The sequence below is a fragment of the Anopheles marshallii genome, chromosome X (assembly GCF_943734725.1).
Source record: "Anopheles marshallii chromosome X, idAnoMarsDA_429_01, whole genome shotgun sequence".
Lineage (NCBI taxonomy): Eukaryota > Metazoa > Arthropoda > Insecta > Diptera > Culicidae > Anopheles > Anopheles marshallii.
In genome coordinates, this window is record NC_071325.1 from 9,385,282 (window position 1) to 9,529,460 (window position 144,179).

At 43.3% G+C, this 144,179-nt stretch overlaps 1 protein-coding gene across 1 annotated transcript; it reads right to left on the reverse strand.

The window, feature by feature from the left end:
• Nucleotides 1-25,477: 25,477 nt before the first annotated feature.
• Nucleotides 25,478-70,596, reverse strand: LOC128711624 (uncharacterized). The gene is made up of 5 exons (XM_053806509.1): nucleotides 70,533-70,596; nucleotides 38,994-39,147; nucleotides 35,902-36,247; nucleotides 33,840-34,146; nucleotides 25,478-25,572 (listed from the first exon to the last, which is right to left on the reverse strand). The coding sequence occupies exons 1-5, from the start codon at nucleotides 70,594-70,596 to the stop codon at nucleotides 25,478-25,480; spliced, it is 966 nt and encodes a 321-aa protein (XP_053662484.1).
• Between the last annotated feature and the right edge of the window lie 73,583 nt (nucleotides 70,597-144,179).

The following is a 144,179-nucleotide window of genomic DNA, read 5'->3' on the forward strand; positions in this document are numbered from 1 at the left end:
TCCGTGTTTGCTCTGCATATGCACCTTGGACCTGGGTGGCTTCGTAGTCTGCCGGGTCCATCTCTTTGTGATTCCGTCGATGACGATGGCGCTGGATGAGTGAGCGTGCGTCTTCGTTTGAAGTGTGCCTGTTTGAAGTTGCCAACCCTTGACGGGACCTTTTATAGCAAACAGGTATGGGCGCTTTGTTGTCGAAACGGAGGCGGGCACGCGTACAACAGGTAGGTCTGATGGCCGCTGCATGTGACACGAGAATTTAGCCAGCATCGCGTAATCGACAAGACGCCAGAAATCGGCTGGAGAACAGTTCCGAAATAACCAGAACTGGCCGATAATGTTGTGTTCAAGTATTAGATAATGAACCTTAAACAATTCTCTCTCACTTTGCCTTACTTTCTTTCTCTCTTTCTTTACGTTTATTGTCATGCCATTTTGTTTTGGGTATTAGCTTGGGTGTTATTTTAGTACAAAATTCTGTGGAGTAATTAATACTAAAATAAAACCTACTGTAGTTGTAGGTTGCAGTAGCTATAGAAATGGCAATAGAACAATAGAACGGTGATTCTCTTGTTACGGTTTTATTAATGCGTGATGTAAAAGAAATAGTTCCACTTACAAATTTATGCAATCCTGCTAAAAAGCGTGCGCGAAAAACAGGATACGTGATGATATGTTTGGCTATGTTTTTATGGTATTTTTTTTCAAACATGTTAGAACGTCCCTTTTGTAAGGCAAATAAGGCGGTGGCATTCTTCTAGATTTTTTATAGAACCTGTGGTAATTAGAACGATAAACCCTGGTGACCGTAAGTGACAACAATAGTGCAAAAGCAAAGTGTAATGAATTTCAATGCGTGATTTAAAAAAACAAAAATTAAAAAACCTACACCAACAACAACATTGCTGGCGCTGGATGGGTGCGAGTGGTTTTTCTGCACACTGAGATAATGAATCAACGCGAGGGCATGCCCCAACAATAGTAAATAGCGGCAAATACTTGGCGTGTAAAGCTAAAATATCAGCATAACCTCTACATTGCATTCTTCTACACATAGCAAAGCACATTGTTTTTCACGCCTTGTTGCACTAGTCTTGCGGGAATCAGCAAAACAAAACAAAAAAATGCCAGAGAAAGTTTAGCATCCCACCACCGCTAGCAGCGCTTGGCGGGTGTAAAAATCGTAAAAAAATGCTCATAAAATAATGGTCGAGAAAACAAAAACGGCAAGGCACCGAACGGGGAGTGCTAAACAAGTATGCTAAACTACACGAACGAAACCGCACAATCAAACGAAGGGAGAAGAAAAATAATCAAAGTTCCGTTGCTTTACACTTCAGGGACATTTTTTTTCTCCCCCCCCCCCCCCCGTGTCGTAGTTGCTTTACCTTCCGTACGCAGCCCAACCCATCGTCGTCGCTACTCAGCTAAGCGCTGTAATTTACATCCGTAAACATATTAACTTACTTTGGTGTGTTATTTAATAAAGGCAACCATTTTGTCGCCGTTATTCATGGTTTGGGGTTGGCTTCGGTGCAAAATTTCCGCGTGGTGCGAGTACGGTAGCAATCGACAATCTAATTTTATATCGCACTGCTGCGGGATTGGGTACCGGTTTGAGCAAAAGGCATTCCTTTTCTGACGCTCGTGTGCCGCGTGGTTGCCTGCTCGAAAGCAATTTTTGCCGCATAACAACCGACTGGAGAATGGTGCGTATTTTTGTTTTTGTTGGATACAGCTTATATTTGATATGCGGCGAATCAATGTGCTGTAAAGAGTGTGTTTTATTGTTTAAAAACAGTGCATACATGTTGCTTCGACAAACTTGGAATTGGATGCAGGAAGAAAAAAAAACGGACGAAGGTTTCACATTTCCGTTATTACAGTGAAATATTGTGACTCAATTCTAAGACTCGAAAAAGGACTTTACGGGTTGGGTTGTCCGGTGTCATTCTCATGACGTGACCAGCCCATCTAAGCTTGGGGAGTCTAACCCACAATACGAGAGTGAGTTCTCCGTACAGTTCACAGAGCTCGTCATTGACGCGGCTCCTCCATCCTCCTTCTGAGTATCTTCCTCCCTTCCGTGCCTATAGTAGTGTTAGTAAAGGGATTAGGAATGATAAGTATTAGTATAAGAAATTTGTGAATATAATTTATTCTAAGTTAGCAATCCGTACTGAGAACATCTCTTTTCTTCAGTTATTGAAGTGGCTAGCCTTTAGAATTATCGGTGTTCTTCTTCATTATCGTTGCATTTGAAGTTTGAATATTGGACTTACAACTTAAATTTAATAATATTTTGTGATAACCCGACGATGACCCGACTACTGATATACGTAACATAACAAAGAAGTGTTAGAAGTGCCACCTGCAGTGTGAACCTTAAAAACACCCAACCTCAAGAGAGCTAGAAGATCAATCTGTCATCGTTATTATATTCTGGATCTTGTCCCTGCTCCATATTTGTGTCTTTTAATTGGTATCTTCTACCGTATTTACCCGAAGGGTGATAAGCTAAAATGCAGTAATTGCAGGGATATTTAGATGTAGAATACCTCCTGCAAGATATTCTACCTAATTGAATACTAACAGGTAGGATTTCGGAACGGAATGTCAACCAGCTCTTTACTGTGTGGCAGATCTTGGAGATGTGTTTGGGCCTGTCTAATCTTTAACTTACCGTAAGAGAGGGCCACCATCGACAGGGAGATGGGATATTTGGAGACCACCTTTTATGAGTCAATCCAAATCTTGACAAACGCTGATGATGTAGACATTATTGGTTTACTGCTCTCTTCCGCAGAAGATGCTTACCAGAGGAATGTGCAGGCGACGGAAAACCTCCGTCTATGCAGAAAGAATTTACTATTTCAACGTCTCTATAGTTACAGTTTGGTTGGTATTTCGGTATTTCTCGTCGGCGAAAAGGTATTTTTGTATCGAATGTATCGCAGCGTAAAAGCAGCTTTTAATCAAGACAAAAGGGTTGGTTAATAATTTTACCAACGAAATGGATGAGCGACGGCAATTTAGAGTACGATGAAATAGGTGGCTGTGTTTTTTTATTCATGATCTTTCAGCTTTACTTTGATTGAGTTATCTTTAGCAGTGTATGAAGCGCATGCGACACAGAGTGACCGAAACATGTAGCTGTAAATTGCGTCTCGCTGAATGCAATGAAAGGACCCATCTGGCGGATGTTTGATTGTTTCTCTGCCCTTAAAAGCCGCGATGCGCTGGGCGCTGGGGATGGGATACAAACCAAAAACAAACAACGAGCTTGAAAAAAGCAAACACTACATGCAGGCGAAATGTGTAGGATATAATTAAAAAAAAAAGAGGGCATGAAAAAGATCTTCCCAATACATCGATTCGGCGCAGCAGGGTTGGGGCGGGGTGGGAGGGAAAAATTGCACGGCGTTACCGGTGGTGTGGCAACGAGCAAAACGGGCAGCGAAGGGCTGAATTGGCGATACAGGCTTAATGAAATTCTCCCGGGGTGCGCTGTTTGCGATTTTTGATTTATTTAATTTGCTTGTTTTGATTGCTACTGATTCGCGCAAACGAAAGCGCACGGTGCGACAGCGTTAAAACGATTATAACGAATGTTGAAGTTAACGCAAAATGTACAAAAATAAATAAATGATATAAAAACAAACTATCACAAACATGCACTCACACACAGGCGCGCGCGCCCGCGCTCGCAAACACAATTTTTCCGCCGGCTTTTGACTGTGCTAACGAGAATGGGGAAAATACATATCACTGACAACGATGTACGGTGAATTTAAATAGTCGGTATGGCAGGTATCTGTCCCTTTGTTTTTTTTTTGTTATTGATTTTGTCAAACACAGCGCAGCGTTTGTAAAGCATCTGTATGTGTTTTATTGGTACACGGTGGATGTGCAAGATGGGGTTAGCGTATATGCCACAACATGCCGCATGAAATTGGCACCGGGAACTTGTTGTTTACAGCGGGGTTTTTTTTTTTAATATGTGCAAAAATATTTCAATTTTGCTAAAATTAATCATGGTTCAATGTCGAAAATTCTGCAAACAGCTGTAAAATGTGTAAAACATAAAATCACATAACACACGCATGGAAAAAGCGGAACAAAAACCCGAAAAAAAACAAATTCAAAACAACGTGTAATAACATTTTTATGAATATTTATGTTTAGAGATGCTTTAAGTACGGAAATATTGCTTCAAAGTCAATGCGGAGAGCTGTACATTTAGGATACTTTCACAACTTCATTTGCTGTCCGGCAGGTGTAAGAATTTCTCCTCCATCTCCCTTATCCGAACCGGCGTGTGTTGATAGATTGAGTGTCTTCTCGTTGACCGTCAATCGATATTCCCAGAGCTTAACGCTGGTGTAGGTCAATGTGGGCTGGCTGGGAAAATGTTACCCCACGCCCGGTGCACCATCATCGGGCATTCACAGCACGTCCGCAGACGAGGTGCTCTGTGAGGTGACAGAAGATCAGAAAGCCATCATTAAACCCGAGTAGCGCCGCATTCAACGTGATCCCACCGCATGATGGGCCCCTTCATAACCGTACCAAGGACCTGGCTGGGGGTAATTTTTTTTCTACCCCTTTTTGTCCGGCTGTAACTGAAACGTGAAGTATCGCACGTGATTACAATACAATACATTCGATTAAATAATCATTTCAACCGTTCACAACGCGGGAGGAAGGCAACACGTGCACCGAGTGCGCTGCGGGATGGACATGTAGTTGTTACAAGCTTGATGAGGTGTACAGTGAGTGTCTTGGACGTTGAGCGAAGAAGGGTGATTTGTTATTGTTTGTGTGAACATCATGTGACTGAAGGATGCGTAACTACCATTGCTTGTGAGTAAATTTTAATTCATAAACTCTTCATCTGTTACGAAATATTTTACTAAATATTGAGCAAAGAATATTTCTTTGAAATTGCAGCTTGAAATCTCACATAATACCATGCGATACCCTTAATTTACGAGTAGGACACCACAGCCTTTCACATAGCACTAGACATGAATTTTAATTTATTGCTCTCACCCGCTTTATGCCATTTGCCGCAATTTTCTTCCCAGCAAATCTACGGAGGTTGGGCAGGATTATCCGTGGGCTTAGATTTTTATTTCCAACTGCTGCACGACGCTTCTCACGACGGTTTAGCCAGCCCGCGGTTTTGGGCGCGAAAAGCCATCGTAGCTACGCATCGCTCCCGAGCCGTAAAACCACGCAACGGAGTACGTGATGCCTAGCGTGGTAAACAAAGCAGTGATAAAACAGTGAGGCGCGGACCCGAAACATTGCTTTTCCAACTGCTATCTGGCATCAGTGTAGTCGTTTCGCTTTGCTGCGGTGCAATTGTTTTTAATCAGCATATGAAGCATTTCGTCGTCTAAACATTCGATCGTTAAACTTGGACGTGTGGTGGATGACATGAGGAGTTGGAAGAAAGCGGTGGTATACATAAAATTTTTGGGCGCTTTTGGGCCCTTTTCACGGTTTGCTCCCTTCGACAGCGGAGCAAAATAATCGAAAACGGATTTTGTTTTGGATGCACTCGTTATTATCTTTTGATTCAAGAGATACTATGACCACTTCCAATAAGATGTCGTAATTGGTAAACTGGTATCAATTTTACTGACTTAGCATACGTTACAAAAGTTCCAGACAATTCTGCGAGCTACCACCAGCTATGTTCGAGAAGAAGTTGCTCTGAAGGGTTTTGCAATCCTTATGTATGTGAGTACAATAGAGGAGTCGCTACAATGACGAACTTTATGAGTAAAACTTAATATTAAACTACAGTGAATTCGACACACCAGACTCCGGTAGGTTGATCATGTCATTAGAATGACAAAGAACAAGGCGTTACAAGGCAATTACAAAAGATAACAAAGGACTCCTCTATTGGAGACTCAACGATCCCAGAGTATCCCACACGATGTTCTTGGTACTAGAGCTATTAGCAGAATGACATTCGACAGCTCAGTAGCTGTTTATGGGGTCATTCAGTTATTACGTTACGCAAAAATTGACAATTTTCGACCCCCTCCCCCCTATTGTAACAAAACGTAACACTGGACGCAACTCCCCTCTGTTAATTACGTAAAATTTGGTATACCCCCCCCCCCCCCCACAATCGTTTATAAAAAAAATTGGAATTTTCTTATTCTTTTTCTTTTTCTATTTTCTTTTTCTTAAAAAATCTTGAAGTTTTCTTAATCCTTTGACAGTTGTGCTATTTTTTTAGTAGTTCTAAAATTGTCACCCAATTATTGAACTTGCTCAAACATAATTCAATGTTGATAAATCAACAACTAGATACGAAAAAAGTATTGAAACTAATAAAAAATTTAAATATTATAAAATAAATTAGTTAATTTTGCATACATAAACTATGAGGCGAAAATCAAAGATTCATCTTATTGTAGGTTACGTATCAAAAAGTTTAACCCCCTCCTCCCCTCCCTCCTACGTAACAAGTCGTAACGCTGGTATTTACCCTCTTCCCCGTCTATCAGCGTTACGTAATAATCGGATGAGCCCTATGGCGTGTTTGATCGACAACGAAATGACTCGTACTCGTCTTAGGTCCGTGACCATTTTTGCAATATTTGAGGTACCTCAGACATCTGCAGAGGGCATAGAACAGATATATGAATAGAAATTCTGGACTGACTGCTCATCAGATCTTACAAGGTTACAAATTTGTGCATGAAACTGTGGAGTTGTACACGGTTGTAGGTCTGATATTTACGAAGTAGTTGAGTGGAATTCTACTTCTTCCAAATTCTAAGATATCTTCGTATATGCCATAAACAGGGGATAGTGTCTACGTGGGTTAAATATTTTACAAATTGCGGCTGGCCTCCCAAGCATACCCTGCACTATGAGGCAACCCCCAGAGAACTCATTATACGCGGTTCAGCTAAAATGGGACTTATTTGTCAAGAGCCCGTCCAGTCAGTCATAAAGGATTGTACAGCTTGAAATGCGTAAAGAATTTGACCAGCTTACGAGCGTCTTCTAAAGGGAAATGCAGGCATAAGGTGCCCCTGCAGGCACCGCCACTGACTGCAGCCTGAAGATAAATTCTTCCAGATCCAGATCGATGTGGAAGAAGCTACCACAGGCACATAAATAAAACAGACCAAAGGGAAAATGGAGGAAGCAAAAAGCTGTGCCTGTTAATGCTTCAATCCAGCGGTGTTAGTTTTCAAGCTGGTTTTGAATCCTTTTATTAAGGTAATGGTTGTTGCGAAGCGGCTAGGTCCGGAAGCGCTGTGTAAAAGTAGCGTTATGGAAGTGCTTTATTCGTCCGAGCATGCATACTTGCCTGGTGGTGCAGCTGAACTTTGGCGGTGCACACCGAGCTCACAAAGGTACCCACGGACGGGGTCGTGTGCATCCTTAACAATGGTCTTCATCTCCCCGGACGGTATCCCGGTGCCGGATCCTGTGGTGCGATTTGTCCTCGATGGGTGTTTTATTTTCACTACCACTTCGGTTTTTCGCCGGTTCTTTACCCAAACCCCGTCACTGTACTCTCGGGTTTTTTTTTGTTGCCTGTACATCCCGTTCCACCGGAAGCTCGGAACACTCGGACACGATGGTTGTAGCACGCTCGGTGCAGTATTTATGCGCGGCTTCTTTGGCAAATTTGATATAAATATTCATGATCGGAAACCCCGTGACATCGTGTACATTATCGTTCGAGCATGGAGTCTCCCTGGGTGGCAGTGCGGTATAGCGATGATGGCCTTGCAGGTGTTGGCGTGGCTATGGCATTGCGAAACCAAACCGGAAGTCGTCCACCACAAGGTCCGCTTTGTGAAGGAACAGCTTCACTGTTGCCATTTACACTGTGCGCACTCAGTACACCAGCGGTGCAAAACCAGCGGGACCAAGTACGCTGAAATGCCTTGCACAGTGGAGGTGGTTGAATACACAAACAAAAAAAGACAAAATGGTTCCACGTTTCGAGCATCGTGCTAAAATAATAAAAAAAAGGTTATACAAAAAAGAACACACGCAGAGCACTGGAAAGCGTCGTAGTATGTCAGCGGTGGAATCGCAAAACCATGTTACCTGATTGCACCCATGTGTCCATTTCCAACTAACTTTTCTCCTGCCTCGCCCAACATATTTTCCTTTTTTTGTTGTCGTTTGTTTTGTTTCCGCTCCGGATTGTGCCTCTGGTACGTCTTCGGTTCATTTCAGCGGAACATGATGTTATGGGTTCTGTTCTCACTTTCATACCGTGCACCAACCCCGTGATCATAATTCTCTACCCAAGATGCTCCCGAGACCGCAGCACTCCCGTTCTCAAACCGGACGGAACACAACGGTACCGGCGCGAAAGGTTAGGTCTCTAGTTGCAAATTAATGTCAAATGAAGGTTGAAAACTGGTCGCCGGACGCTCGTTCACAATAGGTTGGACGCTCCGCTGCTTTCTGAGCGTACCTTTCCTCGCCGGGGCTGCACTAGCCAGCGATGGGGAGCGCCTTTTTTTTTGGGGTGAAAAACAAAATCGCGCACGAAACTAATAAAAATAAGAGCAGAAAATCGAAAACGTTTTGTGCGCTCCGATCAAACTGTTTAGCTGGTGCGGCTGCACTTGGACCATTCGCGGTACGGCTTAGTTGCACTTGTCGTGCGGGCAAATACGGGGGATTTGAACTGTTCCGATGGTTAGCAGCTGTGTTTGGACTGTGGACGATTGGTGCTCTCGGTGTCTCGTTGGTCGTTTTACATTGGAATGGCATTTATGTTTTGGATGTGTTTGCACGCCGTAAAGGATTCTTTTACTGTGTTGACCTCACGATTTCTCGAATGTGCGCAGCATTGTTGGCAAATACTATTTTTTTAAATACGGATATTATAAGAAGAGGTTTTTGGGGAAGGGATTCGGTATTTTACAGCTTTCGCACTATGTTCAAACCACGAATTGAAACAATCGATAGAATTTTCTTGCATTTTTTTATCTTACAATACTCACCCACCGATGCTTCAGATGTTTGCTACTAATGATTCGGACACAGGATAGAGCTCTAATGTCTATAATCTGGAGACGATAAGGATGTTATCGGGCAGCCCGGTAAGGATGTTATCGGGCAGCCCGGTAAGGATGTTATCGGGCAGCCCGGTAAGGATGTTATCGGGCAGCCCGGTAAGGATGTTATCGGGCAGCCCGATAAGGATGTTATCGGGCAGCCCGATAAGGATGTTATCGGGCAGCCCGATAAGGATGTTATCGGGCAGCCCGATAAGGATGTTATCGGGCAGCCCGATTAGACCGCCATCGGGCAGCGTGATTAGACTGCCAGAGGCTTGCAGCTTTTGGAAGCCAAAACACTTGGATGGTATACTATTAATGTAGGTCAAAAGTGATCAACCATACCCTGTAAACGAAGCCATCACGAGCTGTCATTGACAAACACCAAAAGACGGCTGCCTTAGAGAGACATTGCATGTGCAATCTTGTGTAGCTTAGAGAAAGTGACGTTAGAGAGACTTTGCATCTTTGAGGGACATAAAATGTATTGAAAGCGAAGGGACTGTCAAAAATGTTCATATTAAAGCGATTTGAAATCTTATCTCTCAAAGATTACCTTAGAGAAACTTGATTGTATTTAGTGAGGTGAACAAAAAATCATGTTCTTCTTCGTCAAAATCTAGATAAATCCTTAAATATAATTGAAGCTGTCCGTAATGTATCTTATCTTAGTATTGATCTTAGGATAAAAGGCTTAAAACTGCTCATTAAGTACACATTAGTGTCAAGTGATATATCTACAAAATCTACCTTGAAGGATCAGTATCATAGCCTAGTTCAGTGAATAAGTAGTCGAGGAGGTTCATACGGGTAAGACAACAGCTAGTGTACCTATCTGTGCCGGTGAATAATCCTTTGTTGCACTCCTTGATTTTTGAAGTATTGAGAATTCTAACTGATACCGCAAATCTCTCTATCAGGATATAAATTAGTTATAGAATACTTCTCACAATAGAAGAGTCCCTTTCATTAGATAATCTTCGCACTATCAGTGACATCGTATAACATAAAGGAACTATGAACAGGCAGATAGTAAGGGCTTAACTCCGGAAAGTTAAGTTCAATGTTTTTCTTTCCAGTGAAACTTTGAAGACAACTTTTTATGTATAAATACAGTTTCATTTCCACATAAAAGATAAAATCTTCTGCATGTGCACCATATATTTGTACAAACCGCCACCGGTAATCGTCCTTTGGCTTGTTGTTTTAAAAGATTGCCTTTTTTTTTGCATCTTTTGTCAGCAATGCTGCCTTTTTGCCACCCTTGTTGACTTGCATTTAAGTGTTAATTATTTGCACCCTCTAGCTTTCGCTTCACGGTAGCTTTCCGACGTATCCGCAAACCTTTCGATGGACTTTTGCATTATTTCTTCCGGCACCCAGCAAACATCCAGCAGCACTTCGAAGCGAATGAAGCCGCGGAACGCTAACCAACATGGAAAAGGACGTGGTAGTTTTCAGGATGAGGGGGGTCGGAACCAGACGAATATGGGGATGAACCAGATGAAAAATAAAAACGAAATGAAAGAACGGCGAGCGCTGGTAAATACGGTGTCGGAGATAATAAAATTTAGAAAAATTTTCATTAAACTCACATCGGCGCTTTTCCACTGGCGCGACCGCAGCAGTGCATTGCTTCGCCTCTGTTAATATTGTTGCCATTTTGCTTTTTTGTTTTGGTTACCATATCGCTTTGCCTACGAAACGGCCATGTGTGTTAGGCGGAGGGTTGGCTTCTTTTTTTTTTGTCGGGCACAACCAGAGGTCGTTTAAATTGTATGTCGCCCGTGTGTTCATGAGCGAATGCTGCCTGCAATGTGTCTCGAGTTGGGGTTGGCACAAAGTCAAGCTCACTGCCAGCTGCTTCTATCGCGACACTGGATGACATGCACATCTCAACATGCAATAGCGGCTCTTGCAGATTTTTTTTTTCGGGGTGACAATTTGCAAACTGCTGTTCCGTATCCGTACCGCCGTGTTGCGACCGGAAGGTGTATGGTGCCTTTTTTTCGCCCTGCGATTGGAACCATCGGAGGATTAAATGCCTTCTTTCGGCGATCGCGCTACAATTTTCACCCCGTTTCGATAGTGCTGCTGGTGCTGGTGCTTCGCTTTGTCATAGAATTTCGGGAGTGAGATTAATATTTTGTTACAGTACACTTTTTCTACACAACAACCAAAAAAAAGAACAGTCTATTGGATGGCGGAGGAAGTTTGGGGTTTTTGGGTACTAGCCAGTGCACTAACGAGTGTCCGCGGGCACAACTGCTCAGTCACCACTTCGCGTGAAGCCAACGCGGAGAATGTGATGAGCTTCTAATAATCCATTCGAGACCAAACGAACAGCGTTAGATGTGTGGGCCGACCGTTCTGCAGTCACCATGACAAAGTAAGCAACATAAAAACAAATAACAGCAAAAGCAAACTTACCATGCCTGAGGACAAAAAATCACTTGATCGGCTTGGGCTCAACAAGAGCTTAAACAAGCTATGAAAAAAAAGACGAGGCCGAATTTTCACGCATGCCAGGCTGCAACCACACTACGGTGCGTTGTATTGTGTGTTGCCGGAAACCTATTGTAATCCTTTTAAGCGCCAAAAGAGACAGATAAAGTTACTGCCTAGTCGGTGCGATACAGACACTTAAAAAAATAAACACTTTAAAGTTTCTTTCTTGATTCATCCACCATTGCCACCCCCTTCTACCTATTTTGGTGGCTTTGTGCTGTAAAATGTTAGCTACGAAGAAATGATATCTATCCCTTTTCCTTCACAATTTAAATTTATGGTGTTGAAAGCTGCGTTCTTAGAAAAACGGACATCTTCTAAAAGTCCTTGCTTTTGGGGGGTCTCACTGCTTTCCGCACTCCAATCCGTAAGACTTACAGTTTTGTGCTTAGTTTTAAGCTTGCCGTTCGGTTTCACCACCGCGGAATGTAAAGTTCGCAACCCCGGCGACGTGTTGCAATGATCGTGAAAAATCCGTCCCGCCCTCTGCCAGCCGAAAATTTTACGATCGTTCGCTTCCGAGCAGCAAACTGTAGCCGTGTGTCTCCGGTTTCGATGGTGATAAATTTTCCACCCCCCGTTCCTGGCCATTGCTTAGCGTACATTCTAGCCCTATTGTACGGCACACCGCCATTTGGTGGGTGCAAGGTGAGACCGTTTCGATGCCGATCCGTTAGTTCGGCGTGAATAAATTTAAATTTATGTTTGTAAATTACATTATGAATGTTGCATTAAAGCTTTTTTTTTGCTTACCGGCGCAGTTGGGTGCTGCCATCCCTGCGACGGCGAAGATAGCCTCCTTCAAGCGAGTTGCCCATAGTTCCGCCTTCATTTTCCGTCCCTTTTATATCCCTACCGGCACATCAAACCGTTTATTTGGCCACCACCTGTCGGGTTCTATTTGTCACGTGCACGTATTTTTCGCAGCTGTTTCAGCAAGTGTTTGTGTGCTGCTTATCGAGTGCGGGACGTCGTCTAGTATCCTTTCGCATCCGTCGTCATCCTGTCATCGAGGCAAGTGTATGACAGTTGCCGTGTTTCTTAAAATCAGAATTTCGTATCGCAAAGTTGATGTGCGCACGTCATTTAATCAGGTAGTTCTTGGGTTGAAGAGGGATAACGAATTTCAAGTTGGCGTGTGAGGATTATGTGATTTTTTTAACGATGATACGCTCAAAAATTGATATTTTTTTGTTCGTCTTCTTCTTTATCTTCTTCATCTTCCCCTGTTTCTTCTTCTTTTTCTTCTTCTTCCTCTTTTTTATGTGTACAACAACTATGGTTCGAGCATGACTTTTATTTATATATTCTAAACACCTTCAACAGACCTTCAACAAAAAAAGCTTGATTTAAGCGATATCACATTCCATGATATTAGTTGTGGTTTTCGTGGAGTTTGTGAAGGTTGGATTTTTAAACCGTACAGCAGAAGACGATCAATTACTTGGTGTAGTAAATCCTGGAAACATTGGGACCACAATTCTTGGAACTTGAAGTTCTAGTGCTTAGTACATTGAACTTCGAGGATCTCCATGCATCTAGCGGCTCGTCTAAGTCCTGCGTATATTGATCTGCCATATCAGTATGAACATTTTAAAGGATTCTCCGATGTTCTGAGTTAATATTTCTTTATATCCTTCCTGGAAATCCTGGGAACGTTGAGACCATAACTCATCGAATTTGAAGTTCTAATGCTTAGTACACTGAACTTCGAGGATCTCCATGCATCTAGCGGCTTGTCTAAGGCCTGCCATATCAGTATGAACAATTTAAAGGCTTTTTTTTCGATATAGTGGGTTAATATCCTCCGTATCCTTCTTCTAAATTTCTATCTTTAGCTGATGTATCATCTTCCTTGGGTATTGTCTACTAATTTTCAGTTGTTTCAGCGGTACACTTAAAATCAGGCCGTTGGAATTCTCTGCCCTGAACATTGTATTTTGTTTGAAGATCTTGGAGTTTCATAAAATTTGCTTATTGTATAACAACCTGGACCACTGAGCTGCAAGAGTGGACAAAAAGTAAAAGTAACGACAGGCCAAAGTTATATCCGTGATTTAGTTGACCGTCCCGAATTGATTATTCTCGTTGTTTACAGTTGTTGCTAGTACTTTATTTGAATGCATTAAGTGTATGCAGGTTTAACATAGTTTTTAGAGAAGCAGAAAAGAAAAAAAAACGAAATAGGTATGAAAACTGATGCATGAAGCAACCTTGGAATCCCCCAAAAACTGCAAAGAAAATGATAAAATGCCCTGATATCGAAACGACTGCAATCTACATACGAGCAAAGTTTTACAAATCAATATGTCATGAAAAGTCGATTAAAGCAGCAATTTGGCGGCAATTTTCCGCCACCTTTTCGCCACAGCTGGCCATCCAGCCGCGCTCGAAGCGATCGAATAACATAGTTTTGCTTTCCAATTCCTCGCTCTCGCAACACACAAAAAAAAACAAACGGATGCAGTGAAGGATGCAAATCGGCGCGTTCGCTTTTGCACGCTTCGTACCTACAAATCGCTATTATTTTTTTTTGGGGAAACGGAAACCGGTCGAAGGAAAAGTTTTCCATTTGCCATCAGCATGAATCGATTGAGTTGAATGAAGCGGTCGAACGAAAAAAAATGAAACATCCCCCGTTTAGCTGGCAGTTTGTGCAAAACGAAGCATTTTGCTGGATTCATTTTACGTACCGGAAGAGGGAATAAGTAATAATAAAAATAAACAAATAAAACAGAAGGTGGATTTTTGTTTTTCGTGCCCTTTTTCTGCATTTTGCTGCCTCGACGCAGCTGACTTTGAGCGACTTGCGTTGGCTTTGGCGCGGCAGGGCCGAACTTGCTTGACGGGTGAGGGGAAGATTGGGGGAGGTGAGGGAAGGAGGAGAAGTAGACAAAGATGAAAAACCGTAACAGAGTAATTCGAATGTAAATGCTCAACTTGAGACGAATTTCCTTGTACGTGGTATCGAAAAATGGATGGCGGAAAGAGTTGTGTTTTCTTTGTCGTCAGCGAGGGGCGGCACAGCAAGGCAGAGCAGGGCAATATTATGCAGCGAATGGAAACGAAAAATAAAACGAAAAGCATTGACAAACCAGCAACAGTGATGCGTTGAGTGGGCTGAAGACGCAAACAAAACAAAAAAAAAGCCCCCCCGATTCGTAGGAATATGAAATCGAGCCCTGAAATGGGACCGCATCGTGGGCGAAAGGCAAGTCATAAAGCTCGGCTCAAGAGCCGGTGTTTGGTTCAGCGCTTCGAAAACCACCGTTTCAAGTGAGCCCCACTAGCGGCGCAAACTCTTTCCGCATGAAATGGTTTAAGGTGTGCGGCGGGTAAAAAAGTGTGTCAAAAGATTAGCGAAAGAATATGTAAATTTATGTTGTTCTGTTTTGTTTGTTTTCCGTTGTGTATTGCTTCCCCGTTCGGAACTCGAAGTTCTGTGCTAGTGTGGGGCTCAACGTGCAGGCGATTTGATTTCCTTCGGTTCAAGGAGTTCCAGGTTTACTGCAGCCGAAGAACTTATGGGGAAAAAAAGCAACAACAAAAAAAATACAGAAATACTATTTTCCAAAAGAAGAAATCCCAGCCGGCTGTTTGGTTCAACGTTTTCCACCACCCCATATTCTCCCACACGCTCCAGAAATCCTCTGCCCTTATCTCGGTAGGTGTGGAGACAGGGTAAAAGGTCCGTTGTTTCGTTTCCTCTAAGAAGAACTGAGGGTCTAGCATTCTTTTTTCCCCTCTACCATCTGCTTTGTTGAGCAGATGTCCTGGTCTCCGGCTTTTTATCGGCAAGTATTCGTTGTTGCTGTTTCGTTTTTTCAGTGTTGCGCATACTGATGCGATATGGCGAGACACACGTGAAGCTAAACCAGGGCGAAAAATGATAAAGCGCCTAGGTGTTGGCATTGTGTCGGTGGTCTTTCTTATTTGTTTTAAAGTTAACGTTGTTATTGCGTTCAATTTTCGTGTTTTTTTTTATAGCAACACTCAAATGAATGAAAAAATGAAAATTGTTAGAAAATTCTCATATGCACCCGGGTATACGAAAGGTATTGTTTTATTTGAGCGCCAAAGAAGCTCATTTTTTTTGACTGGCAATAAGTAAATGCTCTCGTGATGATTTCTTCCTTTTTTATTTTCCCAGCGACCTGGCGTAACTACATTTTTCATAGCGAGCGGGGAAACGAAATGCTCATTTCCCTATTCATAACCCCGAGTCCGGGTGTTGCAGGTAGAAGACCTGGCCTTCCGTGTGCCAAACCGGCGGGCACTGCACCTCGTACATGTGTGTACAAAAATCGGTTTGCTCCTTCCGTTACGTCTGGATAAACGCAGAGGAGCACATATTTCTCACCAGTAATGGCGAAAGAATGTGGTGTCTTTTATGCCAGTGACCATGAAGTTGATTTTTCATGCCATTCTGGCGTAAAGTGTGCCGAAAACGTGCGAAAGGGTGTGCGATGCGATGGCTTTTTGGTAAGGATTTTGGGGCTTTTTTGTTGTTGGTTGGGTTTGGGCATTGCTGTTACATTTGCTGTTACGGCGCGAACTCGTGCCCTTTGTTATGATTTTATATCCGGGCGAGGACAGCTTCATGCGAACAGTGTAAAGGGAAGGAAATAGCAATTTGATGAGGTGGAACAGATTGAATCAGATGAAGATGGCGATGGCTAAGTTAGGATGACGTTATATGGCAATCAATTGTCATCAACATAATTTAAAAAAAAGTTTGTAGTTAATTTGTTTCCAATGGGAGAAGCGTTTCCGAATTGTGATTTTATTTTGACATTTTGAATGAAAATGATAAAAAAACCCTCCCAATCAATTCTACTATAATCTAACTAAATAAATTTATGTAAATAAATGTGAAGAGTAGTCCCTATGAAAAGCCTTCAACCAGGCAGTTTTATTTCAGTGGTTTTGGAAATGATTGTAACTAGTGTTTGGTAATTTTGATTCATTTTCATAAATCTGAATGAATCTTTAAATTGAATAAATGAATCTGAATCTCTATTTTAAAGACTCCAGAATCCTCAAGATCCATTAATCAAAAAAGTTTTATATATTCATGAATCTTTTGAGAGTCGACTGCTGATTTGCATGACTCCTCTTTAAAGATTCATATGAATGACTTTTCCCAAAGGATTCATGAATCTATTAATCTTTTTTGATTCATGAATCTTTGAGTATTCATGAATCGTTTTTGACGGATCAAAGCAGTTTTAACAAAGGTACCTACGATATATTAAGTTAAAAGGTACAATTAGTGTTGTGCGTAATGAATCTTTTGCGAAGAGTCATTCATATGAATTTCTAATTTACGTTATATTATTACTAGTTATAGTGGAAACTATGTGATTATAAGTTTTATTAATAAAAGATTTTAAATACAAAACAATTAGTATTTTTCAAATACTACTACTCTTCTGTTCCCTACATTTCAAATCAATGCAATTTACTTTAAACGTTAATATTTGCCTGCGGTTTGTAAACGTATTAAAATTTACTTTTATCAGCCACTGTACCGAACGGCCCTCGTAATCGCTGGACAAAGCGCAAAAGCTCAGCGAATTCCACCCGATATGATCGGGTTTGGCATTACCGGCCAAAAGATTATGTTGCAGCAGTTTCTGCTCGCCGCCATTCGAACTTCTCAGCCATTGGTCACGTGCATCTTGGTTTCCGACACACGTGTTTTGGCCGCACAAAATGTACACCATTCGCGCTGTAGTTGCCATCGTGTAAGGAACCGAGCCTGGGGGGGCTGTTTGGGGGTTGTGTGGATTTAATGTTTAATTAATTTTATGTTTTGTTCTCGGGTTGTGTGGGGCTGGGCAAGGATGACCGTGTTACGGGATGTCATAATTACAACGAAAAGTTAATCTAGTTACTTTGGTTCTGGTTTTTGCTTGCAAGAGATGCAGTAATATGGTGTGAAAATTGTGAGGTGTTGTAGCGAATTCTCTCACGTAATAAGCAAGAGTTTTTACCCCGTATAAGAGGTTGAACGGTGCTCAGTTTCCCGAATATTTGTTTCCTCAATAGTCTGTTTGTACAGGATAAAACCGAAAACGTAGCACAGGACATTCATTCCGTTCCGTCAAAGAATGCGAACAATTAAAGTTTTGCGGAAAGCGTTTTGGCTAATTACTTGTTTTCGAATTGGTCTTCCGTTTTATCACGAGATAGACATCAAACAGCATGAATATTAATTCTTGACTGCAGCAAAACAGCCGACGCGTCGTACCGAAGTCTGGTACCCGGTCGTTACCAGCAAACCGCTAACGATGGAATGCGTTGTTTGGCAATTTTCAAAACGGTGTTGAAGGAAGAAGGCAAGAGAGCACAAGACACAAGTCAAACACGGCAATGTATCGGGCGGATGTGGGCAGGAGTGTCCGTTGGCTCGTACCTAAATGATTGCCCTGGCCCGAAAATGAGTTCGATGGAGTGGCTCAATAATGAAGACGGCAGAAAACAAAAACCTCCCCCGAAAAAAAAAAAGAAACACACTTACCTCCAGATCCTTCCGTGCTCTGACACGTTGATGGAAAAGTTTTCCGACTCGATGCGGAACTCAGAGTGTGGCGCATACAAAACAGGTCCCACTGTCTACCAGGCAACGCAGTTGCAGTGACGCTTTTCCATTTCCACCCTCGGCCCGACTCGGGTCCCGATGACGCCAAAAGGGCGAAAGCGCAATAATAATGAGCCAAAATTATTCATCGCCATAAATAATTCTGCTGCGCGACGTCCAAAGTGAGTTGTTTCCTGGGGCCGAGGACCTGTGGTACCACGATCCGCTCGTGTGCATTACTCAACCACCTACACGCTTCTTTCGCTAGTGCTAGTTGCAGAGGGGCAAGCTTGCTAAGATTCTGTTTACTCCACCGATCCGTAGATGCTTGGAGGCTTTCAGTACGCACCACTGGTCTTGTTTCACGTTTTGTGATGGATTTGGCCAAACCGCAGATGTAGTGATGGGTAGGTTGAGTTGCACCTAGCGGGCCGTACACATATGTAGCGTTCACGACCCATTGAAGTTCAGGACTTCGAGTCCAACAAAGAGTATACACGACTCGAAGAACAGGAAGATTCATCAGGAGTTTATCTCACTGATAGGTCAAAGTCGATAATCATATGTTGTTGAACCTACTGTAATCTTCGAATTAAGTAAGCTAGTAGTTGTCTCGCGACTTCAACATAACGAACCCAATGCATACACAGTCGTAAGACCCATCACTACCCCTAAATGACCAGTTGTGGTTGGGAGCGAATCCTGTATAATATAGGAAAGGCGAAAATCAATTCGCAACCGATTGCAAGTCAATGATTGGTAAACAATCGGTGAACGTTTTTGCAGGCGTTTGTAGTTAAGTTATGCTAATGCGATTTATCTGGCAGGTGTTTATTCTACTTCCGTTGGGTTGAAGCAAAAGCTTACGCTTCGTCATGATACAGGGCGACTAAGGTTTTGAGTCATGGTGTGCGAAAGGTATTATAATACTTATACGTTTCTTCTGTTTTTCAGAATGTTTGATGTTTAAATTTTGTGCATGGCTTTCTGGCTGTAAGGGGACATTCAATTATTACGTAACGCAAAAATTGACAGTTTTCGACCCCCTCGCCCCCTATTGTAACAAAACGTAACACTGCACGCAACCCCCCTCTATTAATTACGTTTCATTTCGTAGAACCCTTCCCCCCCCCACCCTCGTTTATAAAAAAATCTTGAAATTTTCTTATTCTTTTTCTTTTTCTATTTTCTTTTTCTTAAAAAATCTTGAAATTTTTGCCCGTTGTGCTTATTATTTCAGTACTCGCTTCTAAAATTGTCACCCATTTATCGGACTTGGATCGAACAATGTTGATAAATCAACAACTAGATATTCAAAATCTTTACATAACCCTATAATTTGAATGTGAATCAAATAAAATGGTGTACTGCTTTGACCCAATACGACAAAACAACTATTGCGCCTTACTCCCCACGCTACAGTGGAACGATTTTGCATCCCGCACTCAAAGGAACATTAGAAATCTGGAGTGTCAATAAAAAATTGCAATTTGATGGGAAAAAATACGGTGAAATAGAATTGATAAGCATCGTGGAACTCAGTGCCATTGTAATTAATGCTGAATTCAAACACGGCGCTACAAGCACCGATCATGATGCTGCACGTTCTAGCTATCGAAAATTGATCATTGTTCCGAGAATGATCGTCCTAACTCTTATATGATATTGAATAATTAACAGACGTATGATAAAAATTGAAATTCTTTGAGTTAGCGGACGATATCCGCAATCGGATGCATCAAAAGGCAATGTTCCTACAATTCTGAATATTATTCTCTGATTTCCACTCTGAGCTGAGTGGACAGCAGACATTATCAATCACAATAAAAAAAAAAACATAAAACACTCTTGATCTTGAAGAGAATCTTGTCCTTTAAATGTCAACAAGTAGATAGACAACATGAATGTTGTATAAAAATCCCTTAAATAAGTTAAATTTTTAAACATAAACTGTGGGGCGTAATCAAAGATGCATCTTATTGTATGTTACGTAAGAAAAAGTTATACCTCCCCTCCCGCTATGTAACAAGTAGTAATGCTGGTACTAACCCCCAGCGTTACGTAATAATTGAATGAGCCCTAATCGATCTCCTATATCCGTTCATCGGCAATTGCATGGAACAGAAGGCAGTTTTACGCGAGGCAAAGATTACTTGAAGCGTTGAGATGCGTACTTCGCCATTTCGACATCATGAATGTATAATAGAAATTACTATGCATGATATAATTACAAATCTATGGTTGATTGGTGTGGAATGGATGCCCAAAGGCAGGAATTGGATATAATATAGCGACGTGAATCCGGCTGCTTCTGTTGCCGGATTCAAACAGTAATGTGCCGTGAGTGGTTATTCAAGCAGGACCTATACCTAACCACCCTTGTTTTGAAGCGATATTATTCTCGAAACCATACCATGAAGCATTGACACATTAGTTTTGAGGCTATCTGGCACAACGATGTTACGATTCATCATCCTGCGGCTAACGCCTGCGACCGCCTCTTGTACCGGCAGTCGTTCACCATCCTGCGCTGCTCATCGTGGGTTGCGTTTGGCAAGCTGTTAAAATTAATCAGTATTTAAAAAACTAATTACCTTAATCAATACAAGCAAAACAAACCCACGGGGAAGGCGGCAGCCGGCTGAAGTTTGTTTTCCATCACCGACACCGCGCCGTGTAGTTTCGCCTTAAGGAAATTCATCCGCATCCGTCGTCGCTGTCGCTTCGGCACCAGCTGGAAACACGTTCACGGCAGCCAAACCCCGCGGATACGACGGATGCGCGGTGCGGGACAATCTGGCTGGCAGAAAATTGCTGGCACAGGTTCGGAATCACATTGCTGCGCGTAAAACGCCGCCCGGAGTACGCCGTGGTTGAACCAATTCGTCTCGAGTTTATTTACATAATAATGAGTGTCACTGAAAGTTGTATAAACATTGCTATCAGCCATTTTTCTTGCGAGGAAATTAAACCAAAAAGAGAAAAGCAGGCGTGAAGCGTAGAGTCAGGATCGAAGCGTCGGGTTTGCACCTTCACCCGACATACATACTGACACATATTGTTCACACCGCCCGGAGCGGTTATCAAGAAGCAAGGCGTCTATCAGTCAGATTTTGGGAACAGAATCTGTGCAGAAGCAGAAGCTGAAGTAGAGTGGAGTGCAGAAGTGTAAGGAGGATGATTTAAAGCCCGATTAAGCGAAGACAAAACGCAGCTTAGAGGCAGCATTGAGTGCTGGAACCCCTGGCCAATCTTTACCTTACCTTCGTCGAAACGGGCAGAAAGCAGTAATCACCGTGACCGGTGATGCTAGGCCGCCCTTTTTCTGCTAGTACAAGGTACAAGTACGTTCCTAAGGTTGACTAATTGAGTACCGGCCGTGAAAATACCCACCCCTCCCCAACACTTCCAATTTTGCACTGGTGAGCGCCGAGGTGAGCAGGTTGATTAATTATCGTGCGGAATAAAGCCATTACTCGGGCGAGACTTGGACGTCTTTGATGCGTTGACTAGGCGGCGCTGGACGGGCTCTGAATCGATGAAGCGCATCGTTGCGGTTGGCAATGTCTGAAGGGAACGTAAATAATTAGCGTCCGGTTTTTGGGCGCCGATCGCACCTCCCGATTTTCCGATGACATCAGAAATTACATGCCGGTGTCGGAGGGATGTCGTATCGCTAGTAGAGCTCTGCTTAATTGGATGCAAGGTGGATGGATATAGGGGAGGGATAATTGAGGAATTTGGTGAGTGTTTACTTAGAAAGGTTGATTAGTCAGCTGAGGGTGCTGATTTTTTACAGCGTTGCCGGAGTCTATTGTATGGACATTCGTCATGGTGTTTATTTATGATTATTTTATGATTGCTATTGTGGTTGGGCAAAAAGGTTGAAAGGGATTTTTGTACCATTATCCACAATTTTCTGGAATTCTACACCTCAGAAACTGCTTGACTAAGATGACTTGATGTTGAAACAATGAAGAAATGTTGCACAGATCAACTTTGTCCAGAGAAGCAACCGACAAGGAACAGGGAACGATGATTGGGAATTCAACGCAATAACACTGGCAGGGTTTGGCAGATCCAGTTTCCGAAGAACCCAGAGCGTGTGGAGTTATTGATGCGAAGGAAATTGTTTCTGCGGCAGATGATAGAAACAAATCTTCAATCAATTGAAGTCATTCCTGAGGATGGGGTTTTGGTTCCACGCACGTTAGCAAACACCATCCAGGTGGGGCAGATCGCTCTAACAGTGGAATGGTTAGTATGTGCGTCCGGTACGAATTATTTCTCAATATTTCGGTCAATATTGACACAATGACATTTGACCATCACTCAAGAATGTTAAAAATTAATTAAGATAAATATTGTTATTTTTTTATTTTATCAGGTGGTAAAATAAATTATACTCACTTTGAATTGGCATTAAATTGTGTGGAATGAATTATTTCTTCCCTTTCATCTACGTTGTATGCAAAAGAAGCATCAGGAGTTTAAGGAGTTCGTACAACTATGAAACTCGTTGTAATAGAAACTCCATTTTGCAACATAGTATACCAATCATTCCATCAATTTCACGCGTTGAAAACGATTGTTTGGTTTGGGAAATTATTTCTTCTCCTTGCAGACGGGCTGCATCTCTTGGCAAAATCGAATCAAATCCCAATGAAAACGTGTCGAATAGTAAGCTCACACGGAAGATGGAAAGGCACACAGTGCGGAAACAGTGATTGTTTAAGCACATTCGGTCGAGCTTCATGGGTTCGGTGCAAAGAAAAGGGTGCATGGTTTATTGTGGGGCAGTTCAACTGACAACTTAATCATCACAGGCACACAAGGTCAGGTAGGTAGGCTCGCATTCCGGCGGTAGTAAGGCGAAGGGGTTTTGATCGAATCCACCTCACCACATCGGTTATTCGGTCAGTTCTAAATCACTCTTGTGTTGGGTTAACTCCCTCCCCCGAGTAGAAATTTTGCCAAGCTTCCGGTACAACCAGCCCATTTGTCCCTCCTCTGTTGATGTACATGGTAGACTTTTTTTTACTGTGTGCGTGTGTGCTCTCCTTACTATAGAGTGGGTGGGCTGGGAGAGTGAGTGAGACATGTGGCAAATACCTCCTCCTTGCGCTGGTTGTGCCCGGCTACAAATGTGGCTAAACGGCAGTACAACGGATTGACGATGCGGTAAATCCATGGTAAAGGTTATGTTTTATGGTATGTTCAATTGCATACCGTTGACCGGTGCCCGACACACAGCTACAGGCGCACGTACAAATGGGCACACGCACCGCAACAACAGTTTGGGCCGCTTGTGCGGATGTGCGGGCAGGGTTGCGCTTTTCGGTGTTTAGGCGAAAGCCAAATCAACGAATCGATTGTGCGAAACCACGGAACACGTACATGCACCTAGTTCCGTTCCGTGTTGTCCAAAGCGAGCAAAGATGTCAAAATCGTGGTCAGACGTATGGTATTTCCCAAAATTTTGCGGATCTCACATCGTGTGCCAACTTCTGGGGGGCTGGGTGTTGGCGTCCAGACACCGTATCCGGTACAAAATGGTGTGATGCATGCAGTGAAGGGGGGGGGGGGGGGGGGTGGAGGGAGTGGGTGGTGTATTGATGAATAGGGACTGATGCTAAAGGAAGGGTTTTGATTTTGGCGATTGATACTGAAGCTGGAAGCATTATACCACTTTACTGCCTTCGGAAAGTTATATATTGATTTGCTTGCATAAAATGAACATGGAATTTAATTGAATGAAATATCTCCATAAAACAATGAAGCAGTCTAAAATCAAATGAAATATATTTTCTATTTTTAAAGTGACCCATTAGGATCATAATATCGTAGTTTTTTGCAATATTTTCCCCCCCAATTTCGTTGGTCATCAATACTGGAAATAAACTACCCATGAAACTCCACCAGCAAAACCCACCCAAGTACAACAAACGCAAAGCAAATCACTTCGGCTCTTTCATGTTTTCATTTTATTTTACTTTGTTTTTTTTGTTGTTGCTGTTCTCGTTTCGTTTTCGAACTGTTCGTTCCTTCTGTTTTTGTTTTGTTGTTGTTTGGTTTGGTTTCATCTGCGCAAATTGTTACATACGTTCCTTCTTATGCAAGTGTGTGATTGTTGCTGTGTATATGTATGTGTGTGTGTGTGTGCGTGATAATGTAATTGCCTTATCTTTGCCATGGGGAAAAAAAAGTTTACTTTATGTTTTACTTTCGCAGCGAATTTACCGCCGCCGCCATTTGCTACTTTCGTGATTTCGTTTTCTGGTTGTGTGCGTGTCTGCTTGATCCCCTTTATAAGGGTGTGTAAATGAATGTTTATTAATTTCCTTTTCGTCGCTGAACTCCAATATTTACAAATCCTTCTTCTAAACTAAGTTTCTTTTTTTTTTCTTGCCGTACCGTTACCATTTTGCGTTCGCCTTCCATTCCCATCCAACCGCCGTTTCAAATGTACGCTTTCATATTTACGGCTTGCCTATTCCTTTTCTGTTCTTCTTTTCATGTTGCAAAAAAAGGGGGTTTTTTGAAATCAGTACACAGAACGTGTTTCATGTTTGCTGCCCAAAACTTTACCCAAAAAGTTGTTTGTTTTGATCGTGGAGACCTTTTCCTTGATGCTACAGCCGTGTGTCTTTCTTTTTTTTATTTTGTTAATGTGTGTATTGGTGGCACGTGATGCTGTTGTTGTGTTTGGCGCAAATATTTCATCATTCTCAGCTTGTGCTTTTGGGGTTCTAAAGGACTGGGCAAAGGGTGGGGTTTAAACCTTTTGGGGAAGCATTCTCCGTATGCATCAATCTGTTGCCATCAATTTTACATTCCATCAATCTGTTCAATTAGTTTGAATGCTTTTCTCGGTAGTTCTACAACCTTGAAGGCCGTCGCCTGTCAGCTCTAGCTGTCTTGACTCTCAACTGCCCGTAGCTGGATAGCCAATTCTAGCGTACGGAGTGTGGTACCGGTCTTATTAGTGGAGAGCTGTGCGCCACTACCAACGAGACTACCAGACCGGACCCATTGATTGGGTTGAAATTTAGCCCAGCGTTAAAAGCTTATTTCGGTGACAAATGGTGGCTAATGCGAGAGCCTTGGCGTGTACTGAAAGTCTTTTCCCCCCCCTTTAGCGGCTAAAACAAAATTGATCTTTTCATTTACTGATACCATTTCAGGAGTGAAGTGATGAACAGCTGGTAAAAAAACGGTGCCGGAATTCGTTAGTACCACCGCTGAAGTTGTGGAGTGGTACGTTCTGTTAAACTGCCTTTTAATTGCTGCTGCACAGCTGAAACCGATAATCGATGATTTGACTTCAGGGTCGGTTGTCTAGTAGGAATCGATGGTCCTGCCCACTGTACCATCGCCAGCTAGCGATGGCAATCGATGTCAGAAGTAGTAGAGTTTGCGCTGTAAAAACATGCAAATAGAAAAATACAAAAGGCTGTGAATTTTTATAGGAGTAAGGTAAATAAATTAAAGAGAATTAGCAACATCAAGTGTTTCCAAGAGCGTTCCATGCCTCGAGAGTATTCCAAATGTCCGTTTCGCTCACTAGCTTCCTGCTTGATGATTTTACACATAAATTACATAAATCAGCGCCGGCTCTTGCGATTGATGGTCGGGAACCACCAAAACATTAACCAAGATCGCCATGTAATCTAACCTCTCGGGTGTGGAGTGTTCATTCACACCCTCCATTAAGGCCCCGCAATTGATTGCCAACCCAGCCCGGTCACTAAGCTGCCTCATCGCGGCGTCAGTTGATCAAATAAACCCAGCAATTCGTGTGTATGGCGAAATAATCCAATATCAATTTATGTTTACCCTCGTTCCACCCAGCTCCCCTCACACACGCACACACACACACACACACGTTCGAAGTTTGCTGTTTTCCACGAAGCACAGGTGCACCGGTGTGCATGATGTGATTCATAATTCAGTGCGAATTTTATTTCCTTTCATTTTTATGCTCCTGATCCTTCGCACCGAATGCCGATGGGAAACGGGCAGCGTTGTGTAATGTTTTCCCAAGCAAATTACCATCCGCGGGTGTCGCGTTGGACGCAGACAAAAGCATCTCCAAGACCCGCTAGCGACAACGAATTCGGCGAAGGACTCGCAACAGTGGGGTGAAAAAATGTTGCTCATAAATGATTGTATAACTGCGTAAAAATCCCACCACCCAGTCCCTTTACAGTATGAATGCAATGCAGTAAAATGAAATGTGTATTTTTGGTGATGGCGTTCTTTTTTGTTCACCTTCTGCGTATGAAGCACACCGACGAATTATGATCAATACATCTCCCATCTACCGGCCAACCGGACGTGCCTACAGTACGGTACGGAGGAAAACAAAACCCCGCTTCCGATCAAATCCATCGGACGATGTCGTAAAATACCTTTTCATCTTGCCATTTTACTCGGTGCCAGCCCCCCCGTGTGTGTGTGCTCGGCTACCGACGAAACGCTTGTGGTGCAATATTGTTTTTTTTTCTTCTTTTACTTTTCTGCAGCTGGATATCCAACGGGTTGCTAAAATCACCGACAAACTAGCGATACACGACGTCACCTAATCCCCGACCGCTTTAGACGGGATTCGGTCTTGTTATCTGCTTTTATGAGCCCCCGCTTGGTACACCGGCTGGGGTGGGGTTTAATGGCTTTAACCTGAATATTTTTCACGAGCATATTGGTCGAAATGGGTAAGGGTTTCTGTAGTAAATCCAAGGGATGGAATTAAATGCAGATGCAACAGCCTTCGGGATGCTATTAGTAGGTGTAGTTCGAATGTAAAATTAATAAGGATTATAAAAAAAATAAAATAAATAAAAAAAAAAACAAAATAAGGATTTCGAACATCTCAACAGAAGTTTTCCAAATTTTCTGTACCATTTTTGCTTCAAGCTGTTAGAATCCTTTTGGAGTGTTGAAAAAAAAATGCTGCGTAGTCAGCATTCTGGTGTAATTTCGGCTTGAATTCAAGCGATGAAGAATTCTTAAACACAAAAGACTTCACTTCACCCAGGAAACATCCTCAGCAAACGTTCAGAGCGATCAAGATTGCTATGGTTGTGTAAACCTCACATCTTACAGATCAATCGAAAAGATTAAAATAGTTTATTCAAAACAAGATGCAGACAGATATGAAGCATTTGGAGTTGACATTTGTTAGCCAAAAAAATAGATTTGACGAGATTTGTTATCTTTGTGAGGTACGAGAAAAAATTCTTCCAGACAACTGGTGAGTCGAACTTCACAGTCGTTTGACTTAAATACTTGATGATTGGATTGGTTAACTACCACCAATGGTATGCGCCAAGGAGATGGGCGAGGTTGTCCACTCTTCAACCTAGCGCTGGAGATGGCCATCCGATACTTGGAGGTGGAAACTTCGGGGACCATCTTCTATAAGTCAATCCAGATCCTGGTATACGCTGATGACTTAGACATCAATGGTTTGCGACTCACCTACGCAGCGGATGCTTACCAAAGGATTGAGCAGGCCGTGAACTTATTCACTCAAAACACCTGCCGCGACGAACGATTCTGAGACTATATAGAACTTATGTAGTTCCATTACTCAAATACGCCTCTGAGCTGAGGAATCTCTCCAAAACTGACGAAACCCTCTTCGCCGCGTTCGAGAGGAAGATGCTCCGGTGGGTTGGTCATGTCAGGAGAATGACACCGGACGACCTAACTCGTAAAGTTCTTTTAGGTCGTCCACATGGACAGAGGAGGCGTGGTAGGCCAAAATTAAGTTGGAGTGATGGCGTTGATGCGTCCGCCAGAAAGTCCGGGGTAATGGATCGACAGACGAAGTCACTCGAGAGGACTCCTGCAGCAGGCCAAGACCGCGAAGCGGTTGTAGCGCTGGATAAGAAAGTAAACAATTTGGTAGATTTGGAAGACGGATATAACTTCAAAGTATTCTCGTAAAGTTCATTTAATTATTGGATATCACAACAGGTTACGTGTAGCTTATGGAATATCTTGTTTTGTGAGTTAAGTATTTCAAGTCACTGTCCTTGCTACACAGAGCCGTAAGCAATGTTTTCAGTTTTTTGTTAAATGTACTCGACTATGCTGTAATTTAGTAAAAAGGCGATATTTTTACTATGATCTCAGTTCCAAAAGGCGTCCAAGAATAAAATCTTGGAAGTTGTAGAGTTAAATAATAAAACAATTAAAGTATAACCATTGCATTCTGGTGATTTGGTGTAAGCCTTACGTATCTTTGTGAAGGTATCGCAATACATAAGAACTAGCAACTAGGATAATATTTTTTAAATCGACCGCTTGATTGAGGAAAAGAAACACCTCAAACGACTCTATAGCAGAATTAACGAATGGGCTCCACATTCCAATATTTTCGGCCGCTCACTCAAACTTCTTATCGTTGGCCTTATCAGGAACCATTCAGTAGTAGCGGACAGCCTTAATTGCGTTTATTTATGATGCTGGACGAGATTGTACCGAAATGGGAACATAAAAGTAACGGGTGACGATTCCATAATTTTGTTTGCATCGTGCGTAGCAGAAAAAAGGAAGATGTTTGTTTGGATGTTGCCTTATCTAACGGCGAATCGTTTCAAATTGGGCCTTTTTTTACAGCTAGTGCTGTTACTCCACCAACAGGAAAAAAAACTGCGTACTGTGAGTGGTGGAACACCCTAGAAGGATTTTCTTTCTGTGATAAATATAAAGAAAAAAACATCCCAATGTAGCATTGTTGGTTGGGAGCGTTGCAAACAACGAGCGCGCAAAGCCCGATACTTCTCTGATGCGAAGGTAACAGGGTATCGACACTTGCAGTTTGTGAGGCGAAGGGGCTGTTAGATGCAAAACATCACTGCTACCCCTGCGACTGTTTCTTTTATCGCAACGAACACAGCACTTCGTCTGCTTACATCCGCATTCGATATTATAAATTTTAAATAAACCCCAATGAGTGTTTGCTTTCGCCTCGCCCGTTGCTGTCCGGCTATAATTCATCCTCCCGGAGTTCACATCCTGCAGCACGATGGGGGTCGGGGGAGGGGGTTATTTTTTTGCGCTCGTTATGTAGACGATGCTTCGGCAAACGCCAACGTTTCGTATAGCTTCTTCCGGTTGAAGGGTTTGGCACGTTTTGAACCGCGCAGCCGGTACCGGTGAGTATCATCACATTGGCGCAAGGAGCGCACCCCCTCCCTTCCAATTTCCATAGTGTCATAACCTTTGTCCGCTTGCCCCAAATCCAACGATTTTTCAACGTGCTCGCTTGCTTCTTATCTGCTCATTGAACGGTTTTATTTGCGTCCTTCATTCGATGTGCAAGGGAGAAAGACCATGTTGGGGTTTTTCTTACTCTTGTCATATTTCGTTACGGTTTGCCCCTTTTGTTTTGCTACCTTTTTTTTATGAGGTATAGAATGGGCTAGAAATTTTCTTCATCGAATATACGAACGAGAAAAAAGTAAAGTCGAGCAAATAAAAATCATGCAAACAAATGCTTCCCCTCCAAACAGCCTCTGGGAGACAACAAATATCGGGATGCAGATTCGGACCGTTCTCATGATGCTTTAAATTGATGGCATTTGGCCCACAGACTGCCCCAATATTCATGCCACCCCACCCTCCCCCGTCCCTCCCTTTCCCTCCCCATACTTTTTTGGTAGCAAAATTTATGTCACTCGATTTCGTAAGGATCAATCCCATCACCGAAACGCCCTTCCCGTGCTGCTACAGACGGAGTCGTGGTGCGGAAAGCAGTGGAAGAATAATGTTGCAATACTTAAGATGCACAAGTATCACCATGCGAAAATGAAACAGTAGGAACCACTCTTGGGGGGGAAAAAAAGGTGGAAGGTATCGAAGATCAAAAGTTTTCCACAAAACGCTCGATAGAAAAATCAAGAAGGAGTAACTTGATTTTATTACTGACTTATAAAATATACGGGGTCCTGCCTTCCTTGCAAAGAAGATTCATCTTTTGCGAGAGAGTACGACAAACAGAGAGAGAGTGTGAAAGGGAGCACACGAAATGCTGGTAAAAATTATATCTCAAGCAAACCGGCTACCGGCGGATACAGATTACACGATTCGGGATTTTCGATTATCTTAACTTTTAGTGCCTAGGCAAGTTATTTTTAGGATTCGTTTGTTATGCGCATCGCAAAACCCCGGATTGATTATTATTCGCTTTCATTAAAGCTAGTGTTTAAAAAAGTTACTTTATGGTTGCCCTCGTCGAAATAAAATCGCGTCACGGGGCTGACCCTCACCATCAGATTTTTTTGTTTGCTCACCAGATTGCGTGTGTGTGTGTTTGTGTGTTTGTGTTTTATTCTTACTTTATGGTTATATTTAACTACAGTGGCTTATCAATTTTATTGTACGCGTGTGTGTGTCCTTTCACGACTGAACAGAAGTGATTTACGGCAAGTTGTTTATTTTCCCTGTGCTTCAGCTCTTACTTGGCTTTGTTTTACGACCACCGTAGCGCAGTTTCCAGTTTGGTTCTTGATTTGAGCTGTGAAAATTGTCTCAAAAGCATAACAATGGCTACGTCGTTAACGTCGGTTTTGCGCACATTGTAGGTCGTTGTGATGGTTTATTTTTTTTATTGGTAACCGTTGCAATATGGCGAGCTATGACTTTGTTATTATTTGAATGATTAAATTTCAATTAAACCAAAACGAATCGATCCTTTACCCAAATTGTAGCTCATTGTCTGAAGGGTCCGCAAACTGCCCACCTTGTTTCGGAAAAGAAATGCTCGACTGAAGCCGCACGTTTTAATACAAACTAATGCCTGGTGCGGGAACATGAAACCCATCGCCGGCAAAACCGTTTTGCGCCTAAAAGCTTTTCGGGGCGAAACGTTGCTGCTAGATGATGTAGTATCGTAAATTTTAATATAAAAGTTAACACGTGATTGATCACCGTTTCCATCCGACCCCCCCCCCCCCCCCTTCCCCACCCGAAACATAAATATGAAACACTGTATCGGATGAGCAATTTATTACGTAACGGCGGAAGGAGGGTCTCTGGAACTGTAACATCGCTGAAATCAATGCCTTCACTTGCCCGGCTGTATCGATAACAATTTCTGCCCATCGAAAAACCAATACGTGCTCGTCTATTCGTTGTTCGGTTTGTGCGTCGACCGTGTGCCTTTTGTTGTGTGAGCGGTTTGAACTATTCTCGGCTCGGAATGTGGTGTTACCGCGTGAAGACAGATTCTTGGTTCCGGATAAGGATGAAGTTTTTTTTGTGCGTAAGGTCGGTTTTTGGGGCTTGGGGTATTGGATATTTTATTTTTCCATACCATCACCAACAGAGACTTCAACAGAATACATCGTAAAGCTTCCCATAAGGAGGATGCTTTACTTTCGAAGGGTGAGCCTCAGGTCTGGGAAGTATTTCGAAGTAATTCTAGAAGTATACTTCTACCCGGCAATGGAAGAAATATGATAGTATGATTAGGGTTGAATCAAAACCACAACCAAACAACTTGAGTTTGTTAAATTTCACGTACGCACGAAGCAACCGGCAGCAAGCTGCAACGTAATGGGATAGAAGAATAAAGAGCTAAGAGTGGCTCGCAATCGAAATCATAGGCGGGTTAAAGCTTCGTCCGTTCCTTCAGAATGCACTTGCTGTTGGAGAAGGAAATGGAAAACTGGACCATTGTTTCCAGCATTGGTGGTCGGCCGTTTGAGTTCTGCCGGAGTGTTCTTTTATGTGCTGTACCTTGGATGCCGATGACTGCAAATAGCCTGATCATAGTTCCATTGTTTTTGATCACAAATAAAGGGATCTGTTACAACTCTCGCCCAGCATGCCGCCGCCCCGCAAGATGCTTGTTACGGTTGCGGGGACGGGGCCGTCCGGTTTCGCACCGAGTCAAAGGGAGAATAAAAATAATGAACTCCAGCTTCCGAGCAAACCTTAATCTTGAATCTGTGCCCGAGCTTGGGCTGCACATCCGCAAAACTTATGCTTCCGTTCGCAGAGATTATACGGTCACGGATGCTGCACGATACACGAAAACACTGCCGTTGCTCGGCCAAAATGCGCCCGAGTACATGGTGGCTGTGTAAGTTAATCTATCGATTCAGGCCACTCTTCAATAGCACTTGACTTTGCCCACACAGACACCCATCAAGGATCGTCTCGCCAGCTGGCTGCGGGATGGGGTTTGCGCCCGATAATAAGCGTCATGGTTGTGTAGTGCGTTCGAAAGCCCTGCTGATTCAGCGTGCAGCGGTGTAAGATAATGGAATGCGCTCCGGAGCCGACCACAGATCCGGTTCGAAACTATTACGCAGCAACCACAAGCGGTTGTGGGAGGGGGGGGGGGGGGGGGGGGGTGGGTGGTAGTTTTTTTTGTTTGTTGTTGTATAAAAGAAATTTTCCCCCAATATTCGGTCGATTGCTACTGACCGTAATTCGAGCATTCTAGTCAATTTTAGCAAACGATAGTTAAACGATGAAAAGGCTGAAAGACGATAGACGGACGAGAAAAAAAAATCCTTCCTACTAACCAAAACCAAAGCTACTACAAGCGGGCATGCGAGTAATTCAAAAGATTTCCCAGCTTAAGAGCACTGTGCAGTTTACAGTAGCTTAAGGAAGGGAAAATCGAGAAGACCATAAGGCGAAACCACCCATTCGGTCGGATGTGGAATGAAAGTGCATGCTTGCCGTGTTGTTTTGTATATTGCTACACAGAGAAAAAGAAAACTGCTAAAGCCATCGTTTCTTCACCAAGATAGGAGATAATAGGTTTCGATGTAATACCGGCCATCGGATGCGCCGTAGAGCGCTTGTTTGTGACGCGTGGTGTGTGCTTTGGAAATAAAGCAGTGCGGGTTATATATATATACAGCAAACTCAAGCAACTCAACTGATTGGCAAAACGATGCAATGTATGCTTCTAACAACCATTGCTAAAGTCATACTTGACATGGATTCTTTGTACGATGTGGACAGGTAAAAGGTACTGTTGTTGGGGTTTTTTTTTTCTCGCTCCATGTTTCAATAAGCTATCGAGTTACATTATTCCATTCGTTTTATAAGAAACCACTCAAGTAGAAGAAAATATCGGTAGGATGTAATTGTTGGTGATGAACGCTAGACCGCGTAGTAGTAGTTTAAGTAGTTAAGCGTTTATTTTTATTTAGAGTAACATTATATAAATTTGTTACTCTTGGATTCTTTTTCAATACTTTTTTGAGTTCTATTTACAGGAAAGATGTGTCAAAGTCACACATCAACTACGGAAACATTGTTTAAATACCAAAACTAATGGTTCGGTAGTTCTAGTATCAAAGGGTTCATGAATCATTGAGAATTCATTACACTTTTTTTTATTCAATCTTTAGAAGAGAGATTCAAATTAATTTATTCAAAAGATTATTTATAATTACTTAATCAATTGATACGATAATTTCAAATTGGATAAGATACAATGGCACTTTAATATTTTTTATCTCTAAAGTACTGCTTCACATGGAGACATTCTCTTGAGAAACACTGGAACTCTCTGCTTACAATAGAAACAAAACATTTCTACAAAACAAATCTCAATAATTGTTTAACCATGTGGGTATCTCCACAAAAAAAAAACAAAAGTGTACACGCTCTAGGGAACTCTTAACGTCAGCCAGTTGCATAATGTAACTTACCGTCATTCAGATTGGAGCTAAGCACAAGCCTCGGTACGATGGTGCTCCGGCCAGCCGCCCGGCTATGGCCACCGAACCCAAACAATGACGAACGGTGGCTGCGCAGCGCCACCACCGCCTTCGCTTCTCGACCGACCGCCGGTATCGCGTCCACCGAGGCCATGCACTTGATATGGATTACGTTGTCTAATTCGCGCTGGACAAGCTTATCTACTGGCACACGCATTTCCAGCGTGCGGTAACGCAGGTAAAAGCCATCGCTCTCGAGCGTTGTCTCCTGCTGCTGCTGTAAGTACTCCATCGGAACCTGCGAATGAAAGCGTCGTGCGTTGAAAGTGAAGATCCAAAACAAAGTAAAAAAAAAAACGACAGTACAAACTGCCACTCGAACGGGGTGGTTGCGTCTCGGGAGAAGGAGCGTACTAATTATGCTGCCACTACACTGCGGTGCGAATGGGTTTGCGGTTTGGTGCCGATCGGAAGTCGGCTGAAATCAATACCTCTCGACTCTGCCAACCGCAATGCATGGTTGAGCAAACCGAACTGGTACCTGGCATTGGCTTTGCGGTTTAGGTTAGACCTTTTCCCAAAAGTAGTGACTCTCCGTTACTGCTATGTGTGATTTGTTGTCATTACAATTTAACCATAAGCAAGTGAGGGAAAAATATTCACGGACACATCCATTTTCTTTCCCTCGTATTAGAGGTAATATTTGGAGCAAATAAATAATGAGTTTTGGAATGGAGTTTATCTGTCTATGTAAGGGTACCTCTACAAAAATCAAGGCACACAATTCTGTAAGCCATCGAGAGGAGGTTGATCGATTCATCTAGCTAGAACTCAAGATGTAATCGATAGCCCTAGACCAGGGGTCTCCAAACTTTTCAGCCCGCGGGCTGCATTGGTTGAAACTATGATGACGGGGGCCACTTACACATAACAGGGTTTTACATTAGATAGGATATGGCGAATCCAATTTACTGAATCGCACGACAGACAAGATAGACACAAAAACTACAAACTTTAATGAATCGCTTAATGCAATCGCTTTAATGCATGCGCAATTTAGTGAATGTCAAGCTGGGCAGCCTGTTTACGTACCGGCGGATTCAAGTGTTGAACCAGAAAATGAAGTTGGAATTGAATCACAAGTATTTATCATCATTAAACCTCATTTTGAATCGATATTTTGCACATGCTTCGTTTGAAAATTTCGTACATTAATTTTGAATATTCTATCTCAACTCTTGAATCCAACAGGTACGTAAACAGCCCAGCCGGATTTTAAATTCACTAAATTGTGCCCGCGACTTCATATCCAGCTTTTGCGATTCAGTAAAATGTACGTGTTTCACTATCAATCTCCCAGGTTTTCTTACAAGCCTACGCGATTCATTAAGTTGCGCTCGTCAGAATCTATCTATTGCCAAACCCTGTATCTTCCGGGTAATTTAGAGCAGATGTTGCGATGCACCGTAACAACCGCAACTGTTACTCGAAAATTCAAACATGTTCAAAAATTGCCCGTATGTGTCTGCTTTTGATCGTATCATGTGGTGTACCATGGCGGAAACAGTCAAAGGTGGAACTACAAAATTGTACTTCAATCCCGGATATAAGTATTACGAGCGGAACCCACATGGGAACACGACCAAACTGGCAAAGATAATCTGTTTCATGTTTCACGCACATTGCATGACTGCTCCGATCAGATAAGTAACAAACGGGATTAAAGAGCGAGTGTGCAAAAATAGGTTTTTAAACGGGCACACCATGTCGCGCTGAGCTTCCGCATTACTTGCAGCTACGCTGCGGCCGACATTCCTGTGCTGGGGCCTGGAAACGGACGTCACGATTGCACACCCCACTTGAACTGCTTCACGCTATCCACTGATTGAAGGATCGATTTTCACACCCCAATGCTGGCTATTGGTGAGTTGAAACACACACACACACCCATGAACATTCCAAACACCCGGAGTGCAGCTCCCGGGGGGGAGTTGCGTGATTTTAATTGTCAGCTTCGCTGTACCTGGGAGCATATTGTAATGGTGCTACTTACTGTGCGACCGTTGATGAACCACAGGAGTCGCGTGGCGAGACTGGACCGATCGGAGGTGCAGTTGGCGGCGATGAGCTCGTTTGGTAAATAGCTCGCACTGAGCCCGCTGATGGTGGGATCGTCCTGCGGTAGCACCTCAACCGTCATGTTGCGCGTCCCGTTCGCCAGCTTAAACTCGGGCGCGTCACCGGATATTTCGCACCGAAACTCGCCACTCGAGGAACGCTGAAGCTCGGTTAACCGGATCGAGCAAAGATACTGGTTGCAGATCGTTGGCCGGTCTGTTGCGATGACGATGCCTTCTACCGGGTAGGTGGTTACCTTTGGAAACAGCATTGGAGCGTACCTGATGGGGAAGGGTGTTTAAGCATCAAGAGTATTGGAATTATTTCTAGTTTGTATTATACCAGTTGGTTGCAATAGTGCAAATATACGTGTATTGTAGCGTTAGTGTAGTGTTACTCTAGAACAGGGGTCTCCGGGCAGTCTGTTTACATACCAGCGGATTCAAGAGTTGAACTACAAAATGAAGTTGGAAAGTAGTCACAAGTATTTATCATTATTAAACCTAATTTTTAATCGATATTTTGCACATCCTTCGTTAAAAAATTTCGTACCATTATTTCTCAACTCTTGAATCCGGCAGGTACGTAAACATCCCGTCCGGATTTGACATTCACTAAATTGTGCCCTGGAAGCACTAAAATTGAAAATTTTCCCGTACGCAAGGACTGACTATCCAGCTGCGGGTAAATAAAGTCACAGAAAGCCAGAAATGGACAGGCCTCTTGAGGTTATTGTGCCGATAAAGAAGAAGAAGAAGAAAAAGAAATTGATCCCGTAACTCCATATCCAGTGTTTGCGATCTAGTAAAGTGTGTTTTGTTTAACTATAAATCTCCTCGTTTATCTTACAAGCTTACGCGATTCATTAAGTTTGGCTCGTCATATTGTATCTGTTAAAGACCCCTGTATCTTGCGAGTAATTTTTACAGATGTAGAGATCTATTTTTTTCATTTTTTAGTATTAAATGCTACTAACTGTTATAGTAATTAATAATTGAACAGTTAAAAAAACAACTTGCTTAAATTAGACAATTTCATTAAAATGGTAACATTAGCAATAGCTTAGCGGAGATTCTCGATAGATGCAGGCTACAATTTCCAGGGTTTAAATATTCCACAAAATCATCGTATGTTCTGAAGGAAACTTTGTAAGTCCTTTTTATTGAAGTCCTACCATAGGAAAAGCTTCTTCGGCAAATCATATAATCTTGAGAGCTGTCAACGTTTATCTCGCTTGTTTGGGGCGCAATCTAGGAGTTCTTGTCATTTAACAAAAGCCCGAGGTTGAGTTTCATCAATATACTTCAAACATTTATCTAGTCTAATCGCTTGTCCTTTTGCTCAGAACTCCAGTCGAAAGTATGAGATTGCTTTGCAATTGACGTTAATAACTTTATGTTTGATCACACTCTACTGTTACTGTTGTCTTTATATGGATTGCTCGGGGTTCTCGTCGTTCTCCAGAAGAGGAAAGATGTAATAAATACCAGATCGGCTATATCCAGAGGAAATGAAATATCTCTCAATGTCTCTAAAGCCTTCCTAAGATTTGAGTATCCTCTCTGCGTTTTAAATATGTCCAATAAAATAAATTCACTTGGTCCAACGATCTTACAACATTAATATTCTACCACGGGAGTGATTATCGGGAATTCCTAGACGACGGTTCAGAAATTTGTATCTTCAAGCCAAAATTGGCCATATTGTTCCAGAAATGCCTATGGGATATTACATCCACAGTTGATCGTTGGTCTTGCAAAACCTTGTCCTGTAATTTCTCCATGATTTCTGCTGTTGATGCGCGCTTCAACTCCAAAGTCTATTTTAGAATTGTTTCAAAATAAGGTGAAGATACCTTGAACACCTTTACCATCTTTACCGTTGAGCGTCAAATGTTACATACTTACTGATATTCTTGAACACCGCCGGAATCATTATGGTTCAAAATATGAAAAATTATATATTTGTCTAGTTCCAGTGGGTTCACAATGAGACATTCGCCAATCATGCAATTGATTGCCATCTCAACAAACTTCCGTCGTTCGTCCGAGACCGTGCGCAATAGGTCCGGTAGGGCTAGATTAAATGGGTCTACGTCTAGCTCGAAGTGTACGAAATGAAGCACGGTCTGAAACGATGTTGTCTCAGTATGTCGCTGTTGGTCCTAGCACCGAAGCAGCGAGTGAATGATTCAATCAGAACCCCGATATCACGTTCATTATCGTTCCGAGTTTCTTTCCCGCCTGTTTGCCATCTGACGTTGACCGACGACGGCACTAACTGTAATGGATACGCGAGGCGAGATCACCACCGAGTGTGCGGTGCGCAGAGAAATGGCAGGTTTTGCACGGTCGGTGAGCAAACTCAATCGGCTCACCGGGCAGAAAAAAGAACAACGACACCGTACCGACCATTTCAGCGTTCAGGTGCAAGCCCCGCCGTCGCTGATCGGATGTTTGTTAGTTGCTGTTGGCGGTGGCAAGGAGTGGGGGGGCTGGGTCGACCGGTAACGGCAAACAGGCACCAGCATGCCACACATCTCGGCAGCAGCGCGCAAAGCAAAGGTCTGGCAAGGCATAAACAAATACCGAGCGCCCAGAAAAACAAGCAAATCCCTGGCTGCAATCTGACACGGTTCGTGAAACGAACTCATTTTGATGATCCATCCCGTTTCCTTTATCTGTTTCTTCCGCATGTAAGGGGCGAGGTTTGTGCTAGATGCCGCATCAGTGCGAAGCTGCCACAAATTGAACCGTCAGCGTTCGGGATACGTTTAAGGGCCGCCGTCCTGATACCGCACCCCCGGGGCGAGCACCGTATGAAAGGCTGTGCGATGAAATTTTATTATTCCCCGTCCCGGCGTACGCCCGGTGCGCTTAACAGTGGCCACACTAGATGCACTATTTTTAACCTTCCGCGCTTGTAAAGTAATGCGGACAAAAAATGCAGATGTGCGGCAAACAGCTTGCAGCGGGAAGAGGGCGTTTGGTCGTCTGGTTGGATTAGTACCGAGCGATGATAACGTACCTGTAAAACTCCTTATTGCCCTTGTACCATTTGACGGAGTTTAATTGGTGGGCGCCCAGATCGTAGCTGCAGGACAGCGTTATCGTATCGCGGTAGTCGACCACCTCCGGGACGTTCATGTTTGTCAATCGCAGCGCTAGCGTCCGGTGCCATTCTGTAAATAGAAGTAGAAATTTCGGACAATGTTAGGACCAAACCGGTTATGCCAACGATTTTTCGATACACATCGATGGAAAGCTGGCATGTTGCAACGAGGGGCGTTTTTTTATTATTGGATGGTAAATGTGCGGAAATCGGAACCGAAGGGTGGTGGGCTACTAAATGAAAATCAAACATTTGCACAATGAATCAAAATGTCCGCTCGCGAAATCAACATTTTCTAGGCCCGGGCCCGAACTGATGAGAAAGGGGTGGAAAGGAGAGGGGGGGGGGGGGGGGGGGGGGCGATGCGATGCGAACTACAAACAAAAAGCCATCACTGCAGGCAAACTTATCATAAGCTTCGCAGGGAATAATCACTGCAAACAGTGTGGCCATTGTTGAGTTACCGCCCGTCCATCATCCACCGTTGTAAAATGCACTGGCGCTGGAAAAAAAAAGGAAATCGATCGGTAGACAGTACATTTTCCACCACCGTAAAACATAACAAAAAAAAAAAACCGATGGTGGATAATATTTTCGGCAGCTGGGCAAGCAAATCCACCGCGCACTGACGGTTTTGCAATTAGTTGGTTTTGCATTAACCGTTGGTGCATTTCATTCCATTGGGCGCTGATATCATTTCGTTCGCACGCTTTGTAGTGCTAGCAAAGCTTCGTTTTGGGTCAAGCAACGAGTCGTTCGAAAAGTATTCAAACCGTGTCAGTCAACATGCCAGTTTGCAATGAAGCAGCTAAAGTGAAAGTTACATTCCTTCGGACGTGCAAACCATTTTGCGCGTGTTCGCACAAATGTACCGAGCGTGAACAACTGGCGTAAGCTTTAATATTGATGCTGCTGGTAACGAAAAACACAACCAACTCCATCGCTTTGCTGGGGCGCTGTAGTTTTCCTCATCAGCAATCGGGATTGTGCATGAAAAAGGGGCAAAAAGAGTGTGCGGGAAAAAAAAAACCCCGTACACTTCCGATATCAATGTTTTACCCCTGTTTCACCCCTCCCCCCTCCCCCTTCCCCAACCCCCCTTAATCAATATTTGCTGCTTGGGAGTTGGAAGCGCCTACCTGCCGTAATGCCAATTCTTTAATGTTCCTCCATTGCAGCGTATGCATATGCGTCAAAGCAAGCTGAGTTTTTTTTTTGTTGCTCTCCCGCTGTGGCTGTCCCCGGCTACACACCGGTGCCGGATTGACTCCGGCCAGTCTAATGCGCTCGCCGGTGTTATGGTTGATCGCATTCAGGGCATGCAATCATTATTATGAGCGTACCGGATCGCCTTCCTTAGCCCGGTACCGTGTGCGGTGAGGGCGTTTCTTTTGAAATTAAACCTGCGCAAAAAAAAACAACAAACAAAATGGCAGCCTGGTAGGCAAAACTACACGAAAAGTGCATCTATTGATTGCGTCCGTGTGTGGGCATCAAAAGGATGTAGATAAAAGTGCCGTCAACCGTTCAGTTGGTACTGCAAAACAAGTGCAACCCGATGAAAAAAAAACGGGCTCGAAAGAGAGAGAGAAAGAGAGAGTAAAAAAAAGAGAGAGAGAGGAAATAATAACAGGAAAATGTTGTCCCCGTACGAGAAGCAGCTGTGCACGATAACGCGGGTAATGATGATGGCGATGGTGATGCTGGAAATCAAACATTGAACGGCAGCGAAGAAAAACCAGGGGGACAGTGCGATGGAGCGAGCATCTCACACATTATCGCAATATTGCTTTACGGTGTCGTCCGCTTGATCCGCGCCGCTTGTTGCAAGCTGGCCGGGCCCGTACGGGCCGTGTTTACTTTTATCTGTTAGCATGATATGGGCCAGTAAAACAGGAACAGGAAGGTGAAGATGAATTGATGGTACTCACGTCGCCCCATCAGCACCCACGAGGTCGTTTATTGCGATTGGCAAAATGATCGTGACTCGCAGTGGGAAAGGTACAACGAATGGGATGATGAAGAGAAAAAGAGAGAGAAAGAGAGAGAGAGAAAATATAACTACACCGTCCCCGGTCCTGTTGGAGGGGTTGAATTCTTTGGGGTGCAATTATAGTAATAAAAAAAATATGAATGTGAATTTTCATGCTCATAATCCTTTAATTCGCTCCGGTGACATAGACCACCTGGAATATACGCAACACAGGGCAAACGCTCACCCATCTGCCATCTGTGCTAAAACTGCATTGTGCTTGAAATGCAAAGGGATTAAACGATGATGCCTGCTTTCCATCACACACTGGTGCTCCGCTGGCGAATTTCGTGCTTTACGGTGGTATTTGCTTTCATCGATTGGAGTGACTTTTTGTTTTTAATTTGCATTAGAGCTGAAAGAGAGTTGTCCAATCGTTTTTTTTCTTTCTAATTGACGTCACGAGCTCGTAGGTCATGCCTGCTATAATTTAGTTTCGCAACGAAACCGGGTACGCTTTGCTTTGGAGGAATTGGCTCGGAGCTCGTACGATGCCCGTCGAGTGACGAGTGAACAGTTTCTGTCGTCGTCCGTAGTTTTTGGAGCAATGTCTTTGATGGTATGATTAATTATTTAACATTTCGTCAGGAATTCTATTGTAGAATGAGCTGTGGATCTTCCCGAGAGTTGTGGAGATGTGTTGGGCTAGATTCGATGAACAACTACGATGCACAACCATTTGCTACTACTTCAATGTTTTTATTTCACGAATTCTTCAAACTACAATGGAGGAGCCGCTATAATGACGAGCTGTTTGAGTTGTACGGCGAACTTACGTTCAAGGCTCCAGTGGACTGGTTACGTCATGAGAATGACACCAGACAACCTTGCCCTTAAAGTCCTTTTAGGTCGTCCACATGGACAGTGGAGGTCTTCTCTTCTTAAAACACCTGTCGCGACGAACGAATCTCGGACAATATAGAACCTTTATAGTTCTAGTACTCACATACGCCTCTGAGACATTGACTTTGTCCAAAACTGTCTCAACCCTCTTAGATGCTCAGAAGGATCTTTGGCCCCGTTTGTGTGGAAGGACAATGGAGGAGTCGCTATGGAGCCATGGAGCTATGGAGGATGGAGGAGAGAGGAGCTCTGTAAGCTGTACGGCGAACTCACTGTCGTACAACGGATTAGACTCTCCTGGCTCCGGTGGGCTGGTCACGTCATGCGAATGACACCGGACGAACCAGCGCGTAAAGTCCATTTAGATCGTCCACATGGACAGAGGAGGCGTGGTAGGCCCAAATTGAGATGGAGTGATGGCGATACGTCCACCGAAAATCCACGAAGCGGTTGTAGCGCATGATAAGTGAGTAAATACTCTTCAAAATAACCACATATCTCGTACCTAATTCAAAGATTACCGCTATATGTCCTGTATTAAAATTGTATTGTAGTTGCTATGATTATAAATAGTGAATCTCCTCAGTTGTCAGCTCCTGAGACTATTCCTCGGTGAATTGTGTCGTGATTAGTTCTGAACAAATTAGTTCTGAATTGATTAGTTCTGAACAAATTTCGGGCGAAAACCATTGCTAAAATGGATTATATTGCATGTTGACAAATATTTTATAGCACAATTTTGATCCTATATTCCTCAACTTTATTCGGCAGCGTCTGCGTCAGTAGAATCCTATCTTCGTTAATCGCATATTCCGAATAACTCCAATATCAGCTCCAAATTTTAACACCTTCAATACTGTAATGATGCTTTACGACACATTCATAAAACACAAATATCATCCGTCGATACCGCGGTGGTAAGATCAGGTGAATGTATAAATATACAACAATGAATTGTACTAATGTATATCAAAATTATGCTTGTCATATTAATTTTATGCCACTGAGCTATTTGCCCTTTTTCTGGCTCTACTTTCTGGATGCTAGGCCTTCCTGCATTTAAAAAAAACGTAAAATTTGCTTCGATGAGCAGAAATATTCATAAGCCCCTACGTTCCTCCTCCCGGTTGGGCAACATTTATCGGAAAGCACGGGCTGCGGCTGAAAAAGTACTCCCTCGATGGCCATTGAGTGACATTTTACGGTGAGATTAGCATCGAGATGGGCCGAACACAATAGAAACGTTTGTGTTTTGTACACGTCTGTGTGGTAGAGTATAGTGTATTAGTGTGTGTCTGTAGCAGGACAACAATGCACATAAATAAGTGCTTACATTGCACCGCTGCATGTTTTCAATTGTGTGTGTTTTTTTTCAACAGTGAATGAGGACGAAGGAGAGATAGTGGGTATAGGGTAAATGAAAGGGGGGAAAACACGGGGAGTATTTTTACCATTTCCTCCAGAATACAGTTTAAAACAGTACCGTTTTAAACAACTGTGTCCGGAATACCGAAATTATTATGGATTGTTCAGAACTATCGCTGCAACTCGTTCATGTCGTTTAAATTTCAAAACACCAGAACACAAAAAAAGGAATGGAGGTTAAAATATTGGAACCAGCCAGACATAGATCGGTGGGCTGTGGTTCACGGTGAGTGCTCCTCCTTTAGCACTAGCAGAATAACACAATTTTGTAGTAGTTTTTTTTTAAATTGCTGTGGTTCTCTGTAAGCACTAGAAATTAATTGCAAAACACATTACCTCACAATTATTAACGATTGCGATGAGATCGATTGCAAAATGGAGGAGAAATGATTTTTTAACTGGTAAAATACTACTTCGTCTACTATGAGCTCTGGATCATCAAGCTGTTGCTACTACCTTGAGTAAAGCCCAGCTTATGACTGTCTATAATTAAATGTACACTCCAAAACTCCTTCTAACTTCACCGTTGCCTGACTTTGGTTGCAACAGTCGCAACAGGGGACCGTTTTAATGTTGAAAACATGCATGGTTTTTTTAGATGACAGAACAACGCAAGCGCCCCTTACTATAGACCTCTAACGATGGTATCAGTCAAGTACGATCCGACTAGTATAAACGCGTTCTGGGAAGAATTTTGACAACCAAACGATGTTTGTTTTGAATCGAACAAATATTTACTACATTTATCGAATTAAATATGCTTTATTTCTTGAAATTAAAATGCAGTAAATATTATTAGAAATCATCGTTTGGCTTTGAAAATCCATCCTAGGACACGATTCTACTACTCGGATCGTACCACACTTCTGTTGTGGTAAACAACGCTGCCATTGTGATATCATCTGCTTGCATTGAAGTGTGTCTGCTGGGGTTGTCTTCTAAGACCGTTGAAATGTCATGTGCTGCACTTGTTGTGATAGGCGCTTGCGTTGTTCTGTCTTCTAAAAAACCCTGTATTGTACAACGATGTCGTAATGCATATCTCAAGCCACCGAATTTATCATTATCCTCTTAATTCTTCAATTACCCAAATGAATTTAAACATTGAAGATTTTCTTCCATATCTTCAAATTCCTGATGTTTCTTGGTGTACTTCCTGGTGGAATTACCGCTGATCGTTCTTCGAACAATTTCTCTGAGAACCCACGCAAAGGAATTGTGGGATTATTGGGTTTGCTTTTATTTCTATACATGCTTCCTACTCTTCATTCTGTTGCCCAAATTGCTGGGCGGGAAAAAAGAATCTCGTCCAAAACTTAAAAACACTAATGCAATACATGCATACCTCGATACACGCCGCAGCAGCAATTTCGTACAGACCCACCTGCCACGGGGAGGGGAAAAACTAGGATGAAATCGGCATGTTTTCCCCAAACCGGTGAACGTTTGCACATGGCGAAGTAAGCGCGGGCTGTAGCTCGAAGGTTTGCAGCAGTCGGTGTATCTTTCTACGGCACGACCCCGGAAATTGCCCACCGCACACACCCGTTTACCGAACGTCGAACCTAATTATGATCTGTTTTTCTTCCATTTCGTGCAACTAGCTGCGTACCAACGCCTGCGGCTTAGTTCTGTGCCTTCGAACCGCGTTCTGCACCGTACTCCTACCGTTCCTGTTGCCCATTTTATGCGCGGTGCTAGCGCAAACAGTTGTGAGTGGAAACGAAGATAGAAGCACGGAAAAAGAAAACGGAAATTGAGGTTATGGAAACATGTTTGCTGCCTGTCTCTGTCTCTGTGTGTGTGTGTGTATGCACATATGTATAGCATGCTGTGTACCTCCACCACGTGGCAGGATTTCTTTCCCTGGCACGTGCACATGGCGGTTCGAATTCCGGCATTGAAAACGTGCTGCTAAACGGTGGAAATTCGTTAACACACAGTGACACTGGAACGTACCGGAAACATTCACGCGAAAAAAGCACACAAGGAATGGGACGATGTTTCCGAGCTGTCATGAGAATAATCCGTGCATGAGCCTAACTCAATGTGAAGCACCGTGATTTCTCTTGTCTTCGATGTGATTCATCATGCAAAAAGGATGGAGTTTTTTTTTTACTTTACAGTTCTTTATGTTCCCCCAAACATTAGTCGTCGTTTCGAGGGGTATGTGAAGTGACTTTTTTATGTTTCTCAAGGTTTGAATGCCACAAAAAAAAGAATCTTCTAACGAAAGGCGCTAGGTGGCGATGAGGGCCGACACCGCCAGACAAATTCTGTGCAGAAATGATATTAAGAATAATTGCTCCCCTAATAGCCCTTAGCGTTTGTTGTTGAGTTTTGCTTTATTTTGTGTGTGTGTGTGTGTGTTTCTTGTTTTTTTTGGCACCGTTGGTTTCCCTTTTGTCCTTCGCTAAACGATCAAACTTTGCACCACATCAAACTGTGCGCATTCATTTAACTGAGCCATTTACAGGGTCTCTAAGTTTTGCGGTTCGGAGATGGTGAAAAAGTTGTTGTGACAGGAGAGGGAGAGAGAGAGAGCGAAAAAAGACGACAAAAAACATCCGATTTGTGCAAAAACACACCCTGGATGGCTGGAACAGAGATGAAGCGACCGCCGATAAAATGTGACAAGATGATCCACAAAACATGGAGCTAAATAATTTTGTTTCCTTAAAGCTGTGCGAGTGCGTAGCGTAACTATGCTTGTAACACTTGCCTGAAGAAAACCCACCAATTATGCTTATGTATAGAATATGCTGATGTTCCTGAATATTTTAATACTTAATTTAAATGAATGTTTTGGTTATTAAATTGAAATCTAACATCACTACACTACTATACTTCCCCAATAAGAACAAACTGATAGAGCCTCAATAAACTGTTAAAGATGGCAAAAAATAAGGCAAAATTGAAAGAAAAATAGGCAGAACCTAAATCATAACTTAATTATTCCATTGCAACATAACAGCTCTGATATTTATATCGTGGCAAATATCAAATCTTTATATCTTTTCATGTGAGACGTTCATGGGGACAACAAAGACGATGATGCTGGAACACATGTCAATGCAGTTTCTAAGCATCCTGAGCGATAAGCATGGCCGCCTTACCCCTAAATCGGATATCTGTATCCAAGGGTGAGTTACAGCGCAGTTGGTGTCGCGTTTGTGTACTTCGGGGTACGAAACAAATCGACACACCGAGCGTCAGACTGTAACTGGTTCCCCTAACGAGCAGGAGAATAAACCAGATAATTGGATGTGAGTAGTGAGTGGCACCACTACGCGCAACATCCCTGCACCTTGATGGCGCTAAATTGACTCTCCGGTATCTTTCGAGCGCGACAGGCAGGGCGACTGCCCGTCGCGAACCGCAACCGTGGCTACCGCACGCGACTACACGCGCGGTGACGCGCGGATACAACATCGCTCCCGTGCATGCGTTGGCATCCTTTTCGGGGTGGATGCATTTAACCGTCGTCTACCGTTAGCAGCTCGTCTGATCTCCTGCAGCACGGTTCCCCGTACTGCCGGGCGTAGTCAGTCGGCTGGCAGTTGGAAAACTTTGCCGTGCGCTAGGATGCACATGAATGCGATACCGAGGCGCTTGTGAATCGTTCTACTAATTTAGCAAAAGATTTAGCACTCGTACGTACCACGCCTATCGCGACGCCGGGCAAGCCCAACTCCCCCCCCATTGGTAGCATGGCGCAAGGTGCCGCCGAAAAGGGGGATTTTCGAATACTTTTAAAGTTGCATCATGGTGCTCGCGGTCGGTTCTTGGGCTGTCATCGTTAATTGGCTTGTCACGTGAGGTCGATCCTTCTTCGTATCCGGTTGACACGACGCTGGCTAGGGATGTGGGTGGGTGGTGACTGGTGCCAGTGGTCCTTGCGACAGGCTAATCAATCAATCCTATAATTAAGGTCTGGAGAAACCGGGACGAAGTCTGCCTTTTTTGTGTTAATTGATGAGTGACTTGGGGAAAGCGTGTCGATCAGACAACCATTGTGACGGTCCGGAGCGACTTATCGTGTTTGTAAAATCGTGAGGTATATAAACTTACTCTATTTTAATATATTGTACATAGTCCGGACTTCCTAAAAACCATGGAGAATTACGCACAAAAACGAGATGTTTGCTATACCCTATCAAGTGAACACTCTTCACTCACCGGCCGTAACGCCCAAGTGCCATCGTGAGAAGATTGACATGAGCGTGTCAAACCGTAAAGAGGAGTGCTTCATGCCTACTGCGTTGAATTGTTCTAGAGATAAGTATCAATCATAACCGGTGCCGGGTACGGCCGGCTCGAACGCAATGAACCCATTATCTTGACAACCTGATCGCTTACTGACGTTCCCTGGTTTGTGGTCGAAAGCTTTCGATTTCTCACTGTCTGCTACGCAAACATTAGCATGATTGCGAGACAAAACCCCCGGTGCGCCGGTGAAGCCGCCTGGCTGCTGGAAAGCCGATGACTTCCATCCCGCCCGCAACATCAATCCAGCCTCTGGAGATGAAACGACTGGGGTGTGAGATAAATTTGAAGAACGTCTCACGGTGCGGTGCCCATTTTCCCGTAACATGCGGGTCAAGTGCAGAGCGACCGTAGTCGGGAGATAAATTGCTGAAATATTTCTGGATTAGGCATTAATTAGTTTTCACAGCTTTCCGACACTTTGCGGTGTGGGGTGGAAAAAACCCGGGCCCCATTCTTTGGGTTGTAAACTAATCTGATAACTGGAAATTTTCAATTTCCGGTTGACTGATTTGCCGTTCGGGCGCGGTGACCGTTTCAGCGGCATGCCTTAACAAATTTGTACCGCCGTTCGGTAATGAGCCAGAAAATGGCTAAGATACATGCCTGTTTGTACTCGTTTCCGTCCTGGATTCATCGATCGTGATTTGACGATGAATTTGATGCATTGAACGGGAACTAGGATTTTCGAATTTTGTTTTTTTATTTTGTGAAGTTTCAATATTCAAACGAAAACTTTGCTGCAAATGTAAGCTGCCGTAAAGCTATACATACTTTTACAATACTAAAGCAACAAGCGTAACTTTCCTCCGCTGTACACCGCACATAAAATTAAGCAACCGGCTAGCGGTGGTGAAAAATGTAAAATATTAATTTTTCACTCTGGATGTGTCCATAACAAGTGTAAAAAGGTGGATGATGAGGTCGCAAAACTCGTAAACGATTTTGCGGAAACCGTGCAAAAGTAGGGCGAGCAATAAAAATAAACGTTATCCGATGATCCGATGAAGCCATTCGCGATATCTAAGGTGAGTTCGTTCGTTGAATTGAAAAAGAAAAAAAAATACCTTAAAGGAAGGCCCGGGGAGGGATGGAATTGTTTATTTTTTTATGCGAAACGTGCTTCCCGGTAGGTTTTTGTGAATTGCGCCGTTGGTCGATGTCTGGCGAAGGATCACCGGATGAGGAATGGCAACACAAAAAAAAAAGGAAATACAACACAAACTCCAAAGCGACACAGCGGCAAGTTTACGAGTCAAACCACTCACAAGCGGCACGGAATCAAATGCAAAGTAGCTGACATGTTAGAAAGGTGGGCGGGCACCACACCTGAACCAGCTGGCAGGGTAAATCTTCAACTTCTTTCCGATGTATCCAAATGCCGGGGCCGAGAGTTATGCGCGCTGGAACGATTTTTTAACAGGCATACCGGGGCGTACAGCAACAGGATAAAGGGCACGCAGGATCTGCTACGTGTTGCTACAGGGTTTGGGCCAGCGCAAAAAAAAAAAAAATAAAATCCATCAATCTGCGAAACCTCACCGGTATTGCAAACCGCCGAAGTGAAAGAAAGCCCGGCCAGTGAAGTGATTTATAAAAATTCATTTCCATCTGTATGCTGCCGTTCCTCAATCGGTCGTGTTTCTTAAAGATTACCCGAAGGGAGAACAGGCGGAAAGCATTACCGGCAACCGGAAGGGGAAATAGTTGATGTCTCTTCAGGTGAAGAAGGAAAAAATAAAACCCCCGGACTGAGTGATTGGGAAAAGGCAAGAAAAAAAGGGCCAACCAGGATACAGGAAATGTAACAGAGTAAAATTTTACGGTATTGTGCAGCAGATACACCTCAGGATTTCTGTCCCGGGGGAAGTTTGGAAAACAGGTTCTGGCTTTTTTTGTTGTTGTACGAGTGATGTTTCAATGCTGACAGGAAGTTGCAACTGTTCCTTCGAATTCTAGGACGACATGTTTATTATTTATTTGATACGAAGGTTGCGCATGACGTCGGAACACGTTTATATGCAATACTTGATTTCTCTTTGTGGATAGCACTCAAAGAGTAACTATACAAATGTATAGCATATAGCATCGCATGGGTTCCCATTGAGGGCGATATATTTCTTCTGATTTCTTCCTGAAGTTCACAGAAATGTAAAGCAGGGCAGCGTTATTGGCAAACGGCCAATAGAACGGGTTCGCCTGTTACATCGCAAAGTAACTGTTACGGCTGGTAGAACCACACCATTTACATTAATAACATGCAGGACAATTGTTGAACGCCCAGCGTGTCGGATGTGTTCCAGCATTTCACTCCACTTGTTTCGAATAAATGCAACATTAACGGACACTGTAGATGAACTCGAGTGTTGTAACTTTGTGGTAAGCGTCCCATTAGACCAGTGATTCGCAACATTTTCTCGTACGCCCAACTGTCCCTAAGGAAGAAATAATGGGCGTAAAGTTTTAAACGTTACACAATTGGGCGAAAGCCCTTCATTCAACTCTGCACTGTATCAGTAGTCGGTTGAACTATCTTTGCCTTTATAATCAAACGAAGTTATTTCTGAATTTCCTGAATTCCTGAAGTTTCATCCAAACGTAAAGAATTGTGTCAGATTCCTCAACTACACGCAAGATGAGGGGACATCATCATCATCTTTAGGACTCCAAGGAACTCTTAGAGATGACGCATAGCATAAGTGCTCATATTTAGTACTGGTACACCAGGACTTCCTCAGCTTCCAGGAGTCCTCAAAGATGTCTAGTAAGTAGGCGCTGGATGAAAATAGTTCAGACAATCCTTCTGCAGGTGTAGCACAGTTTACTCCAAAGAACGTCTCGCTGTACACTAATTGCAACGCATTATTTTAAGAGATGCTTTGCGGGGCAAAACACCAATAGACTAGTATCTTCCGAGGAAATATTTTGATCTACGGTTGAACTTGAAGAGATCTTCATTTTTTTTGCTTAACTTCGTCATAAGTATATCCTAATCAGTCTACGAGAGAATCCATCTCATTTGTGTTGTCGTAAGCTCACAAGTTCCACAGGAATTTAAAGTTGAAGTGGTACCGGAACCGGATTGTCACAAGTTTAAGGAGTCAGAAACGGCATAATAAGAACCCTTTCGGGTTAGTGATATCAACAAGAATATGAAGAAATTTAGTTTTAAGCTCACTCGGTACGGTGGTCGGATCAAACAGGTCAATCTATCGGTTTAGCTCTCGAATGGCTGAGAAGCAGTCCTTGTTACACATACATGCAGGATAAACATTATCCCTTGTTTTATCAATTTTCAAAGAAAACAAATGGCTACGCATGAAGTGCGTTGCGAAAGAGGCAAGGAGCGGCTCTAAACACACTGGAAGAGCATAGTAGCAGCTCACCCATACAGCATAAACACGATAAAAGTCAACCCGAATGAGACGCCAGACGAAAAATAGTCAAAATAAAACCGTCCCAGGCGAAGGTGTGGTGGTGTGTGAAAGTTTTTCCCGAGGAGCTACGTCATCGCCACGTACCTGGCGAGTCGGTGAATGTATCATGCTCTACCGTTCCGGCGCCCTGAACTCACCCGGCTAAAGAGCATTTCACAAGCACAACACATGGCTCGAAGGAGGGAGGAAAAAACCGGCCCGAGAAATGGCTAGTAAGCTGATGCAAGAGAAGTTTGGACCATAATGATGGCAAGCAGCAGGACGACTTTGTTTACGTACGACCGGGCACGGTTGGACCGTTGGCAAAAGGGTGAACACCGATGGGCGAGTGATTATTTTAGGGCTTTTTTGCTCGACTTTTGCGTCGGAGGATTGGTCACATCTCAGCCTCGTGCCGTGGGACGGGTGGCTTAAGTTGGTCTACATCCATCTACCCGGCACGAGTGTGTGCTGGCACGCGTGCCGGTCCTGTTCATGCGTATGTTGCCGTATGGGTGGAGGCGGGGGTGGGCGTCTTGAGCCATCCGGTTCCGGTAGCAAAGTGATGTACAATGGCAAGCGTGAGCGGTGAGTGCCCGTGTAAAGTGTCAAATTGTTGACTTAGCTAAGGACCACCCGGTTTTTCTTTCAAAAACCACCGCCTGCTACGGTGCTTACGGAGAGAGGGAGGGAGGGAGGGGGGGGGAGGAAGAGGGGGGCAGCCTCAAATAAACGAATTGCCACACCGTTTGCTCCTACCCGTGCCCATACGGTTGGGCTAGTAAAGATGTTTGTTTATCTCGCAGAACACAAGCTTTGAAACAAGTGGTAACACTGGTGTGTGAAGGTGTGTTACGAGTGGGTTTTTAACGTAGAGTAGATGTGGGCAAAGATGTCTTTGGTGACATCAGTTTTTCCTTTTTCCTCCCCAGCACACTCGCTCTCACTCCCGCGTAGAAGATTTATCCGTCCCGATATTCTTGGGCAAGTTTTTCTTTTCGATTATCCTTCGGCAGAGAGTAATATTGAAACCTGGTGCGGTGGTCGCATCTCACAACTAACCTCCAAATCGGATGACATCTGCCAAAACGGGTTAAAGTATTATATTTCCACCTCGGTGAATCCAATTTGCGCTTCGGCTCATAAACCGGTGAAGGAAAATTCAACCCTTACCGAAAGAAACGAAACAAAAAAAACACCCTCCAAAACACACTCGTAAGAAATCCTCACCGTTTGGGACGCAGCTGACGATAAAAATTTTGCAATTTAAATTATGCTTTATCAGAAAGGCAAATTTAGCGTTTCTAAACCGGCAACAACGGGGTTCATTTTAAAATCCTTTCGGCAAACGCAAGAAAAAAACTAAACACCATCTTACCGTAATCGAGAAGAATAAAAGGGTGGATGCATGCCGAACATGGGGAAAGAAAATGGGGAAAAGTGCATGGCGCACATGGTGCAGGTGCAAGTTTTACTTGCTTTATTTTACCGTTTTTTTTTTGCTTATATTTAACCTCTTTTATTTATCTTGTGTTCGCTATAAGCCTTTTTGCTTGGCGTTTAATTTGGGAGCGGGCCACACTTGGGGTCTAAGTGGGGGAAAAAAAACCGCCAGAGAAACGGGACGAAAAATAACAAAAAAACGTGCTCTTTTTTCACCGAGCGAGTTTTTCGTTTAGTTAAGCACCTGCACCCACAATCGATCCATTCCAAAGCTGTTAGACGATACACGAATCCCAACGCAGGGTGGATGAGGGTGTGGATGAACAGGAGGCTGCAACAACAATCGATTCATTTAAACAAAAAAAACCCAAACGAGATAAAACAACTGGCACTGAACTGAAGCAATAGCTGATCACCGGGGGAGATGGTGCTGAATGTCGCGGGTTGTTCTAGTGGCCGAGGAAAAACAGACAATGTCGAACGGCGTTCGCACAGGGAAGTTTATTCTGCCCCGGCACAAGAGGCACTTTACAGGTTCGGCTCTTAAGTTCGATTGCTACTCGAGGCACAGCGTAAGCGTGGGTAAGAAAAGGTGGCCTGAAGATGCCGATTGAAGCAACCATTTTCCCGGGCAGGACGTGACAGGGTGGGGGTGGGTAAAAACGAGCGACACGGGGGATCCATTGACGGCACGAAGCGAAACGGTAAGTGGTGTATAAAGTGTTTAAAAGCATTATTGATCTACCAGCACTGGTGGACACGTAGGTGGCGCCGTGATAGGGGAAAAAGGCGGTGGCAAAAGTCAAAAGTTTCAATCTATTTTAATTTGCTACTTCTTAAGGAAGCCGCCTCCCGTCACGGGGTTGGCGAAGCGAACGGGCAAATGCAACCCTTGGGGTGGGTGGCTGTGTGTGTGTGTGTGAGGGTTTAATGCTCACGAATAGAGATGTGGTCGGTATTGAATTTCCGCTCTGCCGGGATCGGGAAATTCCAAGCCACTTGCCAGTAATCGCACTTTCCCAGAGTGCCGGGGCATCTTGAAGGACCTCTTGCAAGGGTTCTACGTGTGGAGTGGTGTCGATTTGGGGCCAGCCGGGTGGCTAGTTTACTGTCCTGATGACTATTTTTATCGAGTGGTTGACCAGGGGAAGAACATTGGAGGCAGGGGGGGGGGGGGGGAGAGGAAGCACCGCATGCAAGTAGCTTAGGTCAGTGCGATGATGAGCAAACAGGAACACGGGGGAAAAACACGCGACATGGTTTTGCGTTTCAGGTTTTGTAAAGCTAACGAGCCATTCTACTTAGGCGTCTGGCGGGTTAGCACGGAGAATCCTTGAGCAGCTTGTGTCATACTCTATCCTATCCGCTTTTCCACAGGCACCACTTGATGCAACCGCCCGTAAGACATCTCAGACGAACGAACACATAATAACAACACTGTGAAGTGCAGATAAAGAGTGCAAACCCAAATGGACTCAACCGAAAACCCGGGCTGCGAACTGCCCGCAAAATGTAGGAAGATGTGCAAAAGTTGTGTGTTTTTTCTTCCTTCCTGTCGAGCATCTTCACGATATCAAAGGCAACTCCTAGCGGTGGTGAGAAAGTAACCCAACTGTACTGTTTTAAGCGTAGACCGAAATAGCGACACTTGGTGGTGAAAGGGACGATGAGGCAATGGGAATTCCTTCATGCAGGGCATGTGATATCTGAGGCATGGGAAATACAGAGGCCTTTTTATTGTTTAATTTCAACATTCTTTCGATCAACGAAACAGTTTTTTAGTTGAAGTTCTGGTGTTTTTTGCACTTGTTTGAGTGGCCTCGATGAAAGAATCGTATTCTCTAGACCAAATCCTTGACGATTACATAACAGCTGATCAAGGAAACCAAAGAATGGCCGAGGTTCGTCTATCGATCCAATTCTTTCCATTCTCCAATTATAATGATTTAAAACTGAATAAAAACTGAAGAATTCCACAGTATTGTCTTTAATCTTGACATTGACAGTATTCCAAGACCAGATGAGGCAGTGCTCAAGGATTTTGACGTTTTCTTAGTTGTATTAAATATGTTCAATGTGTATTGATGAAGGACAATCGACAAGACTGAGTATGAAGTCTTTGTACGTAGGAGATCACGAAGCTAGCGCGTCATGTCCATGAGGTCGACTTCACCTGGGTACAACATGAACCTCGAGTCAACAAGAACGTCCAAATCCTTGACACACAACGACACAAGGTGATGTCCGCGTAGTTGAATATTGTCGGAGTCCGTTTATTTGAAAATTGGAGATTATCTGAAGTATTAGAATAATAAAAAAGTAATGATAGTAGATCGTTTTAAGGAATAATGTCGTGTTGTAGTGGGAGTGGCGTCGATATCTCCAACGATAGGTCGCTGGATTATATCTGATTCGGAACCGTTCCTTGACACCCAGAACAGTGTCTGTTCAGCTTTCAGGATAGACAAAAGTCAAGGGACCCAGAAATGGCAGGTCAAGACCTCCGAAGTTGCCGTTCCACACAAGGCAGATGGTAAGGAAAAAATAATACAAGTACATGACAGCGTTGTAATAAAGTGTTGACCGGGGGGAAGACGTCCAATACACCCTTACACCACTGTTCAGCACGAACGCTATCCCTAGCGTGAAGCGATACAACCCCATCAGTAGAACATAATAGCCTTAAAGTTACGGCGAGTCGAGTCCATAGACTCGGCACGGGTGACTGCATCCGACCGAAACGTGTTAACATACGCTCGAACAAGACCGAACCAAATCGACCGTGGCGGTTATTTTCCTTTTAAGTGTGCGCGGACACCGAACCCTTCCCTTCCTTCCTGCAGTTGCCAATTTCCTGCCAGGAACCTCCGTTCGAACTCGATATCAATCAATCGTATCCTTCACTTCTAATACGCTCCTGGCAAAGGCACTTGAAATTCATCGCTCTCGTACACGTGGCACGCATGCATGCGATCAACAATCAATCATAACTCCAACAAGTCGCCCGACCTACCGTCGGTTACGACTTCCGCATCATTAATTCGCTGCTCGATCCGCCACTTTACTAGTTTTCTTTTTTTATTATTTGTTAGCTATCTTTTGCTCGCCAGCAAAAAAAAAACCCGTTTCCAGGCAAAGAGTACGCCATAGATAGCAGCTCCTTTGTTCGTGTGAATATCCTTTCTTCGGCGGGTTTTGTGGGAAAAAGGGTTTGCTTCCGGATACAACAAAGATGAAATGAGGTAGAATATTGAGCAAACGGATTGTTGGATCGGAGAGGACGGCAACCGTGCCGAAATCAATGAAGCAACAAACTTAAACAACATGTCTTTGTGACCCCGGCTCGTTGCTTAACTGGGATCCCGACTGCTTAACGATGCTCTGGCGCCGGTGCAATACGTGTCCAGCCAGAAACAGAAACAATCCTAAAAATACATCAACAGCGATGTCAATCATCAAGCAGCTGTCCTGATTAGGGTACGCACGGCTACAGCAAAAGAAAGGTTCTGCGGACAAGGAATATAGTTACATCTAGCGGAACAACCTTATCGAGTGGAATTTTCCGTCACTTTCTGTCTATTTTGGCTAGTTAGCGGAGCAAGTGGGACACATTCCAGACATGGTTGGGTCTTCATTTGCGGGAACCGTCTCAGCGATAGGGAAAAGTGCAAACCTTCCTTTCGGGGGTAAAATTGTTCTTGCTTGCTCGCCCAGTGTCTCCATCACCGGCCGAACAAGTGATGGCGATGAGCAAACTTAATTTGAACTTCTTGCATGCCAAAAGCAGGGAGCACGGAATGTTCGGCAGTCCACCCGGCGCGCTCTTGGAATGTTTCTCGGGAATGCACTTCTCGGACGGGGCGGAAATGGAGCGGCAGGGCAAAAATAGTACACCGTCTCAAGGGGGTGGGCGGACGAAGAGTTAAATGATCTGGTGTTCGCGCTGGAACCATCACTATTTCATGTGAGTATGCAGGAAGGCATGGAGCTGGCTTCAAAGGTTTGCGTGAGCGAAGAAGCACACAACGTTCGATTCGCACGTACAAGGGCATCGGAAAATAGGAAAATGGGGCAAACATGCAAAGGAGGAACATTTTCATGATAAGAAACGAAATTAACCAATACCAGCTGAGGCGAAATTCCACCTATGGTAGGTTGGAATGTTTGGTACTTTCGGATCGTGCAGCAGGACACCAAGATTGGGAGGAGTAAAATATCAAAACAAAGCAAAAGAATCATGTTCGATAAGGTATTTCGAACAGCAAACTGCACAACCACACCTTATAAACGCTGAATTTTCTTGCGCGAAAAGAAAGAGATGAAGAGAAAGTAAGAGAACAAAAAAGATAGAGAGAGAAAGAGCCTTTGAGCTTGTTGGGCGGGAGAAGTGTGAAAAGTATGCAACATAAATTCCATATCCGAAAACTTTTCCCATATTTTGTTACGGTTGCTGCTTGATAAAAACCTCCAGGTAACGCTCCTTCTGGACAGGTCATTTTATCCATTGTACACCTGCATACCAACCTCTAATCATGTCTGGCTGTGTGTGCGTTGTGCTGGTGCGATGTTATGCCAACAATGTGTACGACACGGCGAACCACAGAACAACATAGAATCACTGTGTCTGAGGTTTTTGCCAACACCTGCTCCGCAGCAAAAATGCCACCCGCACGTTGCAGGAATCTTCGTGACTGGAGCTAAATTTCGCACGCAAAAAAGTAGCCAACACATTGTTGGGCATGCATGATAACGAACATCCCGCCCTCTGGTGGCAAAAGTTAATAGTTGGGTACGCGAATAACTTGCTGTGTTGGAAGGTGTGCGGTGTTCGTCAGCAATGCCTCGGTATGAAGACTTTTGACGGCAAATTTAACAGTTTGAGCTATTAGCATTTTAAAGTAAAGCTCTGGTATTTTAAAGATGGCAGCCCAAATATTGGTCAAAAATCAATAAAGATTCAACTGAACAGTTAGCATACCGAGCAGTCCTGAAGTGTAATATGAATATAGCCATTTTGTTTTGAAAATATACCGACAGAAACTAATTTGTTTCTAGTAGATCGATAGATCTATCGATCGATAGGTTTTGCATTAAACAAATTCTAGTTGAAATTATATAGCACTCAGAGAAGCCTTTGAGACATGGACTTTGTCGAAAACTGACGAAAGCCCTTTCGCGTTCGAGAGGAAGATGCTCAGAAGGATTTTTGACCCCGTTTGTGTAGAAGGACAATGGAGGAGCCGCTACAATTACGAGCTCAATGAGCTGTAAGACGCACTCACTGCTGTACAGTGGATTAGACTCACCAGGCTTGGGTGGGCTTTTGGGTGGGGTGGGATGAGAATGACACCGGACGACCCAGCCCATGAAGTTTTTTTTTGTCGTCCACATGGACAGAGGAGCCGTGGTAGGCCCAAACTGAGATGGAACCCCCAGAAATTCTGAGGTAATGCAAAATGGATGGATAATGGAGGATTGGAGTAATGGATTGGCAGACGAAGGCGCTCAATTGTGAGCGGTTTAAGGGACTCCAAGACTATAGTTATAACTTGCAACAGCTTACTTGCACTGAGCATAGGCAAGTAATTATTGAATGTCCGAAAATCCTTGAAGAATTTCTTTGTCATAAGATCACTTGTTTTCCATCGTATTTTATTCTTATCGAGTCATTAGTGTTTGTTGTTCCTATTTTTCAATTGTTCGTACATTCCATCATATTGTTTATTCTTTCCCGAATGCTAACTAGTGCCACCTGCCCAACAGCTTATCAGCGCCACGTCCCAACTGCAGCAGATCACGCCTGAGTGCGGATAGTGCTCGAAATAAAAACCAACGAGCCAAGCAAGACGAATGAAATCCCCAAAATTTGCCAACGCGCTATTTGTGCTGGAGATTTTCGTTACGCCCTTCATCTTCTTCTGCCCAGCGTTAAGTGCATTGTGTAGAAATTGGTCGAGATCAGCGACAAAACGCTTCAATCTTCCTGCCCCGGACTGGGATGGTAGTTTTGTTCGCAAGAGTTTGTTTATGTTTTGTATTATTATTTGTTTTTCTACCTGCCGTTTGCGTTTTTGTCGTCGGAACGTTCCGATTTATGCCCAAAGATGCACCCGACCACACACAAGCAAAATGCATGAAACAGCAGTACGCGTGGCAGCATGGCGGGCGGGTTCGCTCGATGGGGGCTGGGGATAATAAAAGACGGCAAGACAGGGGAAAACAACAAACATCATCCCGTGAGCGTGAAAGAGAAACGATGGAAAAGGGCAAAATATTTGGAACGAGTTTTGCTGCAGTGATTTTACGCTCAATTTAGAGAATAAATGATTTTTATCACCCTTTTTCCATGGCATCACCCCTCCCCCAGCATCTTCCTGCGCTTGATCATTATTTAGACAAGTAAAACCATTTGAAGAAGAATTGTCGCTGCTTCGAGGTTATCGACGCTTCTTTGCCGATTTGTTCTTCGCCGTTGCTTGGCAGCGTGGCAGAAAAGCGAGCACCGAAGTACTGACACACATACTGCTTTATGTTTCAGCCTCCGGTGAGGTGCACCGTAAAAGACATGTCCCTCGCAATCCATTCGACATAAATGGCCACAGCCTGCAAAAAGGAAAAGGACCAGAAATGCCACCTAATCCTCTCGCTGTTTGCCAATGGAGTGCCTTTCTTCGGCCGGGGTAGGGTTCGCCCGGTATTTCTAGTCCCTCTGCACTGTTTGTCCTTCGATTGCTTTTATTTTCCCTTTGGTTTGGTCTGTGATTTTCCCGAGGCAGCACTCTTGAAAACCGGTACCAGCCTTTGCTGGGCGGTGGAAATGCTGAAGAAACACGATACGAGGTTCGGGTCCACGCTTTCGACGTTTCTTTTCGGTCGGTGTTTGGGGCGATTTTTTTTTTTTGCTTCGCTCCCCTTTTTCATACCGAGTGAAAAACCTCGACGTGCTGCAATGTTACCGGAGGAAATTAAAGTAACGACAAAGCATACGGCACCGAGCGTATATCTTCCCGGAGGGGGGTTTATGCGATGAGAAACTGCTCATAAAAGTGCCAGTGCCGGTGATGGCTTAGATGCCCTTTTGCCTCTACGCCTGGTGCAGCTTAAAGGATCGGAGCCTCGGGATCTTCACAACAACGATTGCATTTCCTTCATTCTGAAAGCTTTATTGTCGTGGTTGTGGATGTGTTCGTGTTTTGCACCAATTTTGCTCCATGGTGTTCCACGATCGGTAAGACGGTTTCGTCCGCACGGAGGATATCCTCTCCAAGTGTAAGCGAGATTTAAGCATTTTCTTAGGTCAAACTCGTCACCGGTGTGTGTGTGCCTGTGTGCGTTGTACGATGAACTAGAAACAGACAGACGATTTTTGGACGTTTGATCGTTAGTCATAAATCTTCGACGCAAATCTCAGCTGGAACGTAAAGAAAACACTAGCCATTCGGGGGGGCCTGAAAAAAAGAAAACAACACCGGTGGCCCCGAACTTGTTAGCAATGCAAAAAGTGAAGAAAGCACAAATACGAGCAGCGCTGAACCGGCACGGAAGCAAGAGAGGGAAAAAAAAGGACGCTTTGCCTTCACGGGATTACGAGCCTACCCTTCTGCTCGGCAAGGGTAGACTGCTTTTATTTTACTTTTGCTCAAAATAATGTTATTATATCTGGAGGAGATTAGATAGAATTAGGTTGCCCTTTGCGCCATTCCCGGGCCCGGGCTAAGCTACGGCATTAGTTTGTCCACAAAAGATTTCATCGCACGGGTTTTGAGCGTGCAGGGATGCACGGGACAGTCGGAACGCTTCATGGGAGATGTGTGAACACTATCCTCAGATGGTTCGAAAGCAATGATGATTACTGTATGTGTTAATCGTTGCGAATTATTTTAATACGTGCGCAAAATATGTTGATCGTCTGGAGCGAATGTTGAATCCCTTTCATTAGTTTTGTTTGTTCGCTTCATACAACGTTTCATATTTGTTATCATTTACAATAAACAATGTGTCAAAGCAGTTTGACACCCCTGAACGGCAGGGAAGTAGTGGTTGGTTCCGACAGATGGCGATAGTGATCGCGATCTATACATAAACGAGTAGTTTTGGAGCCGGCGAATGTTTTTTTTTATTCGGACTGATGAGATTAAGCGACAATAAATTTGAACAAGTGCATGTAAAACCGTGCTAATGAAAATTGACCCACCAATAAATCGTCAGAAAATCCGACACAATGAATAACATCCTTTTAGTTCTCAGTTGTATAGAACAATTCTTAAATCTCCACATTAATCTACTAGGTTTGGAAATAATATAGCAGAACCTAGAACATGTATATTTAAGTCAGACCTTCGACACTGCCGCGGATGTAAAACCAGAGACTTCAGGGTCTTCTCAATAAGGTGTGATATATTTAAGGCTATTGCTTTGACATACGTTAGACATACATAGAATAACTCTTCAGATGAAGTTTCGTCCTGACGGGAGCCACAATTCGCTACACTCCAAGGTATGTATTCAGTTATCGCACGTCTACTGACACTCCATCCTGATGAAGGACAATGTAAAGATTCTTGGAGAAGTCGCCACAAGAAGTCGTCCAAAATGTTACTTTTCTTAAGTCAAAGGTTAGAACCTCTAACAGCCTTGGTGTTGTCTGCCAACCGGTTATTCTATAGTAGGAGGCAACATCTATACCCTTAACACCTATAGCGATGAGCTAAGACTCTATGGAACTTATATAGTTCCAGTACTCACATACGCCTCTAAGACATGAACTATCCAAAAATGACGAAACCCTCCTTAGACACTTCCGAAGACGAAGATAGTCATGGGTTTTTTGGGTAGGTTTTATGTGTGAAAAGTCAACGAAATCCACTAACCATACGAATAACTCACTAAGCCAGGATCATCAAGCTCCGATGGGCTGGTCATGCCATTAGAATGAGACCAAATAACCCAGCCCGTAAAATTCTTTTAGGTCGTCCACATGGACCGCGTGGTAAATGGCGTTGATGCGTCTGCTTGACGTCGTTTGCCGGTTCAACCGTGAGTATTTTAGAGGACTTCTGCAGTCCTTCTCACACTATAGACGGTGTCTACGCGCTCGAATTCACCGAAGGTCATTAATCAAATTTTATCCGAAGCGGCCCCCTTCAGCAAGGTCTGGTTTTCCAGCGAAGGATTAATCTACAGGTTATTGATTCATACTATTTCAAACTAGAGCAAGTGAGTTGTAAAATTTAAAAAAAAAATATTTAAAAAATTAAAAGCAAGCTGTTAGTTTGAACCGGATTTTGAAGCTTAAGGTGCGATACGCTTTGAAGCTTAGCGTTCAATATGCTGTTTAAGCCGTTGATCGAATCGCTGATACATCCCTTAAAGCCTCTATTCTAGTCTAGCAGAAGGAAATGGGTTGGTGAATGTGTGGTTTTCTACCATATTTGCTGATACAGACTGGTGCGCCCCAATCCGCGTTGATAGCGTTCCACGTTGACTTTGGATTGAAATAATTTTCAAATTGCACCGACAGCGCTTTACCCCCACGGGTCACTTTTCTATCGCCGCTAGAGGGCGCCCATCGCGTTGGTACGGTTTGCGGAAGTGAGATTCGCTGTTTACACACCCCCAAATGACGAGTTTCCAGTGCGATTTGTGTGCGGCCGGTTTCGTTTTGAGGAGATACGTGGCGTGGGGTGCTCGACACGGTGGGACTGTCGGGTAGAAATTGATGGACATTTAATCGTTATTGCTGGCGCCGTCACAAGGAAACCAGAAATACGTTTTTTATTGCATCGTTAATGGTTTTGCGCTATCTTCCGTGCAAAGCAAACAGCGGTTCTAACGTCGAGGCCCATGAAATAGTGCACTTTAGAGCGTATATTGTCGTTACAGTTGGAATTTTTACCACCAAAATTGCAAATAAATGCACACTGTGCACCGTACGAATATCATTCCAATTTAACCGAGAGTTTCATCTATCAGAAAGCTTGCCAGCTCATCTGCTCGATAATGAGAAAGTAAAATTCATACCATGTTTTTCCCGACCTGTGTTACGGCTAGCATTACCGTACGACTGGCGCTGGGGATCTCAATGGTATTTGATGGTGTTCGGTGCAGCTGTAAGTGCCGCATTCGTACGATATAATCGGAACAGCGGGAATAGCGAGCGGAGTCGCCGTTTTTAAATGCTGTTATTACTGCAAACCGAAATACATTGAATCCGTAACGGCAAGCACTTTTGGACCGAAAAGAACACGACAAATTAATCATTCCACAAAACCATTACGATGTCGGTTTACGATTTTACCGCGCACTAATGCCGGACTGCTCGGAAAATACCTTGCTACGCATTCGATTGTTCGAGGTGCTACAGATTGCTTGTATGTGTGTGTGTGTGTGGGTTTTGCGTATGTGTGTGGTGGGGAAGGTTTTCAGTTACTAGCGTGCAGCATGGAACATGCACATATCGGCATTTTCAGCACATTTTTATTGCAATTGATGACATGCTTAATACCCGGATAGTCGCATTGAGCTGGAATTTAGAACGCCAAATCGGCTAGAAATGAAATTCGACTAGCGCATGAACATGTCTGTAACAGTCTGGAATCGTAGACATAATCTGGCTAAAACGATAATCCGCTACGCTGAATTTTCCAGTAATGATTAGTACTTCAAGGATTTCGTGGAATCTATATGCACTACAACGGAAGGCTCACTAGTTGGAAGAATCCTTTCGGATGTGATTTGATAATTATTGTTTGATAGATGGAATGGTATGAATACTTCATTACTGAGTCGGCTAGACTTATTTCAAAAATGATTCGCGGTTTTGGCTCAGTGCAGAGCTCTTCCAAACCTCCGGTCGAGTATTGTCATCAACAATTTGGTTTTATATCAGGGTCTACCATGAGTTCTCTGTCCATTTGGAAAACCTATAAAGACTTTACTGAGGGCTAGGTCGTCCGTTGTCATTCTAATGACATGACCAGCCAAACAGGGCCTCGAGAGTTTGATTTGCTGTTAAAAAAAATTCAATTGTTCAACATTTTTGACATAATGAGTCGTTTAGCTAAGGAAAAAAAGTTTTAGGTCCTCAGGGCCTAACGTGCGTTCTCTGTCCATTTGGACAACCTATAAAGACTTTACTGAAGGCTGGGTCGTCCGGTGTCATTCTAATGCCATGACCAGCCAAACAGAGCCTGGTGAGTCTGATCCGCTGTTAAAAAAAAAAATTGTTCAACATTTTTGACATAATGAGTTATTTAGCTAAGGAAAAAAGTAATAAAATTATTTATTTTGATCTCATGTGCGTGTACGTAACGTACGAAAAATACGGTTCCAAATTGCAAAAAGAATGGACATTTTTACCAAACAATAAAACAGCACCAATAACTCGTTCTGGCAACGAAGCGATGAATCGAATTTCGTGCAACTTGATACGGTACGCCCACTCGCATCGTTTATCTTTGCGTGAATCGGCAGCTCGTTCCGTCACCCGCGCTTTCCAAGTGCTTTGCGTAATTAAAACGGTATGCCCAGGCGCAGGAAAGTAAAACGCGCGAGAAATCCCTCTTTCATTGTGCCGCAAACGAATGGATGGATAGGCAAAAAAAAAAAATATTTGAAGAAGCAGGGAACGGTAGCAGCGGCACCGCCCAAGGATGTAATGCAGTTAATTATAATTGAGAAAATATGATGTGATATTGTTGTAAAATGTTTCACCTAGAGCTCTTCCGGTGCGCGTGCGGTAGAGAAGCGCGTACCACAGCCGAGCACATGAATCACAAGCAGTAATCGGGGGAGACAAAAACTTTGCGTACCCTTTTTTCCAACCACCGTTCACCACCGACCAATTCCGCGCAAGGCAGATTTACTCCCAGCCGACCGGGAGCCAAGGGCCTCAATGTGGCAAAACTCGAAAGTGAAATATGATACTGTGACCAGGGCAGTGGCGGATTTAACATTGTTCCAGTTTATGTTTCCGGCTCATATTGTCCTGTTCTCACGCGACTGTTCTTTGTTTCGCCTGTTTGCCGACTTCTGCTGGCCCAGCTCATGAAAAATAATTTCCAGCGCGATCTTCAATTCGCTCCCTTCTTTTTTTTCTTTTTGCTCGCTCTCGAATAAGTAAAAAGACGAATCTAGTTTGTTTGGCAGATGACGGGTACCGTTTGCCGCTTCCCGCACTGCTGCCGAATGTTTCCGGATGTGTACGCCGTCGCGGCGCTAATGCTTTAAGGGCTACCGGTGGAATAATTACGTTACCACCGTCCCACCGCTAGCAAAACCGTTCGTTCGCTGGTAATCCTAGAGCGATGCTGGCGATGCTCCCTTTGCGCTGTTTTTCGCATTGCCGGTCGGAAAGCAGCGATTAACTGACGAAGTTTTCAGTTTCATGAACTCCTATTACAAGGCCTGGCAGGAATTTCCACGAAAAAAACCCCGGCCTGCAACTGAATGCTTTTTGCTTTTATCTGTGAGCAATTGTGTTCCAGTTCACAGGGGGAAGCGTTCACACTTACTGTACGTTGAGTCACATTGAAGAGTTGAACACATAAAATGAAAATAAAAATAAATTGCTTCGCTACTATTTGCTGATAATACCGCAACTAGCGCGCTCTTGCTGGGAAAGTGACTGTGCGGAGATTAGTTACATTCCATGCTATATTGAGTTTCGCGAAGAGTCCTTTATTATGAAGGACATTTATTCTCGTGTCCGAAGCATAACTTATAACATGCAGTACCATCCATTAAACAAAAAAATCATCATCATTTGGGTAAATTAAACTTATGTTTTTTTATCTCACAAGAGTACCTGATTACCAAACTCCGTCGGCGATTTATTCTCTACTGCTTTTGGCCTTCCCAAGATCCCATCTGCGGTACGAATTTTCGATTCTCATCTATTAATATTGTAATGAATTCATTCTTTCATTGGGTGGTGGATAATGTGAAACTGGTTTGAAAGTTTCTCACCCCCTTTGTTGAAGATAAAAGCACCTAATACGCCATGACACAACGCAGCATCGCGGCACGTTCTGCAGCCATTTTCTCTGGTAAGAATCCACGCTTTGGTTGGTTCGCGGAAATGAAGAAAAAGAGAAACGCAATGGTCCTGGTTTATGTAGCGTGAAGGCATAAATTGGGCAAAACAACAACAAAAAAAAAAAAAAACACCCTGCGCGCAAAACCCACAATGGAATTGAAATTTGTTTTCCTACGTGAGACGCATAAGGCTCGACGAGGCAAACCGTGAAGAAGTGGTCGGTGGCGGCTCAGTGCTGTTACTTTGTGTACGTGCGCGTATGTTGTTGCTGCATTACCATAAGCGTGCTGTTTATTTATTTTGTTTAGCAGTTAATCTTTTGCCACAAAAAGAAAAATCCACTAATGGCAGAAGAAAATATGCAACAACCAAAAAAAAAACCGACAGTGAAATTAACTTGCGGCACACACCACACCGCGGCTAATCAACAACAATGAAATGCTAAAATCTTTCGATCAGGTGATTCTGGAGTCGTTCGCAAGACGCATACTTCACGCCTGCTCTTTAGCGCATTAATTTTAAAGGTGGTAGCACGCGGTGGAAGGTATCGTACACCGGTTGCGAAAATACGAAGTTAAACGGTCCAGTTACACGGCTACGCAACAGATCTACGAAGTTCACGAAAACTCTTGAAAGTATGCAGAGGAGTCTTCCTGAGGTGGGGCTGTTTATATGTTGGAATAAATTTGTAAACAGAGATGCACGTGACCTGGCGCGGGGTGCTATCTTCTAGAGCACAGCCTGATTTTCAATGACTAAGACTAAGACTCTATAAACCTTGGTTCGTTAATCAAGAATAAATAAAGACAACTTCTTCCTACCCTAACAAATTACCGTTCAACTCCGTATTGTTCGAGACTGACTTTAATAAATCCAAGACTATTTGTGTACGTATTCCCTTGTTTTCGTTTCATCGAGTTTGTTTTCAGTGCCAACATAGAACTAAATGAGTAACGACCACTAATGGACATACCCATAATAACCTTAGATATTCAAAGAAAGTCAGATTAGTTGAGGCCACCGATTTCGAGATATAAATAAAGGAAGTTAGGAAAGAGGTCAGGAACTTTAAGACGTCTTAAAGTTGTAGTTCTTTGACGAATCTTGTATGGCATACGCGGATAGATACTAAGATAGCAATTAAGTTTGTCTAAACCTTATTTGTCATGCATGAGTTTTTGGACAACAAAGTAATTACGACGAAACGTTTGACGTCCCTGGCGATGCGACACCCCTGGCGCGGTGACAGGTGACAGGAACGAAACGATCGCAACGTCACGGACAGGCAGAATAAGTTGACCACGCGAGCAAGGGAGGGCACAAGTTAAGTCAGGAATAGGGACGAAAGTAGGTGAAAAGAAATAAAAGAAATTGAAAGTGAAATTAATACCGAACTTAAGTTTCAGAACCCTTCAACTGTTGACTTAACCCTTCAACTGTTGTTGAGGTTAGAGAAAATTTCCCACAGCAAAAGTAAAATTTATACAGAACATATTCGCATCGCCACTTGAATTGTATCTTTTAATTGCATTCAATGCCGCATAGCTGCATTCCCAAAGCATGTTGAACACAAGACTCCTAGAATCCCTGAAGGTTCGAGGACATCCTCGTTAATATGTCGTTACTGTCTAGAAGCTCGCTGCAAAACCGATTTGAACCGACTAACAAAGCGTGTACTTGTCCTTCCGGGGATAAGAAAATTGTACTCCAGCTGGAAAGACCATCTTGGGCGGCGTGCATACCACTACTGCGGCGGAAGTTGATGCACCGCTGCTACTCGACCCAAACAATAGACCTTCGCCGCGCTCCTGGGAATGTATTACAATGTTCGCCCCGACGTATCTAAACCCCATCTGACTGCCTAAGATATCAGGCATGCAACATCATTATATGTCATCGCTAGACGTTGGTGAGCGTCCCCGGGTGTACGTTTTAATGGTACGCCGGAAATCCGATTGCGATTGGCAACACACGCGAATCACACTACGTATTCATCGTAGCGCACGTGATTTCGCCGAATTTTAGTGCGGCCCACCCGGCTGCCAGTGCGACAGTGCATACGCGCGCGCTTTGCCTTGCAAGCGCCCGACACTAACAGGGCACCCCGCGGCCATCCGAGGTCACCTGTTGGCGGTAGGTTGCGGTATCATCTTCACGGCCCGTTCGTCAATAGCTATCTATCAAGCGTACGTTCGCAAAGCCGATTTTGCCGACTGTCTGCCAACTTTTGGCAAGCACGCTGTGAGCGGCCGACATTGACTGTTGCATTTGCCAGCCAGTGGCAGCTGTGGAGCAACAGTTTCTTTATTGCATCACCGTCTCGGAAGCCGTTGGAAAGTTTCGCTGTTGTGTTGCGTCTTCTTCGGGCGGTCGGTGTGCAGTCGTAGCCGGCGTGTTAGGTAAAGCTGGTCCGTGTTTGCCTTCCATCGCCATGGCGACCGTTTAATGAATGCTTCTGCTTCTCGATTCGCTTTTGTCCTGGCACCCGAACCGAATTAGAGACCGAATGAACTTTGCATATCGTTTTCAACCATTACTCAATGCATTACCCCGGATGTGCCGATTCGTGGGTGATCGAACCGTACAGGTGATGTTGTTAGCTAGGCAGTGAGACGGTACGAACATGGGAAAAACACCCGTGAACGTGACAACGGCGCCTGGTATTTGCGCTGGCCCGTACCCGAACTGCGCCCTGATGGGACATTTTGCAACATTTTCGCTCCCGCCAGGCCTGTCTTTGGCGTTTGACTAATCGTGCCGCAAAAAAAGGGGTTCCACGGTTGCGATACGGATACGTTCCAGCTCGCAAAAACCCATACCAGCACGTCCAGCAGCTCGGGCACGTTTCACACAGGCCGGCGCTTGTTCACTTCGATTTACGGTTGATTCATTCGTGCGAATATTTTTCCCAAACCCCTAATACCCGACCGAAAGGGACCGGCATCGGCGAGGTTCAGTCGTTTCATATTTCATGATTATTGTGTCATCGCCATTCCCGCAGCCGTCCCCAAAAAAAAAAACCGGGAGTGCTGTGCTGTTCGCAAGAAGCTGCACGCACATGTGTGAGGACTCGCCATTTGCATAACCGTAGGCTAACGATTCGCCATTGAGAAGGAATTTGTCAGCTTGTCGTCACTCAACATCCGAGCTAGTTGTTGTGTTGAATGTCTTGCGGTTGACGGTGTGTAACACATGCTCGCGTTGATATGGCACTACCGAGCAGGCGAGGTTTTCTTTCTGCCGGCGAGAAGTTTCGTGCGGTGTGTGCGAATTATTCAATTTGATGTATTGAATAAAATATCACTGGAATTGAACCGCGTCAAACGTGTCAAACTGGCTGCCTGTATCGTGAAGGCACCGTGTATAAGTCAATTTCCCTGCCGAAATAGAGAGCTTGCGATGTCTTTAACAACTTATCTCAGAGCTGCAAAGAGGAATTCGGTTAGTGAAGAATTGCACCGCACCTATCAGATGGTCTAAGATCTGAATCCGCCTCTGATATTCAGGAAGAATAAGCATGCCCAACTGGCGTGCTGATCCAATGTGAATTGGGAAAAATGAATGTCGAAATTATTATTGGAAGAGATTCTAGTGTCACTATTAACTATTTAATACACATTTTCTATGCTTGTTGTAACATTACAATAAGTTTATACAATTTCTTTTATTTACAAATGTGTAAACTCATACAGGGAGTTCACGAGATACCTCGAAAAACCTCCAATTTTCCGCCTATGTTGAAATCGGGTGTAAAATGGTTTATACTTCAAAGTTCTAAAGTTGATTTCTTTCTGTGCACTTAATTTATTCCTGCAATTCAGGCGACTTTTCGAAAGTAAACATTTAAATAAACTAGAAACTAGTGTTATGTATGACAAAGGAAGGTATTTTCGAAATTTCGAAAAAAATCGAATTAAACCTTTTTGCTTAGATTTTAAACTCACAATAAACTCACTCAGCTGTCAGATTTCTAAAAGCTGGAAAAACCGATTTCTTATTAAAATAAAATAAAAACATGTGTTATATATGACAAAGGAAGATATTTTCGAATAGTTTATTTACATTTTTGCTTCGATTTTAAATTCACTATAAACTCACTCAGCTGTCAGATTTCTAAAAACCCGCTTATCACCGAATCCGCGTGTAGGAGAAACCGCGTATCTCGGGGACTGCCTGTATAATTATTAATCTTTGTCGAGATTTTTCCATGGCAACTTATAAGAATCTAGCTTTTAAGGCAATGCGGCGTTATTCCGCTGTTTGTTTCCGCCATTAATTAGTTTACCAGCTACTAAGGCCGTTTTGAGCTGTCATTTGAGGTGCTTAACTACAGGGTGAGTCATCTCTCTGTTACTTATTGATGCTGAAATTGGCAACAGTCGAAGATGATCGTGAATGTATTTCACTAGTGAAAGGGTTGGATTTTATAAAGTTATACAGAGTTGTCTCTGAAAATTATTTCACCGCGTTTTTAAGAGAAATATCTCATAGAAATCAGTTGAGTTGATTATCGGAACGCTCAAAGTCGAATATCCTTTACACGATAAAAATTGAAATAATAAATTTAAGCCACATGAGTTGCATGTAGCTGATCCACCCTGTAATAATTCATTCTGCGTAAATACGTGATTCAAACAAGTCAACTCAAGGCTTCCCTGGTTCGGAAAACTTTTGTGGTCGGTCAAACATTGATTGATCGATGGGTGATAAAATATTCACAGTGGTTAGCTGGAACGCACAGACACTTTACCGGTGGTTGTAATAAAAATAAATAAAAACAAAGCATTTACATCAGCTCCCCGAATCGAATACGTTATTCATCATGCCACTGTATTTCGTACTACAACTGTCAGCTCTGATTGTTTTCGTATTGATTAAACTTGAAAACGATTGAGGTGTGACGTGAAATGAAATTTGTGGAAAAAACACTATTCTATCACACCCTTATATGCGTACCTTGGTCATTTAAGTGAACAGATTACACCCGTACATACCTTGTATCATCACAAGCATTGTGCAAACTGGAATCCACCGTAGTATCTGCATCAGGATCACCATCTTGGCTCAAATGACAACCATCAGCGATCGAATTCAACACATCACATTGTCACTCACCGCACCAGTTATGCAGTCAGAACACACCGGAATGCACCATTTTTGTGCCGTGCGTTTGATTGGTGAAATTTGAGTGACGTTTACCTTAACCGGTGTCTTAACACGTGAGTACTGTTGGGTGCAGGTACACGTGCTACGTTTTTTTTTCTCAAACTAATGCTATCACACTACTTAACGATCAGCGCCATTTTGAGGGTAATGTAGAGAATTATTACGGGCAGTATAAATTGTTAAAATATTTAAACTTAGCTGTTTTTAGTTAATTTTGGTTGCTGCGCTTTGAACCCGAATAACCGAACAGGAAATTAGAACTAGTACAACAAACAACGTTTTACACGGAAAACAAGACTTTTTTTCCCGGCGTAAGAAACAAACCGAAAGTTCCCGTGGCTATTCTATGGGTGCCTTTTCTTTGAGCACTTGTGCAACGGTGGCATTCGCTATTTGTTCTACTAACTGTCTGTGACCCACGTTGCCTTTAGGGCGTGGTAGCTTGTTTCGAGCTGTCGGGCTCCTCGGTTCCTGCACCAACCTCACCGCGTGGCAAATAAGTCCACTGGCCACAAATTCCCGCGTAACCACCACCGCGTGTGCAATGTTTGGTTTGGCACAGCCTAGCCTAGGACGGTCACGGGCACCTTGAGTAAAATGTCGCCAACACACGCGCGCGTCTAGTGTACGATATTGCGCGTCTCGTCGCCCCCAACCCCGGGGGTGGTGTAGTATACGGTTTGGTTTACAAGGTGGGGCGTTTTGCGCTAGCTGTGACATACGCAAGGATACGACCACTACTGATTCACGTCCAGATCGAGTCATGTCTGTCGTGCCCGAAGATACGGGCAGGCCGAAGCTGGTGCACCGAAACCAGACTACAGCATCCGAACCGGACACGAGCAGCAGGCGGCCCGAACCGGGAGAGACAGCGCGCTGCTGAGAGCAACCAGCACCAACCCGCTGGCGAACGTTGATGATTTTGATGATGATTGCTCAATGATTGGTACCGTAGCAGAGAACCTTCTCTTCCGCGAGGCAACCGCTTCTCTTGTTGCGGAGCGTTTGCTGAGGAGCGTCTGCTCGCCCTTTGAATTTCCATTGTAATGATCCGTACTTTTTATGGGGAGTCTCGTCCGATCTAACCAAAAAAAAAAAAAGCACAACAACATCCTCCTGCATCTTGGCCACCGATGCTTTGTTTGGATGAGCATGTTGCTTGCAAGGAGCTTGCTAAAAGGATATTGATATAGTTAAACCATAATAATTTCACATGTTCTACTCTCCTACACTTCTAAACGCTACTGCTGCTGGGAAGCTTCAATCATCGTCGGCTGATAATTCTTCATGAAGAAGTTTCGACCTTCGAAACATGACTGTTTTTTTTTTCAAATAAACTGGTTGTAAGAAAGAAACAAACACAAAACTCACTCACACACACATACCTACCTAACCTGAGAATACGGCTGCATAAGCCTCATCGGTTCATTTTGGTTCATTTCGTCGGTTTTGAAGCGTTTGCCGAAATTGATTTATCTAAAAATGTTGCTACGAAACAGAAAACTTTTCCTGTCGTGATGGTGCTTGCGTCTTGCAGGGAGTTTCCCTTTCGGCGCCGGGACCGGTGTTGAAGTACTGTGTCATGCACACTGCATGAAGAGCAGCTTCTTTACGCCCCTCGAAAGCAGGTCAACAGCATCGAAAGGTTATCACACGCCCTTGCCGTCCTGCATTATCCAACCGAAAGGCTTCTACAAAGAACGGCAAAGTGATGGAAAGCAAACAAAATACGGAAATGCGAAGCTGCTTCATAGCCTGAAACAGCCATTTTGTATTGGTTAATGGGGGTAAGAATTTTTAAATAACCCCCGGATTGCTTCCCAGCATGTCAATAAATAGGTCGATTTTACAACAAAAATATCGCACTGCATCAATGCTAAAGATGCTAGCAATATAAATAAACAGGAAAGAGGGAGCCTGCCTTAAATTTCTGTTAAGGAAACAAACACAAGCAATTAATTAAAAAATTCGACACGAGCAGCAGCAGATCGAGAGCCCAACGCAAACCAGAACTAGTGGGTGGCACAATTCGAGCAGCTGTACAGAACATGCCGTCCCCGAGGTTACTCTTCTCAAAAAAAAAAAAACCGACCTCTTCATAACGCTCTCTTGCTTGCGCCATTTTTGTTGCACTGCCTGCATCCATGTACGTCCGCTAACACTTTCACTTTATTTCTACACCTCGTTTCATCGGGCTTTTCGTCGTTCGTCCTTATCTTCCGGGTGGTTGCGGAGAGTAGCTCATCTAGGGTGGTGTTTTTTTTTGCTTCCAAATTTATTGTTCAAGTAATATTGGGTGGTCTGTACCGTTTACCTTGGAAAACTTCAGTTTGTTTCGTGGATTATATGAAGTGATTGAAAACAGAGGCACGATTTTGTTTTCATCGCTTAAGATTTTTCAGCACATTTAATATTTTTATTGATAATTAACAACTGTTTCGCTGCGTAGGATGGAATTTTCGGTAATCTTTTTGTAAATGTCAAGTGATCTTTTAGATTTCTCGTGGAATTTGCATTGATCTTTTTCCGAGAGTTGTTAATTCGTGCTTTTTCATTATATTACCTGATAAAAAATCGACTTCAGTATAGGTGCTCTCTATGACACAATGACCATCTCTTTTTCCGCAGGCCTCTTTAATGGAATGATAGTTCCAACAAAAAACCAACATGCCTTTGTGCTCCGTGTGTTCTCTTGTTTTGAGTTATCTGAAATGGTAGCTGGTGTAAAATTTGCTAAATTCGATTTATTTCGAAGCTGCTGCCATTTCGTTCCGCACGCCGAACCGCCATCCACTCGTCGGTTTTGGGCTCAGCGACTATTCATCCACACACATCCATTCGCTTTGCACGAGAGCATAGTTTTTGGAGGTTCTTTTTTTCCTCCCCTTCCCATTCCCCGTCCCAGCTTCCTCTCTTCCCGCCGTGCTGGTTCTGTCTTTGGTTGGTGGAGAAAATGGAACATGCTGCCGGCACGCCGTGGTAATAAAATTAAACCTTGACGACGCGCTGCAATGGGTGGGTAATAGAAATTTGGCCCCGGGGTGGAAAAGGCAGTGTGCAGTCGCGTCGATTGACGAAATTGTAAATGCTTGACGGGTCATGCAGAACGGGCTATAGATGGGCTGGATAGATTTGTGGAAATTCGGGGCTAATTTAGTCAGTTGACACGAATTGCTGCTGGAATGCTTAATCGGCCCGGCCCGTTCGTACCCCGTATTTTTGGTGCTCGAATCAGATCAGTTCACTGATTATTTCCCAGCGTGTGTGATTCGTTGTTTCTTTGTTCCAGTGTTTCGCTTTCTTTATTGTTTTTTTTTAACACGTGCTGTGTTTGTCTTTCCAAAGTGCATCCCCTGAAGGAGTTAAAATAATAAAACTTAAGACATAATCATGAGACTACTTTTGTAAAAAAAAAAAATCAAAATTTTTAGACAACATTTTTGACAAGTGTGTAGTGAATGTCTTTGTGATTTTATTCGCATCAAGCTATCGATCCGAAACATGTGTATCGATTAATTTAATCCTGTTCTTTCTTTTTCTTTATAAAGTACCAGGCGCCCCCATGCGATACTGTAGTAATTAGACATGAATGATATTAAATCAATGAAATCTTCTCGAATTCTTTTCTAATTTCTTCCTCTACCCATGAATTTACCCTTATAAAATAAAATCACAACAATTCTTCTGAGGGAATATGGTTTAAAAATTTAAAAATAAATATTTAACCTCGAACGATACCACATAAACACTTAGATAAATCCGCTACACGGTCAAAAGGCAGGGCAAACTATTATAGTTCGCTTTTTTAGCTGGTAAAAATGTGAATTTAGGTACTTGTAATTAATATAATCTTTCTTACTGCAAAATCTAAGTCAGCTGAACTACTTAACCTCGATTGACTAACAAAGTACCAGGCGCCCCCATTGAATTTGTATAATTTATTTATTGATGTTATGATGTTTAATTTATTTATGTTTTTACTTTTGTGTTGAGTTGATTATTTATGCATACTTTTTTTATTTGGTGTTTTTTCAATATTTAATAAAATTGTTAATATTTTTTTTCAGAAAAAAGCCTAACTTTGTTCTAAAATCAGATTAAGAACATTCAAATACCAGTAGTCCACTACAGGTATTTAACGTATGTGTTGTTCTATTCTAGTCCTTTCGGCTCCTTTAACTCCTTCTTCTCCTTCACTCCCCCATTAACTCTACTGTCTGCAATACGCACAAGTGTAATGTGCGTGTTAGCGTGTATGTTTGGTGGTAAATATGTGTTTATAGAGCCAGCTGGAGGGCAGCTGGCAAAGCGCAACGTACAGTGCCAACTGGTCAAATAGAACGATTTTGATGCAATCGTTTAATCCGTCCAAGTCGTGCCACTGCCACCCCTAGACCAGGGGACCTTCATATCCCATACCGACTGAGAGCTTACACTCGTGCATGGCAAAACTACTGTTATATCCTTGCCACCATCACACACCGACGCAACATCCACTGCACAGCGTCTTTGACACCATATCGTTTTGCTGTAATCGGATTTAATCCGCTCATGCTTCCAATGCCAATTGGCATGAAGGGGAAAAACAAACTAACTACTACCCGGCCGCATTCCCACTGCTGGTTTCATTCCTACCCCGTCGAATAGTTTCCCGGCCCCCGTCTGCCCGTCTGTGCAGCCATTTTCAATCAGACAATCAGGAAGTGGAGCGAGCTGGACGGAGCCGGGCGGCCCTTTCAAAGCATAAACGTTTCAACGGATTTATTTCATTACTTTTGTTCGCTGTCGCGGGGTTCACAGAAGCTCACTTTTTCTTTCCCTGATTTCCGCCCTCCCTTCCCACCCCACCACGATTTCCCACTTTCCTCCCTTCTCTTATTCCATTATTTTCGTTAACGACACATATACGCACACACACGCGCTACTCGACCGCACCCGAGCAAGGATGAGATCGAAGGCGGTTTTGGTCGTTTTTTCTGTGCCCGTCGTGTGCACACTCGTATGCGTATGTGTGTGTGTGTGTGTCTTTGTTGGATGGGGTGTACTTTTCCTTCCAACCATTAACTCAATCTTATTCTTTCCACTGGCTTGGGTGTTTCTTCTTTCTCTCGTCTGCCGCTCGACAACTGACAAGGAAAAGGGATCGACCGGGGCCATAAAACCATATTAAATAGCGTAAAGTTAGCGTACGCGTGCAAAATTTACAACACCCTGGGCACAAAACCCATGGGCACCCATATGAAAATCGTTGTCCTCAACGACGACGCGTACGGGGCCTCTCCGAGCTGTCCGAACGGTGCCCAATAGCGTCCGGCGCAAAAATGCGATCTTCATGTACATATTACAGATAAGACAATAATGAAGGAAAATGGATTGCAATAAAAATCCGTTCTCGAGCGTTGTCATATACGCTTCCCATTTCTGTTTTCATTCCGTTCTACGTACTTTTGGGGGTAAAATATAAAAAAAAACGGGAGAAAAGAAATGTTATTTCCACCGTATGTCACGGGCCTGATAGCAGAAGCGAGTGAGAGGATGAATTGCTAAAGAGGGAGATAGAGAAAGAGAGAGAGAGAGAGAGAGAATTAAAGAGATAGAGAGAAAGGACGATCAAAACCATTTCTACATGAGCAGACCGTGGCACACTGACCATGCTTCTGGCACTGTTCCTCAATCATGGCGGTGTGATGGCTTCTGCCAGCAACATTCCAATAAAGCTGGCGCTCGGTAGGACCGCATTTAAATTCCAGCGGAACAGATACGGTTAAAGGAAATTCACACGTTGCCGATTGTGTGAGTCGGTGTGATTATTTCAACCAAGTCACGTGCCAACGAATCAGCGAAGAACAACAAACTTGGTGCTATAACAGCGCGGGGAAATAAAAATTGTAACAAATTTTAAACACAAGCAGCACGGCCATCCACAAAACTATCAGCAGTTGCGATGGTTTGGGGTTTGCTGATGATAGCAGCACTACTGGAGGTATTCGACGTCGAATAACGAGGCGAGAAAACTTTTCCTCGCTTCACGTTTTAGACAATAGTGTGGCTACAAGAGCGTGGCTACAAAATCGCTTACTTGACGACTTGAAGAGAGAAAACCATTTAGCAAGGAAGCTATGCTTCCCTTAATGTAATATTAAATTCAATTTAAAAAAAATCGCACTGTTTGGAAATCGTAGTGTTAATGCTTTTTTGTTAAAAGTTTAAGTTAAATTAGTTGTAATTGCGAAATGCATTTTGATTTTAGTTCATATAAAACATAGCGTTTAATGAAGTCGTTCTTTTGAATGAATTAAGCGAACTGCTTGTTCAATTCGCTCAATTTAAAACGAGCGCGATAAGCTCCCTTCACTAAGCGACCAAAGAAAAAGCTTTATTGACAGCTCGCGTTCAAACGAGCGCGAGCGCTATGCGTTCCCTTTACTGAGCGACCGAAGCAAAATCTCAATTGACAGCTCTAGTTCAAACGAGCGCAATGGGCTCTCTCTATTAAGTGAGCGAAGCAAAAGCTCATTTGACAGCTCGAGTTTAAAGGAGCGCGAGCGCGATGAGCTCCTTTTACTGAGCGACCAAAGCAAAAGCTCAACTGACAGCTCTAATTCAAACGAGCGCGAGTGCGATGTGCTCCCTTTACTGAGCGACCGTAGAAAAAGCTCAATTGACAGCTCGAGTTCAAACGAGCGCGAGCTCTAACGCTCAACGCGCCATCATGAGATACCTCAGCTGTCTGTGTTTATGCACGGAGCGCTATTAGTTCGATTAGTGAAGTGACCTGGTAGCTCTTGCGTTCTCGACCCAACGCTAATTGTTTTATTTCATCTGCATATGTTAGGATTTCAAGAGACCTAAACACCTTTAAATGCACCTTTAAATAGTCCGCTTGTCACGCTCCTTCCTTCTAAAACTCAGTTCTGTCAATGGTTGAAATGCTACACGTAAGCTTATCACTTACATGGGCTGATTTGACATTTGACCCCGCTGAACTTGTCGCCGTGGCGCTAGTCAGGCATGTCGAAATCGCGCACTGTGGAGCGTACGGAGCTAGAACACTTCCCTTTTATGTCTACCTCATTTCGTTGATGTTGCTGTTCGGTGCCCTTTTTCTTGTTTGATTCCGAGCACCGTTGCGGTGCGGTGTATTAAAAACCAAGCGCATGAAGGCCGGAGTGCATCACGTTCAATGATTAATGTTTCTCAATAAAACTGGACGCGGTTCATTCTGTGGGTACAGGCTTACGCTCTAATGCACGTGACCGTGAGATGGCGTAGAATAGGGACGGGTAGAAAAGGGATGTAGTGCGGGCCATTTGTGTGTGTGTGTGTGTGTGGTTTTTTGTTCGCCGTGCTGTGTTTCATCAGCGAATCAACTTCCTGCCTTTAATACCTCAACGCAACGTTGGTTACGATGGCCCCTTTTTATGTATGTGCTTTAACGGGTAGCAGTACCTATTTAGCGATCATATTATTTTGCTTTCACAAGGGGCGCACAAAGTAAGTGCAAAAGTGTGAGAAGGCGGAAAATAACTACAAAAAAAACACACTCATACACACACTCACACACTACTTCGGGAGACTGCATTGTGGTGCCCATTGCTCCTATCGCTGCACTGTTATTAAACCAATGGGAGAAAAAACCCCCATTGCTGTCCGCATTCCACACAGAAACCCCGAACCATTGCGAAGAAAAGGGATAAAATGCCAGGCAACATTGCACACACACACACACACACACACACACTCAATTCAAACCATGCCCGGGACAATGTTTGAGGGTGAAAACTGTGAAAATAGTGCGGCACCAGGCGTCACCTCCGTTGTAAAAGCGTGTGGGTTTAAGTACGTGCATTCCGAGCGCTACGGTATCGGTTGACGCCACATTTTTTTTTTTTTACACACGTACACTGCCTTTTTTTGCTGTTGTTGTCGCCCGACCACGGTTTCGGTTGTTGCCGTTCATTGATGTTCTTCTATTTCTACACCGCTTTCGGTTTTGGTTGGTTTTGGCAAAATGTGAGGTATGTGAAATTGTCCTAGCGAGCACATAATGTGTGTGTGTGTGTGGAAACGGGTTTGGCAAGGTTTGTGACGAGAATTTTTATTTCCCTCCTCCTCCTCGGCCAGCGTTTGTTTGACTGCATAGGAGCGAATTAGTGATGCATTTCACTGGTTTTGTGTCTATATAAAACCCGTAGCCGAACCGCAAGAAACCCGACAACTTCTGGCGACTGCATAAAAATGTACCAGTATCTGTAATATGCAACCATTTGCACTCCGACTATTCAGACATTCAGTTGTTGGTAGCGTAGGAGCCGATAAACACTTCGTCGAAGAATTTGGAGAAAATTCGCGCCGTATAAATTATGTGTTGCAATGTCTCTGCTTTGACATAGCATAAAAATCGCAATGCAAAGGAAGGTTCTGATATATTATGGAGCTTTTCATATAATAATGGCCGCAATCATACTCTAAACCGGTTTTTTTTTTGTATGCGTTTTGACGTTTCCAGGCTTATCTGATTTAAGTTCATCATGCAAATGGCAAGCAAAAAACGTTTGGATTGTTTTCCTAATAAAAGCTTCAGTCAGCTGCTCGACAAATGTCATGACAAACCATTTTGCTATCTTATTTGAACCAGATTTGGGTATATTCTCCATATGCTGAAAATGTAAACAAACATTTTTTATCAAAATAACAACAAGTAAAGGGATTGTTTTATTAACCAGTTTCATATATTATTTCAAATGAATTGAATTTAAAGTTGAATTTCTAAACTGTTATCGATTTTTCTCAAATAGTGATTCCACAAGCATGGTCCATTCTGTCATTTTTTACGTCAAATTTCCTTTACGAATATGTTCAGAATGAACAAGAATGAACTTTCCGACTTATGTTATGATCTGACCCAAGCTTTGAAAGTCTTGGATGTCTAATGAATAACATCCGTACCTCCGAATTTTATCGATGTAGTTAATCGAATTATCGGTAATTCCATAAAGTTTGAAGTTTATTAGACATTTTTTGAATATTTAGACTATCTCATTGGATTCTCATTTTTAATACTCTTATATCTCTCAGGAACCTAATGACCTCTGAAATAGTGGGTTTTCACTTCTTCGGGATTTTAAAGGTGAGGTTCTCATTTGTTTTTATTTTTAATTTTGGTCATTTACTCGATTTTTCTTTTACTAAATGTTTTAATTCAGCAGACACCATTAAATTTTACAATACAACGATATTGTACGTCTTGGAGTATGGCTGCATATGCTTCCATTGGGCAGCCAAGTCACATTAGATCCGTCTAGAACGGACTCAGTATTATTGCTTGAGAATCGCGTTGAAGTGACGACTGGAATGATGCCGCTAAAGCTCCGGTTTGAGGTACTTTCGCTTCGCTTTCTCGTACGCTGCAAAACACTGCAAGAGATAGACTCTAAACACAAAATTCTGATAGTTTTCTTGAATTTTGCCTCTTTACAGATCCACCTTGGGGCAACCAGGTGGTGTTTTGGTAGTTGTTGCTGGTCTTCACAACACAAGATCGATCCAAAATCCCATCCGGACCAATCCTCCGTAAATAGAGTCAAAGAAAGCAAGAAAGGGGCCAAATCCTCTTGAGGTTGTTGTGCTGATAAAGAATAAAGAACCAAACACATCGCAAAGTATAACTCATACCAGCTTACCGGAGTTCTGCAGTTTTTCGATGCAGATACCTCGTTGAGCGAGGAAACTAAGGCTATCTCTGTTAATCTTCGCAGAAGGGCAATCTTCATCATTTTTGCGAATAAATATGACCATTTGAATATACTCCAATGCTCCTCCAACGGTTACTCGTCAGAGCACGGCATTGGTTTCGGCATTTACAACACATTATATCCGAAGCATTCTTCAAATTAGGCCAACCATTCTCGGTACACGTAGCGGAGCTCGCCACAATCTTTTACGCCTTATTAAGTGCAAGTGCTTTCCCCTTCGGCAGAATATTTTATTTTGTTCCGATTGCATGAGTGCTATCGAAGCACTGAAATCCGTGAAGGCTATTAAGAGCTCAGAGCGTTTTGGGAAAGAAATACGGAATGTCTTAAGGTCGTTGTTTGAAAAATCATCTCGGAATGAAAAAGGATTGGCCAATTGGCCCAACGGGGTGCTTCGGAAGGTGTTCTTTGTGATAGGCCCATTCTACCTCTCGTGCACCTTTGTGCCTCTCTGGAGGTTTTTGTTTTGTCTCACTCCTTGTGTTTCCTTGAAGCCTTGGTTCTCTGGCATCTCTGGTGTTTGAGTGTTCATTCGAATGTTGTCTAGACTTAGATCTAACCATTTTCACATTGGGGTTACATCAGCGTATAGGAAAGGTCGACTTCAGGGTATGTGACTTCGGCGTCGAATTCTACGATGTAAATCATCTTTTAAGGTCCTGCATGGAATACGAGGCTGCGAGATCCTCCTTGTTAGACGCAGTTCGAAGTATAGAACGATTCCCAAATCAGGAGGCTCGTATGTAGCCTACCTCAGGGTTTTGAATTTTACCGGGCTAATGGTTTTTCTGTGTGACCCCGTCTTCCTTATGAAGCATGACGAGCATGAAGGAAAGTATGAATGAATTTGATGCGTGTAAGTTGTGGGTACGAAAAAGGAAGGTCAATCGCTGCAGCATCACCAAAACAACTTGCCAAAATCTGACCATAGAAGAAAACATGCAAGAAAGAAGGTCAACTCAACCCTAATTGCGATCCAGACCCTCGCAAGAAAAAAGGACTCTTATGGATGACGGAACATTACGCAGCAACACGTCCGACTACACCCGGGATAAGGTGTCCTTTCACTGTATGGAGAGGAAAATGTCGTCTAACGAATGTGAAGTGTACCTTAGATTATGAGATTAGAACTCTATTCGAATTTTGTTTTAAAAGTTTAAAGTATTGGTAGCGTTTTTTTTAATCCCTCCGACTTGTGTCCTGTAGATGGATTAAATACTTAAATACTCAAGTATTTTATTATTCAATCATGCTTAATAAAATCAATTAGCTACTCGTTATGGTGGCGATAACTCCATATCGCATGCTGAACCATCGTGTTTTATGATCAACAACTAAACGGCACACAGCAACTACAAACAACGAAGGTGCATAAAGGTTGAATTGTCGTTTTGCTTTTGAAAACAAGCTGTTTCCCCCTTCCGCATTCCAGCTTCCATGGTCTGGTGGCTTCAAATCTGTGCAACTTCTCCGGGCTAATGGAACCTGCATGTTGAAAAATGGTTCTAGTGGGGCGGTTCGGTTCGCTGCAAAAACCTTGGCGTGTTGATCCATCGCCGAAAGCAAAGGACGTGCCAGACTGTCACCATGTGTGTCAAAGAAGTAGAGAGGCGAACAAAAAAAAAAAATGGAAGGCGACAGCGAGAAAGAGCAAAACCGGACGGGTGCTGCGGCTGGGTGTATATGCAGCAAAGCAATAATTTTCTCATCTGCTCCAACGCACCGAAGCAGTAAATGATGAAAACAGTGAAATGAAATGGTTTTAACATAAAAATAACAAACGACCGACGGTACGGCTACAGTCGGACGCGCGTGATCGATGCGAGACGCGGTTTTTTGGAGTGAAAGAAGTGAATTAGTGCCGTGCGTTCAGGCCACTTAAATGCTGTCGGCAACAAACTTCGAGTGGCAGCAGGAAGCTGTTTCCAGCTTCACATTACACCGCTTGACCTTTTTAGGGCGTTTGTTTATCTTCCACCTGGCGTTCGTATCCTTTGACCGATGCGGTTTCCCAATGTTTTCCTCTACCGAAGATGTGACGATGCTACCTGTACCACAACTGTTTTTGGGGAGATTTGTTGCGGTGAAGGGGGTGCGCAGCACTGGTGAATGTTTGCTTGATGCTGTTTGATTTGAAATGTTCCTGCTTTACCATCAAAAGCAATCGAAGCTATCCAAAGCGACCTAAAGGAGCTACCGTATGCATATTGAAAAACATCTGCAGGGATGTAGTGATGAACCTTCTCTGTTTACATAAAATTTGCAACATCCAAAGTTATGTTAAGTTCAAAGTCGAATGTCCACTAATGAGTATGTTATCACATCCAGTAAAGAACAAACAAGAATATTAAGATGTACCCCTCCACCTCAGCGTCAAGTATGTCAAAGACGACAGCAAAACACTCACACCGAGCAGTCGAAACCATTCCAAATTCCACCCCATCTCGCAACACTCCTTCTACTCCCGCTGGATCGAGGACTCACACTGTGCAAGTCTTTCTCCGACATCCTCCCAATAATGCGCCTCGGTGTACGCCATAACTAATCGTTCACGTTTCAGTCATTAATCTTCACCCCATCGTTTTTGGGAGGTGAGCAGATTGGATCGACCAACCTTTTTTTCTTGCTTTTTAAAGACACTTGAAGGATACTGCTCATAACACAAAACTGGAGCATTAATACAAGCAGGGCGAACCGTGTTTGAGGCAGGCAGGCAAGAAACCGCATGAAGCAGAACATTGCGAGGGAAGAACTTTATCAAAAAAAAAAAAAAAAAAAAAAAGAGCGAAACCGGGCAAAGAGCGGCCGTGTCGGGTGAAATGTTCGCTCTTTGTCCTTGCGCAAGCCGGTGAGGTTAGATAGAAGCCGCCCCAAAAAAGAAAAAAAGATATGGTAAATATGATGCAGCGAATGAACGCTTCCAACGAACTGACAGTTCATCACTTGTCATCGTCTATAAATATATTAAAACTCATCAAACATGATCGAAACGCCATCAGTCACCTCTCAATCACCGTTTTATTACCGTTCCTTTTTCGCCGATTAGCCTCGCCGGCTATGATTTCTTAGCGCATGATGACGCTGACAGTGAAGCGGTAGCGAAATGGAAACGTGGCTTGATTTATTTCGGTGAGTTAACACAAGACGTCTACGTTCATTCGGCCGTTTGCTCGTGTTCTCCATCGAGTGGTAGTGTACGGTGCTGTAAAATCGCAACGGTAGCTTAATGGAGAACAAGAGCGATCACATTAGAACGGATACAGCCATCGTGATGGTGTGCGCAGCCAGTATCCGGGGTGAAAGCCACCTGGCATCGCCATTTTCAGACTGCGGAATAACTTTTTCGCTCTACATTGCCGAATGTTTATGTTCAAGCCGCGTGTCATTACGAGGAATTTTTGCTTTCTTACATAATTCTCTCCTTCTCCATTTATTTCTACAACTTCGTCTCGCTTTACTAATTTACAATCATTTGCTTCCTATGTGGAGGATATTATTGTGATAAGAACAGGTGGGATCAAACAAACCGACGGTAAACATATTTGATCTTTCAAGCTGTTGATGTCAAATTTAATTGCAAACCTTCCCAGCTGGCAGAGATCCCACCCATACGTGTAAAAAAACCCGCTCAATAGTTGCTCAATAAAAGCTCCATAGACGAACGTTATTGAGCGGGTTTGAAACATGTGTGCGTCGTCGGGTCCTCTTTGATTATCGAGCCAGTTCTTTTCGTATGTGAGTGTTCTTTTCGCCTTCCATTTCTTTCGTTCTGTTCGGCGATCGAGAAAACACAGTGCGGTACAAAAAACTTACCACACATAGTACTTTATTTTCAATATTATTTTCTAACATATTTGTTCTTCAAATTACTTATTTATTAACTTTGAACTGTTTTCATTGCATTTATATCACTTCAAAAGCTTAAATATACACTTATTTCCACTGACATGGCTATACGTATGCAGCCTTCCCTTACTGTGTATATGACTGTACGGACGACTCATCCATTGTCGGCGTTGTTTTCTCCATAGTTAATAAATAAATAATAGCTAAATAGTTATTAGAAGACGACCCATACATTAGCCAACACATTAACTAACTTTTAGTAACATAATACACTGACAATTTACTGATTCACTGCCGGATTACACGGGTCTACTTACACTGCTCGACACACAACATTTACCGTCGGCCTCACGGACTGTGTGCATGAGTGTGTTCTTCTTTCGCTCTCGATCTTACTCGATCACGGCTGCGATTGTCACGACTACAATGACAGAACGAGCTAAAAACCTCATCCGTATCCGCACGGCACGGCAAATTCAACACCAATGCATGAGCAAACGCACTCAAACTTCGTGTACGTGTACAGCAAAAACCGAAGTCAAACCTTGGGGAAATGTCATGCGGGTTATCGACAACATTAGTATCGTCTATTTCTAATTAATTCCAGTAATTCGTGATATCTACGATGCAACATCTTCTTCCATAACCGGATAATTAGTATTATTGATTGGAGTAGAGCTATCGTTCGCTGGCGAATTTGAATACCAAGCAATCCCAACAAGCAATGTCCGTTTTCCGAACGATATTACTATGCAGCTCAAGATTTGTGAGTTCATCGCTTAGGTTTTTAAAATTTCAGGTTTAGGTGAGATTCTATGATGTTTTTAGCTTTAGTCTTAAGCTTTTCAGTAAATAATTTTTTTTTATATGTCTGTAAACTGTTTGGCCTGTTACGTTGATGGCACTTGTAGTATTAAATCCATATCAGTTTAAGTTTGTGCCATCCTTGACACGACTCGTGTCAAAATTTGACAGCAATCTATTAACATTAACAGCGACTATTATATCAAGTTATTGGAGCCTGACGGATGAAATCGCAAAAAAACGGCCACATTTGAAGGGAAACAAAATTTTTTCACCAAGACAATGCACCGTATAACAAATCAGTGAAAAGAATGGCAAAAATACATGAATTGGGCTAGAAATTGCTTTCTCGCTAACCGTATTCCTCAGACCAATGACTACTAACTGTTCTCAGATCTCAAAAAAAGCTGGGAAGAAATTTTCATCGAATGAAGAGGTGAACACCCAAACAGAGGACTATTTAGAGGCAAGGAACAAATCGTACTACAAAAATTTTATCGAAAAATTGTAAGATCGCCATAATAATATAACAATTATCTGCCGACTAGCTCCATGCGTCTCTTTTCGTGCCTTAGATCGGTGTGCCTCAGTGGATTCAGAATATTCCAATATGCAATATTCAGAAGAAGTCAGTCTGAGATCGCTTTGCAGGGTAACTAAGCGATAACCTCAAGAACCGAACTGAATAAAGAACGCAAATACTGAAGAATCAGGTTACTTGGAGGGTCCATGCTATACCCTACCATTGGAAAGGAATGACCCAACGAGATTTACCATCCAGATCAAACGTCGTGTTAAATTGTCAGCTGCATTTTTTTTTATTTAACCAGTTCTTAACATAACAAACCAAAGGTAAATTATGCTCTAAATGAAGGAAAAAACCAGACTGCACCCCAAAAAGATAACATCTGCCTGGCCACGTGGATATCTGCGGGTAAAAATTACTTACCACCGTTCCTCTGCAAACATTGGAGGAGTTATCTAGGAGTTTTTTTTTGGTGAAAATTATTGTACTGTGATTTAACTAAAAAGCAGCCAATATTATCAAATTGGGAAACTTTTCACATAAAACATCAAGTAGCTCGTAATTTTGATGTGTAATTCAGTAGTAGGGGCGATAAATAAGTTAATAAGATAATAATTAGAATAATATAATAATAATAATAAGAGTAGTTAAAACATTCAAGCACATTTTAGGTTATATGTCAAACAATACACAATTGCTGTTGAGGGCTAGAATACGAAATTATTTTGTATAAATAAAACAAATGTATAGAGTTATATAATGATACATTACAATACGTACACCTAACGAAAGGAAGGATAAGAATTGAAACAACCGTTGAAAAGATAGAGAAACGGAGAAATAAAAAGGGGTTAAACCGGACATAAAACGGATAAAACCAAAACAGAATGAATGAGCGCTGGCACTGCAATAATAAAAATAAGACATTCGCCTAGCAGCGGCAAAGAACGTGGCCGGGAAACAGTGCCCGGCGAACAAACGATAAGGAGACAGCAAACGGTTACAGCGAAAGATCAAAACGCGTTGCGGTGGCGAACAGGAGGTAGCTTTTGCAAATAAAGTGGGCACATCGCCCAACATTTCGGCAAACATTTTCGCCGGCGTCAGCAAACGACCCTGCAAGGCTGAAAAGCTCGTTCTCGCATCTTCAGGCCCCTGGTCACCCCGCTCGCTTCAGAGGAAAAGTTTGCATAAACACGACAGAGGAACAGGCGCCCACCCACGCGCCGTTTCGCGCTCAAAGTTATGGTTGTCGTAAAAAGTAAAGAAAACTTTAAACCTTTCGGACGAAAATTGCCCGTGCCCCAACCCCTCGGCCGGTCGCTCGTTTCTGCATAACGATTGACTCCCTGTCCCGCTAGCCACGCGTGAACCATGCGGCAAGATGGTCCCGCAATTCAATGACCAAAGTGCATGAATTTCACAGATGAGGTAAATCATCGACCAACGGCACACTAAGTATCCCTGCACGTGTGCGGCGTGAGTGAACAATGGAAGATAATAATACTAGTTATCCCTGCCGTACTATTGCAAATGCACCAGAGCGGTGGGCGCTCACGAATAGTCGCGCAAGTCACCGAGAAATTTGCCTGTTTTCTTCGGGAATCGGTGGCGCCCTGTGATTCGCCCGGAGACGTTCGATTACCCCCATTTTCGGGTGAGCAAAGTACCGATTTCTATGCAATCGTGTATCGCTTGTTGTAAGCCACTGGAGCAAAATAAGGCCACGTCCGGAAGATGTCCCGGTTTCCGTGGCAATGGTGGACATATTTCCCGAGCTTTGATTCACATTCGTTAACCCCATACGACAGCCCAAAAACGATAGCCGGTTTTCATTTTATGCAAAAGCGAAAGGGCTACACACGCTGCAAAGAATGAGTTGCGAATAATAAATGCAACGAACGCAAGGGGGCAACGATAACATTTGCCACTCCACTGCGACGAAGCAACTGCTGAATCCATCCAATCTTGGCGCGAGGGCACACAGTTTTGAGTGTTTCTTGCGAGCAATAATCTTCCCCCTTCTTCGCGCGCCACCATTCGCCGGCCAAATCTCCCAAAACATGCAGAAACGGCGAACGTATCGAAATAAGTCTGGATGTAAATTATGCATTCAAACATCAATCCCGCAAACCCGGCGTATCCGCGGCACTGCCTGCGTTGCCGGGGACAGATCGGCAACGTGTACGGTGCGGCAGATAAAGCACGTCATCCGATGGCGAGTGCGTTCGTTTTTGTGCGCGCTTGTGCTTTTTTATGTGGCCAAATTCAAATTTACTTCTCGCTCCGCGCACTTTGCGCGTCTGGAATGAACCGACAAATGGGTAGAAAAGGAAGAACAAAATCATAAAAAAAAGACACACAGGAAAACGAAGCATACTCTTGATGGTTACGATGTACTGTGATGCACTTCCAAAGCGTAGGTTCTTTATGTCTGCTAAAGCAAACGCAAACACACTGCCAGCTTCTAGCGCAACTCTCAACAAAAAAAAGAACAAAGTGGAAAGAATCGTTCCCATCCATTGCCCGCCATCGCTTAAAAACCAGGTTCTGCCTTTCGCACGATTCGCCATGGATCATTTGTCAATCTTGGTACGGTCGGATCGCTGCAGCGCACCGCAATCGTCACAACCTCGCGACGGTTTCAAGATGCCGCTCCAAGAGTGCCGCAAATCCCCGGGCGGAATGCTCGGTCCGATACGTACCACGTAATGAGTAATGGGATCCCTGGTCCGATTGGAGTGTCCCGAAGAATGTGCACCGAGGCGTCAGGCTGAAGTGCTGATACACTGGTGCTAATGAATTTCTCTGGTCGACATCTCATTAACTGCCACTTGATCCCGCCCGTCCCACCGGCAGCAAGGTTGCTTCGACAAGAGCGATCCATTAGCCGAGACCTCACCGCGGCCCCGTTGCTCTAAACTTCCAAAGATGACGACGACGACCCGGGACAGAAATCGGTTTCCAATCGCTTCACGCACGAACTTCATGCTCATCGACGCAATCGTTACCCCTTTTATCGGTGCGTCCTGTTCCTCGGGATGGAACAGCAGTGAGCATGAGCGGACCGGAAGCGTTCCGAATTAGTCTCAAGTTCAGCCCGCATTCGTTGGTGAATGGCGAAAGAAGGGTAATCTTGTTACGATTACGATAAGCAGTAGCAGTTTTATCAGTTAATTACACTCACACACACGCACACACACACACACACATACATGACGCAGTTCCATTCTACTGAGCACTGCTGGGCGTTTAGCTCTGAAGTTGATTTAATTAGTCTCAGCCAAGTGCTGCTCAAGTTTCTATTGATGAGCATACGTACGACCTTAGCACCTTACCGGGCGCCAGCAGTCCGGGATGGGACGGCCACTAACACTGGCCAGGGTCCACATCACCAACCAAGATGATATGTGCTTGCCGATAATCATTTTCGCATCATCTTAAGGTGGTTGTTGCAACCTTTACAAAGGCCACCAAAGCACCTCGTCCTAAGACGAGGATCCAGTTAGGAAAACCCGGAAGCCCACAAAAAAGGGCTTTTCCTTTAGCTTTCCTTCTTTGCAACGAACCTTGGAAGTGACAGTTGCAGGAAAATTCCTAGATAAAGAGTTCCCGATTGTATTTCGTCTGTCGTCTTTGTATTTTTTATTAGAATATTTGCATAAGTGCAATAGTGTCGTTTCAGTTACTATTTCTTAATTTTGTGACATTTATAAACCACTTATTTTATGACACTGATGTCAGAAGAATTCTTAGTTCTTAGTAATATTTAGCAATAGTTTGTTTTCGCAAGAGTTTTGGAATTCGTTTACATATTTTGCAGCTCCTTTAAGAGATGACTTCCAAACCAATGCCAGTCTTCTTCAGTAGTGATGGACCAAATTCCAGTCAGATAGCTTCCTGGTAACTTTAGCTTCAAGTTCTGGTCTTGTAAGCCACCACACCTGACTAGACATAACCTACTAGGTCGTTACACCGAGAAGAAAGTCTCCAACGGGTGCTATTGCAGTCTACATCTCAGAACGGCTATGGAATCTCCACCAATACCCGATGACATGCTGAATCTGTGTAGCATTCCCGGCGACCATAGTGTTTAGCTAATCGGTGCACTGGATATTACAGCTAATCGTAATTTTACTGTTAAAAGCTAATCGATATCGTACGCTTCTCGATGGTAACAGCCGACAGACTGCTCACTGGCATCAGTAACCGTACCCATCCGGTCTCATCAATTTAAATAGAGGCAAAACGACATGGCAAATTGGTTGTATGCAGCGAAAACGGCGCTGCCGGTATTCAATTGCAACCAATCGAGTTGTTGGCAAATCCTTGAGTGGGTATACGTTTTGCGTCGCTGTGTAATCTACCCGGTGCACCCATCCACCATCCCCTGCTCATGCAGCGACGGGTGTTGTACGGTTTGGGGAGTTATCCGCTACGAACGCTCGCCCGTACCGGCAGCAGGGCAAAGCATATCATATATTCTTTTTTACGATCATTCCATGCGAAGCAGCACGACAGATACTGCACTTAGTGCATGTCATAGTTAGCCCCATGAGAAGTAGGACGCCTGCGAACTCCGCCTTGCACATACAAGAAACGCATCACAGCGACCACTCTCCGTGCGGCAAATGGCGAAACACTAGCTGAAAATGGAAACAACAGACTTGGGTGGCGCACTTTGTGTGTGTCCCAGTGTAGGCACAAACATAATGGAAAAAAAGGACGATACTCAATAGAGCACACCGATACCAGTGCTGCCGAAATGCAGCGGGCTCAATCTTCGATCGGAGATGGAGCAGACACCGTTGCGAAGAGGGAAAATTGAGAAATTCTATCATAACATCGAATAAAGGACCTTTCAGACAACTTGAAAGTGGCACCGGTGTGATAATTTTAGAGTTCAAATTTCACTCGTCTGCACTGGAGATGGGAATATCAACTCATTTTCAAGATTCAACTCAGAGTGAATGAATTGCAGACAAGAGTCAACTCTTTACTGGACTCTTGCAAGAGTCGATGACGGGTGAAGGTTGCATTTTCCAAATTTGTTCACAACAGTAGAGAAATTCTCTTGTTTCATTTATTGTCGTGTTTCATTTGTAATGCAATCGTTTTGTTGGCAATGGTTATTAAGAAATTGGGAAAAATTAGGTAAGTACCAGGAAAGAAATTATATTAATGAGTAGTAAATAAAATTAAAAAATTAAATTAAACAGTATTTTTTTATTGTTCATCTTACAATTGAAATTTGAAAAATTGAAAATTGAAATTTCCTTATTATTTTATTTATTATTATTTATTATTTATTATTTTTGTTAATGTAACATTAATTTCAATAAGATACTTGACTTACCGATTCTTGTTCTAACTTTGTATTTCATCTTAACAAAAAAAAATCAATTTAAATCGTTGAATCTGCTCCCTAAACAGCAACCGCTTCTTATTGTACTCACCTACGTGTTAAACAACATACACATGAGTGCATCAACTCGCACACGAATGTGTTGATAGACGCCGTAAAGAATGACAACACATAAAAGAATGGTAACACATGTGTCAAACTACTCATCCACGACTGTATCAACTCACACACGAATGAGTTGATAGTCACCAAGAATCAAAACTCATGTATCATGACTCGCACATTAGCGTAACAACTCACACACGAGTGAGTGGATAGTCGCCGTAAAGTGTCATGTGTTAAACAACTCACCAACGAGTGTAATGACTCACTCACACTTGCATGAGTTGATAGTCGATGCAAAGTGTTTTAACTGATGACTATCGAAGCATGTGTTGCACAGAGTGTTGCGATGTGTCGTGTTAAGTGTGTTGCTCAATGCAACCAACTCACCTACACCTGGTTATTTTGAGGCAGGGTTATTTTTACAGGGTTTTTAGGCATGCAGAACGTTTTTGCTGTATTGCTTTTAATCGGCAGTCAAAAGGATTAAAGGTTATAAGCACAAGAGAAAGAAAAACGTATGTTGCCGCTTTCGTTGTAAACTTCGGAATATATTTCAATATTGCCAATACAAATATAAATGCTTTACAGCAGAGTCTCCTCACATCGTGTCTATCGCACGTCATAATTCAATTTGCAGGGTTCGCATTCCTAACAAGGACAACAACATTAATTACTATGCGAGAAAGTTATATCACAAATGAGTTAAAACAACTCTGTTCATTTATTAGAGTTAATTCACTCACTAACAATATTCAGTTCGTTCATTCATTCTGACTCATTACGCACATCCCTAAATCTGTACGTTAAACCTAATAATGGTGTCGCACTGTAATACAGCGAAGCAAGCTGTATATAATGTTTGAGAACGAAAATTCCTATAATTATTGTTCATCAGCTAAACCCTTTAAACGCTCGCTTGACGACCGTATAATGCCACCTTAAGCAAAATGAGTAAAAAGAGAAAAAAATGCACAATTCTTTCTTCTATCCAAACGTCTAGAACCGGGGGAAGAACTTCGACGCAAAAAGGACGCACTTTACGTTGGAGCTTTGTTATTACCTTCATTTTTCATCCGTTTCGATTACCCGTGCCCGGAGTCATGCCCGGGTAAGGAGTCTCCACGGGAAGATACTCACAATAATAATAATATTCCACCGAATATTGGATCACCCCGCTTGAACGTCGGTGCATGCCGTATCGCTTGGCAGGCGACGCATGCCGGAAGGCTGCTGGGGATGCTGGACGGCTACTAAACACGAGCAGTTACGGCCGTAGACCTTTGACCGGGTATCGTAGAGCGAACCCAATGATCTGAAACGGATGCCGGACGGAAATCTTCCAATACTATAAGGCACCGGTGAGCAATACGGCCCGGCATTGAATAAAAAACACACACACACACACCAACGCACTGGTGCACTGGGTTTGCTGGTAATGGGGAAGCATTCATATTTTTTATAGCTCCTGTACGTTCTCATACGCAGCAATGACTTTCCAGCTGCGGGTAAATTGTAGTGTAGGGCCGGCCAGAAATGGCTTGGCGCAGGACGAAAGTGATTGTAGCGCACACCAAAGAAAACGGACGGGCAGCACTCCGTTCCCACATGGAGTCGTACGAGCGCGATGGCGCACTGACGGATGGAGACTATTGGCCTATCAATTCAATTGATTCTCCATCCTTGATAGCGTAAAGCAATACGAGTTAAAACCAACAATTCCGAGCAGGCAAATCCCTGCGGAGTGCGGAAGCAAAGCGTAACCAAACACGAGTGTCTTCCAGTGTCTCCGTCAGATTAATGTTATATTTATTTTCAATTAAAGAAAGATATGCCAATGCCTTTGAGTGTATTATGAGAACCGGGTCCGATCCATGCGTTCTGGTACTCCCATGAGGTGGTAATAGATATTACGTTGGAATAGTTGGCTCAGTAGAGCAACTGCTTCATTTTATCGCTAGAACCTCAGAGCCTTTCGATCTCGTCATATCTCGGCAATGCTCGACCCTTAGCAACCTGAAGCGGAATAGTAAAAGATGAGTCAACTGGTCCGGATGAGGTTTGGTACACGTCTTGTCGTGTGAATAGTCAACTCTGCTACCATTATACCAAAAGAAACACCTCAAGACTTCAATTGCCATAAAACATTCCGCAAAGACTCCATTGTTTCACACAAATAAAATCAAATTATCCAATAGAAAATAGGAAACTGTTGTGCATCACCGCAGCGAAATAGTTGTTAAACATTTCCCATCGCACAAAACCGTTTCCGAATTAGCTTGGAATACGGATAATAAAACGGGCGCAAGCTTCGTTCAGCATAAATGGCCACAGGCACAAGGTTCCGCTTCCCGCCGCGCTTTCCCGAACGAAGGAAAGTCCGCCGAAAGTGGCTCGCAGCCGGAAAATGGCCTGCACGGGAGGTGGGGGAAAATGTTTCCGCTGCTCGGTGCACGTTTAAAAATGTTTCTAATTTTTCGTTTCACCGTTTAATTTGAATAATCATTCAATTTAAAATCACTTTATTATAAATAACATTATCCAGCTTCTTAGGTCAATGCGAAATCTGCATAGAAACCATAAGCGCATGGGATAAAATCGACCGGTTCCACTGGTCCGACGTGAGTTTCGTTGGGTTTGTAGAGTGCCCGGCGACAACTGGACCCAACTGGAAGCGCGTCGGTGTGGGTTGGAGGACGGTACCGCCCGCGGTACGATCCGCTAGGTTGTTTAGTTTTATCATCCAGGTTTTATGACTTTTCCAATTCGGCGCGTCCAATTGTGGACGCCGGAAGAAGAATGTCCCTAGCGGAGACGGAAATCAGTTGAAAATCCCGATCGAATATCTTAACAGGCTTTGTACATCCAATTACCGTGCGTCGGGCCGGACCACCTACAAACGGATGCTAATGCATGCCGAGCACACATTTAAATGATTTAATATCGAGCAAAAAAAAAAAAGAAAACAGCCAAACTGACCGCAAAACTGTGTAACCGAAGCGAAACAATAAGCTAAAGCCAGATTGATTCTGTTTTTTTGTTTTTTCGCTGTCTTCACCCAACCTCCCCCTTCCGGTTAGCTATCGAAACCATAAAACTGCGATAATATTCAATGACTTCCCAACTCGCCTATCGAAGATACTGTGTTTAGCTACCGGCAGCTTCAATCCGGGTGGAGTGGAAACTGGAAAAACAGCAACAAGAGCTAACCACAACTGGTGGACCGACCAGCGGATGACGGTTCGGTTGTCAGGCGCGTGTTGCCAAACGCCGGTGACGTCTTTCAGCAGAGCATGAAATGGCATTTGGCACGGTTTTCCGCACTGGACTGGCGGCACCCCCCCCCCCCCCCCCCCCCCCCGCCCCGCAACCCCAAACACTGCTGTATTTGTATTTTGATTTGTTTTTATGCCGGGACCGTAATTTCCCAGACCTCGGTTTGGCTTGGCCTGGAAAATAGGGCCCGTGCTATGAACCGTGGCGCGGTTGCACACGGTGGAACAGCCAGCATAAAACCCAACTGCCATTCCGATGCTGTATGTTGTGTTTTTTTGTTTTGTTTCGTTTGCCCACCCCAAAACCGGGCACCTAAGAAACAATTTCGACCTAAACAATTGGGCGCGCACTAGTAACGCTATTTATGGGGGGCCTAAAATTTCCCTCCCCCAATTGATACCGTACTCCAGCCGTGAGTGCAGGAAGGTGAATTTGTTCCCCCCATTTTACCGACGTTTTAAATTTTAATGTCATTGTAACAATAAAAATTACATACACGCCGGAAACAAATTCCCCACCCCCCTCACTGGTGATGGTGGAGAACGAGGGAGGCTGTACGGACAAGGGGGGCAATTGGCGGGAAGAAACAACTTCGCTTTACTTATTACTCCAAAGAATTGTAAATTCTGGCCTCGGAGTGTATTTTATTGGTCCATTGATGTTGACGCTCTACCCCCTCCATACCGACAGTAACATGCATTACCCCAGCTAGGCTATAACAGCATATATGCGTGTGTGTGTTGCAAAGCTCAAATGCTTTTTTAAGCGCGTTATGGAAGAACATCAGACATCGTGCGAATAAAAACCGGGATATGTTTCAATTAAAAGAAGAAGGCCTTGCCTCGCGGCCCAAAATGGCGAGAATTTCCGATACACTTACACTTGCTAACCTTTTTATGATCGTCTGCTACGGCACACACTTAAAGCCCGGGGGTTTCTCACTCACTTTCGCTCTCTCTCCCTCCACAGGCGGGGAGTTTTAGGAAGATGTGCTCCATTTCTCGAACGCGCCCCCAAAGTAGGCCTTTTTCTTCGCGCCATTCCAAATCTGCCATCAGACGTGAATGTAGCTGTGGTGGTGGATGCTGCAGAAGCACTCTCCACCCCCCCCCCCCTTTCAAAGAAAGAGAGAGCGAGAAAAAGATAGAACAAATAAAAAAGGGCATTTGCGCATACCTTTCGGGGCGGCTGACGGTACACAGCCATCGCTTTGTGCCGGTGTCAACCCGGATCGTCGACAATTATCCAAATGGCTTGTACTGCGCTAAACAGATCCGTGCGGGGGCCTTGTACCTGGCACGTAATCATTAGTGGCGGTTTGGCGAAAAGGTAGGTGCTTTTGCGTACTAGCTTTTGCGACAAAATATGATAATTTCCGAAACAGGGGGAGGTTGGGGGGGGGGGGGGACTCGTACAAAACCCCGGTTATGAGCCTCATCCAATGGCACACACACACACGCGCGCACACTCACGCACATACACCTTTTTATGTTTGGCCGTGTTTTTCTTGTCCTGCGCTTGACTTTGCGGACAGTTTATTATGAATAGCTAATGAAGTTTCGAATTGCTCGTTTTGCTTTTACGGTTTGCTCACCAGCCTAGCTAGCTGCAAGCACTACTGCCTACTGTCGCGGGGGGTTGTTTGATGTTAGACAGTGCTCCCGCTACCTGCTGTTGGTTCAACAAGCGCAAACAAAACATAATTGATGCTCGAGCTCGAGCTTAAAATTACAAATGAGATACGCCGTAGAAAGAGAAAGGATTTGCTGCATAGTAGCTAATAAAATCGGGGGGGAAAAATTACTACATTCCTTGTAATCTAGGCACTTATTCGAAGCATACCAAACCGATCGAACGCATCAACATTTTCATTGGAAAAATGTACTTTTTATCATTACATGACCCATATTCGTGTTGTTGAAAGCTACTGGGGAGTTGAGTACAATTGCCAACATTGACGTTTGATTTCTTTGCTTTCAACCTTAGCAAAACAGAAAACCTAACAACAAAACCTGACAGTCAATAAACAGAACAAGAAAACAAGTGCTTGTTTGTCTAAATGTGACCTATAAACATTACGTTACTAGCGTAGATGCGTAAAACTAATATTTATTGGTACTTTTTGTGTCGAGTGAGAATTCCCGAGGAATGCGCTAGTTTTCCAGCACTTTTTCTGGGTCTGACGTCGGTAGACAATAGCGATTAATTCACTCAAAACTCTACTTTGTTCGCGTTTTTTTTTTTCTATTGAAAGACAAAAAACGTGAACCAACCTCAACCAAGTACGACCGAGAAACAATAATTGATGATTATAAGGCAACAATTGCCGCATTCTCTGGGAAATTAATGCCCGACAGTCAAATATTGATGATGGCTGTAGTGATGGGAATTTCGTTCCGAACCTGCTAGGTTCGTTCCGTTCTTTTTGTGGGACGTTCGAACTTAGGTTCATAAAAAATAATAAAGTAGGTTTTTTTTCCATTTGCATGTTTTGTTCGTCTTGCGAAGATTATAACGTTAACGTTTACTTCTGTTACTCCTGGTTAAAACTCTTGCAGAATATTAACTACGCTCAAAGTTTTCATCAGTTTGTTTACTTTTTTTGCAATGTTCTTCTGAAAAATTGAAACACTTTTTTAGAGTACTCAGGATTACGTTGTCTTCCATTCTTATGGGAGGCACCTGTCCATGTGCCACGATAACGTGGCGTGTCGTGTGTGGAACGAATTTTCTCTAAAACTGGACAGATATTGATTGAACGACGGAATAGACCAACGTTTAAGGAATTTTAACAAAAAAACGTTTGAAAGACATAAGTACGTTTGTTAATGGTTGTAGTTACGTTCGGGTCGAATATAACATCGTTTAATTTATGTCTTATTGTTTGGACATTTTTTACCAAGGTTTGCTTGATTTTTACATACCGTTTACTTACTTACTTCGAAAATTTAATTCTCTGTTTAATTATATATTCAAAACTATGATATAAAATATTCATCGATGGTAACGAAGAGTTAATGATAAAAAACAACATTCATAACTTTTTGTAAACCGAAAACTTTAAACGAATCATAATAATATGCTTAGTAATGGTAACGAATTTATCAAAATCATATCATGCAGGATTAATTTATTGTTCCTGTTTTAGTAGGTCCAACGAACCTATTTGGTTCGTTTCGTTCCCCTATGAAAAAAAAACCTGGTTCCGTTCCGTTCCCCAAAACAAAAAAATGGAACATTCCCATCACTAGATGGCTGTCACAAAATTGCCGAATTTAAAGTCAGAGGGCAGTATTCAGATATTGATGAGGTTTAGTAACAAGAATTCTATATTTTAAGATCAACTCACAATCTCAGGCGAACATCTAAAGCCTTATATCACTTCATGAAGTTTATGTCACATCTAGAATTTGTCTCCCGTCGAGAGAGTAGCTGTAACTAGTTCTCCCAATCATAAATATCAAACTTTAATAGCAACAGAAAAAGGTAAATTGAATAGCCTGTGTAGTTATTGTTTTAGTTATCAGTTTCAACCATCAATCTATAGCCATTTTAATTCATTCATTTCTCTCCTTCAATCATTCCTCAAACCTAGAGTGCTAATAGCGCTCGAAAGTAATGCGTCACACCTACCTCACTCCATCAGCTACAAGCAATAAGTAATAAATTCACAGAAGTAATTGATTATTAATTTTCATCATCGAGTGTATTCCGCGTTCCAAACCTTCCTGTCCTGCAACGAACCCTTCAAAACTTCAGCATTGCCGCATTTTGTAGCAATGTTGATGAGCAGCGGTGAGCTTTAACCGTGGATCATTAATCTGTCTATTCGGACGGATGGAAAATTCGATAGAATTGTGAACGAATCATTTGTAAGTTACGTACGGTTGGGTTGTAACGTTTGCCATTCCACCTCGGTTGAAGCTCACTCGCAAATATGTAACTCTTTATAATGTGTATTGTTGCTCAATGTTTGTGTTGGGTACTTAAAGGATCTGCACACCTGCAAAACTATATAACTTATCTTAAAAAAAGGTGGTAGTTGCTAAATGTTATTGTTCATATTATTTAATATAAGGCGTTGTCTCAAATCGAACACAACGTTGGTTATTTCTGCCCCTTTCCTAGTAAATCGTTAAATTTCCAAACGAATTTAGTATTTACTCACAATACATTATTTCTTTCAAGTCCCACCAAATGTACAATATATTCTTTGTCCTTCTTTGTCCACCGCTACTAGTTTCATTCGTTTAAAGAGCAAATATGATTCCTATTTCTTCAATGTTATATAAATTTAATATGATAGAAGTGTTGCTTTCGTCCTTCAACTTCAGTAGAACTTTAACTAAAAAGAATAAAAGAAATAAGCTTCAAGTTATTGGGGTACTGGTATTGGTACAATTTTCACGTATTTAAAAACACCAACAGGTGTATTTTAAAAGTGTTTTTCACATCGTGTCTTTGTAAACCGCGCGATAGTGAGATGACGTGCCATGCGTTCCCTTTGCCTGGTCCGCTCCCGGTTGATCTTCCACCCATTTGCCGACTGTTGATAATCGGTTCCATACACGTTGTTGCAATTATCATCAAGTGTGCGAGCTAATTAAGTCGAGCGTTGTAACATCAATCAATTATTCACTTGACTCCGATTCATTAAAATGGTAATGCGCAGTGGGAGCTTCGCGGGACTGTCCACAGGCATGGTGTTAGGGTGTAATAATTCGTGTTACCGTTTCCGTGGGTTGCGTGGATGCGAGGTTGTAAAGTTTCTGGAAGAGGTGAAGATATGATTGTTGAAGAGAGAAAAAAAAAAAATACCCACACCTGACGTTTACGTGCGCAAGAGGCGTTTGCGTGTTAGGCAAAGCGATGTTTGCGTTTAATTTTGAATGTTACATAAAAATCAAAATAATGCTCGTTTGTTTTGCTGCAAACGCGTATCAACTCACATTTAATTACGAGGTTTCGGTCAAACCCCATTTAATTTCTTTACCATGGTAAATCGGAACGGGGCTTTTGGATCACCAGCGGCAAGCCTTGGTGGGGGTGGAATGAGTATTCTTTCCATTATAAGCTACCAATTACCAGGCGTCTCCATCGCCATCCAACACATCTGCCATCCATCACGCACGCTACATTGTTGAGCGATGGTAGCGAATGTAAAATCCAAATAAAACATATTAAATGTTTCACCGCGGCACTGTTTGTCCGTGCATTCGTTCCATCGGATGGGTGCTTTGTTATAGCACACCGTGCAAGTGACAGGGAACGAGATGGTACGAGCACGGATAGGTCAGCGGTCAGCGAGTGGCGATGCGCACAACCGAAATAAAAAAAAATACAAAGCAAAACAAAGACAAAACAAAAAAGAAAACAAAGTGAATTAAAAGTGAATCAATGAAACTTTGCAAAATTCATGACCCGCTAAAGACGAACAATGGCCGGGCGGTGTTTCACGTAAATCACGTGTGCTAATTGATTAATTGAAGGATAATGGGGTTTAACGCTTACCTCGGCAATGTGCGCTTACGCATCACGCTTAAACCCACGTTTATACATTTTTTCACCCTCGCCAAATCAAAGACAAATGTTTTACTGTGTTGCTGTATGAAACCCAGCATGTGCGATAGGATATTGCGAGTTGTTTTTTTTTTTGTAGCAGGTGACAATTATGTTACAACACTAAAAAGGGAGGATTTTAAGGGTGAAGAAGCACTTTCGTGGAAAGGAGAGATGCAGTTGTTCTCATTCATCCCCATTGTACATTGATAACATCTCTATTATAAATAGCTAAATTTAGCACACTTCAATATATTCACCCAGATGTTTATTTGTTTTTCTGAAGTTCAAGAACTCAAGGGTTTTGCACAAAGCCCGAGACCACCGTACGGATAGTGTCGACAAGGCAACTATCAAAGAGACGGCACTTATGTTCAAACTATGTGAGATATTCCATTTATCCCATACCAAGGATCATCCGTTGCTAACGATTCTCTCTTACTCGCTCATTGTCGTGAGCGACAGGAAGGAGGAAAAAAAAACCCTCAAACTGAGCATGTGTGGGTGTGCCGTAAGACGTACGAACAAGTCCAAGCCGTTGACGGGCGGATGATGATTTTGCAATTTCGCTGGTGATAAAGTTGAAGAGTGAAGAGCGTGAAAAAGTGTGGCACGTCATAAGAAAAAAGAGAAGAAAAACATAATTTAAAAGCACCTGCCCACCAGTGGGCAGTGTCGGTGGGTCGTCCGAAATGCATTCCAGCGGACAGTAAAACCTAACTACGGGGAGCATGGTTCGCGAGCACGCTATATGGCGGGGGTGACACATTTTGCCAGTGTGTCTGTTCTGTCGCTCCAGCGGGTTTCTTCTCGCTTTGCTGGTAGGGTGGTTCCCAGCTGTGCTGTGTCTAGGAGTGTTCTATAAAATCCGATAGTAGGCAATCCTGTTGTGTTTTTTTACAATCTGTATCAACCCTTAAGAAGGGATGAACACCCAGAGGCGGGAGAAAAAAGGTTTCTTTTGCGATTATTATACGATTGCACAGCATAGCGTGACCATTTTGAATAACAGTCCTTTCTCGAGTTATACGGATAATAAGTTCCAGAGATTCCAGAGATTCCTGAGATGCTTAAATATGGCATTAAAGTATAATATAGTTACTTGTTACGGAATACATTCAATAACAATATTCCAACGGTTATTTTCCCAATTTGGGATTATTAAGCTCCCGTTTTTAGTAAATACAAGTATAAAGATGCTATTTCCCGTTTTTAATAGAATTAGGATAAATATTATTTTAATTAAATATTATCAAGGGTTAATCTCTTACCAAACCCCTACGGTATACGATGGGCATAGTAAATACTGCTTACAGGTGCGATACAGAGAAAATATAATTATGTCACCAGAGAGGCGATAATAAATAAGAAAAAAAAAGCGCATACAGTTGAATTATGTAATGAAAATCAAATGTCATGCTAACGGAGAAAGCTGGGAACATCCGGACCATTGCACCGTACGCAGGACAGACGATCCTGCCGAAGGGGCAAATAGAAGTCCAGGAAACTCCCGGAAAGCTAGAAATGGCAAACCAAGACTTCCGAGGTTGTTGGCACCACCAAGAGGCCGAGCGGCAGAAAGCGGAGGTGAAAAATCCTTCCGGCCGGTGGTCGTCACACCACTGGATCTGGGCAAGGAGCATAAGGTTATATGTAGCTAGGTGCCCGTTGGGGAACGCCAATGAAACGCCACGATATGTTGCATGCAGCCGTTGCGCACGGATTTGTGCAGTTGCTCCGTTCGTGAGCAAGGTTTAACATCTTGCTCTCGCTGTGTACGCCGTGCAAAATTCAACATCCCAGCCGAGCTGTCGGAAATTGACAGCGAACAATAGACGCGTCAAGATGGGTGCGCCCAACTACCTGGGCGGCCCCCTACCCCATCATAAAGGCGAACCGTTGGACTCGCGCCGTCCGAGCTAAGTAATAGTCAAATACGGGTAATTGTGTTCATCTCGGTTCATGAAATTTTAATAACACGTGAATTTTATTAATCTCAACTCACATCTCACGGTCCGCTCGGTGGGTGGCGCGGGGGTTAGCTGATGGGGCGTACCGTGGGTCAACTTTCCGGTGCGAGCTGCAGTTTGGCGAACAAGGGTGTCGTTTCGCCGAAAGCAGGACGTACGCCTCGACTGCTGGTTTCGGTGCGGTGCCGGATGCTTTGCTAAAAGTCCCGCTTCATTGCGATACGGTGCCTCGTGCGGCAGATCGCACCGAAACGGGTCCGAACGAACAATGGGACAATGCGGGGTACCGCGTTACCATGAATGGCGGTGCCTTGATGGTGGAAACATTTTTCGGCGATGGCTTTTGCTCGTACGGTAATATATTTCAATCTTCTTGAAAATTACTCACCTGGGAGAGGACCCGGTCCGGGCAATCCCCCCGTACCAGGCCACGTTGTGATTGTCCCTGTCAAAGCGACGAAAAAAAAAGAAAATAAAATCCCCCTCACCACCAGATGGGAGTGTGCTGCAATGGTGGCGTTTGGGTGGGGTGGAAAACAGCGGCTGCAATGGTGGCGGTCACGATGGTGACCATCATTTCATTATGGCAAGTTCGTCGCACACTGTCATCTCAACAGGCAAATTGGATGGTGACAAGCGTACACTTGGGTACTGGGCGACTACTATCGTGAATGGGATGCTGTCAGATGGATTGATAGGTTCATGCAATAATTTAACACAGGAAAATATAAAGCAATTCAGTTCTTGGCGTACATTATTCAACAGCTCGTTGCTGGGAATATGCTCAAGAGGGAAATTCTCCGAGAATGCTAATAAGATGTAGCCGATATATCAATGGTTTCGTTTCATCGCGCAGGGACCTTCGGAGTTCATTTCATGGTTCATTTAAGACTCCGTGAGTCATCCAGATCATGAGTCGACTCTGAAAAAGTTGATGCATCTGCTAGTGATTGTTTAATTCTCAGAAGATTGGAAAATCCTCGAAGAATCAACATTAGGTATAGATTAATAAGGAGTTTCTAATTTTTGAATCTAAAAATGTGTAACATCATGATTCTTTTGAAGGTTCATGAATCTTTGAGGATCCCTGAATCTAAGAGGAATTTTCAAAGATGTCAAAATCTTGAATCATTGAAGATGTATTCATCTTTGTGAATTTGTGTTTGTTTGAGGAGTTAACGATTCATCAAAATAGAGATTCAGAATAATTCATTCTGCCAATGATTCATTCCGACTCATGAACCTGAATCAGATTCATCCAACACATTTTATTTTCGAATATATAATATTTCACATTGGAAAATTTTTATTTGCAAATTCTTTTCGTTTTTCTTTTTTTTTATAAACAACCATGAGAGGGTTTTGAAAAATTAAATTATAAATAAAAATATATTTTACCGCTAAGGCCGACCGGAACCGCGCCAGGACGTCAAAATACGCGAGACGCCGACCACTTGTGGAGCTGCCCCCGTTAAGTTGCAACGTGACACTCCAGGGTTTCAAAATTTAGCGTTCACGTGTTGATAAAATCATTATTGCGAAACCATCACACAGCGCACCGCCCTTGCAAAAACCATGCACTCGGATGCCCTCGAAGCAAACAAAACAAAAAAAAAAGCGAAAGAAATCCAGCTTATATTGTCTTCATTCGGGAACGGCTACGGCCACAACCACTAGATGGGAAGGTGATAAATGTACACATTAAACAGTAATATGCGGGGTGCCGGGGCTGCGAGGCAGATGATTTTGGTGCGCTATAAAACATGCACACACACACACATACACATTCAATTCAATGCATTAGGGTGGTGGTTGAGGGGAGCGCTAGGGGGATGCGTTTCGTAATGGGGGTTGTGTCGAAATTTATTTCCCACCAGGCAAGCGACACCGGAAATGAATTTTAGAGCAAATAACAAAATAACAGCTACGTTCCGGAACGGAAACAATTAAACCTTAATGTAGTCATCAAAAAAAAAATGTCCTTCCTTGCCCGGTGAGTTCATCACCACGCTTCTTCTGTGTGCCACGCAGTGGCGGCGTATCATTGTGACGTGCGCGGAGTAATTTGTTACAAACGCTAAAAATACTAACAAAACAGCTTGAAAAAAAAAATGGAATTTCTATTCATTGTTTTGTTTTATGAATATTTATTTCGATTAAAAGCGATCTGGCACACATATTAACACAGGTGTTAATAATTGTGTACGGCATAAAGGTAGTTCTACGATTGACTATTGTTTGTATTAAGACTAAAAGTAAATTGCTGCTTCTGATACGATGTGCTCGATAGATTTAAAGGAAGAATATATTTCCGCGAGTCTAACTAGCTTAACCGTAATGCTGGAAAAGCGCCACGAGGAAAAATGTGTATCTTGCTGTGTGCCTGCACGCTTACTTTTACTAAAAACGCACAAACAAAGCACAAATGAGCATTCGCACACGTACAAAGGGCTAAAAGGCCAGCGAGTAATATTTTTGCCCAACCGTATAATCTCCCAGCGGCATCGTTCTCGGTAAAGCTCCCGGGCTAACCGTCACCGCGCTCGGCAGAACACTGTTTTGCTACTTTAGCTCGCCGCCAGTACCGTGCGGCCCCGGTTGTAATGCGAGCCCGGTGGATCAGCCCGGTTTCTAGTTGCGGGAGGAAGAAAAGAACAACAACCAAAAAAAAAAAAAGCTGTACCCACTTTTCCAGCCCATAACGTGTTTTATTTATTTAAACAGTCGTTATGCCTACCGCATTTTAAGCTGGGGGTGGTGGGGAGGAGAGGGGGGTGGTGTTTTGCTCCTCGATGCCCGGCGCTTCGATTTTGTCCTCTCGCTTTTGCACCGCTTTTGCGGCCCCGTCGGGAAAAAACCCTCGTTTTGCTCACCAGGCCATCGCAGGGTTTTGGGTAACCCCCCTTCCCTCCTTCTCCTCCTCCCCTCCCCAAGCACGGTGTGTGTTGGCTTTCTTGATCATCATGCCCTGTCCGCATATCTTGGGCACTCGATAGAATAGTTAATCCCGCCCGCAACACAAAGCATCACTTTCACCAGCCAAACATCCGCTGATTGTGGTGCTACACGCTGCCAATGACCAACACACTAAGGTTCAGGTCGAAACCCCGGGCACGAAAAATGCCATGCTGTGCCGAGGAGCAGCGCTCAGAGTGAGCTTTCCGTTCTTCTCTCGCCTTGCAAACCTCGCATCGCTGCGGCAATCGTGGGTAAGGTGCGGTGAAAAAAGGTTTCGGTTGCTGGATGAGTAGGTCGGAAAATTAATTGAACAATTAACATTGGCGAAAGAGAAGGGAGAAAAGAGAGAGAAAAAAAGATGAGTGCCAAACTCATCATCATCGCCCGAGGCAAAGTGTATTCCTCCCCCCCCCCCCCCCCCCCCCCCCCCCCGCAGGTACTTGCCTTCGAAAACTCTTGTTCACTTTATTAGAAGCGTAGTAAATGGCGTAGCTCTGTAAATAATGCAGCCCAGGTCGGTTGAAACTGGCTGAAACAACAAGCAATAAACCGTTGAATGTAAATGGTGACCGGTGGTGATGAAATGAAATGATGCGATTTGAAAGAAAAATAGTTCCGTCTAAACGTGCAATAGCGGGCCAACGATGTTGGGTTGCTCGCGGGGAGGAAGCAACTTCCTTGCCGCTGATGGCATTTTCCAGCGGAACACAATTAAGCCACCCTACCGAGCGGTGGCGTGAACGAGGCAGCGAGACAAAAATTTACCAAACGAAATAAGAATGGCTGCGAAAAGATCAAACCAAAACGAGCGAAGCGTGCGAAACAACCCAGCAACCGAATGGAAGAAGCTACTCATTTACTCAGCATAATTGATCGTAAATTGACACCCGGAGTAACATGCTTATGTTCTTATGTTGGGCGAAATGGCGCGCGGGTATTATCAAAGAAAGAAAGTTCAGGTTTTTTTTTTAACAAGCCGAGCATACGGGGGAAGAGTAATGAGCAAAACGTACCGTGGCTGCTGGAAAGTGGTCACTTTCCTTCGGTATTCCCTTCTTCCCTCTGCTTGTTCGCTCCCCTTTTTTTTCATTCCTTCTAGGTCCACGGTTAAAAAAGTACACGCACTTTGATAACTTGCTTACAAAACAAGCAGATGGGCCAGGAAACAGATCGTATTGGAACTTAGCGACATCTTGAGGACTGAGACAACAACTGCGTCAAGCGACATCTTGACGACATCTCGAGGACTTCTGTAACTATCGTAAAGTGCACAGACAAAAATTTGACGGTGGAATCAGTAATATTTGCAACACGCGTTGCGAAAACAACCAGGCAACTACGTTGAAGGTTTTGCTCAAACTACAGAAGTCGTTCCGGAGTGCATAACTACTAACGTATTCTGCGAATACGTCGGAGGTTTATATCTGGCAAGAATAACATCTACTTCAAGCTGCCAAAAGGTCAGATTGATGGACAGAAGTCATTGTGCTACGACTATCCGATTAAAATAAGGAGATCCCAATACAAAGTGGACGTCTGGAGTTTGAAGCTATCTGTCAAATAGTAAAGAAGCACGTAAACAACATTGAATTTGTTATACGAAAGTGTCAGGTCGAGACTAGACGTATGAGACCTAGATGATCTCATCAACGGCACTGGTGATTCTGCTGAAACCAATAACAGCAGACCTGTGTTAACGTGCTCAGTAATGTGAGATATCTCCCGTGGAAGGTTGTGAGTTGTATAATTATCGTCCATTGATAGGCCATCCGACAAGCAATACTTGGTATCGCAATATCATAATATCGGCTTACAGTTCGTTACCCAGATTTAACCGCTTTGTTTATTTTTATTTGCCCTGTGGAAATTCCAGAAACTCGTTAAAAAAAATCCAGTTTCCATTGCCGAAACTGCGTGTGGAATCTACCGGCGGCTACCTCAACCACAACACATTGGAAAATAGTTATCAAAATGAACAGTAAAGGCTCCAATTTCAATTAAAAGGATTTCTGGGTACGGCACAGTCATTATCCATTGAATAAAAAAAAAAAACAGTAATAAATATTATAATAAAATGATCGGAAACCACCATGTGGTATCATATTTGGTTACATTCTGTATAAACAAGCCTGCGGGCGGTATGAAAAAAATAATCTCTTCCGCTTATCATTCATTATACCAACAGCTGCCTAGCTTAATCAGAAAAAAAACATGCAAATTCTCTCAATTCCCACTGTTTGCTGTTTGAGCTAACGAGACCCTGGCTACATTGGTGGCGTCCTGCCTGTAGATGTACTCCACAAGTGTTCACTGCAGTTTACTGTTGGAAAGTTGGACCGGCCACAGTACTTTTTGGCGCGAATGCGTCGCTACTGGAGATATTTGTATTCATAAAGAACTCTCTGGGAACTGCGACTTCTTGATGTTATGTCCGCGAGATGACCCTGAAAGAAACTATGTCTTATTGATATCTGAGTCTGCCACAAAGCCCACGTAGATACCTCAGGATTCAGCTTGGCGAGTCGAAGTACTCGACAGATTGCCCTTGGAATTGCTTTTGAAGATGCTTTAAAAACACGAAGATTGGAAGCCTAAAATTCGGCTTTCCTGGGGGTTTACCTGGCTTTGACATCAGCAGTAATCGTTAGTGTTTCTAGCGACCTTGTTCCAAAGACGACGATATGATGGAGTCATCTTTGAAGAAGAGAGGTAGGTAGTATCGATGACGATGGAGTGGATTCAAATCCCAATTGAGACTCAATTCTATGTTAAAAGATTCTCTGTTCATTGCTTATTCTTTCTTAATATTGATAAATTGTTGTGGAAATCGTTGTTATCTGTCCAGAATTATGCTTTATAGTACAATACGCAAAAGATATCATTGACCAAATGACTCAAGCAATAATATTTCTCTCCCTGAGTTGCTCCAAAATAGTTGGACCTATTTGTTCGGTAATTTGCACAAATAGACTAGATTCGATTTAGCGTAGGTTTACCATGCTATTTACCTTGGCGATGTTTCGTGGTATTGTCCCTGCTAGGCGTATAAGCTGCCTAGGCTAGTGTTCTTTGTTAGGTGTGCAACCATTATGTCATAGATCCGCACAGAGCTCAAGCAAGGTTCTGTAGCGGGTCGTTCAATCCGCAAGAGTGGCGATCCGTATTAATTCGAGAGATCAAATGTTAACGCACCGTATCCGGCGATTCAATTTATGCGAACCATTCCGAATTTCACACAACGACAATGCACGTTTAATGAAGCCCCTATTGAGCACATTGTGCAAAAGACTTAACACATTTAGCGGCCCTCGCTGTTTGGACACAGGCTCTTCAATGTTTCAGTACGCTATTGTCGCGCACAAATCGGAAAGGCTAAGTGCGAAGAATGCAGCCTACCGTGTAGCAAAGTAAATGTTATCAATGCACGGTTGAAGTAGACGTATATTCATTGTTAATATAAATCCATTAAATAAATAGATCATCCAAATTTAACGCTTTAGTATGCTGATGTGCTGTACATTATATAATTCAGTGAGCTTCACTCGAAGCTACATTCCATTATGCAACCTCCGATTAAATAATTGGAACCCATTTGTCCACTCTTTAAAACGTGACCAGCAGTAACTTATAAAATGGGACGCGATGGACGCCATTACATTTTTTGTTGTTGTCCGAAAGCCATGTTCAAAACAAACAAAGGACATATTTGTGCACACTTTTTTCGCTATTCATCGCATACTTCGTACCACGACTCAATTATTTTCTCCCGGAACGGATCACAAACAAAGGCAAACAGCTGTGTGTAAATGTTTTACGGAGTATTTGCGACGAAAAGTGTAATAAAATGGTTAATTTACCCGCTGGTTTTAATGGCAAAAAACAATCAAATACAATTTCTCTTATATGTAATATCTAAAAACGAGTGTTGAATATAAAGTTTGTACTCAAAATTGGTGTATTAAATTAATGGTGACCTTTTTTTATCGTGTGAAGATTAGCAATTAAAACAGTAATACTCATTATTAATTCTTGCTATTTTATTAAAAACAAGTACGACTGGAAGATGGCTGTTTCGCTAGCCTGCGATGAATAGATCCTGAGCTAGAATTCTTTTTGACAGAAAGATTTATCAAAACGACGCTGTTTGACAGCAAGATTGATGGTAAATCCTTGAGAATGCGTTACGCACGAACCGATGGAAATAACATACACTGTCTGAAGGAGCAACGAGCACCGGCAGAGCGCAATAAAGGGATTGCGTTATAATCAAAAGCCACCACCACAGAGGTAAACAAATAAAGCGCACATTATACGCAGAAGAAAGAAAAAAAAACCCATGCAAATCGGTACCGGCACACCAGGCGGAGACCATTCGGAAATGGCAAATCACAAAATTGCTACGACATAAAAACGTACTCCTCATCCGTTGACCAAAAAGTTTCGCGCCGAGGACGCGCATAATTCGCACGCAACGGTGTTGCGCGTTCGCACTGTATTTCACCACAGTGCGGTTATCTGGTGCCTATTGCGGAATGGAATTTTCCCATTTCGGTAGCATTTTGCTTCGGCATTCGCACCAGCAAACGTATGCTGTCGCTGTCTCGGGCTATGGTGGTACGGGGGTTTTTGGGAGTGTGTGTGAGGTGTGCGGTACAATAATTGGGGCTTCTGCTACGGCGTTCTTCTCTGCATCTCTTCCCCACAGAGAGAGAGAGAGAGATGGAGAGGGAGCAGCAAAAATATATTTGTTGACTGGCTTGTTTGTACCTTCGCTGTCTTGCTTGTCAGTCCGGTACGCGTACTTAAGTGGCTTTTTCTGCGTTGGTGTTTGTTTAAACGATATTTTTTTTAAAGCGCTCTCACACCTACCTATCCACACACCCGAAATTAAATATCATTTGTGTGCGGGTGTGCGCGAACATTCCATCTTACCGGCCCTGGACGATCGTTATTTGCAGATCCATTTCTTCTGCCGTGGTCACCACAGTCGAAAGGTTGCCTCGGAACACCTGCCGATGGGATTAAGTCATTAGGTAGTTATGTGTATTGGTGTATCGTTGTTACAAACACAATAAAAAGGGAAGCCAAATACATCACCGGTGAATTTAGATCTATTACACTTCTACTGTATTTACGGCGATAAAACTACTAAAAATAAAACGACTTTGATCGCCCGGTGCTATTCTAATGACATACAGGTATGACAAGTTTAATTCTATTTGTGTTTTCCCCAATTAAGGGTCTAAATATAATTTTGAGCTTTTCGTCTCAAGCGTAACTAAAATTTATTCCTGTGCCTTGAACGTGAGTTCATGAGTTTTAATGGTCTCATCTGAAGGTGTCATCTTGAGATCAACTTGAGTCTTTATGCACTAAGTTTTTGTTCTTTAGTTTAGCACTTATTTATTTATAAAACATAATTATAATACAACAGGTTAAAACGCTCTTATCCGTCCGGTCGATCAATGCTCTCTTATCTACGTCCTGAGTTGTACCGCACACTTACTACTACACTGACAATGCGTTACTGTCATTGAGAGTGACAGCGTTACAACACAGGGTGGTTGCCAACACTAAGTATGAGAAGGTTATATGACAGTGATGTCAAACTCGCTTGACCCGCTTGATAAAGTTCTTCCTAAGTTTGGTTTGCGGAGAAAAATAGGTTTGGACCACCTTTTTTTATTTAAAAAATTACCATGTATGTAAAGTACTATTCTAATTACCATATTTTAATTCTTTATTGTCAAGCAGTGTGTTACGTGCATGGAGCATGTAAATTAGAACAACTTACACAACCCTATACAGACGGTGATGGATAGGTAGACGGATATATTACCAAACGTGCTCTACAGCTGTTTTCAGCATTCAAGCTGACCTGTAGAAGGGAAAGAGAGTATTCAAAGATGTTGAAGACAATGGAATGAATGTTGGAGACGTTGCTATGTGGCAATACTCCTGGCTACTGGCATGGCCGTAACAAATTAAGTGGATGTTAGAGCGTCCTAATAAATTTCGTATGATTGATTCTGACCATTGGTGTCGTTTTTCTAGTACTACAATATCTATAATAGATGTCATGTCCTGAGAACTACACACTGTAAATACATAATTCAAAGATTAATTTGTTATACGTTACACGTATGTTATACGTGATTGTAGTTAAGACATATTAAGGATCACATGTGAAAAAAGTTGCTCAGAATCGTATGTAGTTCAAAACATTGTGCACATTTTGCAGCTAATTTCGTTCAATTTGAAAAAGGGCCGCCTTTTTAACTGTTTGAACTTTTAAACTGTAAATGCAAATGAAATGAAATAGACGACACTAGTTCGCAGAATATGTACATGGACGTAACAAATAAAGATTTCCAGTTCAACAGACAACGCGGAATTATCGATTTCAAATCCATCGTAGCAAATGATAGTTCAATTTGGACAGAATACTCAACAACTCTATAATGTGTAATGGTGGTTCGGTGATTCGTCCCTAACCAAAACGGGATATGTAATCTGCATTTTCCTGTGTCTTCATCCTCGACAGTCGCGTTAGCAGCGTCATATCACGATAAATGGTTTAATGGGGGAACGGTGAGCGTTTAACTTTCGCTACATCCATTCGTGCATTCCCGAAGGTTACAGGCAAATGATTATTTCGATCGTTTCCTTTTTACCCCGTTTCTAATTAAATAGATCTTTCTCGTTTGTACTTTGCCCACCACCTTTTTTCACACGATCCAATTAAATGGCGATACTTTTCGTTTTTCGAGTCATTTGGTCCGAATGTTTCGCTCTGAAAGGGAGCTCGGGTCTGAACGGTTTGCTTGTATAAATTGATCAGCTTACGTCACGTTGAATAAAGTAGAAAGTTGTAAGTACTGGGATTTGCTACTGCACTGTACTGTAGCGTATTGCTTCAACCTAGCTTATGCTAAACAGAATTTTCAATTTAAATACTTTTAGCTTGGAACTTAATATTTGTACCGTGTCATATCACGCAAACAACTTGTTGGGTGTCCTTAAAAGGCACCTTGTGATTTTATTATTCCTTTTTCCCATTTATGTGCCCCCCTCCCCGCTAACAGGCTGGCGCCCCTAACACTGCAGTCACAATTCCAACACCCTGCGCTGTCGGGATGGTACAAACCACAGCGCCAGATTGATTTCAATTTGAAATTAATTCAATACCGGACGGCACTCCATTAATTTCTTGAAAAGTCATTTGTCTAACAGCTGTCAAAGGTGAGCAGAATCCGGGAAAATATTTGCTACTGTAGCGCAAGTAGAACAGCGACAAGAACGGGGATCCATTCCACAAGAAGCACCGCCGACGGATGGGAGTCGAGCCCATCCGTCCTGTCTAGAAACATATAAACCAATTGGTGCTCAATAGAACCGTGGAGCTCCAGCTGTGCCATCGGAGAAAACTGCCGAAAAGTGTAGCGAGTGAGGGTGTAACTTATATCCGGGCCGATTTTTGTTCGTATCCCACATTTGCGCACATTTGCCTTGGAGTTTTCGGCTGGAGAAAACGGAGTTTAATTTAACTCATTTAAACCAGTTTAAGCGATTGTTTCTAAAATATTCTCCCAGCGAATAGTGTGACCGTATACGAAACGTAATGGTTCAATATTCGAAGAAGCAATTTTCATTCATTCAAACTCTCCCACACTCTTCGATGTCCCGGCCACATCTGGACATCTTCCAGCTTCCACGCCATCGTCATCTCTAAACGCGGCACAGCTGCTGCCCTAACCAGCCCATCAACACTTTGCCCTACCCTCGAGGAAGGAAAAATATCAACAAGAAACGGCGGAGAAACTTTTCACGGATCGAGCGTGACGGCATCCTGCACCGGGCGAGGTTTGCTGACGAGATACATGTTTATGCTGCTGCGAAATGTTTATTGATTATTTGATCGACAGATGGTGTTCGGCACCATAACTGCACCTACCGATGAGGAGGGACGCTTGCCACCAGTGCTGGGGGGGGCTGGACGGTGGAAAAGATCCTTTCCGTTTCCATTAGAGATTCACCCAGAGAAAACCGCATTATTCTCGAAACCGTTATTGCAGACTGGTACACAAAATGGACGCTCGTATCTTTCGTTTGGTTTTCTTTTTATTTTACTACAGCAAGCAAATCTTTCCTGAAGAAGAGTCGACCGCAATGGTCAGCCTATTTGCAGAGCGATCCGAAACCGGTCGAAAAACTGCTTCATTGTTCCCTTTAGCTGGGGAACATGTTTTAATTCTGCCTATGTTAAGCTGTCCGTACACACAATGAAGGGGGTAATAATAAAAATATACACATTCGTCCAGTGTGTTGATGGGTTAAATTGATGAAACCATCATTATGAGCATCAAATCATTCAACAACCATCAGAATAATAAAGCCGTTACGAAGCCCATCCCACTCGTCCCGTCGGCCCGTATATCTTCCCGAAACGAACACATGCCGCACTGCCGCCGCAAGAGATAATCGGAAGATAAAGCAGCGGCAGCGATGGGATGTACCTTTCCGGACATCTTCGCAACAAATCAAAGAATCCTCCATCAATCTTTTCTTTATTTTTGTTTTGCTGTACCATTCACCTCCGACACCTACGGTTGTACGGTTCCATCCGCCACGATTTCCCCACTGGATACAGTAGATTTCTTTCCTCCCTTGGTTTTGACACATCTTTTTTTTTGAGTTATTGGTTCTGTTCGCTCCCCTACGCAACGAAATAGAACAAAACAGTAATACCGACAATATGGTTTTCACCATCTCTTCCGCTTGTTAAAAGGTGAAAGACAAATTTGTTTGCTTTGATTTCCTGTTTTTTTTTTGTTACTTTAGAAAAAAGTTTTTGGGTGCCAACAGAGCCAAATATCAGGATGGATCAGGGTGGAATCAGAAAAAAAAGGTTAGCTAGGTTCAACTCTATTGGATTAATGTGTGCCAACTAGAGATGGGCGAAAAGAGTCGACTCTCTTATTCAGAGCTTTTCTTTCAAAAGAATTAACACAGTTCTTCTAATTTTCTATTCGCGACTCTTCAAAGAGTTGCATACACTATAATTGTTATAAGCTATACTAACACTAATGAATTTACTTCGGCCCACCTCGTTAGTGCGACCCAAGCACCATACGTCGTGTACAGAAAATTGCCTAACTTTAGGCTGCAACAGATACTCTTCTATTCTTCGCTAGTAAAGTGAGTACGATAGTAGCTGGGTCGTTATCGCACGCTTCCGATACCTTCGATCTCTCTATGAGAAGCTATTTTCAGGGAAGAATATCAGCTGCTCAAGCCACTTGCTTTGCTTCTGTATTGTTTTCGTTTTGTGTCGTTCTGTACATAGCAGGGAAAACAGTACACCTAGTAAGATAACAAGAGGCGAGAATCGAGTTTACTAGTGTTAGAATAGACTGTCAAATTGCATCGACTGAAACACTGTCATAAATTAAAAGTTAGAGTCGACTCTTTATACTCATCGCTTTCTTTTCTCTGTTGAAAAAAGACTTTATAAAAAACGCAATAGATGAAATGATTAGAAAGATAAGACGATGAATTAACGTAAGATGAAATAATATCGTTTGTTCTACAAACTCAAAATAGATTTTTTAATGTACCCTGATCAAGGAAGGGATTGAAATTGCACTGCGTAAAATAAACTCTCCAAAGAGTCGACTCTTTCGAGAGAGTAAAACACTAGGAGTCATTCTTCTAGAAGAGTCGAAAAACACATCTTTAGTGCCAACTGCTTGGAAGATGAACTATTGGATTCACTTACTATTGCATTGCTTATGTAAATAGAAGTCGAGAGACCAGGAGTGGAAATCTTGAAACGAACCTATGTCAGATATGATCTGTAGTTTTTACGCATTTCACCCAGGAATAGACTTCAATAGACCGATTTTGGAACTCTGTGAAACTCTGCGGTCCATTAGTAATGAAGTTCTCACACTGACTTGTGGGATCCGAAGAGTAGGACATGCTATTTCCAAGCAAATAAATAAATAATTAGATAAATAATTAAACTTGTTTAGTGTACTACAGATATAGTAGCATCAGGATGACCTTGAGGAATGGACCAATAGCTACGCTTAGCTTATTTTAAATGGTACATTTAGCAACCACACATTAAACAGTGAAGAATTTTCGAGATACATACTCAACGTGTAAATATCCACGTCTACGGCACGACACCTCTCCTGGGAAAACTCGTGAAAATGTAACTCACACCGGGATGTCAGGGCGTGGTCGGATCGCATTTGCTAGCACAAGGCAGCAGTATTTCACTCCCTGACCCATTCCAAATTGGTACCGGATACGCTAGATTCCGAAAGCAAGCAGCCGACGCAAAAGACGAAAGGCTCTGGCAAAAAAAAGAAAAGGTAAAAGCTAAAAATTGGCTCGACAAGTAAAACTCCCTCGACTTCATTCATTCGACATTTCCGGCCACAAATCTTAGCAAAACCCCTGGTACGTGGCAATCGATACCGATGATCTCTCCGCTGCATGTCCCCGTCTTTATTACAGGTATAAAGCGAGCCTGGGACTACTTTTCGTAGTTCGTGCTAAGATTTCAGCGCAAAATGGGCCACCCGTTCCGGTGCGAAACCGAGCTGAGAACCGGAACCGGAAAGAAGTCGCCCGCCACCGCCAGTGGGAAGACATTGTTGCCAGTCACCAGGCCAACTAATCACGCAACAGTGTACGTGCAGTAATCGTTTCAATATCCGCCGGCAATTTGCTCCATTACCCAGACACGCATCTATAATATCATCCTGGGCTGGCATACAACCGAGGCACATCTACCGGGCACGCTCCTGCACCTGTGTACGCGCAGATAATAACAAGACGGAAGTAGCCTACGAACTCCGTTGATGTGGGGGAGGAGGGGTTTATGGCGGCACAGGGGTCCTTTTCAATGGTTAGAACTCAGCCGCAATGCGAACGGTAGTCATTCCGCTAACGCTTGGTATCGATGCGCAAAGGTTGTAGACGGTGCAAGGACCGGGCTGGTAAACCTGGTGCAGAACAAGCAGGAATCGCTAGATGAAAAATCGTACAAGACGTGTAGCGCTAGGGAAATAACTGAAAGAGAATTTCACAGCTCCAAGAACGGCAGCGAGTGGTTGTTAAAGAAACGATATACTGATGGCTGCCGGTTTGAGTGGTGGAGAATCACAAATTAGAGCGAAATTTCCGTTTTACACGATCCAAAAGGAAACTTTTTCTGCCCGGAGTGTGGAGGGAGAATAGTAGACAGTATCGCAAGTCCTCCCGCTACCTTCTTCCTTTTTTTTTACGACGATGCTTCACGTAGACGGTTCTTCCGATCCGGGCTGAAAACGAGGAACCACCGGAACGGCGCAAGCGATCGTGGAGGCGGAAAAGGCAGTGGTTGAACGATGGGTAAAAAATGATGCGTTTTACTAGCTCACGTTTAAAATGGATACTTTTGCGTCTGGTTTATGGTAACGCAACGAGACCAAATCCGCGAATAAGGTTCGTGTAATGAAGTACCGTAATAAAACAAAAGGAGACGCCAAATACAGTGGTACCTCGAGATATGAGTGTAGTGTACGTTGCGCAGCCTCGTTCAAAAGTCACATCGAAGTTCATTGACTACCAAAACTCCACTCCACTCCAATTATTGTTGAAATATGATGATATCTTGTGATGATATTCTAGAAATGCCTTCAATATGTCCAAGATTTCCTTCGTCTATCTCAAAGACATGACCTTCCTCATGTCTTCAAACTAATCTTTTTGCTTCTGATAATGTAGACTGCGCAACTCCACAGATCTTCTACTTCTGACGCTATCAGATCTCTCTCATCCACCTTCAGATCTATGGATTTTTGCAGATGAATACTGTCTTCTATCGTTTATACTTCGTCTATCATATCTCAAGGTATCGCTGTATTCGGCATCTACAAATAGCAAAGAGGATTCTCGACGAGTTCGATCAGAGCTCTCTCATACATCTAAAGATCTTCGCTGACAGTGTCTTCTCTCTATGATACTTTGGGGTTCAATTCTTCGAAGCCTGGTCGAAGATTCTTGTAAGCAGAGGTTAGCATATTCGTTGTTGAGGTTCAGGTTAAGATCCTCTTAAACCCAGCCAGGCCTGATCATCAATTCTTAGACATAACCCGAGCCCAAAGGGTTCCTTTCAGAACACTCCGCTGGGCGAAGTTCCTAAATTCCTGAACTCCAAAACAAGAGGAACAAGCATCAACAAGAGATCTACTCTGAGATACGAGAACCTGTTAGGAGGCAAGACACACAATCGAAGAAGAAGGCCACTGGTGTCTGGAGGTATCACTGTATTCGGCATCCTTCAGTAATAAAGAGGTTAGCAATACAAAGCAAACATAATAATTTCGAGTACGAATTGAGTGTTTTTCGACGGAACTTTCACCTCACCAAGCTGTATTATTGTATGACTATCTTACTAAGGGTTTCCAATCACGCTTGGAAGATTACTGTACCATCTTGTAAACCTTGTTTCCAGTATCACAAACAGAACTGCTATATCCCTCGTTAATTCTCTACCACCTTTCATACAGCGGCAATAGAATTTATAATGAGCGCCCGTGCATAGTTATCCCAATTTCTTTTTTTCACGCACCAAACCATCCACTGCATAAATGATCGGCTGTGGTTTAAAGGTTGTCCTATGAGACCTGAGCAATTATATACACACACGCCGACACACATCCTTACCGGAACCAACCAGCCGGGAGGGGTGGAAAATCTTGCCCTGGTGTGCACCCACTGTGTTTCTTTTTGTTTAACTTTCCAACACACATACACACGTACCGACACAAAGGAACTGCTCCTGCTCCCGGGGAGTCACCCTCGCGGGTGACGTTAGCAAACAAAGCCCCGTATGACTTGTGGCACGCGGGCAAAAGCTTCATTACAACCGCGCGCAAAGTGCTGCCGCACGAGTTTTAGTGCGAAGTTTTTGTTATCGCACCACTTACCGCTAATATTCTCGCCCGGTGCTCCTCCCGGGGCGCACGGTACACGCATTATACACTATCCGTGCCTGCTTGCGCATTTACTCCAAGCGCAGCATCACAATTGGCGGGTCGAATAGCAGCCGAGCCGAAAAACTAGCTACAAAACTTCCCGAAGCAACTTCCGGCCTGACGGTTGACTCCTGGCAGGTAAACTTCTGCCACGGTACGGTCGGTCGGTGCTAGGGAGACCGGGTCTCACCTGGTCTTGCCGATGGTGGCGGTGTGTCAATGCCGCACACCGTTGACTTAATGTAAGCAATCAAAGTTTGCTACGCCCTCTGTGCTGGCACGGTCTGCGGGCGCTTGTTCGCACGGCACAGCCGTCTGCCGCAGTGCAACGAGATTCTTCAGCGACAGCGACTGTATTTATGATACTTTCTTTAGAATTCTACACCGGGTTTTTGCGCCGTGCGCCAGAGCCAAGGTAAGAAAACACCCCACCGGCATCACAGCATCACGGAACTTCAACGCCAGTGCCCTGGTTGTGGGAGCGTCCTAACTCTTGAAGGTTGTAATCAGAGTAGGATATCAGTTTTCTTGTTTAATTCTCCGATCAGGTTCAATGCCTTTCCTCCATGTCGCATAGGAAATAAAACGTAGAAGGATACAAATCGATGCCGCTTCTCGTGTTACCCTCTCTCCAACTGTTGTAAACCAGAGCGAGACAATCGGTTGACAATGCTACCTACCAGCTGGAAAACCCAGATGCAGCTGCCCGTTTAAAGTAAGTCATATGAAATGATTACAGTGCAGGAAGATTTATGCTACGCAAACTTGAAAGCGGATCCGCACACCCGGGGCCCGGTGTGTTCGTGCTGGGCGCTTCAAAAATTAATGCTAGCCACATGCGCCCGCACCCTGCCCAAATGTTTACAGTACAGACAGCACATCTGCCGTGGCACATGTTGACAATCATAAGCGAGCAGGCTACAATAGAGTGTCCCGAAAGCTAGTGCCATAAATGGAGCACGTCCACCTCCGACGACCTTTCGCATCGGTCGAGCGGTCGTACGACAAGACTTTAACGCTTGCTGACTTTGCCATGGGCAAACTCACTGCACCAGTGGACCCGACGTTGTGGTGAAACCCTGCTGCATTCTCGACTGCACCGAACAGGGCTGTGTGTGTGTGTGTGTGTGTGTGTGAAGGAATAATATTTTTTCTATGCAAATCATTCTGCCTCCTGCAAACCGGCACGAAAGGGGTTTGCCAAGGGACGATAACAATGTGTCCGAGCACTGTTGCATGCGAGTAACGAACGGTACCGGCAATCAGCAGGAATGACTAATGCCGGCCGGGGCCGCTCCAAAACAATCCTTTCGCCCGAGCAAATTGCAATTCCGCAAAGTTCCGGCGACGAGCGAATGTTTACACTACGGTCCCGGCCATCGATCGAACACTCGCAAACGGTGCGGTGACGTTTCGTGCCGTGCCAGCAATGGGGCTGCTCCCAACCGGCATGGTGGAAAGTTTGCCAACTGGACCTAGTGCCGGGCCCGGATGACCCGATCCATGATTGCAGTTTTGTTTGTTATTTGAAAATAAATTTCCCATGCAGTTTTCGGGGTCGTCTTGAAGTGTGTTCCGGCACCGTACACCGGGACGCTTATGTCTTGGTCGGTGCAGTCGCTCCGATCGCTTTCCGCACGCTACCTTTAGCGCTCGCTATTTTTCCAATAATGGAGAAGACAGTTAGCCGTGTTTAGATAAGAACTGCAGATTGCTAGCGATGGAAACGATTGTAGTCCGGTCGGGGGTGGAGCCTTGTACGCGCTCTCACACATACTTAACTTCTTGAAAGTTTCGGTTCAAAGTGGTATGATGCAGTGTCACTCGCTCACATGCTTTGTTTGTTCACTTATGTCAGCTTAGGCACATAGTCGCCCAATCGAAAGTTTGTCATATGGTGTACGGCTCTTCAAAAGACGCTTTTATACTTTGCCTTGACGTGCAGTTGGGTGTTCGTCGTATTCGGATAACTTAGAAACTCCTTTGATAATAATGAGGTTATGGAAAAACTGATTTCCTTCATAATTTTTCCCCAATATGATTTATTCGGTTTCCTTGCGTTGCATTGCTGAATGAACAGTGTTTGGTGCCCATCGCAAATCATTGAAGTTTCCAGCCTCAAATGTCAGCAAGTAAATGAAAAATTCAAAAACCAAAGAAACAAATACATACTCATACTTATCTATAGCGTTTCAGCATTATAATTTTGTTTTCCACTAAGGAAACACACTATAAGGAGCTTGTTCTATTGATTCCCTACCAAAAATGCCCGTTTAAAATGGTGTTCTAAGTGCCCAAAAGTGTTACCCACATTTGGGTGACGAGCGCCCCAGAAAGCAATCAGCGTCACCCATATTTGGGTGACGCGTTAAATATTCTTTTTCGGATTGGGCAGCAATTTTACGAACGATTTGATGGTACTCTTTTTGTACGGTTTGGTATCTGTAAATCAAGATAAAATATTTTCCATAACTTTTTTTTCCGTAACTGCCATAATTCCAATTTTGTTACGATGTGAAAAATTTTTCTATATCCTGTAGTACCCTATATGACTCTCTGATAAGATCAAAGTGTTCTCCACTTTGGTTAGTAATGGTAGTCTCTTTTATTAAAGCAAAACAAAATACTGCTCAAAATGCATCTAAAAATGCCGGAAAAAAAGCCTTCATCAACGAACGGGTGACGGCTTTAATACATCCAAATATGCGGAAGGACGGAAACAAGCAATGAACCAAACCAGGCCAGTCCATCGGTCCAAATTTGCCAACCAACCAAAGTCGATGGCACTGACTGTGCCACCACCAACGAAATCGAGAGAGAGAGAGAGAGCGAGGGCAAAAAAAGGGCACGAAAGATCTGTCATAAATTATTTATAAAAGCATCGTACTGCGACCCACAGGGCAGCCGCGCTGGGTGGCGTTCGGCACCGGCGGAAGATACGGGAACCGTCAGGGCACGGAACAGAATGAATGAGTGCTGTCAGCCCGTTTTGCCACCGGCGTACGGAACACGTGTCAAATCGAATCAGTAGCAGTTGCCCCTTGGGAAGGATACTACCATATACCGGGTGGGATGTGTTAGATGCTGAGAGCTATTATAACGGCTTGCTGGTTTGCTGCAGCTGCAGTAGCATTCTGGTACGGATTACCAAATTTAGTGTTCGGGGGCAATTGCACGGTAGCACTGATAGTTGATTTATGTTGGTAATGTGCTGGGCAGTGTTGGTGCGGGAAAATCGTAATTAAACTGTTTCTTGTGGCGTTTTACGTTAGTACGTGTCTTTTTGTTGGCGGAACGTTCTACTGAGTGGTGGATTAGTGGACTTAGTGTTACACGACGAATTAAATAGTTCTAGGTTTTTGGGAGCGAAGATTGCGAAGATTGACACCTCTGCCAGTAATGTAACCCAGTCGTATTATTTTATTGCGATTGTACAAATATATATTTTAATATAAATTTTTAATAATTTATTATTAGTTCTTAAACTTCCGAGATTATTTTATAATCTATTTCATAATGTCGGATCATAATTAATAATTTAATAATTTTTTATCATCATTCAGTAATTTTTTCAGCCATAAAATCACCATCAGGAAGCAATTTACTATCATTGCTAAGACTCCGCATTGAAACATAGCAGTATCTACGATTAAGTCCAATTTGTCATACACACTTTACGTTGCATTTTCGCATTTTATCAATGACAATCAGTCAAATTTACTGCATTTTATCATTGACGACTTCCAGCCTATCCACGCAACGTCCGTCGCAATAATGGATTTCTTTTCCCTAACTAACCGAGAAGCGCACAAAGCCGCCAATGAAGGTCGGAAGCAACAAACAGGACATCAAGAAGGTCTCTCTAGGAAAGATAAGATGAAATGAGTGGATAAAAGAATAGTAAAAGCATGGCAAGAGAAATGGGGAAATTTAAGAGAAAACAAGCTTCGAATAGTTAAAACATCGGTGGCTCTTTACTACGGGCAGTTCTCACCAGGCTTAGGATTGGTCATTCACGAGCTACACACAGCTATCGGATAACAAAATCAGATCTTGTAAAATATACATACTAGGATGATATAATTACAATTAGCCATATTCTAGCAGTCTGTGGAGGCTACAATGAAGAAAGAATATTGCAAAACATAGAGAATAATATCGATGAGATCTTAGCGAATAAGGAAGAAAGAGAACGAAAAGTTTTGCAATTTTTAAAAGCTATAAATGTGTACAAAGAAATTTAATAGGGTAACAATTGTACCAAAGTAAAGAGGCGATTGTCAGCCAGAAGGCTCCAAAACCTCTATAAAATTAATTTAAAAAATCCCCATCGGTTTCTTTCATTTTAAGCGTTATTTGTCTGTGTGTTCTGTCTGTTTTTGTGCGTAATAATTCGCATGATTAAGTAAGAAGTTTTTCCAGGTGTTCGGGATGCGTCCAATTGTAAGCACTTGATTATTGGTATGATTTAATTTTCCGTACCGCCGAGTGCGTAGTCGGCCCATTTGTGCGCCTTACTTCTGCGCCATTTCGCACAACACTTTGCCGTACAATCTGCGACTTGTGATTTCCATTTCGGCCGTGCAGATACGCCCTCGGAAGGATATAATCTGAATCTTGTCGTCCCGCCAGCATATGCTACAGCGCGGGGGGGGGGGGGGGGAGGGATAAAACATCCCTTCATCTTCGATCGCAACGACGACCCATCGATATATTTGCATCTTCCCGACGCCGTATCGGTTACCGTTATCCTTCCGCTGAGGGTTTCCGTGCTGCGGTAGGGTGACATCAACTACTTCCCGGCAAACCTTCCCTGCGGACCAGAAACATTGACAAATCGTTACCCTTATACGACGTCGCGGAAAACGAGAAAGCAAAAGCAAAAAAAAAAAACACACGTTGTCAGTTCAAACTCATCGGGAAAATGGTGAACGCGATGGGGTATGGAAAAAAAAGGAAACAGATAACGGAAACGGCTGCGCACACACACACGCACCACAATGCCTTCTCTCCATGAAGAAAAGCCGCCCTTTTTCTACCATTTTTCATTCGGTCCCCCATCAAAAAAAAAAGAAAAGAAAGGAAAAACCTCTCAAGATCGCAATGGAACTTTTCCCCTATAGCAGCATACGCTTTTCCAAAAACGCACACCCGAACGATGGGTGAAAGAATCAGGAACAGAAAGGATCACAAGACGAACACGCGTACTGTTTTGTTCCCCAGCACCACCCCAACAAACCCCTCCCGAAACCACCCCATCAAAATGTTTACCGAAGCTCGTGTAGTGTGTGCTTGCATTTTCCCTTTCGTACATGTGTCCACAAGCGATGTATCGATACGTGAGCAGCTCATACCACTATAAAGTTTGCTTTTATCTTTGCCTTTCTTTCTTACACTTTGGCGCACCCTCCCGCCCCCTCCCTTTTGCGCTTGTAAGGCAAGGCTACATTATAAGCAATCTACAACAAATTTTTGCTTCAGCATGAGCCACGCGATTGCCTTCGTAGTGAACGTGCGTTTCATTCTGCTGTTGGCCGAACGTCGTGGTTATCTGCTTCCCCATCGTCTGGTGCTGCTTCACGCTCGTCTATCGGCACCAACCCTCGCAGCACTCGGGAGGGGAGCGGGGGTTTTTTTTTATTATTGTAGCCCGCAAAACCATCGAAGCATGATAGCACTTTCGGCAATACTTTTAAAAAGATTATCGTATATTTTGCGTGGTTTATCATGCCGAATCAGCTGCAGCGTGAGGGGATTTTGATGATGTTTGTTTAGATATGTACGTCAGTAGGATCGCTTGGCCTTCTTCTGCTCCGCTGCTGCGTGGAGTTTCCTCTTTGATTTTCTGCGTGCCCGCCCTCCACCCCGTACCGGGCGCGATAACCTTTTCGATAAACTTTCCTGTTTTCTTGCCCTGTTTTGTCACTGCATGCGAGATTTTTTGGCGTTGGTCTCCCCCGGCCACTTGCTCTCGGGGCATATCCCCAGCACGTGCTGGCTGTGGAAACATTTAGCCAGCAGCCTCGGATGAAAGCAAAGATACCCCGTGCATAAATAGTGTGCGAAAAAGGCGTGTGTGTGTGTAAATCGAGAAGGGGAGTGGGGCTGGGAGGGAGGGGTAGGGCACACACGGAGGGCAGCAATTGGATTGGGATCAAATCGTCCAAATGTCATTGCAAATGAATGCTGATTTGCGGACGATTCGACCCCTTTTATAGGGCTTTAGCTGTCGGAGTCTGCAGGGAAGGATCTGGCACATGCAGGAATATCACAATAACAAAAAAAAACAGGGAGGGCAATTTGGAAAAGATGAGCATACGCGCCTTTTGTTTTATTTTATTCTCTGCCTCTTGCTTTACTCGGTCGTCTACCGACCGAGCTATTTGATTGGAGGTTTACACCGAAACAATGCATTGCTAGCTGCTGCTAGAATTGCTGCTCATTCATACACTTCCAGCGCTGCTGCAGACACAATGCGCACCGAGTTGACCATAAAGCAATTTCTCATAATATGGCGCCCGTTCGGTGTAATCTTTAAGAAACGATATGACGCCATGAACGTTTGTTGCCTGGACTGGCATCTCCGTGCATGCAAAGTGTGTCATTGATACTATGCCAACAAATTGGTATGGAAAACATTAGATTAGCCCACTTATTTGTGATGCACAGAAGCATCTCGCACGATGGCAATTAATTTATGCATCCCACAGCGAGATCAGTAATATCCAAGCATCAGCAATAGGAAGCATATGCCGAAACGTTCTACCGCTACTAATCTCATCTGTGTTCAATCGTCTGTCTTTAGAAATATGTCTTCTGGTCGCCAAATGGATGCCTCAAGATCTCAAGACTCAAGGCCTACGAATGTATCCCTATCGTTCTGATTATTATGAAACTCTTGGAAATAAGGGTTTGGAGATCCACTTTTGCCTTGGCTTGCATCGTATTTCATTGAGAGATCATACAAAACACTAGAGTCTCGCTGTTCGACTACTTTGGAGGCAAATCTGAGGTACCTCAAGGCAGCGTACTTCAACATTTTTCCCTGTTTTATCAACGACTTTGCTAATGCTTTACCTCCTAACTAGTGATGAGAAAAATCGCTCCCATCAGGTAATCGATCCGACTGATCCGGATGCACCTTGGAATCGATCCTCCGAATCCGATCCGAATCCCTCTTTGGACGAAAAGGAATGTCTTCATCTTTGTGATTATACAGAATATATTTATGTATATGTATATATTTATGTATATATATATTATGTATATTCATACAGAGAAGATGTATGAATATGCTCATAATTTCATCAAATTTCTGAAAATAAACTATAAATAATGGCGAAATATAAATTTTATATGTGAACACATTTTGTTATTTTAAATATTTAATGTATGCACTCAAAAGACGCATCGTCTCTATAAACCAACAAAAGCAGAAGAATAAGTATATTAAAATAACAAAATCTTAATACACCCGAACTTATACGAAATAATTCCATTTTTATAATAAACAATATGGATTCCGCTAACACATCCTTATCATCACAAATCCCGAACGATATGCATACAAAATATCGTTTTGGATTCCTCGGATTCCCATCATGACAAATCCTTCGAATCCTGACTCTTGTTTTGGATTTTGATCCTGGATTCTCTTCATGACAAATCCGGATCTAGGATTAAGGATGGGATCCGGATTGATCCGATGAAGGATCGAATCCCAGAAACCGATCCGATCCGCCCAACACTAATCTTCACGGTTGACTGTACGCTGTGTCCTGTGTCTACGTCAGCTGACTATTTTGTAGCTGTAAAACATTCTGATCTCCTGTTATATGTGATGTTGCTATCTAAAGATCGAGTGTTATGTCTTTAAACAGAGTGTTTATTACGATTAATCATTCGTCTAGTACGATCCCTCTCAGAGTTACCTCCACCGAAGTCCGCGAGCTCTGGCAAGAGGCTGAGTTTTAGTGTTCGGATTGATAAAACACTGATAACAAAGCACTCGGATTTTTCATCCGAATCTCTTCTGAGATTTTTTGTTGCCTTAGATCGTTGTATTTCTGTTGGGTTCGCGCAGTACTAAATCATTAACATTCATCACCTGTTTGACTTTGACATCTCTGTATGCGAATTCCATTTATTCCTCCCTTTTTATTCCTTAGGTTAAGCTAGTATTTGTTAGCCCCTTGAGAGAAAAAATCTCTAAACTTAATAATTATTGTACGTTTGGAATCAGGCTGACATCTGTTCACAATCATGGAAATGTCTTCATGCAATCACTTACTTACTAATCAGACGATACAACTGCTTCGCGGTCTTGGTCTGCTCTAGGAATCCTCCAAACCGCTCACGATCGAGTGCCGTCGTCAGCCAATCCATAATCCCAGCCCCAGACATCACGCCATCTCAATATCCATCTCTGTCCATGTGGACGACCTAAAAGAACTTTACGAGTTGGGTCGTCCGGTGTCATTCTCCTGACATGACCAACCCACCGGAGCATCTTCCTCTCGAACGCGGCGAAGAGGGTATCGTCAGTTTTGGAGAGAGTCCTCAGCTCAGAGGCGTATGTGAGTACTGGAACTACATAAGTTCTATATAGTCTCAGAATCGTTCGTCGCGCGCAGGTGTTTTGAGTAGAGAAGTTTCCTCAGACTGTCGGTGCTGACTTTAGATAGATCTTTAGACTTTTAGACTTTTTTTTTAGAATCTTTAGACCTAAGATAGATGAAGTTTTGGACGACTTCGAAAGAGCACTCACCTATTTGTTCCTATTTGTTGTTAACAGAGCCGCTGGTGGTGCCACCATCAACTTCGTTTTTGCATCGTTAATCTCTAACTCGAGGTTTTCCGCGGCCTGCTCAATCCTTTCGTAAGCATCCGCTTCGTAGGAGAGTCGCAATGATGTCTATGTCATCAGCTTATACCAGGATCTGGATTGACTTATAGAAAATGGTCCCCGAAGTTTCAACCTCCGAGTCGTCATCTCTAGCGCTACAACGAAGAGTAGACAAGCTAGCCCACGTCTTCATGCATACCAATGCATTATTTACGCTTTTACATCCAAATGAACACGAATTAAAAACATATTATCACCGTCATCCAGTGGACCGTACGGAACATACCACCAGATTTCAATCTCACTCAATCACCAGCTACGTCACCTGCTTTGCGTAGCGGTAATCCACAGTTAATCCTCGCCTTTTATCCCGCAGACAAAAGGTAACCTTTGTTCTGGTGGCTGACTTTTCGTAGGAATTTTCCCTTCACATGTGCGTAAAGCTTGCGGACAGTCGAATCACCGTGGGTTTTTGTGCGGGAGGTGGAGATTTTTTTTGTGTTGTTCCAACATTTTACAACATTACCGTTTCATTGCCACGAGCGCCACGGAATTTAGGAACCATTGGAAAAGTTTCTCATTTGCAGGCGAATGAAACGAAACCCTGCTGTTTGCTGTATCCGTCCACGTTAGTGGTGGTGAGTAGAAATTAAGGTCCGAGAGAAAGTGAAAGCGAACTTTGGGCGAATCTAACGTGCATCCGTGGTGCGAGATGCCGTATCGTGCCGAACTTCCTTCCAAAACGGTGCGTGTGAGTGTATTTCTTTTCGGTCTCATCTTCTGCCACCTCTCCCTGTTAATGCACGGGATAGCGCCGCTGGTTTTTTTTTTTCAGGAATTCCAGCCCGGATACTCGTAAATTTTGCTCCGGACCACCGTTCGTGCCATACGGATCCACATTTCGGTATGCTCATTGGTATTCATGAGCTGTGTCAGTTTAATTAATAAAACATGGTTGATTAAGTGAATTGAAATCCCTTTTTTACACGCCCCTCGTAACGTCACCCATCCCCCCAGACCCTAACACAGGAACACACACCCTGGTCGAACAGGGTGTGGAGTTGTACGGGTTGATGTATGAAACTAAGATGTACTCTGTGGAAACCTTCATTAATTCTAGATCACTTTTTTTCTGGGGATAGTTATCATGTGTTAGGATGTTTGGAAAAAATGATTGAAAAATGATGTAATTCTACAACTTATGCACGGTCTACAGCGGGATGGCAAGAGCGATACCAAGTTGGCGAGATAACTGGAAGCACTAAGCGCTTGAAGTTAAGACGAGATCGAATGAAATAGTTTCCTTAACAAGTTTTATTCTAGTCCGGTCGACCGGTCGTTGGAGTAAGTTTAGTTTTGATGGAAAAACAAGGAAAGGGAATCCTGGAAACAATATTGCATTTTAAAGGTACGTCCACTTCAGCGCTCTCTTCAAAGCCAAAGCCCAACACTTTCATCAATTTCAATCAGTATTATGTAATGGGAATCTAATCAAATGAATGTACCGAGCGCTTAGCCGACGGTACCTCGATGGGAAGCAGAAAAGCAAATGAGTCACGAAAGGTAGGTCGGCAACAAAACCGCCCCACCGGCGGCCACTCCCATCCGGGACCCGCTCGTTCTAGTGTGTATGCTGTCCGGGAGGCATCCGGCTAGCAAATGCAACACGTCCGCACCGGTCCGGGTTGATTCATCGTTGCCGTGGCATATGTGGCAACCTTTCTACCAAAGCGTTACCTCCCGTTTGCTCGAATCAACTTTAGCTAAGTGTAATCAAAGCGTGTCCAACTAATGCTGATCCCCGCCTTGCCGGTCGCCCGGTATCGGATGAAGTGATGCTGATATATCTATCTCGTGCAATAATAAATGCTGAAACTGTAATAATTTGTACGTGCTTCACATGCGAGATCGAAGAAAAAAAAATGGTGGAACTCTTGGCAATGGAGCAATGCGAGCGAGCGGTAACGAATCTATCGCAACGCCCGGACTCATATGCTACCGGACCGGTTGCCTTTTCGGAACCAACGGTACGGCAAACGGCGATGATCCACTGATTCGGTCGATGCGTTTGCGGATGGGGAATCTGGCAGTCCGATTCACCGGCAGGCCAGAACACGAGCAGCGCTAGTCCCCGGGCCGCCGGTACGGTACTGCTTCCGTACGGGTGATTTGACTTACCAATGCGACGACGCCAGGACCAAAAAGGGAAAGTAACGGGGCGCTTAAAGGTGATGCCTTCTGCAGGCCACCGATTTTACCCGATGTGTAAGTTTGAAAACGTTTTCGGAACCTTCGCAAAGGGGTGTAGGAGTGCGACGTGTAATGAAGTTGCTTCGGCCTCGAAAGGATATAATATGCTTACGCAAGCAAGAAAGTCGTAACCGTCGCCCCGTAAACGCCACGACGTAATAAATCACGCAAGTTAAGCGTCCAAATAAATGAATTATGGCCATCGCTTACCCAAAACTGCAGTGCCGCGATGCATTTAGCGCCTTGCAATAAGCCTACGGGGCGCTGTATTTCGTTTTCGGGGGAGTTTTTTTTTTGTTGTTGGTGAGCGCTTGGTAATTGCTTGGTAAATTGTAGCTAAAACTCAATAATGTCTTGAATGGCGCTTCAGCAGTTGCTTCTTCACATCGGAACCGTTCGGCTGGCGGCATCCCCATAGGTGTGCTTTTTTGTCTAGACCCTGTTATTGCAGCACGAAATGTGCACGAAATTCATTCCAGTGGTATCTTAAGAACCATTACGTACAGATACTTTCATTAAACTGGAGCTTTTTTTCCCTCTTCATACTTTCAAGCATTTCCGTGCGTCTTATATTTCGCATTTTTGAGCTGGTCAGAGTCAGAAAACACGTCGGGGAAGGAAGCTCTCACGCTTCATATTGGGTACCGTCAATCTTCATCTCGAAACCGGGTCGTCCCACGCAATGGAATTAATCTAAAGACGGGTAGGACGCGCTGACGTACCGAACACTGATTTGAGCGACGATTTCGCTTCAATACTTTCCCGGCACAGTTTTTTCAAGGCACTGTCTGGAATTCCACTCTACTGTGCAAAGCCATCCCTCTCGCCCCAAGACTTTCTCCAATTCCAGGACGGGAACATTAAATTTAATATTTTCATGTTATTTCGCATGTCTCCGTAACTAGTGTTGGGTCGTGAGCGCTAGAGCTAAATCAATCGTTCAGCTCAACTAACAGAGCGAGTTCAGAGCGCTCAAAGCAGAAAAATAGGTAGCTCAAATCTCAAACGAGCGCTCGAACGAGTACTTGAGCGCGTCGAGCTCGTTTAGTGCCACGAGCTCGTTGAGCGCCCGTTGAACGCGTCGAGTGCGTTGAGAACGTGGAGCGCGTCGAACTCAAAAAAGAAATTTTTACGAATGACCGGATTGAACGCCAAACCAATTTCTTTTAACTTTAATGCGTTTTTCAGCTCTGGCGTTCGATTAGTTTGTCTACAATTTTTAGTTACACCAGCGTAACGCACATATATCACTGCATCGGTCATACGGAAAATATATTCATTTTTGAATTTGAAAAAATAAATCGCGCTCAACGCGCTCGACGCGCTGAAAACGCTAGACTCGCTCATGTGCCTATTTGAGCTTCGAGCTACCTCGCGCTCAACGCTCGCCTTGTTGAGCACGAGCTCATTAAAATGAACTACTTTGCCCAACACTGGGGCAGATCATACTGTAAGTTAGAAAGTTTAAGTTTTTAGTCTGCATCTGTCAAATATTCCAGGTATCAGGCTGTATCATTCTGTACAGATTCGTAACGGACGCAGCATTTTGACATAAAGAATGACACAAGGGATCATTTTTATGAAACTGCAATTTGAGAAAAATCGATTAAAGTTTAGATATTTTACTTTGAAATCAATTCATTTGAAACAATATATAAGTCTGATTATTAAAATAATCCTTTTTCAGTTGTTTTAGTTAAAAAAAGTTTGTTTACATTTTTCGCACACGGGAAATACGGCCTAACCTGGTTCAGACCAGCAAGCAAAATTCTTTGTTTTGACATTTGTAAAGCTTGAGTTAGCTGCTTTATTTAGGAAACCAATCTAATGCTACTTTCCTAGGCTTAACTTGGCTTGCCTTTGTTATGGCGAGCTGTAAGCGAATTAGCCTGGAAACGTCAAAACACATACAAAAAAACTGGCTCAAAGTATGATTCTGCTACATACATACATACATACATACAAAAAAACTGCTCAAAGTATGACGCCACTATCTGCAACAGAGTCAGGTTCTAGATTTGATTAGAACAAAATGGTTTTGTCACTGTGATGATCCGTTTTTTTCTGCCGGTTCCTGTATAAAGAGCATCTTAAGCAATGATGGGACATTGTTTTGCCTATGCCTTGCAATAGATATGTCAATTCGTGCGGTTACGGTTGTCGAAAAATGTCTAGTCGCTAGCATTCACTCCAACCACTCAGACATTGCTGTCCCGGAAGAAGCTCAGATTCGATGTATTTGATTAAAGATGGAAGCATTTTGCATGTTTATTAAATTATTCTTGCAATATATGCATAATCCATCGAAAGGAAAGGAGTGAGAAACGGTAAACCAGTAATGTCATGTAACAACATCGTAGAAACAAGTCTTACGTGAGTGAGAAAGCCAAGTACTGATTTTATTTCTTGTCCGCCATTGCGCAACTTGCCACGAACGTCATCTTTCCGGGCTTGGTACAATTTCCGCCCATGAAGTGTGTTTTTTTCCCCTAAAAGGCTTGGTGTGACAGGGTACTCCAAGGCACCGGGGACCCCGAAACTACCTTCGAGGGCGATCTCAGCTCACGAGAGCACAAAAGTTTTGATTTATAGAATACGAAATCTGTGATCGCTCACACGGGAAATTCAATTTATCACTCCAGCTGTGTGTGGCGGGATTCGTCTCATTTAAATTGAATTTCTACCCACTGCCCGATGTTGAAGACAGAAGGAAAATAGCGGCTATAAATGGAAAGAAAATAGATGTAGTGGCGAGCGAGTCACACCGTGCGGTATTTAAGTTGCTAATGGAAAACCAACCATTTCTATGCTGGTGGTTGAATTTACTGGTCCAAAATATGTTTGGCAATGCGCGACTTTATGGTTTTTTTAGATGACGACACTTCCGTGGCACTGGATTATCTTCAATGTGGTAGAGATTCAAAGATTGATCAAACATTTGGTTGAAAGATGCAATCAGATTCTTGAAAAATGTTTAAATTAAAGCGATGTTTTAATGTTTTCCCTACGTCTCTCAACTGTTCACTCATTCTGACCCTACTATTTTCTAAATCATCAATCGCCTGGGTTGAAATACGAATTTAATAAATAGCTTCGACCGAAGCGAGAAACCAACGTCTAATAAATAAAATGTTCCGGACTATTTAACCGTGCGGGGAAGACTAACCGCCCACAAGCACCACTCCTTAACGTCACCGTGACAGTGTGCAAAACAAAGTGAAGAAAAAAAAAACCACGATACACATCACACAGCATCGGCTTTTTTGTTGTTTTTTGTTTTGGATTTCGGCGAGGATTTGGCCGTGGTAACGATCCGTAACCGGTTTTGGTACCGGGTGCCTGTTAGCCTGTGGCTAGCATCCCATTGAAGTGAGATTTAGTTTCCCACCAAAGGACGGATACACACTATCCACGGTGCGCTTTTGTTTTTGTTTCGCGGCATTTCGATTTTGGCCGTTGGCCGTCAACGTCGTCAGCAGGGTTTTAGCTGCTGTCAGCGCTAAGAGAGGATAAGCACCCGGGATAAAGGCCGTTAAAAAATGGCATTGTCTCTGGCTGCTTTTGTTATCACCTTCACTGTGAAGAATTACTTCCTTGGTACCTTGATCTCCCACATCACCAATCTTGCATGTCGTTTCTAATTTTTCTTTTTTTTTGTGTTTTTGATGGGACTCCATCAAGGAATTTCAAGGAAAATGTACAGAAATAAATAACTGACTAAATCCACACATCCCAAACAGGTGTAGGGTCTGGTCAATCCCACAAGCACCAGGAAAAGTTGTTTGTGTACCAAGTAACGCATCTCAAAGTCTGCTTTTTGTGTATTACATTAAGTTCATAACTTGCGCTTCGCTCAGTACAGCGAGGATAGGAAACAACAGCCAAGGGTAAACGTACGCACCGTGTCGTTAAAATTCCAGTTAAAATTAAATCATCCTCACTCGCCACGACACTCTGGCAAAGGTGCCCCACACTCGGTACAGCCTGTTCCGCCAAGTGCGGCTCACCAAATGGAAAGACCTTGCCGGACTCGTAAGAACTTAATCATAGTTGCAGTGTTCCACGTACCCATCTGCAATGCGCCGCCCATCGTGGTGGTTTACATTTTAACGCGTAAGACGGGTTTTAATTTTGGCGCGTGAAGCGCGTATTCTCTAGACGATTCGTGTTGACAGATTAGTTTGCGCCTGCCAGGGCAGTGTTACACCGTCATCATACCATCTGCTAAGCGAAAAATGTGAGAAACTCTCTTGTGTTTACGTTACGGGTAAACAGCCCTCAAAAAGGGAGTGTAAGAAATAAGCAAAATCAACGACACTGGTTGACGTCCTGTACTGCGGCATTGACAATTCATGCGAGAGCAGACAGATGGACTGAAAAATTCTTGCTCTCAACGAAAGAAAAAAAACGTGTTAAACTCCCCAATTCGGTATGGAGCTTCTTCAGCGTTAATCACATTTACTTGCAGCACGCATAGACCAGCAAAGCCCCAAAGCATAGAATGATTTTTTTTGTAAAACAAAAATTAACATTTGTACTGTGATCTTGCTCTTTCGGTGGCTACCGAACACACCGATGAGAAGAATTTGCAATCAAGAAGACATTAAGGTAGACCTTGGTACAGGTACTTCTGCACTCGTGCAAACATCAAAGATTATTCGGCGTCTTGCCTTTGCAATTTTTGCTTCTGAGTGGCGAAAAATTGGATTTCAAATATGCTTAAAGACAAATTTGTGTGCGGTGCATATAGTGGTGGATCAGTGAAATTTGTGTACCAAAATCGTTTGATACTAGCAATACTTTAGCAAAGCATTGAAAGTGTTCCTCCCCTTCTGAACACCACAGCCTCAAGATGTCTTGTTGAGCCATGGTGGAATTTATTTGACTTTCCTTTTCCATTTTTGTTGAATAATCAATCTGGATGTAATGTGCTGATGGTGTATTGGTAGTGGCGTTAGTCTTCACACGACAGAACAGGTTTACAATCCCATCTGGATCAATCCTCAGTAGCTAGGATTGACTATCCGGCTATGTAGTAACATTAAGTCTAATAAGCCAGAAATGGCAAGCATGACCTAGAAGGTCGTTACGCGAAGAAGAGAGGCAGAGCGATTCAATGCGCTATCTTAAAAATGTCTTTTTTAAAGAGGAGTATCAAAACTGGAAGTGAATTGGTGATGTCCTTTTAAATGGATAAAGTAATATTTAGTAGAATCATCCATTGTAACAAGGTTAGACAACCGATACATCCAGTGAGTAATCAGAACTAATGATGTGCATAATGAGCTTGATTGAATTTGATCAATGCGTGAGTTAAATCTAATCTCCACAAAAATGTTTCCATATCTTGTTCAAAGAGTAATTTCTATGTTTTTTGGCCTTTGGAATTAAACCCATTAGCCAAATCTGATATAGTTGAGATGTTATCGTTGAGCTATTGAATGAATTATATCATTCATGAGCGAATTGGCAGTTACCGCAAAGAGTGGAGCGTTTCTTAGTCAATTTCACGCACTTAAGAGAATGCGGTATTGCGGCCTTTTTCCGATACATGGAAAGAATTTACCAAATTCCTTAGCCTTATACATTCCTTCCATTATACAATTCCTCAGCCTTAGTCGTCCAAAACTTAACCCATCTTGGGTCAAAAGTCAGCAACTCAAAACACCTGTCGCGAAGAACAGGTATATAGAAGTTCCAGTTATATAGTTCCAGTGCTCACATACGCCTCTGAGACGTGGACTTTGTCCAAAACGGTCCCAACCCTCTGGGCCGCGTTCGAGAGGAAGATGCTCAGAAGGATTTTTGGTCCCGTATGTGAGCTGTACGGCGAACTATCGTACAGCGGATTAGCCTCTCCTGGCTCCGGTGGGCTAGTCACGTCATGAGAATGACACCGGACGACCCAGTCCGTCAAGTACTTTTAGGTCATCAGACATGGACTGAGGCCAAGACCGATTCTAGCGCCTGAAGAGTAAGTAAGTAAGTAAGTAAGTTTTGCCTCAACATTTATAAGACTTTTTACATTAAGTTTATTTATTGACTATCCTGCGCGATCTCCGCAAAAGATGCTCCGTATCCGGAAACATTCGCAGGGTTATTCGTAATTCTACCCAACAATACCAATATCACAACAACTGTGCTGTCACATGCAGACCAGCGACGTTACCACTAAACCATCCGGCCGTTTATAGTTACATGCTCTGGCTACGTGGTAAACATAAGGTTCGTGGAGCAAACCCGGTCTAGAACAGTGGTCGGTAAGCTGTTCGGGGCAAATATCATAGAAATTCGCATGAAAAGAGTTATGAGGTGGCAAAATACTGGTTGAATTGTAATTATTTAATAATTATGAATAACTGATAACTGATAATAACTGAATAACTGATACTACAGTTATTATAGCAAGTTCACCAATTTATAGTATGCCACAAACCTAAGGTAATGAAGACAGCCGAATGTAACAAACATGATAGGATTTCAACAGAAGAAAATAAAATAAGCAATGTAGCGAATCTCTTCGATTTGGATGATAAATCTTAGCAATATAGTTCAAATTAAGCTATATTATATGGTAAAACGTTTATAGATTAAACATTTACGACGAAATGCCAATATAAAAGCGCCCAAGAGCCGTATTTTGCAGATCACTGACCAAGCAAGTCATTAAGACATCAAAAAGAGAATGAGAAAGAGAGGAAATATTTTATAAGCACAAGCTTTTTCTGACACATACAAGCAAAAAACATCGTTGGGGGCCGATCAGGCGCAGTTAAGTCAATGAAATTGATGTCTAAAAACAGAATAATTTCATTTCGTTTTATAAACTAACCTCACCGTAGCAGTCAACACCAGCAGCAGCAACTGCAAGTGGTTGAGCAGGAAATATATCCGAACGGTCTCCCTTCCGGTGAGGGTAATTTTCTATCCGATCTGATCGGCGACCTCGCTCATTCGATATTAGATCAATTCTTAACGAAGTAAGCCAACGACAAACCGGTTCGATTTTTTGTTGTTGTTGTTGTTTGCCTATTACGTTTCTCCGTTGCCTCGGACTCGGGCGGCGAAGGGTTTTTGTTCAATTTCCTTTTCATACCGCCCGCGGTGCAACCGGAACTGTCGGCCAGCACCAAAACCCCGCCGAGCTTAGCCCCTCGGCCGCACCGGAACTGTGCACACATTAATATTAAAGCGAATATATTTCGCCTGCCCGTTTCGTGTCCCTTTTGCGAAGGTTACCGTGCCCGCGCGCTAGATGTCGTATAGACGTAGCCACCCCGCAGGCAAAATGTCAGAAAGCAGTATCGCACCGTGCGTTCGTCATCGCGCTTCAACGCAAAGTTCGTTCTCCCTTCCTGAAGCCGACCGAATCTGAAAAGCGGGTAGCCAATTCTCAACTCATCACCGAGAAATTACCACTCGTTTATGAAATCACCCTCCCCAGCAACCTCTCGGAAATGCCCGAATCACCTCCATCCTATCGTCGGGCTTCATTCGGGATGGTATTATCCTTTTTTTTCTGTGTGGCAGCACCGGAGCATCTTTTTCATGTTTGCGACCCCTCACGATCTTTCAGTGGCGTTGGGATGGGGGTGGGCTGCAAGAAGAAATGGATGTGATAGAGTGTAAAATATGACGAACGAGCGTGAACAGTCGGAACAAAAGAGCGAAACAGCAAAGGGCGTTTCATCGAATTTGAAGCACCCTGTCCGGTAACGGTCGGGTACCCCCCGCCTCCACCCCCTCCTCCCATACCAAAAGCAGCTCATTTTCATCAAAATATTTATGATGATAAACAATTTCTCACCCACCACCACGACAGCCGCTCGGCCGTGGCTTTTCCTCCCTACAGCGCAGCCCAGTGGAAACTCCTAAATGGTCGATATACACAAAAACCCATCTTCACTAACATCTGCTTTGCGCTTTCCGAGGGTGTACATGCGTGCCTCTGTGTGTGTGTGTGTGTGTGTGTGTGCGGGAATGTATCCTGGGGGATAAATAGGCATTGGGTAGTGAATGGGGGGAAGGGTGGGTTGCATCTGACGCTCGTCAGTACCATCGACCAGCCGGCTGACCTAGCATCCCTATCAGCCAGTGCGGGTTGCGTGCTTGTGGGCACTTAACGCAGCAGTAGGGAAGTTACGTTAGCGGGATTTGGTTCGCTTCACGGTCGCTACGGAAGCCTGCTACCAAAACACTGTTTACGATTGGGTCCCAGCTGGGCCGAAACAATTCAACGACTGGGGCAACATTAGAATGAAGCTATCGGTCCTGCTGCTTTGCTATAAATAAAACTGTACACCAGTTCATCAGTACGTCCGGGTGTATTGCCAGTGCCTTCCTTTGGGGCTGATTTCGCTAAAGTTAGACTATCGAAGCGAATCACAAAACCATTCCCCACATTAACAGCGCCCTTTAAAGAGCTCGGCGTAAGGTTATATTTGTACCTTTACTTTTTCAGTTTAAAACTTTTCACTATCTTATAAAACTTTTTCAAAAATTAACTTTTTTGGTATTGTGTCAATAAAAAGAAAGTAAGTTTTTCACAAACAATGCGATATTCCATCACTCAATTTAACTGTCCGTTTAGCACAATCCATTCGAAGGACTTCCGGATAAAGCACAAACAATGAACACTTATTTCTGCCATTGACATGACTAATTATTCTACCACTTCTTGGTGAGAAACATTGGAACAAACAGCCATCCGATTGCGGACAAAGCATTGCGGGCGTGTTCGCTATTGATCTTTTCACCAAAAACAAAAATCAATTTCATCACATAATATGTTGGCAATAAATACAACTGTCAAAGCAGTTTGACACCCCTGACCGTCAGGGGAGTATCGGCTGGTTCCGGCAGATGGCGATAGTGATCGCGATCTATGAATATACGAGTAGTTTTGGGGCCGAAGGGCCTCTTTTTATTCGGACTGATGAGATTATACGTACATAAATTTGAAAAAGTGCAAGTCAAAACGGTGTTATTTAAAATTGGATGTCTATGGAATAGTGGTTGCAGGGCTTTTAAAGAGCAGTGATCCAGATAGTTAGCTTCACAATAATCCATAGTAGGCTCAGTATTGCTAACTTTCCTACTTATCTACGTTGGATCGATTCAAATTGCAAAATTCTGTATTAAACACCAGTATAGAACGAACCAACTAATAATAAACAGCTCTGAGGCATATTGGGAAGTAGAAGTCTATGGAGTTCCTAATAATTTAGCCTATCATTCAATTTGCCATGAATATCGCACATTAATAGCGATTCTGAAAGGAAAGCCTTTGGTCGTGTAATGTTCCAAGGTTTCGTGTTACATGAATACGACCCAGATGATGGCTGCCAAAATCTTATACTGCCTCCATCGATGAATAGAGTTGGAAATGGACGAAGAGAAGCTTACGCGATCACCATTCACAGCAACCATTGCACGAATTTTGCATCCAAATACAGTATACGGTTACTAATCACATTATACATTTTGATATCTTCATCACAACATAAGCATTAATTGATCAGAAATGGCTAACAGGCAGCGTCATTAATAAACAATATAAATGGGCGATGGCGATGTGGCGCATGTATTATTCAATATAGCGCTACGGTGCGGTCGCACTCAAAGGCGCGATTAGCGCCACACATCTTGGACCACGGCTAACCGTGCTAATGTACAATGAAGCAGTAAGTCGCACCACGAATTGAGTTCCTACCAAAAGTGGCGCCATTTTGCAAAACCAAGCCGAATCGCTGGACGGCATATTACCACACCAAACCGCGTTTGTGTATGAATCGCCTTGAATCGATAAGCGACGAGAGATGAACTTTTCGTCGCAATTCAACGCCGGTGTCTTGAATACTGGTAAGAAAAATCTTGAAGAGATATTGTCGACCGGTACGGCCACCATTTTGGTACTGAAACAGTGGAGATAAGGCTGCGAAATGCTGATATATTTCAACATTAAATGTTCAGCATTACTGCTAGAACAAATGCATGACCTTAAGTAAGGGGAGCAGCAAACAAACTAAGCCCAAGATGTCACACGCAACGCCAATATAGCACACTTATAAACGATCGAATATGAAAGTGCTCGTCCTTCAAGAATAGATATCTACTTTCAAAGTTCGTTTCGTAATCTGGAAGAAAGCCACACCGTATCGGCAAACGGTAGGATGACAAAGGCAAGCTGAAATCGAATCGTTATTCCTGCCCGTACGCCACTCTCAGGGTGCAACACAAGCAGAAGAAAAAAAAAACCCCCCAGAAGAAGCAAACAAACAGTCGATCTAGATCTGCTTTTGACTGGTGCCGATTTTGATGCCTGCCACCAGCCCTCGTAATCTGATCCGATGATTCACACCATTAAAAATTCAATAAATATCACATTTCCAGTCAGGTAGTCAATGAATCTAGGCAATTCGAGCGAAACAAACCTCTCGACAACCGGAAACTCGAAAACTCGCTCCAGGAAGGATGATTCGTACGACAGCAAACCAAAATAAAAAAAAAGAACACCGTACCGGATATGGATGGGTGGAATTCCAGCAAAACCCCCAGATACAGCCACACGGTATCCGTTGACCAAAGCAGCTGATGAATTGAACCGGATAAAGGGAGTAAAAAAAAAAACGGAACAACAGTCTGGTGGCGAACCGCTCAACTACAGCACGATTACTTCGTTTCCATTTGGTCTTGTTTTTTTTTTTTTTTGCGGGCGTTGACAGACTGTTGCCAGATTTCCCAGGTGTCACAGTGAGGTGCTAGCCGGCCACTTCACATCCCGCTGGAATGGCTTTCATCCCATCCCCGCTGGAGTGCCGTTTGAACCACCAGTTTGGGATGGTTTACCTCGACCTGCCGGTGGAAAGCACCGGGCGAATTGGGTTGGGAAGAATTCAGAAGAACCAAATCTTGAAAGTGCAGAGCGCAACTGCTGGTAGATAATCCCAACGCATTGGAGAGCACATCCTTTAATTTACTTTCGGACGCGTACTCCATAAATCACACGTTGACTTCCTGCACGTCCCGCACGCCCCCTTTGCGGGAGAGGCCCGAAAGAAAGGTACAGAAAAGCGATACAAAGCGGCTAGTAAATTATTTCATACGAGTTATGCTTTATGCCGTGCCACCATTTTCCACCCTTCCGGTCCTATCCCCCTCACCCCTCCCAAACCCCGTTGGCCATGTAAACGAGCATGATGGCTTAATAACGACAGTGTCATGCGGATGCAGCAAGCATACGAAATTTGGCTAAATCGTCAGCACAAACACAAACAACTCCTCTCCCTCTCTCCCCCCCCTCCCGCTCCGTATCCACCCCATCCTTCCTCCCCACCAAGCGCAAAAAGAGCACGCTAATAAAAATGCTAGAACACCAACAGCAAATGTCAGCCAGAACGATGTCAATAGTGTCCGTGTATATGTGTGTATGTTTGTGTCTGTATATGTACGGCTTATGATCGGGGAGTCGGTCACCGGACGCTTCGTACGTGATTTGCAGAGCTAAAATATTTTTCCAGTACAGTGCAAAGGGCCGCCAGTTGTCAAAGCGTGTGTGTATTTCTGTTGCTGTCGGCCGCACCGACCGTACCGGGTGATAATGAACTCACCGTTCGGCAGATCAGGCAGACCCAATGACTTCTTAATAGCGTGCCGCATAAACGAGCCAAATCATCAGTTCCGTCTGGGCATATCTGCGCATCCGATATCTCCGGCAAACGGTAGTTTGCATCATCAGCTGTAGCGTTTGCAGCAGCCCAAAAAAGGTGATCCGTGAGGGGGGGTGGGGGGTTGGCTGGGAAGGGAAAGGGGGGTTTCTTCGGTAACGCGACCGGGTCAATTTTTGGGGACCACAGGACCACTTCACCAGATCCGTGCCACGCACAAGCCCCCGAGTTTCCGAGTGGAGTTCGCAACCCGAACGTGCACATAAACGGAACTGATTGTAGATGCGCAAATCGTAGTTTACATTACAAATATGCGTGGTGCAGATGCAACCGTTCGGCGGTGCCTTTTCGGGGCAGCGTTTCAGCGGCTCGGGCCCCTGGTCCTGTTGACGATTCTAATTGAGAGATAGCTTCCGCTTTTTGCTTGCCGTATTGCCTGCGGCTCATAGGTGTTTTGTCGTTTGCGCGTACGGCCATTTTGTAAGTCGTTCGCCTATAAACAGCGTGGTGTCCACTACCCGGGCACGGGCTTGCACGCGTAAAAACACTTCACTTGCATGCATTTATGCTTGGTCGGTGCGACCGTGAGCCTAATTGAGGACTATTTCGCTAGCCCTAATCACTGATTTATCATCGCCTTTTTCCTGGCCGCTCGCGAGCGCCATAATGGCGATACCACGCGCACGGTACGGCAATAACCGTACGTGTTGTGTAGCCGACGAGCGAACAGGGCTGATTTCGAAAGGTGAATAAGCGTCAATTAGTTTGCATATGTTAATGCTCTCCGTCGCAGAATGTTGATTGCAAATGTTCGCTCGAGAGTGTCCGCGTGAAAGACAAAAAAAAACCGCTCGGTGTACTGTTACTGTACACTGGGTAGATGTATATCCGAGTAAGTAAGATTCAATTAGCTAACACATACACACCGAAGTTGCAACCTGCTGTCTGGGCACAAGCAACGTCACAGCACATCCTTGCTTGATGTCTTGGGAAGGGTGGACTCGAATCGAAACGTGACCGCTAAGCTACGGTGTACTCATAGCAAACAGCTTTTACATCACGATGGAAACGGGTAGCGTACCTTTGGTCCGATATGCTGATGCATGAAGATGCAAAGACCACAGCAACACAGGGTGCGCCTGGTGATCTCTTTCAGATCTTGTGTGATTCCAATAGTAAATAGACTTCGCAAAAATTAAGCAGACGTTGCTCTCAACTAGTGATGGGAAAAATGAAGTTTTGGCCGGAATCGGTTCCGGCCAGCTCCGACATTTTCTGGAATCGATTCCGGAGAGTAGGATTTTATTTAAATTTAAGGTAAAATTGCAATAAAGATCGTTCGTATCTAGGGTTGTGTCGACTGCCGATCCAAGAGATTCTAAGCAAATGACCAAAAACCATCCATTCTCATGGATTTTACAGATTGGGTGAATACATTGACATGCACACGCATACTGTTGCGACTTGCCGGTTAAACAAACATTTAATATCTTCTTTAAAAACATTTAAACTATTGTATAGTCACATACATAAACATTGCAAGTGACATCAATACAGCGCGCATGGCATGATGTACAATAAAGACAAGGAAAACAACAGCCCGATTAGGACTCAGGCTTGTCAGAAAAGTACAACCAGGTAGCCTGAGAGTTGTTGGATTAACCTATGCTAACCTATTCTATTTTTCTAAACTTGTAAAAAAGAGTATTTTTTTCTGAAAGAGTTTACAATCCCGTTGAAATTGAAACTGATTAAAGATCTTTATTCCGAAAACAAATTTGATTCCGGAACCGATTCCGAAAACGGATTCGGAACCAGGTAGTTCCGGTTCCGAGCTTCCATCACTACTCTCTACTACTATTCCGAGCTCACATCACTACTCTCAAACCGACAATTCTAATGCAGATAAACTACTGGTCCCCAACAGTGAGATGTTTGTGGATCTCTTATTAACGATTCGGGTGTAACGATTTACGAAAGTTTTATCACGTCCAAGCCGTTTGGTAGCTGAGATCGTAATAGTGGTCTTTATTCCTATCAAGGCTAGGGGTCCGAGAAAGGTCTTGTAGATCTTCATCTAAAAAATCCTAAAAGAGTCACAACTCATTTGCGGTGAAACCTTATGACAGAGATTAAAATCACGTTTGAGGTGTTTAACTTATAAGTGCGGCGACTATAAACTAACCCACTTTGAGTACGTAATAACACTCAAGGCTATATAAACTCATATAAACTAAGACTTGAACCCCTAATCTTACTACTGGAATAGACGAGTTGGTCTCTTTTATACCATTGACTCATCACTGAGGTATTCAACTTAATTTACTCTCAATATTCTCTTTTTCCATCTTTAAGTTTAATCAAGGATCTCTTCAGGAATTAGACGAGCATGTGCCATATTCGATCCAATTGTTTCATAATTGGGCTCTCGGGCCAATAGAATTTGGAGATAAATATCAAGAATTTGTGTGCCATTTTGTGTCAGATCTAAGCTAGTAATTCTCCAAGCCAGTAGACAATAAAGATACTATTAGGACCACGCTATCACCAATCCAAAAGTACTGCTCTGGGTGAAGTCTACTGCGTTAAGACAGCAAGTGCTCTCGCATGCAATTCAACCATTCAACCAAAATAGCCATATTCTTTCAGAGTTGTGAAAGTTACAACAGAACAAAATTACTTACCAATCAAACTTATCCGTCAATAGCAGTCTCGTGTGTTTGCCTCCGAAGACGAGACCAATCTTCCAATGTGGCAAACCATTCCAATCCCCAGGGGGGGGGGGGGGGGGGGGGGGAAAAAACTTTTTTTTCCATTCAAACACTTATGATTTGCAAGATGAATTATTCGCTTTTACAGTGTCTCCATGTTGCCGACCAGCGAGAAAGTTTCGTTCGAACACAATCACTTGTCGAATGGGTCGAATGTGCGCTTGCCGTACTGTAAACCCTTTCCGCTGCTTTATTTCCATCTCCGCTGTGGATGGGCAATCCCATGGCCATGGGTATGGAACGTCCGGTACGGTGGTATGTTGTGCTCACTATTTGCTAGTTTTAGTTTCGGTACCAGGGACTCCAACCCGTACCCCCTTCCTCCTCCTCCTCCCACCTCCCCAGGCCCACGCCATGTTAATGCATTATGCAGCGAGCAAACTACTTTCATCGCCCGGGGACCCGAAGGCCCGAATGAAGGATTAGTATGTATTTGTACGTTTGTTTGCCAACGGGGCCCATCCACTGTTGCAACTCCCGGGCAAATGTGTACGGTGTACGATGTTGTATGTGGCACTGATTACACAGCTGTCCTGTTTTTATCGTCCAAACGTACACAATTGTGTTTAATCATGGAATTTGTATGACTCACATTTGTTTTCTTTGCATCGCTCTGAACACGCTAGTCAACATAAATTGTGTTTCGGTTTGTGTGTGTGTGTGTGTGTGTTGGTTGTTTTGTATTTTAAAGTACGATGCTGGTTTGTAATATTTTGAAACACTTTACCACATGAATTATTTTGTTTTT

What these genes read in the sequence shown, in the direction of transcription:
- LOC128711624 (XM_053806509.1), bottom strand. Translation starts at nt 70,596, where the DNA reads ATGGTGATCCTGATGCAGATACTACGGTGGATTCCAGTTTGCACAATG. An exon ending in GGCAATAAGGAGTTTTACAG is followed by an intron (nt 36,248 to 38,993) that starts GTACGTTATCAT and finishes CTTCCCCATCAG; the next exon opens with GTACGCTCCAATGCTGTTTC. An exon ending in GGTTCATCAACGGTCGCACA is followed by an intron (nt 34,147 to 35,901) that starts GTAAGTAGCACC and finishes TTTCATTCGCAG; the next exon opens with GTTCCGATGGAGTACTTACA.